Below are 144,179 nucleotides of genomic sequence, written 5' to 3' on the forward strand. Positions count from 1 at the left end.
AAATTACAGCTATGTCCCCACCTACCAACAAGAAAGAGACCCAAGCTTTCCTAGGTGCCATAGGCTTTTGGAGAATGCACATCCCTGAGTACAGACAGATTGTGAGCCCTCTCTACCAGGTCACTCGCAAGAAGAACGATTTCCACTGGGGCCCTGAACAACAGCAAGCTTTTGCCCAGATCAAGCAGGAGATCGCTCATGCAGTGGCCCTTGGCCCAGTCAGGACAGGACCAGAGGTAAAGAATGTGCTCTACTCTGCAGCTGGGAACCATGGTCTGTCCTGGAGCCTGTGGCAGAAGGTGCCTGGTGAGACCCGAGGCCGACCCCTGGGATTTTGGAGCAGAAGTTACAGAGGGTCTGAAGGCAATTACACCCCAACGGAGAAGGAAATTTTGGCCGCCTATGAGGGAGTCCAAGCCGCCTCTGAAGTCATTGGTACGGAAGCACAGCTTCTCCTGGCACCCCGACTACCGGTGCTGGGGTGGATGTTCAGTGGAAAGGTTCCCTCAACCCACCATGCCACCAGTGCCACGTGGAGCAAGTGGATAGCCCTCATCACTCAGCGTGCCAGAATCGGGAAACTAAATCGTCCTGGGATTCTGGAAATAATTACAAACTGGCCCGAAGGTGAAAGTTTCGGTGTCGCGGATGAAGAAGAAGAACCAGTGACACGGGCTGAAGAAGCTCCACCATACAACGAGCTACCGGCAGAGGAAACACGCTATGCTCTATTCACTGATGGCTCCTGTCGCGTCGTGGGGATGAACCGGAGATGGAAAGCGGCTGTATGGAGCCCCACATGACGGGTTGCAGAGGCCACTGAAGGAGAGGGTGGATCCAGTCAAATCGCCGAACTCAAAGCTGTCCAACTGGCCCTTAACATCACAGAGAGAGAGAAATGGCCGAAACTCTATTTATACACCGATTCCTGGGTGGTAGCCAATGCTCTGTGGGGATGGTTGAAGAAATGGAAAGAGACGAACTGGCAGCGCAGAGGAAAACCAACTTGGGCTGCTGAAGAGTGGAAAGACATCGCTACTCGATTAGAGAAACTACCTGTGAAAGTTCGCCATGTAGATGCCCATGTCCCCAGAAAGAGAGCCAATGAGAAGCAGCAATATAATCAGCAAGTAGATCAAGCTGCAAGGATAGGGGTGTCGAAGATAGACTTAGATTGGGAACACAAGGGAGAATTGTTCCTAGCTCGATGGGCCCATGATGCCTCGGGTCATCAGGGCAGAGATGCCACCTATAAGTGGGCACGAGACCGAGGGGTGGATCTAACCATGGACAGCATCTCTCAGGTTATCCACGACTGTGAGACGTGCGCTGCCATCAAGCAGGCGAAGCGGGTGAAGCCCCTCTGGTATGGGGGGCGGTGGTCCAAGTATAAGTATGGAGAGGCCTGGCAGATTGACTACATCACACTGCCTCAGACCCGCCAGGGCAAGCGCTACGTGCTGACCATGGTGGAAGCCACAACTGGATGGTTAGAGACGTACCCAGTGTCTCATGCTACAGCCTGCAACACCATCCTGGGCCTGGAAAAGCAGGTCCTGCGGAGGCATGGCACCCCTGAGAGAATCGAGTCAGACAATGGGACTCATTTTAATAACAATCTCATTAACACCTGGGCTAGAGAACATGGTATTGAGTGGGTGTACCACATCCCTTACCATGCACCAGCTGCAGGTAAAGTGGAAAGGTACAATGGATTACTGAAAACCACCTTGAAGGCATTGGGTGGGGGGTCATTTAAAAACTGGGAACAACATCTAGCAAAGGCTACTTGGTTAGTTAACACCAGAGGTTCCATCAACCGAGCAGGTCCTGCCCAGTCTGACTCCCTTAATACAGTGGATGGAGATAAAGTCCCAATGGCCCATGTCAGAGGTTTGTTAGGAAAGGCAGTATGGGTTAATCCTGCCTCGAGTACAGGCAAACCCATTCGTGGGATTGTCTTTGCTCAAGGACCAGGATGCACGTGGTGGATAATGCAGGAAGATGGAACAATACGGTGTGTACCACAGGGAGAACTGATTGTAGGATGAGCCCTTCCCAGCAGCGACCGTCTCTCACTTCGGTGAAAACATTTCTTTTGTCATCTGGGATTGTACTTTCCTGTTGCTGGGAAGTGTTTTTTCTTGTGTTTGTTAATAAACAAGTTTTTTCCACTTTTCCCCCCGAGTAAAATTCTCTCCGAGCCCAGTGGGGGGGAGGAATTGTGAGGGGGGTTTATTCTGGGGGGCTCCTTTGGAGGCTTTCCCCCAGTTTTGTCCTAAACTTGGACACCCCTCTTCCTCCTCCTAGCCACATCTTTTGTTCTGTATTGGTAGTTATTGTCTCTTAGCAACAAATGGAATGAAATTCCATGAGAGAAAGTAAAAAAGGAAAAAATCCTAACCTCCAACAGAGAGACAGGTGAGACATAGTCTAGACAGCCTTGTCCAAAGAGTTACAGTCAGTGGTTCAATTCCAACTTGAACTACTAGCAGTAATGAATGGTGTCCCTCAAGACTCAGGAACCATGCTATTTAATATCTTCATTAATGACATAGACAAAGGGATCGAGCGCACCCTCACCAAGTTCTCAGACAACACCAAGCTGAGTGGTGCAGTTGACAGTCCTGAAGGATGGGATGCCATTGAGAGGTACTTGGATAAGCTTGAGAAGTGGCCCATGGGAATCTCCTGATGTTTAACAAGGCCAGGTGCTGGCGCTGCACCTGGGTCAGGGCAATCCTTGATGCCAGCCCAGGCTGGGGATGAACAGATCAAGAGCAGCTCTGCCTAGAAGGACTTGGGGCTGCTGAAGGTGAGAGCTGGACATGAGCCAGCCATGGGCACTCCAAGCCCAGACAGCCAAGTATGTCCTGGGCTGCATCCAGAGCCCTGTGAGCAGCAGGGAAGGGAGGGGATTCTGCCCCTCTGCCCTACTCTGGTGAGACCCCACCTGCAGAGCTGCCTCCAGCCCTGGGGCCCAGCACAGGAAGGACATGGACTTATTACAAAGTGGGTTCAGACTGGAACCACAAAAATGGTCAGAGGGCAAAAACACCTCTCCTGTGAAGAGAGACTGAGAGCTGGTATTGTGCAGCCTGGAGGAGACTTGGGGCAAATTTATTGCACCTTCCAATAATTGAGAAATTGACTTATAAGAAAGAGCCACACTTTTTACCAAGGCCTGTAGTGAGAGTACAATGATTTTAAGTTAAAAGAGGATACATTTAGATTTGATTTAAGGAACAATTTTTTACAAGGAGGATGGTGAGACATTGGAACAGTTTTCCACCAGAAGTTGCTGATGTCACAACAGTGGAGGTGTTCAAGTTTAGAAATGGATAAAAAACCTGATATAGAGAAATATGTCCTTGTCCAGGACAGGTCAGTGAACAAGATGAACGTTCAAGTATCCTCCAGCTCAAAGTGTTCTGTGATTCTATTACTGTATCCTTCATATGCACAGATAAAGCCTGTATCCAGGACCAGGTGCAATCTCTCCTAATAGCAAAGAATTTCAAACCTGGAAGGTATCTGAAGCGGACTTAAATATAGGCTTATTCTGCTAACTAAATACAGAAAAAGTCTATGAAACACATTTTTTTCCCTTTTTCAGTTTTAACCTAAGTTCCTTACCATAAGTCACTAACTCAACAATGCTCATACTTATCCAAAGACCATGTATTTCCATGTTTTGATGTCCCCAAAACCTTTCCAGACAGATGACCAAGTTCAGTGACGCAACCTTTCCAGGAAGCATATTTCCTTGAGGACTGTCCACCTCTTGATGTGCATCAGCTTGATCTTCAGGTTTTGGAGTCTAATAGGACACAAAAGAAAAGCTATAATAAAATGAAAATAACTCAAATAATCCTATCTATGGTGGCTAACAGATGGCCTGGAGGCCTCACAGTCATAGATAATCCTGATTATAACTTGACCGGTCTATGCTTTTAGGGAAAAGGAGTAAACATCCCTAGAACAAAGGCATTGAACACCTGGGAGATTTAAAATCAATTTAAATTCAACAACGCCAGCCAACTCCTGATGAGCAGGGATGGCAGGCAGCCATTGGCCAGTGAACTGGGTGGTAACCAAACTCAGCCAATCAGGATCAACTGTGTGGGTTTCTGAAAACCATATGAAAAGGAACTGCACTCAATAAAATTTGCTGTTGCTGCATGAACTGCAGAGTGTCGTGTTGTGTCCATCTCAACTGAGAAACCTATGGTATTTTTTTGTTAGCTGAATAACTGCTGAGAATTTATATGGCATTTTAATAACTTAGGTGTTATGATCTGAATGTATTTCTACTAATACAGAACAGACATAACTTATTAGGTACCTGTCCACGATTGTTTTCAACAATGAGGTCAAATTGAACACTTTTTTCTTATACTAGTCTCATATATTACCAATTCTTTGCATTATTCATTTATAGGCTGGTGTCATAATTTTAATTCTTTGTACCTGTTCAAGCTACATTTTAAATGTCAGATTTTAACTTTGATTTTGTCTCTTAAATTATTGAGTAATAATAACATACTTCTATAAACTGTGTGACTATTACATTTACAACAGCAGCTGGAAGACAGTGCATTTTAAATTATATTGTTTTTGACAGTTTTAAAAGGTCTTGGGTAACCGGTTTTTTAGACCTTCTGAATAATGCTTAATTATACTAGCTAAATATCTAATTTATAAAACTTCATTTAACGGAGTGTCACAAATCACGTTTTCCAATTAAATGCAAGAATGAATCTCAAAAAGCCCAGGAGGAGGAATTTTTACATGTAGTTTCATGCCATGGGTGGTTTCACAGAAGCATGTCATATACTCTAACATAAACAAGTCTGGTATGTTTTAGCACTGAAGTGTCCTAGTCATGCGGTCAAACAAGTAAATGGTTCTTTATTGTACTGGACTCCTTGAAAAGAGGTTTTAATTTCTTTAGCCTTTAAACATCTGCTAACTTTTGCTGGATATTTGGAGGATGCTTTATTCTATCTTCCAATCACCACCAGAAAACAATAACTTTCTGCACACTAAAAGTACAGCATCCATCTAAATCATCAATGGCTCTTTTAGTTAGACAACAACATGCTGTTAAGTAGTTCCTCAGTCGTCAGCTAAAAAGATCTTCAATAGCTTTACTGAGGAGGTGAACTGAGGAAAAATCTGAAGTAGGAATGAAAGATTTCATTTTATCTCTTTTTCTAAACGTCCATTTCCAAGAATGTGAATCTCAGATTAGCTATTTCAGTTTCTCAGACAATTTTTGCTCCATTTGCGTGGATATTAAAATCAAGACAATTAATTTTTTAAAGTAAATTTTATCCCTGATTTGTTTTTCTAAAGTAAGGTTTCAAAATTTTTAGGCTGTAAATTTTGTGTCCTGGTTTGAAGGACAGGTGTCTGCCAACAAAGGCAGAAGCTTTTCTTTGAAATAGAGAATTCAATTCTGCTCCCTCCAAGTATTATAATTTTTGAATCAAGGACTCTAAGGCAGAGATAAGGGGGTCGGTGTAACAGCTCTTTCACTAATATATATCTAACTGTACAAGCAGAAACAAGAGCAGTTATTAAAATTACCAACAAAACAGGACAGATAACTCAGTTCCAGTCCTTTCTTTAGCTGCAGACACACTCTGTCTGCACTCAGTCCTGGTAATGTAATACATGGCAGGGCCGGCACAGCTGCGAGAGCAGGCGGGAGCGAGGGCGGGGGATAGAGCGCTGGTCTCAGGTGGGAGCAGGCTGGAGAGCAGCTCCGCACTCACTGTTTGGTTTGCGGTGGTCAGCTGTATCCTCAGAGGTAGGAGGCTGGAGCAGGGCAGATGCAGAACAGGTGATTGCAGAGGGTCTGCCTCTCCTGTGTTCTGGCCGCGTGCTGCAGATGGGGGGTCCCTCCTCCGAACTCGCTGGAAACACGAGTAGCCCCTCCCAGAAGCCCGCTCCCACCTACCCCCGTGTCTAGAGTCGTTATAAGATCCTGGGTGTAACCCAGCAGGCTCCGTTAGCATGATAATGGGAAAAATTCTTTACACGGGGACAAAAACCCAACCCCCAACATTTTGAAATAATACATTCAGATTGTTAGGATAGCTTCTGTGTGGTTTTAATGGTCACTGCCAGGAACAAGCAGAAATGTGTGTACTCATGTACAGAAATAAGTTTAAATTTCACTCATCATAGAGGGCAAAATAGATACAAATAAGTTATTTATTTAAAAGTATGAATTAATAAAAATATTTCAGGGGACAATAAGATAAGGTTTAATTGAATATAAATAACAGATTTGCAGAAGATCAGCACAGGATGTATACAATACCTAAGCTCATGCTGAGGTTTTAAATGGGTTTATGCAGATTTAGCAAGGTAATTGAGAAACTTTGGTTTTTCCATTTGCATTGTATCTTATTGTTTGTGCTGCTGAAAATGCAATGTCTGTTTTGGTATACATGCTATTCTATACAATCACAAAGGCCACAATTAGTGGAGAGGCAACAAAATTTAAGTTGTTTTGAATCTTACAACATATTTTGTACCACAATTATTATAGTTCTAAAGTCTATCCATGCACCTCATTGTTCCATTTTGTTTTATTTTATTTTATTTTATTTTATTTTATTTTATTTTATTTTATTTTATTTTAGGACTTGGTTTTTGTTGGGTTTCATTTTGCCCAATGTACAATTTAACTAGGGAAATGGCTAAAAGACCTAGCAAAAGTAGTTTTTAATAATTAATCAAAAATTTTAAAGTCAACTTTATTTAGAAAATAAAAGAACTATATACAGTGCTCTATGAAAGATTAGTAATGCTGGTGTTATGTGAAGATGATTACATGAGATGCTTGTCTGATAAGCACATGCACACAGATTTAATATTGGGATTTGCCAAGACAGAAGTTGAAGACAGATTGGTTGAAAGACAACTTGGTGAAAACGTTCCTGCAAAGGCTTTGCTGCTAAGTATGTAAGTGATCACACTGAGATGATTGCCTGGCAGATGTTCTTTAGTTTTATCTACAATCCATTTCCTTGGTACTGCTCATGTGTTTAAAAGCAGCGAAAAACAGTCACTGAAATGTTTCACTGTAATTCTCCCAATCTCCCAGGAGCTGGATAGCTGAGCTCTTCTTGTGGAACAATTAAAGTAATGTTCTGCATAACCAAGATCATTTCAATATTTAAAATACTTTCTGTGTGTTTGTAAAATCAGTCACCCTTGAACAGCATGCACCTTATCTGTCAACATGTGGATTGAAGTCAAAAGCACTTGAGCAGGTGCATTTTGCATTTTAAAGACCTTTTTGTGTAAATTGGTACAGGCCCAGTATTTTGCACAGTGACAAGCTATTAATTTGGTCATTATATTTCAAAGTATGAAAATATCTTTTTTTCTGAAAAGTTTGTTTTTCCTGGGAATAGCTGAAAGATGAATTATGTGCAGTCAGTATTGGTTTGAAGTAGGAATGAATGAGTACTATAGTTTCACTCCAGTTTTTATAGACACAGACTCAGACATTCAAGAAGTATTTTGCTTTTCCATTCTTTTCCACAGTAAATGGGGACATTTTGATTTCAGTGCATTGTACAGTGTCCTATAAATTTCCTTTTTTCTTTTCACCTGACTGCATTATACATTGCAGTGTTATGAAATAGCATTGCTTCTGTATCATACTTACCTTGACACTGACTTTGTTAATAGCTCAATGATTCACTGGTTAGTGACTGATTTACAAAACAACAGAAAAGAAGGGCATCAAAGAAGTAGGCAGCCAAATACACCAAACATATATAAATCAAGGGTATAAATTTACTCTGTAAATATTTGATGAGATTAATTACCCTGACTTTAAAATACTATAGTAAGGTATTTATGAATACTCTCCAGACAACCACTGCTTATTCTAGAACTTCAACACATAGAGAAGCTAAGTGCATTTTCTACTTGCCACACAGAAACACAGACTTTTCTTTGCACATGCTGAGTAAAGGGCTAACATATGTTATAAACAATAGACTTGTAGACTGAGAATATATAGTTATATGTTATTGTCACGGCAGGGAGGTGTTGATGTGCCGCGACCTTCCACAGAAGCGTCTTGAAAGACATCCTGGTGGCACAGGCAACGTCCTCGCTTCCGGGTGAAAGTGATTTATCTCTTTTAGAGATCGGCGACCACTGAAGGAAGGGACGTGAGCCACGTGTGGGGTTCCGAAGAGCAGGTTTATTGGTCTCCTCCTCAAAGGGGGCCAGGGATGAGAAACTCTGACAAAGGTTGGGGGATAGGGGTTTATATAGGGAAGCTCAGGGGAGGGGTAGAGCATCAGCCCAGTTTACAGAGGGTACAGGGGAGGAACAAAGGGGGAAGAACCAATAGGATAAAATTATTTTGCATAGAGCAGGCAGGCATTATGGGAGGAGTTCGTTTTCATAATATCAAAAAAGTGGATGCCTAAGAGCCCTCTCTCCAAGGGAGAGTGGCTAATTCTGTTCATACTGGCCCATCGGGCTCCACATGTTATGTCAAAAAGAGAATAATCAGAAAGCAAGTGCACCTAGCTTGGAATTTTGGTTTGGGGGTGTGTTGGGTTGATATGGCCAGAATTGTGTATTCTATCACCATCTGTTTAAGCCGGGTGGGGTAGAGACCCTTGTCTCCATGGCACATATTATCTGCTAATGGGCCATCTTTAAAACTAGGTGGGGCAATCATTTTTTATCTTTTCCACAACCCATCCTCCCTCCAGGAGGACAACATCCGCTAATTAGCCATTAAGTCCCACTGTATGACTGATAAAATTACATCATCCCACTGGGAGATGCTCCAATTAGGGGGAGGAGACAAGCCTTTCCTACACAGATAAAAAACTGAGATTTTGGACAGCAAAATTCCATCTTTCTACTGGATTCCAGAGGAAAGCTGGGCCTTTCCACATCATCCCTGGACTTTCAGAGGAAAACTCCACTCATTTACAGGACCGCTGCTTCAATTAAACCACACCTGCCACTGCAGGAGGACTGTAGCCACCATTGAATCGGACTGCTACCAACACTGACTGACAGGGTGTCAGGCTGTATTTTGATTCTGTCAGTGGTTTTGGGATTGTTCTTTGTAATATTGTATTTCTGTAATAATTTTCCTAGTAAGGAACGGTTATTTTTTATTCCCATATTTTTGCCTGAGAGTCCCTTAATTTCAAAATTATAATAATCTGGAGGGAGGGGGTTACATTCTTCATTTAAAAGAGAAGCTTCTGCCTTTCTTGGCAGACACCTATCCTCTAAACCAGGAAAGATTTTGGCACCCAAAGTGCGGCTTGAGGGCATCGAGAGATAAAAGGGATAACAGTTCTTTAATAACCTAATTTTTGTGAGCTGGATATAGAAACCTCATTAGGTGGCATCATGTGCGTCCAGCTTACCCTGGTTCGAGTGCCACGTGGTCGTGCTTATATTTTTCCCATTTGCAGTCCCTTATCTAAACATGGGCCCTATAACTATGGCTACTATGCCTGTTATCCAGTTTGCTTTATGGGTTAATAAGGTGAGGAATTAATGAATTTTTAACTTCCTTTGGAAGCCAGATACATGGATTCAGGGCTATAAGACACTAACTGTATGTTTTTAGGGTTACTTTAATAATGGCACCTACTGTGAAGAAATGACACCAGGGAAAATTTCCTCCCAACCCTTCACCCAGTTTTTTGGGTCTATCCCACCAGTTTTTGAAGGGTTCAAATCTCCTCTGAATGCTAATGATATACACTGGCTGGTATTGCTGATATGCCTGTTCTGTTTAGCATTCATAGATAAGAGGATGTTGGCTTGGATAACAAACCTGATATCTACCCAAGGAAATGGCAATGCTTCCCCAGAGTCTGACCCTGCCCCACAGCCCACCTCATAAATAAACTACCCAGATTGGATGGGGGTAATGGAGGAGAAGATGCGCTAGATGCTAAAGCAGTACGTTTCCCCAGCTAGTGAGGAACCCTCCCTCTGCCCTAAAGAGGGAGAGTCTGATGGTGCTGCAGTGAAACCCAGAGATGTTACATCTGTCCAAGTTCCAGCTTAACCGCAGAGGCAGTCACAGCCAGCAGCAGTCGGCTCTGTAGAAACTAGAAAATCTAAGATGAAAACAAAGCACCTAGATAATAAGGATTAGAAAGGAGGGCCCTTGCAACCAGCAAGGGAGACAGAGGTTGAGATCGTTACCGAGTCCCTCTCATACGAAAGTCTCTGTAATCTGTGAAAAAACATTGTATGACAGGGTCGTGAGGCTTTTACAACTTGGTTATTTTGGGTCTGGGACATTATGGGAACAGATGTACAACTGGATGGTACTGAGGCAAGGAATTTGGGACCCTTGACCAAGGACTCAGGTGTGGATCAGGTATTTGTAAGGGAGCCAGGCCCCCTTTCCCTCTGGGAAGAGCTTTTAATGAGTGTGAGAGGGAGGTTTGTCCACAGAGAGAGAATGCAGGAGCACCACCGTACAATGTGCTGGAAGACCCTTGAGGAAGGGATCCAGCAACAGAGAGAAGTGGCAGTATTGGAGGTACTCTTTGGGAGGATGGATAGCATGACAATGACCCTGACAAGGTCAGGTGCACAACAGGGCAGATGTTGTATAATCTAGCAAACCTGGGGCCATCTCAATATACCACTTTTATTGCAATGATTAATGCTGATAACCACTGAGAGGCAGTGGGTTCTGTTGCAAACAAGCTCAGAAATTTTGGAAGTGTGGTCAATGGCCCAATGCAGACTCATGTCTCTGCTGTGGTTAAGGAACTCAAGGAGGAGTTTAAAGATGAGATGAGAGGACTGAGGGAGCAGATGAGGAAGATCAATGCAGCACCAGTATGAGTCATAGGCCCCAAATTTAGAGTGTAACACCCCACAGCCAGGGAGAGAGGTACACCTCACGAGCTGACCTGTGGTTCATTCTGCATGACCATGGGAAGACATGGAAAAATGGGATGAGAAATCCACTTCTGTCCTGGCAGCACGGGTGCATCAACTCAGGGAGGGAAGCACTAATCAAGGGAATTCTACTAAAGTGAAGGTAGCCTCGACCTCCCATTACCAAGGTGTAGGATATTACAGAAGGGAACATAATCTGTCAGACTCACTTTAAGGTAGCTCTAGTATGTATGCCCAGGAAAGAAATAATAACCAGGGCTAGAGGGGCCCTGCCTCTAGCCAGGGAGAGGCATGGGATGACAGGATCTATTGGATGGTGTAGATCCCATGGCCTGGCACATCAGAGCCACAGAAGCATAGAGTGTTAGTGGTTAGTGGTTCACAGTGTACCATAATACCATCAGAACGATGGGGAAAGAACCTGTTTCTATTGTTGGGGTGACAGGGGGTTCACAGGAATTGACTTGCTGGAAGCTGAGGTCAGCCTGATAGGGAAGGGCTGGTACAAACATCCAATTGTAACAGCCCAAAAGCTCCACGTATTCTAGGCATCAACTTCCTCAGGAATGGCTACTACAAAGACCCAAAGGGGTTCAGGTGGGCTTTTGGAATAGCTTCTGTAGTGGCAGAGACTATTAAGCAGTTGAACACCTTGCCTGGACTGTCAGAAAACCCATCTGCAGTGGGACTCCTGAAGGTGACAGAGCAACAGCTACCAATTGCCACCTTGACAGTGCACCGCTGGCAGTATCGGACAAATCGAGATGCTGTGATCCCCATCCACAAGATGATCCGAGAACTGGAGAGCCAAGGGGTGGTCAGCAAAGCCCACTCACCCTTCAACAGCCCCATCTGTCCTGTGCGCAGGTCTGATGGAGAATGGAGATTGACTGTGGACTATCGTGCCTTGAATGAAGTGACTCCACCGCTGAGCGCTGCCACGCCGGACATGCTGGAGCTGCAGTACGAGGTGGAGTCCAAGGCAGCAAGGTGGTATGCCACCATTGACATTGTCAATGCGTTTTTCTCCATTCCTCTGGCAGCAGAATGCAGGCCTCAGTTTGCTTTCACCTGGAGAGGCATGCAGTACACCTGGAACTGACTGCCCCAAGGGTGGAAACATAGCCCTATTCCCTCCCCAACACAGCCCCACCATCTGCCATGGCCTGATCCAGGTTGCATTGGAAAAGGATGAGGCTCCAGAACATTTGCAGTACAACAATGACATCATTGTATAGGGGAACACGGCAATGGAGGTATTTGAGAAAGGAGAGAAGATCATCCAGATAGTGCTGGGAGCTGGTTTTGCCTTAAAAGGAGCAAAGTCAAACGACCTGCCCGCGAGATCCAGTTCCTGGGAGTGAAGTGGCAAGATGGACGGCGCCAGATCCCCACTGAGGTCATCAATAAGATCACTGCAATGTCTCTACCAATGAAGAAGAAGGAAACACAAGCTTTCCTAGGTACCATAGGCTTTTGGAGAATGCACATCCCTGAGTACAGCCAGATTTTTAGCCCTCTTTACCTGGTTACCCACAAGAAGAACGATTTCCACTGAGGCCCTGAACAGCAGGAAGCCTTCGCCCTGAAGATCAAGCAGATCAAGCAGATCGCTCATGCAGTGGCCCTTGGCTCAGTCAGGATGGGACCACAGGTAAAGAATGTGCTTTACTCTGCAGCTGGGAACCTGGTCTGTCCTGGAGCCTTTAGCAGAAGGTGCCTGGTGAGACTCGAGGCTGACCTCTGGGATTCTGGAGCCGAAGTTACAGAGGGTCCGAAGTCAATTACACTCCCACAGAGAAGGAAATCTTAGCTACCTGTGAAGGAGTTCAAGCTGCTTCAGAGGTGATTGGCACGGAAGCACCACTTCTCCTGGCACCCTGACTGCCAGTGCTGGGGTGGATGTTCAAAGGAAAGGTTCCCTCTACCTACCATGCCACCGATGCCACATGGAGCAAGTGGACTGCCCTCATCACGCAGTGCGCCCGTATTGGCAACCCGAATCGCCCTGGGATTTTGGAGATAATTACAAACTGGCCAAAAGGTGAAGATTTTGATCTTGCTGATGAAGAGGAACAAGTGACCTGGGCCGAAGAGGCCCCACCATACAACCAACTGCCAGCAGTTTGCTGATAAGCTGCAGTCACAAAGAGACGATAGTTATTTATAGGGTCTCTATACCCTGTTCTCTGATCCATGACACGTTAATATCCACTAAGCCTTCTTCTCATTGCCTGGTATTAAGCAGGTACTAGGGCTTCAGTGAGAGAGCTAAGTGTGATATCTTACACTGTCTAAAAGGTACAAGTCTGGGACCCTGCAAGAACTGCGCAGTCTGTGCTGACTTCTGACAGTGCAGGGATCTCCCACAGAGTGATGCATTGTCTCACATAGAATTGCCTCTTCCTGTGTTTATTTCAGGGACCCCTAATCCCTAGCTTGCAGCGATGTGGCAGATCATCCACACCCCAGGAGCCTTGGCTCTCTTTCTGTGCTTTTAGCTCTGTCTGAGGTGTGGAAAGTAGTTTTCTCACCTCATCTCTTTCCAACCAAACATTCAAGACTGAGAAGAACCTGAGAACTTGTTTTACTTACATGAAGCTAAGCCCGGAATAAATACTCACAGCGAAATCCGTGTGTTTGTGTCAGAACTGAAGGATGCTCAAATATATGTAAATTTTCGTAGTTTTTCTTGAATAGGTGTCTCTATAATAAGGTTTTGCAATATTTCATTGTTTCACAGCAGCAATATTTCATTCTTTCACCACCTCCAAGATGCAAGAACTGTGATAGCAAAATTCACTTTTGCATATTTTTATATATCTTCATAATATCTTCATATATATAATAATTTTTAATATCGTCATCTTTTCTTGCTTAGTATCTTCCTAAGTGACCTGAAAGTTGGGATCAAGTGTAACATTATAAAGTTTGCCAATAATACCAAACTGAGTGGTGAAGTGGACACTTTGGCAGGGAGCCACCCTGCAAGAAGACCTGGATAGGCTGAATGAGCAGCGTAACCAGACAAGTGTGAGGTATTGCACCTGGAAAAATATAACCCAGGAGTGCAGAACAGGCTGGGATCTACCTGGCTGTGGAAAGGATCTGGTGGGCAACAAGCTCATATGAGCGAACTCTATGATCATGCAGGAAAGGAAACCAATGGGATGCTGGGCATCAACAAGAGCATGACCACCAGAGATAAAAAAGGCATCTTTCTGGTCAAGCCACAGATGGAATACTGTGCTCAGTTCTAGTCCCCACTATACCAAAAGATGTGGACAGGCTGGAAAAGGTCCAAAGAAGGGCCACAGACATGATCAAAGGGCTAGGCCGAGAAGAGAGCTGGGTTGAGCTGAGGTAGCTCAAGAGGCTTGAGAGAACCTCCAGTTTGCTTACCTTTGAGTAAAAAAGGCTTAGAGAAGACTGTATTTCAGTATTTAAAAGATGACTGCAAAGAAAGAGGAAACTCTTTTTTATGTGGAGTCACATGGAAAACACAAGGCATAATAAGTGCAAGTCACTCTTAGGGAAATTTCAATTAGACATAAGAGGAATATTTTTCACAATTAGAACAGTCAGACATTGTATATCCCCCGAGAAGTGGTTGATTACTGCAACACTGTAAAATTTTAAGATAGAATATTAAGAGGAGTGCTGGACTAGACCATCCTTGAGGTTCCCTTCCAACCTAGCATTCTATGCTTCTATGATTGATATCACCAGGAATATTTCAGCTTCCTTCCCTTAACATTCAGATGTGGAAAAGCAAATCTAGGTGCTTATCTTCTAGAAATTCAGTGTCCTCTGTACACACACTTGCAAAACTATGAAGACAAACAATTCCATGATAATTAGACATATAGAAATAGTTTTTTCTGCTTTGAACTTACAGGAGCTTTTAATTTTGTTTTTCTTATAAAGGAATAGCAAGATTTCAGAGAATGAAAGGATTCATAGTATTATGTAGAAGTCTTTATTACTGAATTTAACAAGCTTCAGAATTTCATAAGAGTTGTTTCCAGGCATTTATCCTAGCAGTTGGTACTACAAAAACTACATCTGTAAGTTCTCAGTTGTGAAGATAACTCTTTACTGTGTAGGCTTTCTTCTTCCTTCTCTGGAATACAGACATGAATCTCAGATACCAGTTTTGAATAAAAATCTTTCCTGTGTGTTTTTTTAGCAGCAGTATCTTGGCAGATAACTCTCAGTCTTGGTGACTGTGCCAGACTTTTCCCTCAGTGTGACTAGAATTAGTGGTCTGAGTTGTCCTCTTAAGCAATATTGCTCAATAATGAATAATTTTCTTTCAGTTACCCTGTTTCCCTTGGAGCATCAACTTTCACAGACTGATCTGCAGTATGGAAAAGGCCAGAAACTGCTAGAATTTTATGACCAGCTGTCCTCATATAAAACTGTTGAATTCCTATCACTTTATTAGCCTTATGTTTCTGAATTTCCTTTTCTGTCCCATTCTTTCCAAATATCGCATGAAAAAAAATCGGTTTTGTCCCTCAAATTATTTCAATGCTTTATCTCAAATTTTATTCAAATAAATCAGTTCACAAAAAAACAAGAAAAGCATTTGGTATGGATCTTGCCTGAAAAAATGCTGTGAAATATTTCCATATATTGTAAAAACTGCAGTCTGATTTTTTGCCCATCCTATCTCAGCAGTTATTTTCATTTTGCATTGGATTTCATGTTATTTAAATCACTTTACACCTACTTGTTAATACATGAGATACCACTTACTGCTCCATGTTAATCAAGGAAGAGTTTTTGGGCCTTCTTTTACTCTGAGTATTAATACATAATTAACCTTGGAAAGCAAGGAAACTTTGACCTTACTAACCTTTGAAAGTGAGAACAGTTAGAAATCCCTCACAGGCCTGGGATCAAAGTGGGTTTTTAGCAATCATTCCATCATGGGATCAGGAAAGTTGAAATAACCTGTTAGTATCCCTTGCCACTGCTTTGCAACTAGAAGGGAAAAAAGGCAAAATTGCAATTTACTAGAAAGCTCTGCAAACAAAAACACAAAATTAATTTCTAAAAACTTGGGTTTGGTGGCAAGTATTTATTTGTAGAGAGATTAAGGAATGAACAGTGATTCAAATACAGATTGACTCCTGTGGAATAGAGGAAATGTTTATAAAATAAGAAGTTGCCAGATTTGTCTATCAAGTACTGTGTCATATTCACTTGGGAAAGCTGTTAGCAATAATTGGTGGAAGAGGCAGGAAGAGAAAAACATATGTGTGCATGTGTGTGTGCATATGTGTGGGTGAAAGATTAAGAAAATGGCAAGCCAGTTATGTCTAATTAATAACAGGAATGTGAAACTGACAACTGTTTGCATGGTTGCATTCTCAGAATCCCCAAATCCCACATTTTCCACAGGAAAAAGAAAATCACCATCTTCAGTGGAACTTGGGGTCCAGTAGTTTTTTAGATTAATGTATCCAGAGAATGTAATACTCATCATGTATTCACCAGTAAGCACTAAGCTACTTTGCAAAAAGTAGGGGTTTCCTCTTACATCTTTACTGTTTTTGTAAAAGAGAAGTGAGCCATCGGTGTAAATGATAAAGACATGGCTTAGATGTTTCACTCTGGAGGGAAATTTGATGCCCAAACCATCTCACAGTATTTTAATTCAGGAGGAGAGAAATGGGAAGATCCTTTGCATGTATTTAAGTGTTGTAGAACAAATGTCAAATAAATAACAAATGGTTCATCCTGTAATTTTGTAATCAACAATTAGAATGAATGCAGGTTGTTTAAAATACCTTAAATAAACTGTGGATTTCTACATGCACCTCCCAATGCTCCACATACCTCTTGAGAAAATATTCTTTCTGAAAACACATCTCTTTCTCCTGTTCTTCTGCAAGCTAAAGAAATTTTCATGTCTGTTTCCAAAAAAAAAAAAAAAAAAAAAAAAAAAAAGAAAGAAAGAAAGAAAGAAAGAAAGAAAGAAAAGAAAGAAAAAAATTAGATAACTTTTTCTTTAACTGCAGCAATATTATCTGAAAAATAACTCTTTAGTCCACAAAGAATCCAACCATCTAACATATTATTTGCCATCCATTTTTTCTATGGCTTTGCATCTCTGAAGCATTGTAGAGAAAGTAAATTACTTTGCCTGTGATGATGTGATGATTTTTTTTTATGATATTGGAGCTTGCTTGGGAAATGACATACCACTACACTGGACAATGCTTCAGGAATGACATATCTCAAGTTACTACTTAAAGCATATCCCATATAGAAAACATATACTTGGTGGTTGAAAAGCACTTTGGTTAACACACTTGAGGAAGCTGTTGGCTAATGATTACTATGCTGAGGACTAAATAGACAAAATACCACATATAAATCACATGAAATTGCATAAAGCAAATGACACTGCTTTCTTTCTGTAGCACCACAGCATCAGAACTTGAATGTTTATAACTTCTTCAAGCCAGACTCTCAGAGATGGTGAATGGAAACATGTTCTCTTAAGCCTAGGTGAATCACGCATTCAAGAATATCCCATTTAGATTTTCCCGCAAATATAAGGCCTTTATCTGTTCTGGGGTACTCAAGAAGAGCTCTTTTCATGATTGAAGTCTGAGTGTTCAGAGCTGAAGGCCCTATATCATCTATTATAATTACAACTCTTTTGAAATACCAGTTCAAATCCTGCTTTCTCAGCAATTTTTACTCCCTAAGTACAAGCCCTCTGAAATCTCATACTGAAAACCATGCTCTTTAGATCTTCCTAAAGCATTTTATACATAGGCAAATCTTCTTCAGTAACATCAAAAATTGAATAAAACCACATAATGGTGATGCAGATGTCGAAAGAATCAACCCAATATCTGTAAATTCTCACATGAAAATTGAAGCTGGACATTCACAAATACCAAAGTTTTCATTTATAACAACTACTCTAGAAAATTCTGATCCTGAAATATCATGACAACAGAAACAACATGCAGTAAACCTCTTCAGTACATAGAAACAAGAAATAATTCCTTAAAAATAAATAACACGTTGGGAGATTTCGTTTTAGTTATTACTATAGTCCAGCAGGAAAATGCATTTTTTACTTTTAATTGGATGTTGGCATGGAGGAGAAGTGAGATTTGGAACATCAACTCTCAACTAAAGGAGCATGAAGGATGAAAGTTCCTTCTGGAAGTACTGAAACTTACAATGTGACAATGAACAGAACACAACTGAAGTCAAAATATCTCTTTATTGGAAAAAGAGTGCTAAACTAGACAGTTCTAATATTTGTAGCAATGTATCTCAACAGTCTAGGCCATAATCTGTATCAAGTGCACCAGCCAAACTATATTTAGCTGTTTTTCTACATATTTAGCTGTTTTTCTACACACTTAGCTGTTTTTTTACATATTTCTTAGTTTAAACCAATGTTTATAACAGGTGCACTTGATGAGCCATTTTTTAGGTGGTTTTCTGCAGTCTAGCAAACTTCCTGGAACTCTTCAACTCTACTGAAACATAAATTGTGCTAAACTGGAAGAGAAGAAGCTGAAAAACAGAATACCAAGATTAGAAGACCCAAGATAAAGGTGGGTGGGGTAACCAATCATCTTACCTGCAAGGCTCACGCAGGGCACATGAACAAGATACACCAATCAAAAAATGTGTGATTGCATGAATAGTAGTTTTAGAATGTATTAGTAGGGTTAAAAGTAAACAATAAATTTGCTTTTGCATAATCATATTGATTTGCTGTCCAGAAATCCTTTGTTCCCGCAAATATTGAAGGCAAACCCAGAAGATTTTCTGATCAACAGCTAAGAAGAATGAGTCAGGGAGGAAAATAACAATCATAGCAGTAAAATCCCTGGAAAAATGAACAAGAAAGATAAGTTATTAATAGAAATGATGTGTGACAAAAAATCTGGGGAATAGGGAATACAAACCTCCATGGCATTCTGCAAAATATAATGAAAAGGAAGATGTTTTGCAAGATAGCCCAGTAATGTGTCTACTCTATCCAGAGCAGTTAGAGCAGTTCTATTACAGCAGACAGAGGTCCTCTGCCTAAAGATTACCAGGGTAGCTCTTGGCTAAACAGAGGGAGCAGGAGAATTATCAAGAGGTTTGGCAGTGTCATAATAACACATTGCAATCCAGGGTTCAGGTTTCTTCCTATTCCTGTAGTTTCTTTTCCCTGCAATCCCCTATGGTGGCCTTCACAGTAAGACACCAGCAGGAGTTGGTGGCCAGTCTGTTTTGGAGTGCCTGTCATGTCAGCAAGCATTTCTTAGTTGTCTTTTTCTATATCTCAGTGGCATCAGAACCAATCCCTTGTCATTCAAGAATATGGGGAGAGAAAGCATGTCTTTACTACTGGCTTGGTACTTAGAATAATTGATTGATGTGGTTGCCAAATCAGTCTTCCCAAAGAGCAAGCACATATCAAAATCCCTTTAAGAATATGTCTGAAGATGCCAAAATGCCAAAGTGTTGCGCTTTACAGCTTTTCTTTCTTTTTTCTGGCTTTTGATCCAGAGAGAAAAGCAGCATACCTGGGACTGCTGCTCCTTTGGGAATTTATCCATATATAAGGGCTTAGAAGATCAGCAGGAAACGGGTAAGTAATATGGTTAAGAATTACTTAGTGAAAAGTTGGTTGGTTATTTGAAACTCTTATAAATTAACTATCAAATATAGTATAATTTGAAAAAAAGGTAAGGGAGATAAACTGCTAAAACTTAGCAAGAGAATGGCAGATGGAAAAATACTAAATATAAAAATCTATCCCCAAACTCATTTATGTAAATAAGATTTAGGCACAGAGAATAAAAGAAAGGACAGTCACATCCAGCTGAGAATATGACCTCCTATCTCTGCTTGACTTTTTGGATTGAAATGCTTCTTACTGACTGCTGATGTTAGAACTTTTGAAGTCTGGCAAGTTTATAGGCTCATGGACAGGTTCCACCCTGCCTCAGGAACTATGATTAAATTGTTACCGAAATGCTTGATAGAGAGAACAGAGATAGGTAAAGACTCCAGTGTGCTTGCCAGTGGCTTCAACCCTTATTGCCCCATGGGGAAAGTGAGACAAGGCATCCTTGTGATCCAGTTCAGACTGGAATAGCCTTTTTTTATACTAGTGTCATGACTCTGAGTAGAATTACAGGAAACAGAACCTAGAAATATATTTATTACTGTAGAGGGAGAAAAGATACAATAATACAGGCTGTGGGAATACCTGCAGAATGCCATGGCAGACTCAGGCAGCTTGCCTGAGGAGTGGGCAGTGTGTGATCTCCCCCATAAAAGGACACTAAGATGTGTTGCTAATGTTGGAATTTGTGATAGGTTGTTCAGTGAAAAATACCAAGTAAAAAAGTACTGTGTCTTGAAGAGGTTGTTTCTGGCAATAAAGGTTTCAGTATCCCCACTGGTCTGAGTCCCTGTATCAGTTGTTCACAAATTACATTTAGGAACAGAATGTGGATTGAAACAACAACAAAGTCCTTGTGTGACTGCCTATTACCCTGACTAAAAATAGACAGACTCCTTGGAATGTGACTATGCTTGTGAGAATTTTACTAAATAGTCTCAGGCTGACACTTAGAGAGTGAGCAAAAGAACAAGGATCAGCACATGCCAAAATTAATGGCATTTCAATTCCCTTAATGGAAAGTGCACCTTTCTCTGAGAGTGTCTCCTGATGCTGTCAGGAAAAAACAAACACACTTTTACTTTAGTGGAGTTCAGTAAGTGAAGGAATTACACTTTTTCTTTTCTACAAAGGACATGTGTAACTTAATTGTGGTAGAATGATGTGTTTCAACACAAAAATAAAAAGTTAGGAAATACAACTAGCTGATGTCAAAATGAGATGGAATGTACAAAAATTGACAGTATCAGGGTACATTTTGTGGAGGCTCCATAGGGAAATATCTAGAGAGGAAAAACCTGCAGAGAAATATACAGCATCTTAAAAAAAGAAGTTTTCTCAATGTCACTACCTATATCCCACCTATTGGTTTTACTTGCTTTTGAAAATTTTATTTGCCTTTTATGCCAAACTCTTTCTAAAATGAGGAAGTGGAAGTATGCAAAACTTACTTCATGTTAACCCGCAAATCATAAAAAACCTACCCTTTGCTTTTAATAAAATACATTAGTATCTAAGAATAGTAAAACAAGAAACTGTTAATTTTAGCATTCATAATTTGGAAGCCTTCATATATTTCTCATCAAGCAACCAATATAGAGGCTGGCTACAGACCTAGACCACAATTTTAAGAGAAGCTTGCTGGTTAACAGTAGTTCAGAGCATTTAGGGATAAATTGTGATTCTATGATTACAAGTAGAAATGCTTAGACTCGGGCTGAACCTCTAGGAAATCACCAACAAATGAGGAAATTCTGGATTGCTTCCTCAGATGGTATAAATCAGGGTGCAGCAAGCACTGCTCATTTGGCCCATGAATATAAAGAATATATTTATTTTAGCTTGCAAGTCTTCCTTTATTTTTGGAAAGATAAAAACCACGGAACACACAAAAAGGAAAATACATCAGTAGAAACATAACCACCTTAATATCATGTTGCAACAAATATCATATTGTAGTTACACTTCTCACTAAAACGTAATCAGCTTGGCATTTATCCACCATTGTTTTAACTGTTCTGTTTTTTAGAGTGGACTTGTTTAAGCCTTGTGCAGAAATTGACATCCTTTTGTTAACACTAATTATTATTTCGTTTTTTTTCCCCCCAGGATTTGCTATTTACAAGGCTTTTCCTCGGGATCATATAGAATAGCAGGGTTGAAAGGGTGCTACAGATCGCCTAATTGCAGACTTTCCATCATAGTCTGGGATGCCTTCCAATACCCTAGGCTAGGTCTCACCAGAGTGAAGTAGAGGGGCGAAATTCCCTACATGGCCACACTGCTCATCTCTCCCAAAAGGTGCGTAACTTTGATCTGCATTTGGCAGTAGCTGTTTTCTGACGTATATAAGAATCTAAGTGCAGAAATACAGAGAAAGGTTTTATGGGCTTGTGCTGACGAGACATTAATGGCAGAATAAAGGCTCACATATTCAGAACAACATTTGAAAAGCTGCTGACTGCCTAAACTGAAATTATGTTTCTGAGTTCAGTCTTCAGAACCTAAGTATTACTTCTGGTTCTGAAAAAAATTCAAGCTTGGGAGAAGATGACCTATCTGTTTCTTTATTTCATATTATTTGAAACCAATGACTTATGAAAAGATTGTAAGGCATCTTACAATGCTGCTTTCCATTTCATACATTTTATTGGAAAAGCAAAATGACATTTGATTTCTGTTCCTCTAAAACAAATAAGTTCACATGTATCCTGAACCTTACAGATAGTAAGGATATTACATAAAAACTTTTGATAAATTGCTCTTTCTTCTCATTTGTTCTCAAGTGAGCATTCCTTATGAGTCCTTTACTGTGTTTAAATTTAGAAAGAGGCTAGAAACTTCCATCTGAATTATGCTATATTTAGTGCTGAAAGTACTGTCATCGTCTAAAGACTAACAAGGTTCCCTGAGTACAGAATTCGTTAAACACATTTTTTTACATTCCCTTAATCTCAAACACTGCCTTTTCTCCTTGCATATGGTTCTTTCTATTTTATAACAGCAGTCACAAAAAATCTCTGGAAATTACTTATACAACAATTCTACATATCCACACTAAGCCCTTTCTATTTAATAAATAACAAACTTCTTCTTGAATACTCTAAACTCCTTCTTCTCCCTATCTAGCTATAAAGGTTTAGCTGAAATCTTTATCTGCCTTAGCAACTTTCTTTATTTCAGAACCCATCTGCACCAGATGCCATATTTGCTACTATGTGCATATTTCCCTTTAATTATATTAAATTTAAATTAATTCTAAAATAAGTATTTTAAATTCCTGATTCAATTCACAACTAGCCTGAGATGGCTTATTAATTTAATATTGAGCGGAGCTGGAATTCAACACACCTTGTATGTGTTCTCAGCAGGCACTTTTTCTTTTTTTTGCTCTCTTAAGAATCCAGGAAAGGGAATTAGGATTTTAGAATTGAATCTATTTTTGGAGAAGACAATATGATCTGAAGAAGTCAGTATGATCTGATGGAGTGATTAAGCAGCTAAGGTACAAAAAAATAGTTCAAACAGCTGAGGAAATTCTTCCCAGGAATGCACATGGCTGATATAATTTTTTATGCAGAATTTGATCTCATGAAGCTGGTCTAACTAGTAAGGCTGAGACAAAGATTGAAATGTGTAATAACATAGTATATAAATATTTAAAAGATTAAATAAAGACAAAGGGGAAAATATATAACTAACCAAATTGATGATCTCTGTATCTTAGTTAATGGAGTTATGAGGTGATTTAGAAAAATATACTATGGTTTAATGGATTTGAAATGAAACAGTAATGTGTAAGATATATGTTCTCCAAAACAGAGTTTTTCCATATTAAACTGGAGTCTTTGGACTGCAAATGTCTAAATAAGTGAAAAACCAAAAATTAAAAATAGATGATTAGAAAGTAAGAAGAGAAAGTTAACAAATACCTCTTTAAAGTTTATTCAAAATTTTATGTTTGCATTCTTTGTTCTTGCAAAGAACAGTGAGAAGAGCACCAGTTAGCCTCCACAAAGCAATGATAATAGAATTTCTTGATTACAGAAATATAGATAAGCTGTTACAGCTGACTACACTGAATAAGTCTGATTTATAATTCAGGTAAGTACTGCTACTCCTTGATTGCAGTATGACGATATAAACAAAGCAGAATCCATAGAAACTGAGAGGAAGCTTTGGGATTATAAAATTGAGTGCTTGTTTTATGCTGCTAGGCTTGAACTTGATGTGCATGAAATCAGACTGTTTATTTTATAGTACAGAAAGATTATAATTCTTGATTTACACAAGAAAGGAAGAGACAAGACGATTGCAAATAAAGGAGGATTGATATTCTGAATGTGAATATAGCTGTTCACAAGTTCTTTCAAGAGCAAAGAACCCATAAGGTCTATTCTCATGGTTACTTCTGTTTAAATGACAGTTCAATGGATAATAGCCATGAAGAACACAACAGTCTCTTACCTTCTCTCAGCTGATTTAATATTAGATATTTTTAATACTGTGGTTCTTCTTTCTCAAATATTTCTCCCTTTTTGGAGTTGTGGCACAGATACGTGGTACATACTCGATATTTATTTCAGTAGGCTCTTGGACTCCTACAGAGTATATGCATACATGCATACACATGCATACACATGCACAGAGAGAGAAGAGACACTCCGTCTCTTTTACGAGAGAATTTAAACACATCCATCTCTTCAGAGTTTCCTGATAGAAATATTAAGGATTTTGGTGGTCACTGTGCTGGTTTCTGTGAACACATTTATGAATGTCTGTATCTCCCAAATTTCTATGGGGAATTTAGTTACTTGAACTCAGCTCTGAGCAAGAAATCTATCTTGAAGGCATGACAGTAGAAAGTTTCACAACATTTAATCCTTTCCCTGCATTTGATTCAAAAAGTCTTAAAGTGGGAATTATCGAACTGTTTTAGGAGTCTCTCAGCCCAGCCTCTTTTATGCTCACAGGGCATAATCACTAGGTAGTGGTACCATTTTCGGGTATAGGTATATCCATTTCCAACTATATTTAAGTTTTCTATCTAAGAATCATGCTATTTGAATTAAATATCTTTGACCTACAATTAACTTTGGAGTAAATATTCTATAAATATTCTGTATTGCTCTTTCTCCTGAGGAATCTCTTAATAGGGAGTTAATGGAAAGAGCATCTTTTTCTGTGGTAGCTGTGGCAGCTCTCCTATGGGGAAAACAGCTGGAAATGTGATCACAGAGATGTCTCTGAGCAATTTATTTTGAGCTTTGTCCTGGCATGGAACTAGGTACCACAACTGCATTTCCAACCTTTATACCTTATCGTATCTTAAATCTCTCCTGGATACAGGTAATATAATGGTCATTAATAATCCCTTCTTTTCTATGCTCACAGGCAAATTACTGAAAGTCGCCCTAATTTCCTTACAAAAATAGAACAGAATAATTGTATACAAATAATTTTAAAATAAGAAGTCCATTCTGTGGAGGCTGATAAATGAAATTGTTGTACCTCTTGGGCTGGTATAAAATTTTCAAGCATTATGAACAATTGCCTGTGGGAATGCTTGTGTTAAAGGAAAAATAAGAAAATAAGGGAACAGACAGTCAAGCAAGTGAAAGCTAGTGAAACTGCCTGCCATTCACAATTTCCCTTGCATTACTATCATTTTACTAAAACTCCCAATTTCAAATGGATAAACAGGCTGAAAGGATCAAATAGCTGAACAACATTTGGAAAAGCATGTAGCAGCTTGTATCCTTCAATGGTCCTGCAGAAGGCCATGAAGAAAAAGGGATCCCTTTATTTACAATTAATTTAATTTAATTTAATTTAATTTAATTTAATTTAGATGTACCAACTGGACTAAAAAGTGTCTCTAGACATAATAATTGCAGTCAGGATAGAACAATCTAAAAGATTAACAAAGCTGGGTTCTTGCATGATGGGAAAGCCGCTCTAAAGCCCTAAGAATACCTTGGAAAACACACTCCTCCAAAATTCATATTCCAGATTGGCAAGTGTAATATATTTCAGTCTCACAGATCACTCACTGAGTCATCTCTACATCATCTCTGAGCTATTTATTATACTGATTCTAAAACACATATGATATGCTACAGAGTCAGTGTTTGTTCATATCAGTTAATGCTTTATGCATTGCCTTCTAATGAGGCAGAACACTAAATCTAATGACTCAGGTATTATACATTCACACAGTCATTTTTCAGTAGACATACTAGTGCTTTTATGGTCCAAGTACAAATACCGTACAAGGTTACTGACAGACTATTGAGATACAAGTTATAGCAATAATTTTCATGAAATGGAAGAAAAAGTTAAACATACATTATCATGATCTGGTCCTAAAAGATACTGATGAAATGCATTAGACATGCATCAGCTACTTTAATTACCAGTTTTAAAACTTCACTAGTTCTTCTATACTTTGTGCCTAATGAGCTTTTATAACAATTTTGCATTATCTACAAATTAAATTTTTCATTCTCTTTTTTTTTTTTTTTTTTTTTTTTTTTTTTTTTTTTTTTTTTTTTTTTTTTTTAAGGTAAGAACTTACAAAGTAACTAAAGTATTTTGTTTCCAATATGCAACTATTTAAAAAAAATTTCTTACCACAGTATTGTTCATCAGAATAGCCGGTAAATAGGAAGAGCTTCTACCACAAGACTAGTATTTCTCACTCAGTTATCTTTTGCTCTTGAATGCAAATAAAAATAGTATGATAATCTGAATTCCTGATGAATTCAGAGAGCTTAGGAAGTTGAAAAGAGTTTGAGATACTGCAATATTCAAATATTCCTAATATTCATCTGAGATGACATGAATGCTTCTGTGCTTGGTAAAATTCTTCAGTGTTTTTAATTCATGAAGTTTTTCCAATACCTACTCAGCAACAAAGGTGGAATTTTGCAGCAGAGATATTCTGCCCTTTAAATGAGTAGACATGATCCAAAGAATCTTGTCATGGAATACAAATGGAACATATGTATTTTAAGGCAGACCTATGTCTCAGAGTTAGTTAATGAGAAAATGCTAGTTTCTGATGGTACTGCTATTGTATTTCGTGATAAGTCACAGATAATTTGCAAACTCACAGTAAAATAAAAGAATATGCTCAATTGGAAGGGACCTACAAGGATCATTGAGTCTAGTTCCTGGCCCTGCACAGCACCATCCCCAAGAGTCACACCATGGGCCTGGGAGCATTGTTCAAACATTTCTTGAATTGTGTTAGACTTGGTGCTGTGAGTACTTCCCTGGGGAGCCTGTTCCAGTTCCCAACCACCCTCTGGGTGAAAAACTTTTTCCTCATGTCCAACCTAAACCTCCCCTGACTTAACTTCATGCCATTTATTCGAGTCCTGTCACTGGGCACCACAGAGATCAATGTCTGCCCCTTCTCTTCCCCTCACAAGGAAGTTGTAGGCTGCTATAAGGTCTCCCTTCCATCTCCTTTTTCCCTGGAGGAAATTCTTGGAGGCTGGATAGACCAAGTGACCTCAGCCACTCCTCATGTGGCTTCCCCTCCAGATCCTTCATCATCCTCATAACACTCCTTTGGGCACTCTCTGATAGTTGAATGATTTTGTTATATTGTGGTGCCCAAAACTGGTCCCACCACTCAAAGTGTGGCTGCAGAGCAGAGTAGGGACAATCCCCTACCTTGCCTGGCTGGCAATGCTATCTATGCCTGATGCCCCCAGTGTGGAAGCTAAGATTTAATTAGCATATGCAGTTTGATAACCAGAATGCCTTGGCAAGCGCAAACAGAGCTTTGAAGATTGTACGAAGATTGGATCAAGACTGGCAACTGGAAAGAAGATTGAACTAAGCAGAAATGTAAAGTTTGTCTGTGTGATGTTTGACCCAATGAATGTAGTAAAAAATTACAAGCCTTTCTGAAAATGGTGAATAGGCATATGTAGCTCAGAGAAAAATTTGGATTCTGATCACAAATCAGTAGTCCAAGTCTCTCTCTCAGTCGTTGATACCCCATGACATGGTTGTTCCTCCTGGCTGCCAGGGCACTGCTGACTCATATTCAATTTGACATCAACCAGGATCCCTACATCCCTTTCTATAGCTCTGGTCTCCAACATCTCATTCCCCTGTCTGTCCAGGGTGATCCACTTTAAGTGCAGAGTCTGGCACTTGTTTCCATTAAACTTAATACAGTTTGTGGTTGTCCAACTCCCAAATTTGTTGACGCAGCTCTTCAGGGCCTCTTTGCCCTCAAGGTATCATTGAAAAACTTACCTAGTGTGCCTTCAAGTCTTATATCCTCGCCATTTTAAGAAGGTATTGAAGAGCACAGTCTTTGGAATGGAGTCCTGTGGAATCCCACTAGTTACAGGTCACCAGTCTGATACCACCCCATTCACTGTCACCCTTTGTGCCTGACCCATGAGCCAGTAGCTCATCCATGAGACGATGTGTTTATCATAAATTGGACAATTTGTCCAGGACACTGAGAAGGGACAATATCACAGGTTTTACTGAAATTCATAAATATGATTACATCAACCGCTTTCCCTTGATCAAGAAGACTGGGAACCTTGTCATGAAAGAAAATCAAATTTGTACAGCAGGACTTTCCCCTTGTGAACCTGTGCAGTCTTGGACTGATGACTATGAAATATCACCTCTTTCAAAGCTATTAAGATTTATTCAGTGTCAATGAGATCAAGAGTAAGATTTTAGTGAATTCCCAAAGAACTCCCTTGCCAAAATAATTTTCTGGTAATTCTCATCTTATTATTTTATATTTTCTTGAAGCCGCTGGCAAAATCGAAACCAATGTCACTTCTTATATATCATAAGCACAGTCACAATGTAGACCATAGGTAGACCTAAATATTAAAAATCATTAAAATAAAATAATGTAAGAGTCTACCAGATTCTTAGGCTTACTAGAAGGCATACAGTGTCTTTACCACTTAGTATTACTGCTTAGCCATTCAAATTTTGATGCTAGAAGTGACTTAGCTAACAACTCTACTTCGTTCATTCCTAAAGGTAGCAAGCATCTAAGATCTTTCCACCATCTAAAATTTTTGAAGTATCACAGGCCACATGTTCTTTCCATTCTGATATGCAATAAAATTTCCACTCTATTGGATATACTGTCTGATAATTAATATATTTTGGTTTCACTGCATAGCAATGGAGCATTGGCATTTCAATACAAAACATATATAAATGAGAAGGACTTGCCTAGCCTCTGCCTGCTAATGCAGAGGAGACTTGCCCAAGAAATAACAGACTTTAATAGCTGGCCTGATACGAGTCAGATTCCTCTACTTCCTAGTGAACCATATGGAAGTTACAATCCAAAAATCACATTTGGAGTTGGTTATAGACTACCATGAACACACTTTTTTTTATAGAACTACCTATGAACACACTTTGAAGAGCAAAAATTATGAATCCTATGGTAAAGGCAGACAGCTAACTTATGTCCCTCCTTCCACAACTCTTTTTTTCTACATTAGGAAGCTTTTGCATAAAAACCAGAAATAATCAGAATTAAACTAGGAGGCTTTCTTTAGGATAGCTTCACAACACTGGTAGAAATGCAAGTGTCTGCATCAATTTTCAGTAGCTTTTGGTTTTTTCCCCCATCTTGTCTCCTGAATTTTTGACAGGAAGTTTTCAGTAACACTCACATTACAGTAAAGGCAAAATAACCATAAAAATTAAAAACTATTCTGTGCTCTTTTAGTTGCAAATACTACATTTCATCCCTGTAGAATAAGTAGTTTTATGAATAACATTTCAAGCAAGACCGTCATTCTGGATAACAAAGTATTTTGAGGGCTTAAAGCAGAATGAAACAGGAATAAAGCTGGATGTATCTGTGTGTGTAAAGAGCATCGATCTGGGTCCCCACAAAGTCTCATTAACTACATTATTTTCTTTTCTATTTCTACAGTGTGTCTGATTTTCATTTTTCTAATTCAAAGAATATCCTAACAAAACCCCTGCTCCTGAGCTTGACATTCAGAACTTTCCTGGTCTGCTTTGAAAATGATAACACTTGACAAAAGTGATAACACTTGACAAAAGTGAAATCACTTGACAAAAGTGAAATCATATTTGACAAAAATATCAAATACAAAATTCAATCAAATGCACAGGCATCCAAGACAATCAATTTTGTGTCTACAAAGTTTAGGTTCTTGGCTACTGTGATAGCAGTGAAAACCAACATTTTAAAAGTTTGTTCTCCAGTATGGTCACAATAAGTTATAAAACAATTTATCCAAGGAGTACTTGTAACCTTCATGGTTTTTCCTGGATGCAAATAGTATGTAAGTGACCTAAGGTTGGTTTATTCTTTGATTATCAGTGACCTGGAGTCCAAAACATACAGCTTTAAAACCAGAGGACCAACAGCAAAGTGAAGTTTATTTGAAAAGGCCCTTAGAAAGAACTGTGATCACTTGGGCTCATTAAATTTATTTTTTAACTGTCTTCCTCTTAGATGAAAGCTTTTAAGACCCATTTATATGGAAAACTATTTTTTAAGTAATTGAAATAACCACCAGAACTACCAGGTATGAATCCATTATGTTATTGTCCTCGTTTTGATTTCTTTAGCTCAAATGGAACAGATTGTCAAAGTCAATCGACACATGTGCTAACTTTTTCATTTAAATAGATTATTCTTATGATGAATAGAGCTGTCTGCAAGGCCTACTTTTTGAGCATTGAGAAATGCAAACAGCAACAATAATAATGGCTCTTCAGTAAAAACTGTAACTCAAACAGCAGGATGAATAATTTTGCTAGTATTTAAACTGTCATTGTTCCCAAAACTTCTTTTTCTGTTTTGAATCTTCTGCTCACTTTCACTTCTTTGTAATTATAATGTAAAAAAAAAAACATAGAATGAAGAAATCAGAATGAATTAACAAACAATCTGGATCTGCTTCTGAGAAATGTCTCTTAGTTTCTTCCAGAGTTTCATTGTGTAAGGACCATTTTCTGTTTTGATACTAGAAGTGCCAGCTATTTTCAGTCATTCACATTTCCTGGTTTTTCTCTGAGCTGAAAAATTCATTTCCCATATATACACATATTACTATAGATAGATAGGTATAGATACATATCAACGTATGTGGACTTAACTCCTTTCTATCCTGGTGTTTGATACTCTACCTGCTGTGTCATCCACAAAAGGAAGGAAGGAGGGAGGGAGAGAGGCAGGCTTAGTAAGAAGCGTAGAGATTGCAGACTTCATTCTAGGAGAATGTGGCTTCCAGCCTGGAGTTCTGTTGTAATTCAGTATTTGAGGTATAGGAAATTATATCAGGATATCCTGTAACCTCCTTCCTGGAAACCCCAATTCATGTCTTCCTTTCCGGTCCTGTGACCTTCCCCTGTGTCCTTGTACCCACCGGGGGTCGGATATTCCGGTCCTAGTCCCCTCTGTGTCCTCATCCCGTTGGCAGCCAGCCAAAAGCCACTCCCATTCCCTTCTCCTGAATACCTGGTGCGGGGAGAAACTCGGCCTCTTTCTGGCCACGCCATCGCCCTGCAATAAACTGAGACTGAAAGAGCCTCTTTTGTATCCTTCTCCATCCATGATACGATACTTTGTCTGACCAAAAGTAATTACGAAAAAGACACAGTGTAACCGCGTCAGAGTTCTGTTATCTTTCTTTGATGTACAGTGCCCTGAAATCTTCCCAATTCTATGATTTTGTTGTCAAGACACAGTTGGTCAGCAATGCCTACTCTGGAATAGTGAGGTGGGAAAGGAGCCAGAGGGAGCCTACAGTATATACAGCAGTACTCTTCTCTAGCAGAGTACAGTTACCTTTAAATCTGCAGCATCTTTGATGCTCATCTCCTTTCCTGGGGAATGGGACTCAGCACACTGCAGCCACATAGAACCTACCAGCCCCCTTGGAAGATACCTGGCAGCCACACTGTCTTCTTTGTGAGCAGATCTGTCCCAGCAGGTGAAACACATGTCTTCAAATGTCTTTCAAGGAGAGGACAGTTTTGTTCCCTTCAGCTGCACCTTTAATAGTCAGAATGTTAAGTTATGTGACAAAATCCTGTGTAAACAGAGGAGCATGGAGAAACAAAGCCAGTGTGGAAGTCCAAGAACATGCTGCCTTGCTATTTTTAGGCCCATTACAGGACTCATTAACACATCATCTTCCTGAGTCCAGAAGAGTCCAGGGTCATAAATACAAATGGGAGCTCAAGGCAAGGACATAGAAGTTTTGGTTCTTCTCAGATCTGTCTCAGGAGACACCTAGCTGCTTTGTCCAGGCATTCAATTCTTTATTGTCCAGGCACGAAACTCTTCACCATGAACCAATATTAGAGCACCTTTCAGATTGCATGGTCACTGCCAAAGGGAAACAGGACATACTAGAGCATGCAGAATAGCATTTTGGGAGAAGTCTACCTGTTTGATATATAGTGCATGAACCACAGGAAAGGAAAGGGGATGGATTTTAATGATTAAGGAGAAGCAAGAGTGGGAAATTAGAAGAATAAGTTTATGGAAAAGGGTCAGTTAAATGTAAACACTTTGCTGGGAAAAGTGCACTAGGATAGCTACTGTATCCCAAACATTTACATGCTGTTAAGTCAAAGATTCAAAAAGAGGTTAAAAATAAAATAATGTACAATATATGGCAAGTATAATAAATTGTGGAGGATAAACTAAATGTACATTTTCCTCTAAAATGGGGGAGAGAGGACTGTATTGGTCTTGTGAGTTACTGTATGTTTTAGACAGCAAATGCTGTTTCTGTAATCCACATTTTCCATTCACCAACTTGTTAAGTAAGATGACTCGTTGCCCCTCTCTGCCACTTATCTTCTGATAAACATCATTTTATGGATTGAACTCCATATTTAGCAAGGATAATGCAAAACCAAAGCAACAACTTCTAGTGCCTTCACTAAATTCCCTCTGTGTTTCCAGAACAGGCAGAAGTCCTGTACAGCCTACACGCAAGAGATCAGAAGAGCGTAAGAAAGCAAGAAATATATCCTAAAGACTAAGCATAGCAAGGGCAAATTACAATATTTGAGCTCATCTAATAGATTGCTATTTTCAAAAGGGTGCTACTGATTTAATTCATGTAGTGTAATTTTATCCCCGATGTAATACATATGCAGCAGAAATAAAACTCACTAAATGCCTGCAGTCAAATTGAGGTATGCAAATTTAAAATAGAAACGAAAGTAAGGATGGATGGCATTTCTCATAATCCATAGCTTGGCTTTGTTGAACTTCGTTCTAATACTTAAGAGACTGGCCCTGTGAGATTCCACACAGTTTTTAGGCATAAGAAAGACTGATAATTTTTTAAATTTTAAGATGCTACTCCCTTTCCATGAAGAAAAATGTCTTACTGTCTCTTTATGGGTTGCAGACCAAGCTCTGAAATATATTTCAAAAGTTTTTGTCGTTTTGCTCACTTTGTTAATTATTAAACTCACAAAGATACAAAAGCAAGAACAAAATGCTCATAGCCCTTTTTATTACACGCTACTGCTATTGCATTTTAGACAGCATAAAGCTATTCATATTAGGAATATTTATTGAGGATTTTGAATGCTCTGTAAGCCGCCCTACCAAAAAAAGACATTTAAAGACTGAATTCTGTGGTATTATAAATTCTACCTAAATATCATATTCTTGGGAATATTCTATATCAGGAATATTCTATATCAGATCTATATCTTCCCTCATTATTCCTATTATATTGACCTCAATATGATGTCACAAAGACATTACTGTTACACTTCCAAGCACACATCTGGTAAACTTCTAAGTATATGCACTTACTAAGTCGTACTGATTTAGAGAGTACCACAAATATCAGTAATACTAACTGACCAATTACTTTCCACATCCAACTGTCCTTCTGTAATTTCTTACAGTCATGACAAGACTGGCCTAGTTGTAGATGATGTAAATTCTCTAGTTAAAGAATTTCAAATTGGTAGAAGGTCCTCTGAAGGAGCCAGACTGCAAAATAACTATACTGAGGGTTTCAGAAAAAATTTAAGCTATATATAATTTTTTAAACACAGACTTAAGCTCTGACATCCTTCAAGTTTCAACTCAGAAACCTTCATTGAGATAATGAAGACATTAAAAGTAAGCAACACCTTTTTATTTATCTATATTTATCATCCTGGATCTTAAACTTGTTTATGGACAACAGTGTAAACCCACATTTACTGGAAATTCATGTTTTTCTCTGAAGATTCACTTTATGCCTTTTAGACTGTAAATTTCAGTGTCTTAACTGGCAATGAATGAGTATGTTTAAGATACAAACAGAAAAGTTTAGTTTTTGAACTAAAGACTGATTCCACTGTTGTCTGAACTGTCAAGAGGACATATAGAACATGATAGATAATTTTCAAGCTTTCAACTTTTCATGAGCTTTTAGCTGACAAATGCAACTGCAAGCTATTTAAAATATATGAAAACACAAAACACACTTTTAAAATAACTTGTGCAATCAAGGTGCAAATTAAAAAGACAAAAGGAGCTATAATATTGGAGTATTGCAGTAAATTGAAAATGACAACAATGTACATCTGGAATCCAGGTCTTAGAAATTACCAAATCACCTAATAGTAGTAAATCTTTGTTATAGCCTTTGTTATATATAGTAATAAATATAGATATGTGTTTCTGTTGTTTTTTCTACTGAAAATTGAGTATATATTTCTGTGCATAGGGCTTGAAATTCTAGCAAATTAACCAATATAACTAAAATGAAAAAAAATGCTGCATTTTAATCTTGAAATCAAATCAATATATCAATATATGAATAACAAATCTGAATGAGTCAACTCATTCAAATCCTGGGAATTTACAGGTTATGATGTTATCTGAGTTAGTATGACCCCTCTGAAACAGAAGGACAGAGCTTGACATCAACATGAGGCTGCAAATACATAATTTTAGGCTACTGTTTTCCAAGCAACATGTACAACTATCTCTTATCCTGCCTAAATATTCCTTTTTGACATGGAATGTCTTGCAATCACTGTAAATTGATGTAGTAAACTAATTTTACTCTGAGAAAGCACGAATTATGGCTGCATTATTCTTTGTCAGCACTACTATGATGGTCAAAGCAGAAGAAAAAACATACTATGATTCTGAAATACTCTACTCCAAAGCAACAAGAAGGGATCAAGAACTCCCTGCCTCTGCAATTAGGAGGGCTCACAAGCTGTTCTTTTGCATCACTTTTAGTTAGAATCTTCACCTGTGGCTTTCCTTTGGCTTTGGGCTTGGTACAATGAGAATTTCTCACCTTTTTCTCCTTTTTAGACTGTCAGGACAACACAGGCTTCCACTATGACGTCAATGCTGAAGGAAGACATGTATTTTTGGTATTTATGAATACCCAATTTAACAAGTTGCTATTTTCTCCTTGGATACTTCCAGAGAATTCTTCATAACAAAATATACGTTCAGTTGTTTGCTCTGGATCTTAAATCATATATGCATAGCCCAATGATCAGTTATTTCTACTGTTTATTCTGATTATCTCTTGTTTCTATCAGTAAAAAATATTTCAATTTTACTATGAGCAACATCTTGAAAGGAGATGTTGTCACAGGCACAGCATTAAAGTCATTATCCCATTCCTCTTAGTGATGCTGAACCTGCCTAATTTTGTCTCTTTATTTTTATTTTTCAGTGAAGAAACAACTAATATTTTCTCCACACACACAAAATTAACTTTCTTCACAGTTTCTTTACATTTTCATTATCCAAACAAATTTAGAAGTAATAATAACCTTTCTTGTTTATTTTGAAGAGGCAGAAGTAATTTTCTCTATTTGATCAAATAAAACTAATTCTTGGGAATATATCTCTCACTTGTGAATTTATACTCTTACGTATCAGTTAAGTAATAAATTATGAAACAGTTTTCTGATTTAATTTTACCCAGAGAAAGCCCTCCTCCTACATGTCAGCATTATTACTGTAACACAACTTGCAAAGTAATATTCAAATATCCATTCATTTAGAATAGTTATGATTTATTTTGCAAAACTGCATATGTGAAAATAAAAACAGGGAATATTTAAAATTAACTAGTTGCTATAGTTCTTCTACACAATTTTTGTACAAATAACAGTTTCGTTTCAATCAATATTTCTGAGTGTAAAGCCTGCATTGTACATCTGCCAAGAATTTAAGACTAGAGCATAAACTTCATTCAGTAGCCAGCATAAAATACATATTTTTCTTTATGAAGAAAGAGTTTCTGTGCTGAACCTTCCACTATTGATCTGATGAACATTTTACCTTCTTTACAAAATAAGGCCATCCATGCTTCATTTTTCTCTTTTATATTTAGGAAGTAAAATCAAGCAACATAAAATACTATGCAATTATTTCTTTTCAAATATGCTGAAGAATTCTCAATTAGCCCATTAAATCAGTTTTAAATTTAGATTTAAAGATAAATCCTATGGAGCAACCAAATTTTCAGGCATCTTTGCAAGTGTGGATATGAACCCTACATAAATTATGCTTCTGCTGCTACAGCTAAACACATTTTGAAAGTTTTCTGAAGTTAAATAGGAACAAATTTCATAAACTCAAGCCAAAAATAAATAATCTCACTTTCAGATAAGATGTGCTTTCAACATGAGATGGAATTTCCAAATGCCAACTCTTGCATCATATGAAACCTCTCTTCCCTCACACTGGTGTTTCCACATCATTCAGATAAGCACTGGTGCAGGAAGTGAAAGAAGGAGCAAGACTTTCATTTCTCCCATAGATCATGTGAAAATTCTTTTGCAGTCTGATCTGAAACTGTTGACTTCCCCCTTTCATTCTTTTTTTTTCTCTTGGAGGAGAATCAAACAGCATAGAAGGAAAATGAGTTGAGGTCTGTTTGTGGGAAAGCACACATGGAGATTTTAACTCAGCTGGGGTAGATCAGCTCTTTTTCCAGCAAATCTCATAGAGCTTTGGGAATATACCCAGGCTGAAGGACTGCTCAGTTTTGAATAAAAATGTAGAGAGAAGTAGGCCCATAGCTAACAAGGGGCACACCTGCTAAAGTTAAAATAACAGCCTTAGTAATAATTAACGGTGCTGTAGACCATCCACCCCTAATGAAGTATCTACTAATAGACAATATCAAAAAAGACTTCCTTTCTCATCTCAGTCTACACATTAGGGGATTCTATACCCTTGATGACAAAAGCAAGATAAAGCTTAAAAGGAAAAAATAATGCTGTTTCATTATCTGAGAACATGTCAACATATAAGACAAAATAAAAAATTGATTTATAAGCAAAAAAAAAATCCTGTGAGGAATAAATATGCATTTTACTAGGTTTTATGTGTATATATTTTATATATATACCTTTATCTTCAAAAGATTAATGTGATATTATATAAGTGTTTCTATTTAACTGTGTATATTCTAGACCTATGACAGACAGTATGTGCAAGTGCATATTCGCATTCAGTAAAGCAGGAAACTATTTTCATGTCAGTTGGGAATCAGCAGAATGCAGAACCTCTGGGGTAAAAGTAGAAAAATATTGAAAAAATCTTCTGTGTTGTAGAAAATTTTATCTGAAACAGACTAGCATCAGTAGGAAGTCAACAGTTTTCTAGTATGTCATCTTGAGGTTAAAGAACATTAAATATCTTCTTTGCTATCTTGTATATGCTGTCAGGGAATCCTGTGAGTCCCTTGTAGATGGGCAGGAATAAAAGCAGACCTCAGAAACTTAGTCAAGAGTCACAGATAAAACAAATAAAGAAACTGTGGGCCATCAAAGCACACAGACCCCACTTAGTCCCATCATTTGCCATTGCAACCATAGAGAAATAAAAGTTCTGCAATTACAGAGAATGGTCACCTTACAGTTCTTCAGAACTTCACCTTTTTCCTTGGCATATCAATGCTCCAGAGACCTGTCAAGTTAGATTTTATCCTAGTCCATCTTAACTCTTTTGGAAGCTATCCATTCCATCCATAACCAAAGCTAAGCTCTGAGGCAACCATGCCAGGGGATTGTAGAACATCATCATTCTAGTCTAGAAAACCATTAGTCCTTGTAACACTCCATCTTTTAAATTGCTTTATTTCTAGGTTTTGAGGGCCTTTGAATTTGGAGAAAGGACAGTCTTTAAAAGTTAACATCTTTGGTTACAGGACCCTGTACAAGTATTTGTTACAGTCCTAAATTCAGGTATGTACAACCAAAAGCTAAGCTGACAAAGTATGACGATAATATCTGGCCACTGGAGACAAAAGGATTTTTGGAATGAAAAGTAAATGCTACTGTGTTTAAGTTTTGATTTGTACTGCCTGTTTTTTGAATATATTTGCTGCCTATCCATAAATAAAATGTGTGTGAATAAAATGCAAGAGTTTGTGAAGAAGTAAGGGTTATATATAATTTGGTAAAATTTTATGCAAAATTTTTTAATTTTTCTTTTGACACAAGGTGAGGCCAAGGTCATAATGATCTCTTTCTGTTTTGCTGCAGATGTGATAAGAGGCTTTGGAGACTTCAGACACAGTATTTAGAAAGCCCTGTGAGAGTGAATGCATTTCCTTCTTCACATACACAGTTTGCAATGCTATTATTCATCTGAAGAAAAGTCCTTTCCACTTCCATCTGTTTTGGCTTATGCACACACAAAATCCACACTAAATCTGAAGAGAAAAGCTTCATTCTGTTGTTGTGTTGACATGACCCCCTGCTATGTTTTCTACCATCCTTGGCCTCTAAGAAACTCCATTTCTTCTGACATTATAATCAAACATGTTCAGTCTTAGACAGCCGCACACATTTGTTACTGATGCCAAATAGCCACTTTTCCTTTGAATTGCCTAGCAGTGAGATGTAGGATCTCTTTTCTTCCCAAATAGCTTGTTCTCTTTAATCATACTTCACCTTGTTTCTCGGATACCATTTTTCATCAGAATTCCTCAGCAGAAGTTAAATTATCTCAAGACAATTTTTGAAAGAAAAAGAACCTACTGAGAATAATATTCATGAGGTAATAAGGAGGCAAAAGTCCTAGGAACACTATCTGAACAGCACAGCTAATTAATCAAAAAGGTTTTTTGAGAAGGTATTTTTTGAGAAAACATGCTTGCACTTGACTATCTGCTGCCATCGATGGAAGTAGCTCATTTCATCACTTCTGTATTAGCAAAACACTGTGAACATGAATCCACTTTATCAGGATTTCAGAAATCGACTGATTTCTTACTAATTTGAGGCAAGAAGACCTACTACAAAAATCCTACATATCTTTGAAGTATTTTTGGAGATACATATAACATAAAAATTGTGATTAGTTGGCAGGGTTTATTTAGTGCACAGAACATATTTTCTGGCAGCCTTGGTTGACTGTCCATGCCCATTCTGACACTAGAACTAACAACTTTTCCTGCTTTACACAGGTCTGAGTCTTAATTCCATGATAGCATCGTTGTGAGACAACAGGGGATTTTCTGGCAGGGGCATTCCAATGCCTTTCATTGTCCCTTAGATGGAGACTGTGCTTAAAAGCAGGAGCTGAACTTTTACTCAAATATAGTCAGGATTGCTCACTGTATGTCATTCACACATTAACATAATTGTCACAGTATGTTGTTAATGAGTGGCTTAGGTTGCTTAAAGAATCACCATCAAACATATTAGCAAAAGCAGATTTGATGTAAATAGGCAGAAGAAAACAGAGCTGGATGGCAAGGCTTACTCTTTTGCTTACAACATGGATGAAATATACAGAGGAAAATCAAGTCTGAAGCACCAAAAGAAGAACCACTGCCTGAGGTATCTGTGTTGGCTTCTGATCTAGCAGCTGTTTGCTCTAAAAATATCAAAGAGCACTGAGACTCAAGCAATGTCTCCTTAGTAGAGTGTATCCTTCTTGTTCCTTTTTGTCATTTTATGTTTCTCATTGCACTCCCCTTGGAATACATTTTAGTTTCCAGGAACGAAGTATTCATTTTCTTTGGGACCACAGCCTCTCAAAGCGGCAGCAGAACAAACTGAGGTTTGTTTTCCTCAGTATGAGGAAAAGCTTTAACTTTGAGGTTGACAGAGCATTGGAATGGGCTCCACAGAGAGGATCCATCTCTGGTGATATTCCAAAGTGACCTGGTCACTAAGTAAACCTGTCCTGGCAATGAGGTTGGTCTAAAGGATCTCCAGAGATCTCTTCTAACCAGCTGTCTAGTGCTACTCTTCTAACCAGCTACATGTGCAGTTGGCTAGCTCTGTGACCACCTGAGTGCCATAAAAGGACAACTTAAACCAGAAGAGAAAACTACCTGCTTTTGGCAGTACTCCATTTGCAAGTACTCTTTTGAAAAGCAGTCTTTGATCTTGTCAGTCAGGTTTCTTAAGGCAGCACTTGAATCTTATAAAAATCTTTAAAGTTTTGCAGCAAGAAAAGGGTGAAAACATCTCACTGATTTTTGCATTTATTTGGGGATATAAGAAAGAAGCAGGAAATAAGGCATAAACTGAATACAGAAAGGAGAGGCTCATGAGGCCACTTTCAAAAGTGGTGGGAGAAAGTATGGCTGAACACTGCCAGTGTGAGCAGGTCTTTATTATAGTGCAGTGATTTTTCATGAACACAATTACTTATTATCAATTATATGCTTATATTTTTGCTGTAGTAAGCAATCAAAAGACAGCACTTTTCAATAAAAATGGATAGCAATTTAAAATAATCTAATTAATATTTCAGAGCCATAAGCAGAACTCAGCAAAATTTGGCCTCTTTTATGCCTGTGTAATGAAAAAGAACACAGACATAGAATTTTAAAAGATGCATAAGCTCCAACAGTGTGTGAAGACTGAAACTGCAATTACAGCATAAAAAATATCCAACTCATTACAGAAAAAGTTGGGGATATTTCCTGGTATCTACAGCCAGAAAGGAGGTGAGTATTTCCTTTTTGCAACATGTCTGTAAAGGTTTAGAAATCTATTATTGTTTGAATCTATTATTGATAATGATGGCTTTAGTAGCCTTTAAATGTACTGTATGGTACTTGCAGTATTATCTATGATTTCTACATTCCTTCATACAATCACTGAGCACAATTGTTTCCATTTTGTTTAAAAATCTAAAGTGCATACAGAGTTTAAATCTAGATCTCACTGAGTCAGTTTTGCTCTCCTGTGAATTGCTTCAAACATTTTATAATGGATTCTATTAATGGGGCATTTGGGCCAGGATCTTTCCTGCCTGGCTGATATCCAGTGTCTAGGGGCCCAGGGTCTCTGTCCAGATTGAGGGCAGTGTTTTTTCATTTTCAAGCACACACAGAAGTGAAGCTGAGCACACATCCTTGTGACACACAGAGGACACCAACATGGTTGGTCACTCACACTGGCACTGCACAGTGTCCCAGGGCTCCCTGCTCCTCCTCCTGGGTTGGCAGGCAGAAGGTCCCTAGTGCAATACTCTGGGAACACTCTCCAGGTTCATGAGCATGTTCATGGAGCCCGCTCTGCCTGTCTGGTGTGCCTGCCCTAACTCTAGACCCCCTTGTCAGACTCATGTGTCTTCAACTTGCTGGCTGGTCCAGATGGAAGTTTGCTGATGATGACCATGTGCACCCCATCTACACCAGATTTGGGGAGAACAGACACTTCGTCCCAGCAGTTGGCACCAGACAAATAGACTGTAACCTGTGAACACAGTAGATTGTGGTTCTACTGCAGCAACCAGTGCTGATGCCCTCACTTGCCTCACTCATGCAGAGCCTGGTTTTGAGAACTCTCAGCATTCCCTTTCCCCCACAGGAGGTAGGGAACTCTACTTGCTACAGTGCCAACACTGAATCATAGGATTATTGAGGTTGGAAAAGACCTCTAAAATCATTGAGTACAACAGTCAACCCAGCACTGTCAAATCCACCACTACACCATGACCCTCAGGTCCAACTCCCCCACTTCCCTAGGCAGGCTGCTCGAATGCTTAACTACCTTTTCAGTGAAGAAATCTCCCCTAATACTCATTGCAACCCCCTCCTCGCATAAAGCCCTTCATTTCAGTAGTTGTAGAGAGTGACTGAGACCCCCACTACTCGCTCCAGCAGCTAACACCACAGGCCAGGGGCATCTGCATCCCTCGTCAACACTCCAGCAGCTGGCACCCAATCTTCTCACAACAGTCCCCCACTATGGCACTGAGTCCTTCTAGCATGCACACACATAGGAAAGACATAGAGATTACACAGAGAAGAAGGTAAGAGAATATTTAATGGACTTGAGATAGACTGGGACAATCAGCCTTAGGAATCTGCCAGACAAGCATACTGACCTGCCATAGTTTACATGCAACCGGCCCCTTTTCTGTCTATTCCTCTTCTCTTCCTCCCCTGAATATTGCCCCACTTGCAAAGAACCCATCAACTCCCCTCCAACATTGCGGACCCCCAGGACTGCATCCTTTTCAGTCATAAAGTACCATTTGCCCACAGTTCCTTGATAGCTGTTCAGTGTGACTGATGAAGCTGACTTCTTCTCATCTCTATTATTATTTGCCTGTCAGGTTTGGGTCTCCCACATACTTTGCTTCCACTCCCTCTCCTTAGTATCCCATTTGACAAAGTTCTTGATCAGAAAATCACACTGGAATAAAAAATCCTATACTCTACCATTTTGTGTGACTCATGAATTTTGGTTCTCATCTCTGCCTCCCTTGTTACAAGTTCGTGTCTTTCTGTTCCTTTTTTTGGCTTCCTCCTTTTCTTAACATCCCCTTTTGTGTTGAGAAGACAATTAGACACGTTAAAGGAGCAGACACACCTCTTCCACAGATTCTTACAATTAGCAGAAGATTGATAAAATTACCATAACTGTGTTACAAAGGACTATGGAACAGAATATAGCAGAAAACATGAAAGGAAATTTTTATTTTTCAGTTATACAAATAAAAAACAATCCCCATAGCTGTACTTGAAATCATACTAACCTTTTCAAACATGTCAATTCTGAGAGAATATGCATCAATACTTTAAACCACAGAAATTGTATGACATACACTCAGTAGCAATAGTACTCCCCTTTATCGACATTTATAACAATTGTGCTTTCCCTACACAAAGTAACAGTGCTCTTAAAAATAAATAATGTGCAATTTCAGACTTCCATCCTGAAATATGCTAACCTAGATCATGTCTAAATCCTGAACGTGTCTCTCCCAGGAAAGTCAGCGCAAAGAGTGCTTAGCACTTTGCTAGATCAACCACTAAAAACAGGTACTAAATCGGCACTTGTTTTTCTTCAAATTGCAGTCAATTTCAGAAAAAGTACTGACCTCAAGCAATGTGCTCGTATTGTTTAACAAAAGAATGATACAGTTGTTATTACATGTCAGACTCAGATTTGAAAGGTTCAGTAGATCGTATATCTGGAGAGTGGCTCAGAGCTGGAAGAGAACTGTCCCCAAGCTGAAAAGTTAACAATCAAACATTTATCTATTATTTATATGAAAGACTGTCACAGAAACATTAATATGTGCCTTAATAAGAAATTTACAATTGATTTATCTGAATGAAATCAAGTTGTTTAATGCAAAGCTGCCATAAGCTCTGGAAAAATATACATGTTCTGCTGTCTTGATTTAGTTTCCAGTTCTTATTTTTAATGTACATTTAGGAAGTACAGCAGGCAATTGATACAGCTGATGAGAGGATAAATTTGAGGAGCACTCTGAACACAACTGACTGGCATTTCAGTTGTTCCTCACCAGGGCAGATAACATTACAACATTCAGGATCTTTCTTTTTATCCTACTACTTTCTACTAGTTGTTGATAGTATTGCATTATAAAAGTGGTAATTATAAATTGATTATCTGCTCTGTATTGTGGGCAGCAGAGGTGTGAATGTAGATAAACAACAGAAATCACCCAAGGCAGATACATAGGCTTAATCTGTTGACTGCTAACCAGAGAAGGCCTACAAAGTTAAATCTGTTCTACCTTAAAGTCCTTATACAGCAGTTAAGATTTTGCTGCAGTGCCCTGGGTCACCACTAGGGAAAAAGTCACACAGTGGAAGTAATCTGTTTTTTTGTTTAAGTCCCGGAGTGCCTTAACAGAAATGCTCCAAGAGGCCCAGGAGGTATAAGGGAAATGTAAGAAGGGTGTCTGCAATGAGTCCATTGCTACTTCTTCCCAGCTGTAGAGTGCAAACAATAGGGACAGTCCTGGGCATGTCTCACCTCAGGTCACCTTAGACCAAACAGTAACTGATGGTCACAAACCATATCAAAACAATTTGCAGCAAAACAAACCACACACCTGGGAGCCTCCCAGAATCTTTGGCCTTCACATGGACACAGGTCTTTTTTTTCACTCCTAGTGCTTGTGAAAACTGACACAGTCAAAGACTACAAACTGCTACTTGCCTCAGAGAATAGTTTGAGACCCACCTCTCACTACATCACACCTCAGCTCAGGATAAAGTGAGGCAGGTGAGAGAAGAGGTGTGGAGTCCCATGGTTTTGGTAGGGAGGCACACCTAGGTGCTGGTGTGAGGGGAGAATGCCGTGAGAAGGATGAGTGTGGATGACAGCAGAGTGCCCTGAGCCTATGGCTCATGGTGTCCAAGGATACAGTACTGAAGGTAGAAAGCCTGCAGAAGATGAGGTTAAGGCCCAGTTTTGAGGAGGTATGGGAAAACTCTCTTGTCTTTGAAGAAGGTGCTGCTGTCAATGTCTTGAGCCAAACCAAGCCAAGAGAAGTTTAGTGATAGGATAAAAAAATCTAGACTCCACGGCTTATGTCCTGAAGTTAACCTAAGATGAAGAAAATCAAATTCATGCTTGGTTTTGAAGTAAGTAAAAACAAGACCTTGGCCAAAGTTTGTCTTCTGACTTTTAAAGGCAAATTCTCTCACCTGTCTTTCTATTTACATGATATTCTTTTCATTTATTCATTTGCAAAAGTATTTTTTTTACTGCCAAGGAATAAGAAAATCCCTATTGACTTTGCTGTAAGAAACATAATCAATAGGCATATTCAAACCTTCCACAGGTGAACAAAATCATGTGTCAGGTAGCATTTTAGATTACTTCAGCATGCTGTTTGTTGATGGCCTGACACTAGGGAGAAGAAAAGACATTCCCAGAAGACAGAGTTGAGCAGATGTTTTTCTGAGCTTCTGAGAGACTGGCAGTCTGTGAATTACTTATTTCAATAGCAGTTTTGTCAATGTGTATGAAATATGCTTTAAAAGATCAACAGTAGCAAAACCCTAACAGCAAGAACAGGAGGATGCTCATCCTTCATTGAAGAAATAACCTTGCATTAAAATGAAGGTGTACATAGTGAACAAATAGCACCCTCTGGTTTATCAACAAACAAATTAAACACATTCCAGTCTGCACGGCTGTTTAGTTCCTCGTGATGCCTTGATTTCAGTCAGATTCATCTTTGGACCGCTTATGGCACATTAGCATGTGGCCAAAGTAAACTGTCCTAGGTAGGAGAGTCTGGTGAATAAGGAAAGATGTTACTATGCCTCACATGTAACAAAACTGACTCTACTTCCTGTAATATTTGGCTTCAAGACAGTGATTTAGCTAGCAAATCTGCATCATGTATGATGATCAATCATACAATCATGTATGATGAAATACATGAACTTAAAAGGAGAAAATGGGTAATAAAGAGCTAGTAAATGTTTGTGAGAATGGTGCTACATATGAAATTGCTCAAACTAATTCAACATTTAGTAGATAGACTGAATATAATATTCTGAGACCAGGACTGAATGTAGCTCTGAAATCATAACAAGAAAATACCCATATATTATATTTACATGCATACTCCTTAGCTGAGCATAGCAGGAAAGATATGAAACCATGATGTAACCGATTTATGTGCCCCTTTAGCACTAAAATATATCATGGGATGACAAGTTTTCCTTTAATGTATGCTGTACTGACACTCCACTCTCTCCTATGCTCATTCTCTTTTTTTTTTCGGAAAGAAGGAAGCTAAAGAACTCTTGGGTTTTTTTGGATAAACAAGTCTGATGATAAAAAAAAATCAACTGTGAGATAATGCAGTGCTGCATTATTTCAGTCCATTACACATCAGAACACCTAGATGATACAAAAGAGGTATATTAAATAAAGAGATCATTTAACAGCATTAGAAGTTTAAAAGAACTGTATGGTCTGCATTTTTTTCTATTAATTGGCTAGGTTTTTTTTTACCCCTTAGTTGCACAGTCACCTGAGTTTCTTTAGACTCTTCCTTTCTACCAAGAATACAACTGTATATATATATGTATATATATATATATATATATATATATATATATATATATATACATATATACATATATACATATATATTTGAATGCATGAAGTAATTTGTTTATTCCTACAGATTTTTCCTGAAGAATTCTATATGCAAAGTCAGTAAAGAGGCTTTGATCTGAGATGCTTAAAAAATATAAATAACAAAGAATATGTTCCCTTAAGCACCAAAGAAACATAAATCCACACCAAGTTTCTCCAAGATAAGGAAAATTTGTGTATTAAAGTAATCATTGGCACCAAAAACAAGGGCACTCTCTTGTATGTATTCAAATCTGTACAGGAGAGAAAAACTTCTCTTTAAGTCAGATCAAAATTGTATCTGCATGGTTTCATGTAATGAGTACTGATGACAGTAGTTGAAAAACAATTGGTATGTTAAGGATTGTGTGACAGCAGGATACAACACAATAACATTTGATAAAATATTGATGTTTCCCTCCACCCTCCCACACTTACAAACCTTTTTTCCTGAAGACAATTCCATAAGATAAAAACTCATAACATCCTTGAAATCTTGTAAGGCTCCAAAAACTTAAAAGCAACAAAACGCAACTAATGTCAATATGAAAAACAGCAACCAAAGCTGAGGTTATTATACAATATCAGAAACAGTTCTCTGACTGAAGGCATTTACTAATTTGCTTGACCCTACAGACTTCACTTTCTCTACTCAAATCCATCATGATATTTTCCGCCAAAGCCTAATTTATTTATTCAAGTAAATATTCCATCCACTAGGTATTCCTATGTGGGCTGTCTGATCACAGTTGCAAATTGGCAGGCTCTTTTTCTTCTTTAATTCATGATGAATGTGTCACTGCATTCTGTAAACACTAGTGAGTATACATTCAAGCTTTGTTCTTAGTGAAAGTGGCACTTACTTGAATCTTTGCAGTCAAGATAGCTTAATTATATAGCACTTTACAGATATAATAGCTGGTTATGTACTTCTGATATAATAGCTTTTTCCAATGACTTAATGGGTATTGAAACAAATCCCCACAGTGGTCCCATTGCCACTCCACAACATCTTTATGATGAGGTGTGTATTCTGTATTTATTGTACTATACATGTGCTTTATTGCTGTATGCATTTCCCTGTTGTTAATTTAAGTGCTCCTCTATTATGTAACACATACAATGTTTTAAACTCTAATGGCATCCTATGAGGACTGGCATTAGAAAAGTACCGATACTTCAGACCATCATAATAGTGATACTTGACTGGTTTTCCATGTAAATCCTTTGGGAATGGCCAAAATCCGTACAGGTGAATTTCATCACAAAATCTGGTGGCAAGTGTATACATGAGGAGACCAGTGCTGGGTCGTTTAATGTGGACCTTGTTTGTCAGCCAATAGCTGCAAAGAAAGAAAAAGTGCATTAAGAAATTCATGTAACTTCATGTGAATAAATCCTGTGAACTTATCTACTGTGCATTCATTTTATACTACGATAAGGTGAGAGTCTCCTTGTCTCTAAACTGAGATCATAATGACACTGTTCTGGTGCATCTTTACTCCTCCTATAAGAGGTTAAGGGAGATGTTATTTAGCACAGTGCTGGAAAAACCCTGGCCAACTAAGGAATTTAGTTCAGGCTTTAATTCTGACACAACATTATGTCTGCAGAAGCTAGAAGACTGTAGTTAACCTCCTCAGCCAGATCAGGAAAGAGTCTCTTTCTAAAAAATCTGACCTGTTGTGGTATCCACTTTTAGCACTCCGTATCACAGATACAGTAGAACAGATTAAAAGCCAATTGCTTAATTTTTTTAAAAACTGGTAGCTGTCTCTTGAGAAGTTGGTACTGTAATCTCATGCAGTCATCCATCTACATGAGCTTTTCTAGCCAAATAGCAGTCAAAACAGATGCATCTGGTTCTACAGGGTACCACTGCTATCATTCCAGCTGAATTTCACCTTTCCAGGAATAGGATGCTTATGGCAGAAAATTAAATTAGTAAACAGGTAAATATTTGAAAAAGACACTACATCTTACTTAAGCATTTCCATCCAGAAATAAGTAAGTAATGAAGGAATAAAATGCAATGAAGACTCTTACAATTTAAGAGTACAAAAGCATATCTTCTCCTGTTATATTCAGGTATTACACAAAACAGAAGTTTAAGTATTTGGTATTTCTTAAAACTGAAAAATATCCAAACTCTCTCTATGTATATTGAAAATATAGTACTTGATGTAATTACCATAAAAAATTGTAACTTGAGATCAATTATACTTCAAATAAATTTTAAAAAAAGGCATTCAACACATGAAACAGTTGGAGGCACTCAGTGCTCTAGGCTGATAATTCCAAAAGATCATTTATCTCTGCACACTTCTGGCTCCCAACATCTGCTTGAATGAATAGAATTGTCAAGTGGTGACATAAATCTCAAGTGGTCTTTGTGATTTTTGTTCTGAAAGATACGTGTCAACTTTTCAGTCACTCAGGTAGCTATTTTAATCTCAAGCTCAGTTAAGGCTGATTAGGGCCAACTGATGTTGTAGATGCTTTAACCAATAAGCATCTTTGTACCTGATTTTAGTTTCTGGAGCTTTATTATAGCTTTAGTTTAAAGCATAAAATACTCTCCCGATCTGCTTTTCTGAGATGCACTAATTTTCTGTTTAACTAAGTTTATATCATGAAGGAAGCAATATACGTTACTTACTATAGAACTGAATGAGAATCTGTCTTGTTTCTCATAACTAATTTCTAGATCTTCACCCACGACCAATTCCTGATTTTCAAGCTTGATAAGGAATCAGCTTAACTGACAGGACTGAATGAATCTCACCATGTTAGAAAATAGTCATCACTATGAAGTCTATAACTGGCCATGAGTGCACCACTACAAGCATTCATTTTCTTGATGCTTCATGCTAAAACAACTCCTTTGTGAGCCCTGAAGGCTGAATTTAATGAAGATCAGTGAATGTGCCAATGCATAAACACTCTTTAATTCTATAATTTCTGTGACTTGAGGTTGAGTACCTTGAATTCAAAGAGATCTCACTTTAAATTACTTTAAAATATATGGCTGATGGTAACATAGTAAAGACACTAGCAAGATACAATGAATTTCAAATTAGGCTCAAAAGTTTTAAGTAATTTCTAGCGGTAAGTGAAAACCAGCACAAATAGAGAGTATGTTAGACAGTCTGCAATGAAAGGAAAGTCAAGTCAGTACTTATGTCCATGCACTGCTTTTTATAAAATTGCCATTAATAAATATCATGTTTGCAACAGGTAACTAAAACACCCCACAATACACTATAAGAGTAAGGGTCACCCTGCTGATAGCAGGGGACTGCTAAAAATGCCTCTTCCATGAAAAGAAGAGGTATTTGAGCAGGTACTGGTTCCTGTAACAATGGCCTTACTCCTACTATAATTCTGTCTATTTTTACCTCAGCTCCTCATCCCAAATCTGAGTATCTTTGCCTTCAAAACTTCTTATGCACTTCAGACATATTAGGTAGTGATCCACGGCCTCACATCTGAGACCTCTTTTACACAGTCCAATACAGATCTCTCTTCTAGAATACTTTCTTTTTATAGAGCATACATGTTTCAAAGAGATTTCACATGATTTTAAAATCTGAACAATGATCTCAAGCATGTTCCACTGTATTTTACATTAAAAAATGAAAATAAAGAGATTTTTGATATTTCTGCTAGTACAGGAATGAAATATTGTCAATAATGGTTTGGTTGTGCCAACATTATTCTAGTACTTTCTGATGCTTTAAACATATATGCTTTTTCCTTCCTTTTTATTGTTAATACCATAATGAAACCTAGTTCTAATATGCAGTTCCACACCATAAATAAAATGCATTTTAAAATTCTGTATGCAAAAAAGTATTTTTCGTCAAAGATCCTTCTTTGTCTCTACTAAAATAATGCAAAAAACTATAAAAATATGTAAGAATTTATTTTTAATTGAGGAATTGGTACAAAACCTAAACATCTCAGTAATAATGACTAATACAAGAATTATTCCTATTGGTAGGAATGTCACCAGACCTCTGGCCAATCTCTGAGAGATGTCAGTCCAGTCTCCTTCTCTAGGCAGGGTTCCTCAGCCATTGCTGGCTGGCTTGTGCTCCAGCCCAACTACATTTGCAGCTCACTGTTTAGCTTGCTTCAGTTGGCAACTATCTTTTCTGCTTTAGGGGCCCAAAGTGCTTGAGTGGGAAACTATGTCTACATTTTAAAAAAGCAATGAAACAAGTGGAAGTCTGCCCTGGTGAATATGAGATAAATAAATTATTTACTACCATAAGCACTGTTAAAAGTTTACTTTGACACTTACATTTGTCTTTGAGTTTGGATCCTCAATATTTTGGCCTTTAAAAATACTGAACAGGTACCAGATCAAAATATCACCTATAGTTAAATATACAGTCAAATCTACCAGACTTTCACCTATATCTAGCAAGATATCCTCATATTTCTGAAAATGAAATGTTCTACTATCAGCATGACTGCCAGAGGAATGTCAATTGAATAGCACATTGCTTCCTGATAATGACTTCTTGCAGCCATTGACAAAAATTAAATTAAAATAAACATATAAAACCATAGACATCTGTCTTAAAAATAGTTAACAGGAAAATGATCTGAGAAGATTCTATTACAACAACTAATATATGCAACAATTGATGCCAATCATCATTACATTATACAAATACTGGGAAATTCAAATGACAATTGTTTATCCTGCTACTGTGGAATAGATGACTTCTGACTAAATTAAAATACAAGATGTGCTTTCCCATGGCTGTACTCAGAGTGAAGTGTTGTCTCAGACAAAGAAAATCGGATATGATGGGTTACATTCAAATACTAGATAATTTAGTGTACTTAGCATTTTTATTTGTCTTATCTACAAATTCCATAAGATGTCATAGCATAAATAGATCCAAAATCTGAATATATACTTCAACAGATTTTGAATTCCTTGCTCTGGATAGGCTGAATCTGAAGAAACATGTATGTTTTAAACTCTGAATAGCTCAAAAGATTACATATCAAGTTCTTTTGCTTGACATGTCCAAGCTGATCTCCAAGCAAACCTACTCAACACACCTGGCTGTCACTGAAAATCTGTTCCTTTTACTGACAGAATATTTTTAAAAAGAGCTTTTTGAAAAATCATATATGGTATTTGAGATAACATTAATAGGAAGGTAGGGGAAAAATTTTTTGAAAGATGACAGAACTCTCAGTATTACTCAAGAGTGTCTGTGTGAGAAGCTAGAGATTGTATATTGTCTTGAATATACTTCCTCAAAAAATACTTCAGAACAGGACAAGACACAGAGTAAAGCAACATGTGCTATTAGAAGAATAAAGTAACTTCTGTATGAGGAGAGAATAGAGTAGCTTGGAAAAGAGACAACTAGGTGCAGAGACAGCAAAACACTCCAAAATGATGAAGTAGTTAAGGCAGCAGATAGGAATTTAACTTCTACTTTAACATAAGCACTGTAACATTAAAAGCTATGGACTCAGTAAAGTAATTTATTAGTAGGTCTGAAATAAACAGATGGAAGTATTTTTTTACACAATACAACACTGAACTGGGAATTCATGGCAATAGGATGTTTTCGATGCCATTTGCCAACTGACTAAAACACCCACAACTTGTCAATGTTCACAAACCAAGTGGTGCTTATGAAGTTCCTTCTGAAAGGTTTGCTTAAGCTGCTGGCAATGGGAGCATATATCACAGGGTAGTATTTCCTCTGTTTCTAGCTTTTCTTCTATGCTTCTATGTTGGCACCTGGCACTCGTAAGACTGAAGGCTAGAAAGAGATCTCTTAAATAGCCATTTCTATGTCCTTGGACCCAACATCTGTTTTCTAAAGAAAGTGTTAAGGCAAATATCTTCCTTAAATGCAAAGAACAAATCATTTTCTTGTGCCTCCTTGTCTTCAGTGGGATTAATCACACCAATGATAGGATGATAGGAACAAGCCTTCAACTTACCCTCTCAATTTATGTGGATGTTTTAATTAAAAATGCACTATTTGTCTTTTTCTTACTGAGCTATGCTTTGCACAGAATGCTGCACAAGCAATCTAAAGTGTGAAAGAATTAAAGTGTGAATAACAACACAGAAAATGTGACAGCCAGCACAAAAGCACTGCTGAGTGTTTGCACAACGTCTACATGAAAGTTTACAGAGTATAGTATTTTCAAAGAGCATACATAAAAAACCCTCTTTCATTAAAAGGAATAATGCTCTTTATGAAGAGCTGAAACTCCATCAGGATTCTGTCCTGATCTGATCTGCCTCTTTATTAGTTAGAAATGTGACCTGTGATACATCACCCTACAACACAATATGTTTCTAGTGAAACTGGCAAAGAATATTCATCAATATATTTAAAAATTTATCTATGAATTCAGGAATCCATTTACATGAAAAAGAGACCTGAATCTTTGCCAGTAAATATTGTTAGTCTTCTACTGCATAGAGAGTGAAGCATCTACCCTTGCTTCAGGAGTCACAGAAGTCATCAACTGACACTAGCACAGTACAAGCCTCTGCTAAAAAGCGTTGCTCATGCAGAAAACCATTTTCAAAAGTGAAACACAGCTAATTTTAGAATAAGTCATCTACAAAAAATTTGAGATAACAGCTGCACTAGATATGCACACAGAGACATAGCAAAGGTGCATTGAGACAGACCTAGAGAACATTTTACAGACTTAAAATGTCAAGAGAGAAACTTCTGGAGTAAGTTTTTCCTTTCTGACATCTCAGCTCCTTACTGAAATATGATGGAAAGAGATAGATCTTCCAGTGAGGTGTTCCATGCCTGTCTTATTTCTGTGACATATCTGGACAATAACATATGCCTATTGTACAGATAATGGAGAAAATACAGAATTCTGTAAAATAAAGAATCACAGAACTGATTCAGATGGGAGCAACCTTTAAAGATCAGTTCGTTTTCTCCCTCTGTTCTGAGAATGGATATATTACACTAGACCAGGTTGCTCAAAGCTCCATCCAACCTGGTCTTCAGCAATTCCAGGGATGGGACATCTGCAACCTCCCTGAAAAACTTGTTCCAGTGTCTCAGCACTCTCATGATAAAATATTTCTGCCTTCCGTCTAACCCAAACCTATCTTCTTCGAGCTCAAAACCACTGCCCTTTGTCCTGTCTTGGAGAGAACAGGTAAAAAGTCTCTCCCTCTCCAGCTTTCTTGTAGGCTTCCTTGAGGTACTGGAGGATCACAACAAGGTCTCCCTGGAGCATTCTCTTCTCCAGGTTTAGCAAGCCTAGTTCTCTCTGCCCTTCTTCAGAGGAGATGCTCAGGTCCTCTGATCACTTCTGTGTCTCTGCTCTGTACCCGCTGTCTTCTTTCTACTGAAGACTCCAGAGCCAGATGCAAGACTCCAGGTGAGGTCTCAGCAGAGTAAAACTCAGCAGAATGAACTCCCTCAACTTCCTGGCCATGCTCATTGAGATACAGGATACAACTGGCTTTCTGGGCTGTGAGCATATAATTCCAGTTCATATACATATGAAGACATTTTTATGTTTCTTTCAGGTCAAGAAATCCTACTCACTCAAAAAGCATTTTCTAAAATTTTTTAAAATCAATGTGTAGCCATAAATTAGAATCCACCAGGATTAAAACAACAAGATTACAACAATTTTTCTTTCACTCCCCACACAGATGTTATAAATAATGAACTACCTTCACAATTATAAAATAGAAGTCAATATGCCAGTGCATAATTTCAAATCAATCTGGTTTTGATTAATACAGACTGAACCTGCATCAAATTTTTTGTTGTACATTTGTTGAAAACGGTTAGCATTTCTGGGCTATTTTTTTCCTTTACAATTCCAACAGTTAAGATGACTATTATTTTTTATATTTTTATCTTGTTTCATGGAACCATTTAAAAATATGTAGATATTAAGGACTAAGATAAAACCTTAAAAATGTTGGAGAACATTTGAACAATGTGACTAGTAGATGTAAAAATGATGATCAAGAAGCATGCATTTGACTGTATGAGGATTTGAAATGTCAGATAGGAGATGTTTTTAGATGGTACATAAACAGTCCAATCTAAGTGAAATACAATGTAGCAACATACAGCAGCAAGTAAAACACAAAAGAGAAAGTATCTGATAAATTAGGAAGAAATAGAACCATCAAGTTGAATACTGAATCTGAGCAACTATTTGCCATAATTTTATAGTCCTCCTTTCTCCTCTGTTTCATTCTTTCTGCAGATCTCAGAAGATAAACTATTTACCCATGTCTATAACTATAAAGTGCAGCTACAAAAGAAATAACCTTGGTCAGAAAAGTTGTGTGGGATTGTCATTCTGGAAAGCCCAATTCTACGAAAACGCTAATAGAAGTAGATTAAAAGAATGAAAGAATTCAATTATATTTTAAATAAATAGGGCTGCAAATGGTTTCAGAAGGAGTCAATGGCTTTTTTTTCCTCTCATATAGGTTGTGAGTATTACTCATTTTCTTTTCTAGAAAGGGTACTGGTATTAGATTGGATTAAACAGAAGCAATGAAGCAGAGGGATGATTCATAATCAGACTGAACATGGCACAACAATACTTTATTGGTTTTAAAAACTAAATTTTCTATTCAGTAAAATAAGATTACCTACCACTATTCCACGCACAGAAACTTATGTAAACGTGGAAGAAATAAGCTTGGAAGTAGGAAAAAGTGTCAGGTAAAAAAATCCCCAAATATTTACTGTAGAGAAAAGCTCCAGCATTTCCTAACAGCAACATTACAACAGCTTGTAATTTGAACAGAACATTACTAGAGAGGCGTAATTAAAATTAATAACTTGCCCTAATTCTAGCTTTCACCATTAGATCTAGTCTTTCCTACTGAGTGAATATCTGCTCTTATGCTAATAGCCAATTAATATATTTCTATAGCAGAAAAAAATCCTATCTACCTAATTTTCTCTCCTTTCAAAACAATGTAAATACAGCCAAGTTTGGAAGAAAAATCTAATCTATGAAGAATAAGAATAAAATCAGTGTCCACTATACATAGTAGGGAATTAGGAAGACAATAATGGAAGGGCCCATTCAAATTGCTAAATTCTGCCTTTGTTACTTTGGAATAATTTATCTGTTGCCTAGAATATCCATTCCACAGAACTACATTCTTGAAAGACATTTCCTAAAACTTACTTCACCTATTAAATCTACCCTAAAAAAGAAAAAGCTTGGTAGGAAAAGTTGTGTTGAATTTCCATTCTGGGTCCAATCCTAAAAAGCAGTTATAAATGTAGGCAAAAGAAAACAACTCTATTGTAAGTAGGGCTACAAATGCAAGTATGCTTTAGAGTCAATTGCTTGTAGAAGGAGTCAACTTGGGTTTTCTTTGTCCCTGCTATGGAATATTATTTACGTGTCCCTGAAACAGGGCAAAATTTAGAAAGACAATCCCAGGATGAGTTTGAAAGGCTTTAATTAATGGCACTGATACTGAAACTAATCTTGAAAAGCATTGCCTGTAAACTTGAGAATATGTTCAGGATGCTCTTTGCTCACTGGACTATAAACAGTTCTAAATTTCTTTCAACTTGTCCCTAACTGCCCTTTACAGCTGAAGTCAGTAATGCCTAACATCAGGTCTGGATACAGTAAAACAACATGCTCAGTGCTATGCTACTTGTTAGACATTTTGAAGTTCCTGAAGATACTTATATATATATGTATATGTGAAGTGTATTGGAGTTTTATATAACTACATAGAAGAAAATCTCATCTCTTTTGATTTAATCAAAACAAACTGAGGTCTCCTATTTAGAGATTTTTACAGAAAATAAGCATTACAGGACCTTAAATTTGATCAGTGCAACAAACAAGAGCAGATTAATCAGATATGAAAGCTATTGATTTTACTATCTGTCTTGGAGTGATTTAGGATGATAGTCTATTCCATGATCCTCTGCTTTTTGCCCAAAAATGGTTGCTGTATCTTTACAGGATGGGTGTGTGGAGGGCTGGGGAGGGGGGAAGTTTTGGGGTTTCTGGTGGACATTTTCAAAGGCTCCTTGCCCAGGTGCTCTACGGCTCTGTGACACGAGGTTCTGCTTGGCTAACTTGGTTTTGTTGGCCAAGGCTAAAAGCTTTTCCCTTCCTTGGCTTGGAGAAGCTGTAGTAGAAATCTTTCATCTGCCTTGAGACGAACTCAACAGCTGCAGGGCTGAGAACAGAGTGGGACTGCTAGGAGCAGGGCTGCCCTGTTCCAGCAGCAATCCTCAGGGAGACAAGGGAGAGAAAGCACACCAAGAGGCTCCAGAACAGGCTTTTTGCCTTCCATGACTGCTGTGGAGAGGAGGTCGACGCCAGAGAGCCACCAGGTTCTTGCCTCCTGCTGGAACTCTGCCATGGAAGCTCCACTTCCCTTAGAGAGAAAGCTGGTGCTATCTTAACTGTGTGTTGGGAAGGGGTTATTTCTACAACATTTTCCCAGTTTTTCACACATTTTTGGGTTTTCATTCCTCTATGAGTGTGGGGTGGACTGACATTTTGGCATTTTTCTTCCATGTCCTTGCAGGCATTTTGTTGTTAGTAAATTGTTGGGTTTTTTTTCACTTTCCGCTATTAGTATTCATTTTTTACTAGTGCAGGGTGTTGTTGAAACTCTTTAGAGGAGACTACCCATTACAGTGTGTCCTCTCTTAAATTGGTCTCGAAAGTGAGACATCATCATAAATCCCATGGTTCTCATTGAATTAACCAACCAACAGAGACAGGCTTCACAGAAATAAAAGTATACTACTTCAGTAAATGAAGGAGGCAGAAGTTATTCCTTAGGATCAAGATTACACAAAACCTTTGACCAGTTAAAAGCATTTGCTGAAACATGCGCAAGCATGTGTTCAAGAATGTGTTTGAACAGAAAAAATTTGCTGCACCACAACTTAGTGTGGAACTAACTCACAGTGGCAGACTGCCTTACAAAATTCATTAAATATGAAAAGCACACTTGAACAATGCAGAGGAGTCCACACACCAAAGGACCAGTTTCTTTGAAGAATGAATGCTCACTGTTCACATCCTATTAAATTTTAGTTCATTGCAAACAATGCCAACCAAAATGCCCATTAAAGAGCAATGGAATGTGAGTGGAGTTCTGCCAAACCCATCAACTGGTTTCACAAGGACATGCAATACACTAAGGACAAAAGCTGTTTTGAGTCACTTCTACAATCCATTAGAAACAAATACAGGACACCTATGTGTAAGGCTGCAGATCCCACTACTGATTTTACAAGCAATAACTTCCCAAGAGAAATTTCTGTCATTTTCAAGTAAGAACATTAATGGATATTTTTACTCTACAAATATTTTCTGTAATTAGTTTGCTTTCCAATGTGACAGCTTTCTGTATCATCTTCTCTTTTGACTATGTATGAGAGGAGCATAGAGAAAATGACAAAAGACTTTGCCATTATAGGCTGGTATTTAAAAAAGTGTCCTCTGCATTGTACAACTTGCTTTATTCTTCTTTATGTAGGTTTCATGCAGTTTAAATCTGCACTGCATTAATAGAGGCATATAGTTGGTAGCTATCTACTATTTTTCACTTTATTACTCACTGTTATATATCAAATAAAGAAAAAAAAGGAAACCTGAACCAAATCATATACCTACTTCATACACTGAAAGATTAAAACAAAGTAAAATTTTAAAAAAGGAAAAAAAGTTGTGTAAACACATTTAAAATTATTTTAAAAGGAAATAATTCTCACTTTATGGATTAAAGCCTTTAAACAAAATCTGAGCTGTCTTACTGCTGCTTATAATGCTATGTTCATATATTGTCAGTGGCTTTACTAAGTTATCATCAAACATGTAACTAACAGTCATTTGAAGTGCAATCTTCACACTGAATTCAAGCTATTCAACTTCAAGCTATCAATGCTATAGAAATGTTTACACATTGGCATATTCCCCAGATAACCTATGCCCAGAACTTGCTTTGCAAATTATGAACAAGTTTATAGAATTTGAAAACAAAACCGAAAGACAGATTTCCTCTTGTCTTTCACCATTGCTTCAGAGAATGATCATCATACCAAAAGAGCAACGACGGCTTAGTAATCTCATGAATTAACACATGGAGACAAGAGGCATAATTTTGTGCTCTTCACCAGTTTTTACGTATTATCCTTGCTGGTGAGATGCCTCCTGCTCTTTTAACAGATTCATTTGGAAAATATGTTTGCTACTAACAACACTAGAGAGTTGACATTGACAAATGCATAAACTAAATCTTCCTCTACCCATATCCTCTCAAACCTGTTCTCTCTCTCCTGAATTCATCCAGTTCATTTTATAAAAGACTACAGAGCCAGCAAGCATCACCCCTCTGGATTTGCTCCCACCGTGAAAGATCCCTGAGGGAAACCCACAAACTACAACTCAATTCCTCTTTGGAAACCCTCAACAAAACCCTTGCAGGCAGCAGAAATCCCAATTGCCACCGGTGATCCGGGGTCAAGCTTACATTTTGTTTCCAGCACCAGCATTCAGCAAGACTCCTGCAGCAGGCTGAGCTGCCCTATCTGCTTGGCGCTTATTTTTCCACAGCACAGCTCACATCTGTGCTCCCAGGGCAACCAGGGCGAAACATCCAACACAGCTTCCAGTGGATCCCTTTTAGAGAGGAGAACACATTGCAGCATGGAGGGAAGGCTTCTCTCTCCTTGACATTGTTTTTATCAGACATCATGATTTCTCTTCAATGATTTTTAAAATGACTGCTAGCTCTGCAAAGGAAGATAAAACTTAACACTGCAATTATTTTCTAAACCTTGTCATTGAGAGCTATGTTCTGTAAACTGCCTTTTTCCTATTGCATTTCAACACTCTGTCCACTATAGACTAAGGTGAAAAAGGCCTCACCTGTAAAGTTCATGCCACAGAAGAATCTTTCTACTGCTCTGCTAGGCCATCTGTATGATACATTTCATCTAAGGCTAAATAATTTGATACAAGCATAAGCTGTGCCACCTGCTGGTTTCAATATGACTGCAAAACACCCACTTACTTCCCCTCTGCCAGTTCTGCTAGTAAGTGTGCCCACACTTACACTGAAATGAAAAAAAAAAAAAAAAAAAAAGAAACAAAAACCCCCACCTGGTGAGCCTCCACAATGTTCTGAAACCAGGGGCGCACAATTTGCAATAAGGTCCTATCTCAGATTCTTTTACAAGTCTTCTTTTCTTGCAAAAGAAAATGATTAATCATTTTCTTTGGAAAGTCCCCTGTATCCCAGAGGTACACAATAAAGTACAAATAAATGTGAAACGAAAAAGCAAGTTCTAGCAATAACTTTTGCAAAGTCCATTTTCTTTCACTAAAGATACGATACAAAAATGCAAGTCCACTAAATACAGACTAGAAAACATCCACAAGCTGTTTCCGCTTTCCATGAGGTACAGGAACTATAATACTTCTATACAGAAATATTGCTTTTAAAAAGTTTGAAACGAAAGTAATTTTTTTTACATGTTATAGAAGTAGCTATTATTTTCCTAATTTTTCCTATGGCCTATTAATTCATGTACTAAAGACAGAAGGACAGAGCTCAGAAAAGGTCTTCAATACAGTTAGAGTAAATCCAAACAGCACTAGCCTTCCACACATTTATAGATACGTCCTCATGCCTACAACTGAGGACAAGGATAAGGGTAAGCATGACGCCTAAAACCAGGATTCACAGGAGCAACTTCTGCTGAAAGAGACCCACAAGACAGAATGGAGTGGGACAGAGACTTCAGTCTAGAATGGGAAGGAAATGAGCACCAGTGAGAGATTTCAAATCTCATTCCATCCAAAACACATGCACTACTAGCATGTACCTCAACTACAGCGTGCCTTCCAACAGCAAAGGAGAAGAATTCAGATTTAGCACCTGATGAATCAGTTATATTCAAAGAAAACAAGTTCTGCTCTTAAAACATCAACACAAGGCATGTCAGCACTGACCTAACCTTCCCAAGGCTCTGAAAGAGTGCAGTGCTCTCCCTTTTTCTCACGAATTCTTTGATGTAAACTGAAACAAGGTAACAGGCTTCCCTTAGCTTCTGAAAAGCCTACACATGGCTCATGTACCAAATAAACAAATTCCTTCCCTCACAGGGGGGCTTGACTCTGCCCAGATGCTGTCACGCCCCTCCCCATGCCTCAGTGGGGTGGGGAAGAGAACAGAAGAATAAAGTAAAGTAAACAAGTACAAACCAAATAAAGTCAGGGATCAAGATAAAGACAGCTTACCAGGAGAAAGAGTCACCTCCCACCTTCTTCTTCTGCTACCAGAGTTGTATCGCTCGCTGAGCATGATGGTGGATGGCATGGCATTTCCTTTGGTAAAAGGAAGTTTTGAGGCTGTGCAAGTCCCATTCAGGCACAGCCAAAACAGTGGTGTGTTACTTACAACTTTTTACCCACAAATACAACACACAGCATCTACATTTTGGCACACATGTTCAGAAGAAGGTAGTAGCCATTAGTGTTAGCACTTGGTAAATCCAGACAAAATATCCCCAGATGCTTCTCAGTGCTTCTGATCTGAAACACTTAAATCTCTCCTTGTATGCCAACAAAAACTCAGAGACTTCAAACAAATCCATTAAAACATTCTCAAAGGAACTCACATGGATTAAAAAGCAGAGCTACAGAAGGCACTAAGCCAAACTGGTCCTTCCTTCTGACGCCACTGTTTACATTTGTGCCAGGGTATTACTTCTCTGAAGCAGTATTCATGTTAACAGCCTAATGATCTGAATTGACCAAAGCAAAAGGCCAAATCATATAGTGCATATAGCTATAGCTTTGTTTGCTTATTTCCACATTACCTCAGTATTTAATTAAGCCTTTGAAGAAATCTGTTGCTGGCTGGATGCTTAAGATAACTTCTCCTCATCACAGAAGCTCAGTAAGATCAAAACTAAATACACACATCTTTAAAAACTTTTGGAAGGCATTACAATCAAAACAAAAAGTAGCAGAATTTTTATTATTGTCTTATCTTGGAAACTTCACTTTAAAAATAAAAGGAAGGAAACCTAACAATATTCTCATGGATACATGTTGCAGCCAGAATCAACAGATAATTCATCTCATGTGTAAAAAAAAAAATCCCAAGAGAAGTTACTCTCAATTCTATTAATACTATAAGGCCTACACCACTCTCTGTGGATTCCAGTCCTATTACTGGTTCATCAACAACAGACTACAAAAAATGTTTCTAGTTTGCTTCTCAATTGCACAGCTACAGTTTTGGTTTTTTTTTTACAGGTGTATGAAATGATCAAATGGGAGTTACAACATATTTTTATGATTTTCAGAAACACAGGTTTTATGTAAGAGAAAAGAAACTGAAAAAAAAAAACCCCAAAACAACCAAAAACCTAAAATTGAAAAATATTAAGTACCAAAATTTTTTTCAAATAAATATAAATTTGCAGATACACTGTATGAATAAACTATGTGTTATGTATTCCCTGCTTAGCTTCTAAAAGTTATTAGTATTAGTTAGAGTGCTGCTGCTCATGGTAGATAACCTAAATTTGAAAATGGAAAATTTCATTCCTCTTTTTTCTTATGACTAATTCTGCTGCTCTCCACTACTTGAAACCTGAAATTCAACCCAGGAAGAGTAAGTTTTACAAGTGTTAGGTATATAAAAATTGCTGATAAGGAACAAAATGGCAGAATGTACCAGGGAGTGAAAAATACACAAAAGTAGTTCTGTCAGCAGCACTGTCAGTTCTGATTTTAAGTTCTCTACTTCATTTGTGCTTGCCTCCAATGAAAGCTCTCTCTCAAAAAGTGAGATATCCCTTCATAGACCTTGCTAAATCTTTCAGAAATGTGATAAAATAGGGGAAAGGAAATTTCCTTGTGCAAAGGAAATAAAAGCTCATCCTGTGAAACTTTAAACTAGATCAGGGCATGTCCTTAGGAGATGCAGAAGTGCTGCAGCTCTGGCAAGTAGCTGCTAGACCGAAAAGTCAATCCTGGAGTGTCTCCACTGCAAGAACAGGAACATCACTTCCTGCTCAGGACAGGATATTGGGATTAAATGAACAACTTCACAGAATAGATTAGGTACCTAAAATTCAAACTAACTGGCTTACCATTTGTTTGCATAAGTCAAAAAAAGCCAGCTCCAAGGATGCTAGGGCACAAGGGTCCTATAAGGTAAAACTCTTATTTTTAACATTCACATGTGTAAAAACCAGGCTTGTACTCCACTGAAAAGTAGCTAGTGTAAATTTTTTTTCCCAGTATTTTGAATATTTATATACATAATGTAAAAGACAACATGGTCATCTTATATTTAGAATTCTATTTTTAGCACAACAGTAATTTTTTTCCTGAGTGGATTTACGCATCCATGTATTCCAAATCATATATTTTTAATAAATATATTTTAGCAGTAAACTGAAAAGGGAGTCTGTTAGCAGAAAGAAAATAAACAGAAGTTTTAGCAATATAGATTACTCACAGTTACTGCTTCTCAGCACAGAGCTGCTGGAGAATTAATTTCTGCATGTTTCAGTTTCTGAAAGTATTTTCCCTGTAATTCCCAGAGTAAAGAACTCTGAAGATGTGGTTAAGTTGTGCAAAAGGTCACTATATCCAAAGAAGAGCTGTTTGCTTTCACTAATAAAGAGAAAAGGACCCTGTACTGAGAAGCAACCATAAATAGGCACAGCATACTCCTCACATAGGCAAAACTCAGAGATTTCAGTGGGAGTTCTGCTGTGTTTAATGCAGGATAATACTCCTCTTTCACAGACAGGCTCAAGGAGGAAATAAGCAGAGCAGAGGCAAATCCCACAGGATGTTCACACAGTTGTTCTGTACCCAAAAGTTGGGAAGGAATCTAATGTGAAGCAGTTTCAGTGATACTGGTGCTGAGTGACTAATAGATCAAAATATCCAGTTTCCTACTGGATGACTCCATTTGGAAAAGCAGCCAAGAAAACATTCTTACACATCAAGATGAGCGTGACAGCTTTGTTTTGTAGATTTAGGAAAGGAAATACAAGAAAAACATACTCAGAAAACGAGCATATTTTAAATCTGTATTGCTTGTCAGGGCAAGGGGGTGGTGGTGCTCAGCCTCTTCAACAGATGTACTCAAATATTCACCAGCAGAAGCATTAAAAAAAAGAGCTGTGCAAGGCTCTGCAAGTTAACTGATTGCCAATGAATGTACCAGCTACACATTTTGTCTCAGGAAACCTCTCTAATCCCTCCACAGGTCCGCGAGGTGGGATTCATAGCAAAACATCCTGCTAATCCTACTTCTGAGTTTGGTTGTCTGTTGCCACTGGAAGTGAACAATATGATCTAGACTCTAATCCCAGCAGACTTAGTTCCTCTTTGCCAGTTACAGCTCTGCTACTGAGACAAGCCTCTATACAGACACTTTACACCTCAGAGAGTATAATTTCACTTGGAAAATATTATTACAAATAATCCTAACGAAATAGCTCAGCATTCAATCTCAGCCTTCTTAAGAAAAAAGAAGTATCCGAAATTAGTCATTGAAGTAAATAATTTGTTCATTATACTTTATAATTAATAATTTTGACAATGACACTAGAGAGCAAGTAAATGTTTTTAATCAGTTAAGATGTTAATTTAAAGAACTTAGTTCCCTCTTGAACTGTCATGTATTGATTGCATCATTTATTATGACAGTATGTACACATTGATACTAAAAGGTCCATATAGCAGCTTCTAGAGACATGTGGGGTAAAAATGGAACCCCTCTCAAATCACTTAAAAATCTAATTTTCAAAACTTGGATCAAGAAGTGGATAAACAAAATAGAGAAACATTATCACAGGTAACCACTTGAACTAAATCTACTAAAGAAAAATAATCTGAATACAATGGCCATTTATGATATTACTGATTTAAAAAATAGTTATCATGCTGGGTTTTGTATGTATATAATCTGGTTTTAGAATTTGGAACACTTCTGAGATTCTAGAGAAGCATCCATCATTCACAGCAGTTTTATACAGTATGAAATCAGCAAAACATTTTTTCTTTTTCCAATACACATTACCTTTTTCTAACCCAAAAAGTGTGTAACAGGAAGGAAAAAAAGCTTTAAAAATTATCTCAGAATGCAGTCATCTGATCAAAAGAAATTATTTGATCAACAGCAGCTCCAGAACACTATGTACTGTTTATAAAGTTTCTTTCATTAAAAGAGAAGGAAGAACAGGAATGAGAATTTCAATCAGTGCTGTGATTGTAGCCAAACTGACCTGCTACTAAATAGAATTCTAATATTAATTTATATTGCATTAGAAATAAAGAATTTGGCGTCATTAGATCAGGTCTAAGAAACCTTATGTTCTGCCCTTCGAAAGTGCCTAACACCATATGTTTTAAAGACTAATGACGGAAAAATTTGACAGTTTGAAACATACAAAAAGGAATACAGACAACACTTTCCAAACCTTGAGCCTGAACCCTTCAGCATAAGATGTTCTCTATTTGTATTTAACATGTCAGGTTGGAATAATGAACCTTATTGATTATTATATATTAAACGATTTGGCTCAAAATTCACATACTTCCATATTTTAATAAAATTTTAAGTTCATTAAATCAAAGAACTCTTGATATCAATTTAAATTTACTGTGGATTTTAAACCACAGATTCAACAACTGGATGCAGTCATATCAGATGACACTGCTAGGTATAATCTAAAATACAGCTCAATCCAAATTTTCAGCAATTCAGATGGCAAAACTTTTGTTGCCTCATTCAGAGAGCAAATGTAGGTACAAATAATTTTTTTAAGACAAAGCCCCCTAAAAGACCTTCTAACTGCCTGGTTAAAGACTGCACATTCTGAATTACCACTCACATTTGATAATTTTGCCCAGATTTAGAAGATGGAAATTAACACTGTTGTTTGTAAACTGTAAGCAACCTCAGACAGGTTTATATACACATATATACATAAACCACTATAGCTATGTACTATACACATTCTGAATACTTGAAATTCAACACAATCATGGCCCATAAACAGCTGAAGTTTAAATGTCTAATGCAACTTTGTAACTCAGTAAAAAAGTAAATGTTTTCTGAAGGATTTTCTAATTTCAAAGGCAATAGATTATATTTTTCCAGTGTCAGAAGTGCACCACAGTGGGAATGCAGCATTTAATTTATAATACATAGGAAAATATCCAAAATAACAACTTATGTCTAAGCTTTATTCTCATACTTAATTGGGATAATTCTAAGAATTTATTACCAAACAAAATCATCATAAATGCAATCCATTACATCAATAAGGGAAATACCATGCTCCTTTTGACACTCATCTTTTTTTCTGCCTGCTAGTTATAAGTTTCATTGTGCTGAGGATAGACACTAGTCTTTTTCATACACTTACCCTCTGACGGCATGAATAAGTCTCAGTGATGGATAGGCGGTTCGCACTTTCAATTTATTCTTAAGGATTAAAGCGTTAACCCACTCCACATGCTTCTCTCCACCTTTGACCATGAAAGCTGGGATCCAGAGGACACTGTCATTCAGCATGGATAGTCTACGGACAAATTTTTCTCTGTCACTCTCATTCCGAAAGCCTCCAAATGCTCTTTGTACAACTGACGGGTTCATGGTAATAAAATCAGATTTAGTTCCCACATCAGCAGCAAACTCCACCACAGGAGCTAGATTGCACCTGAAGAGGAAGAAATTAATAAAAAAATGAAAATAAATATGAAACATTAACTCAGAAAAATGTGTGCATGAAGGGAAAGCTAAAAATGAACATGCAAGCCCAATTCAATTTAATGTGAGAAAAAAATACCAATGATAACAGGTGTGATAAAACAGCATTTTACTCAAGTTGACAACAAGGATCAGACAAATTTTTAAAAACATTAAGTGTACAGAATGTTGCAAAAAATTTCCAATTTGGAACCATTTGGAAACCATATCATCATGCTCTAGAATGCATCAACATCTAAAGCAGCACTTGTGAATAATGTGCTTTCTTAAACCTATTACCTTCCATTATTCATTTAACATCATGTTACCAACAGCTCTCCCACAAAGAAAGCCATGCTAGCAAAATAAGGCATAACCATACAGTTTAGTCCACTCATTTTTATTTTACTTTTCTTAAAACACAGTATTTAAATATTATTTGCAAACTAACTTTATCCCATCTTTAAATTAGTTTTTGGAACTTTTGTTTTTGGTATTATCACTGCAGTTGATAAGATGTTTAGAAATCTAGTATTTTTATTTGACTAAGGACTGCAACTTTTGGAAAAAAAGTATTAAACTTTCAATTTTTGGTTCACATCTCATTTTCAAATTTTCTTTAATTTTGCAGTAGCTTTGTGCCTTTTTCCTAGGGTTGAGAAGTTCTCATTATGCCATTGGTCAGCAGATTTTTACCCCAATTATATAAATACATATATATGTAATCTTATACATGCATTGAATGCAGGTGACAAAATGTGATTCACAAATTAGTTGTGATTTCAGTGACCAGTATCATCTGACTGAAACAAATCATCTCCACAGCATCCTCAATGAATTAGCCTGTAGTTGGTATGGCCCAAAAATGTATCCTGGCACAACAATATTTTCATAACTTAAGAGACTGCTCTGTTGAGGATGGTAAGAAGCAATGTTGGAACAGGTTCTTCCAAAACCATGTTATCACACTCCTAATATAAACAGTATTCCATTAATTCTGCAGTTTTTTATCCACTATTTTTTTCCAATGCCAGATCTCCAATGACACAAAAACAAGTCAGCATTACTTAACACCAATGGATGATCTAGTTCATGTCTGATAATACTAATTACCCGGAAAATAATTTTCATTACATAATTATCAAGTTGAGAATTTTTTCTATTTTCTTCAGAAAGACATTCTAAGGATTATAAAACATATATATTCCTAGGAGATAAAGAAGTCTAAGTTTTGATAACATGTGGGCAGATGTCGGCTAAGGAAATACATTTACATTCTTCATTATCTTTATACATCTACTCCACAAACCATCTGCATGCATTTCAGGCTGTTAAGAGTAGTATCTTCTAGAAAATGGTAGCTACTGCATGAGAAAAACTCCCACTGAATTTAATACTGGCTTTGTAAATAGTTTCTGAAAACCTTAATGCAAGAACTTACAACCTGTCATTAAAAGTTTTTCAAAAACTAAAAATAAACATGATAAAATAATCAAACCAAGTACTTGAAACCAACCAATCAAATTCACTGAATTACTGCTATATTGAAAATACCTCTATTAAGGGCAGATTGCACAAGATAATGAGGGATTTGTATAGTGGGTTTGTTTCAGTAGTCACATATACGCACATGACAGAATCTATTACTTAAAAATGTAAAACACATTCTTGACAATGCAAATCCTGCTCTCTCAAAGAGCTCTGGGATAAAAGGGAAAAAGTGGAGAATCTCTGAAATATGATGTAGATCTGAGCATGCGTAAAACAACTGAGATGTTATGACATACCAAAAATTCTCAGTGACTGAAAACCTGCTTCTTCCACAACCACCTGTTGCACGTATTAGTTACAGTGGGATACATCAAGAAAAAGTGTGGGGAAAAAACTGCTAATGGTTGGAGTTATATGCAGTGAGAAAAAAATGAAGAATGGAGTAGGTGCTCCTCTACCACACTTTCACCAAACTGGTGATCATCCCTGGGTTTGCTGTGCCGTCTTTATTGCCCAACATCCATAACATACATAGTAAATGTTTTATGAAGGATTTTCTAATTCCAAAGGCAATAGATTATTTTTTTCCAGTGTCAGAAGTGCACCATAGTGCCAATGCAGCATTTAATATATAAGACATAGGAAAATATCCTGAAGAACAACTTACGTCTAAGCTTTATTCTCATACTTAATTGGGATAATGGTTCAAACATCCTTTCTATACTTACCTCTGCTGCTGTAACAGTAAGAAAAGCTACATAATCAGTAACTGGTATACAAGCCAATAGCAATACTTCAAGACATCTTCCTAAACCCCACAAATAGCAAATTTCAAGGAACACTAGCTGTATATTACCATACTGTCATAATTTGATACACAAAAACATTGCATCACCATCATCTTTTAAATGATTTTCAGGCATAGCCCTATATACTTGTAGTATACAATAGTTATAAAGACACTGAAGCATTCATCTGACAGTTTTGTTTAATCATGGTGTTAAAAAGAAAAATAACTGATCAAAGCATGGATACATTTTTTTTTTCTAATAAGTAGTTTCCTTAACATTTTCTGTGATTCTGACCAAAGTTTTTGAATTGCCCAAGCATCTGGCCAAAGTCAAAAGGAGAAAGATTGCTCCATATCCTAGATACTTTATGAAGGAGCTCAGTACTTTCAGATCTACCAGGCTTCATTATTTACAGGGTTGATTCCTTACCCCTGATGCTATTTAGATTGCATTTTTTATCTTCACAGTTATTTTCCATAGAAGACATGTAGCACTTTCATTGTACGCTGAATTCAGACTATTTTTAAGATTAACTTATCATTAAATGATAATACATTTTTACACATAAAAGTGCAATTGGAAAAGTTATTGTGCTAATGCACTTCAGCTGCATTTAGCAGAGCTGGCTAAATGAGTGGCCAGAATTTATTACCAAACAAAATTATCATAAATGCAATCCATTACATCAATAAGGGAAATACCATGCTCCTTTTGACACGCATCTTTTTTTCCGCCTGCTAGGAATTCTAGTTACGAGTTTCATTGTGCTGAGGAAAGACCAATCTTTTCCATGCACTTACACTTTGAGAAAGAGATCATGTAGGTACCAACATCACCATGTTTAAAAAGCTGTATGCCATACATATACATTGTATGCCATGACTGGTACATCAGTAACTCAAATCTGTATCTTAGAAAGGTATACAATGCAAACAGTATAAATTTGTAACTTAATGGATATTCAGATTCTTCCAGTATAACTTCAGAAAATAATAAGCAATCTAAATACACTCTGTAACAATAGGACAGCAATGCTTTACCACCCTTATTGTAGAACTCCTTGCTTATAACTATCTGAATCTACCCTCCTTCACTTTAAAATTATTGCACCTTGTCCTGGTGCAACAGGCTGGACTAAAAATTTTATCCCTGTTTCTTATATGTTTTTATATAAAACTGGTTATTATGTATTTGTATATACACCTAAGTGCATGTATATAGCTTTTACCTGTTTTGTAGCCTTTATCTCCGCCTCAAATATCTCTTCATGCTATGCCACAGTTTCACACTGTTGGAATTTTTAAATTTATTTTGTTAGAAGATGTCAATGACCTCCCACCAATTTGCATGATTCTTTCAAGAGGCAAGCATACATACATTAATTTTCTGTTAAGTGAAATGAAGAAGCCTGTCAACTGAACAACTTTTAACTAATCAAAGCAACAGTCTTCCCTTGTCGTTTTTTTTTAATTCTAACTAATTTTCCATAAGGCACAGAATGCCAAATATAATCACAACAGAGATGAGGTAGTGAGGATGTTGCTGCACCAAAAGCTTTACCATTACTTGCCTACAGATTTATTAATCATAAACAAAACCATACTTTTATCGGAGTTTTTAAAGGAAGAATATATAGATGAGTGTAATTTACTGCATTTCCTTTTTCTCACATGCCACATTATTAGTACCTTGCAACGTATGAATTCCTATGTAAAAATGTCTTGCAACAGTCCATCACTTCCCATTCATCCTAAAAACAACTTTAGTGCTGTCTTCATGTTAGCATACAAGTAAGCAGGCTACAGGTGAATGCTGAGCAAGACAAACTTGCTATGCTACTGTTACTGAGAATATAGGAACAGTAATTAAGAGTCACACTGAGCACTGAATATTGACTTAATTAAGCAAATAGCTGAAAATATGAGTATTGACAATATATCATGTTATAAAAGGTTTGTAAATCTAAATTTCCTTCTCCTGAGCACTCTATCAACTGTTTCCAGACAAAAAGATGGAATGAGTTTTCTCCCAGCAAAAATAATTTTCAAAATTAACGCTTTCCATGGGTTCCTTTGCTGCTTTTCCCAGTAAAAATTCAGTTTCAGTATATTGTTTGAAACAAACAATCTTATGGGTATTTTTTGATATATAAAAGCATTTAATCAGAAGCTCTAACTACCACTTCTTTCCCTTGCACAAAACTAGCAAATAATTATTTGTTCCCTTAGTTCTCTTAAGCACTATTTATAGCAGAAGTGTTTAGAAAACAGTCTAATGAGACAAAGATTGATACATTTTAGATAAGGGGTTGAAAAAGACCTACGTGTATGGGAAACATTCATAACTAATGTGATTGGTAGAATCATAGGCAGTAATATCCATGGTACCTCAAATTAATGCTGCAGTGCCTCTTTTTTCCCATAACATCAGACCAGACCATAGACAAAACCTGTGCACAGTCATTTTAACAAGGTGGTTACTTCAAACTTAGTATGAGGCATCAATTATATTATTTAAGAAATCCCTTACAGAGGGACCTAACTTACACAAATGTTATGTACAACCACGATACTAAAAGGCAAATGTATCTATAAAACATTCCCAGTAAAAATACAGGAGTTCCCACACTATCACTAAACAGAGCTCTGGGATAAAAGGGAAAAAGTAGAGAATCTCTGAAATATGATGTAGTACCTGAGCATGCGTAAAACAACTGAGATGCTATGACACACAGACCAAAAATTCTCAGTGACTGAAAACCTGCTTCTTCCACAACCACCTGTTGCACGTATTAGTTACAGTGGGATACATCAAGAAAAAGTGTGGGGAAAAACTGCTAATGGTTGGAGATATATGCAATGAGAAAAAAAATGAAGAATGGAGTAGGTGCTCCTCTACCACACTTTCACCAAACTGGGTGATCATCCCTGGGTTTGCTGTGCCATCCTTATGGCCCAAACATCCATAACATACATAGTCTTTTTGAGAGCAAAGCTTAAAAAAGAAAATAATGCAATCAAAATCACAAAAATATGTTCAAATGAGAAGTCAGTTATTCCACAGAGATTCAGTTCAACTTGCTTCATTGCTAATATATGTATACAGATCATGTATATTAATACAAAGGTCCAGTATATAGTATTCACAGACCACATTTCAAGTTAATTTTAAATAAAAGCCATCAAAATTTCCTCGAGTAAAATGACTATCGTTTCCATTTTTGAGAACTGAAAGAATATTCTAACTATGGTAGAATAATTCAAGAAATGGCCATGAATTGGTACACTTCTTAATCCTCTAACAATTGGCGTACTTGAGGTTTACAAGTCAAAATAAATACTTTAAGACACAGGAAAAAAGTGCTTTACACCAATGCTTTGTTTCATTAATATCTTCTCTTTGTAGAGCAAAGCCAAAAATATCAGTTACACAGTAATAATCATATACATTCTGAGAAGACAAAAAATGAAAATCAGATTATTGCTGGCAGACATATTAAACATTTCTGAAACATAAGGCATTACACCCAGATTAGTGTCAGTAACATACACTCCTTCCTGAGTAGTCTGTAAGGTTTTCTACCCAGATTCATATTGAAATTTTTTTAAGAATCAAAGTAATACTGAATTCAGTAATTCATGCCATTTTTAAGAAATAATTGGACATGGAAGAAAAACTAAAGGCTCAAGCAAGCAAGAGAGGAAAAAAACGAGTTAAACACTGAAGAGAACCTCACAGCTGGACTACACTCAATCTACATGCAAGAAGAACACTGCCCTAATAATTGTGTGTACATAGCACATCTTCTCACCTGGGTCTTCAAACAAAGGTGTGCAGCAGTGCTGTAGTAACTTTCACACATGCCCAAAAAAGAGAGATTTACAAAAAAAAAAAAAAAAACCAAAAAAACCCACGCACAATTTTCCTACTTCCCCCAACAAATGTAATTAGTAAAGTGTTTGAATTCTCACATGTTCTGCATACTTCTCTGGCTACTGAAAAAACTAAAGTTGCTTCAAATTAACCACAGGAATCTGGAGTAATACTGAATCCCCTAACATATCCTGTTAATCTCAGTCCTTATCCTTGACACGATAGAGGACGTCTCATGAAAGCTGCAAGGTTAGAGGCTCAGGTACAGCGCTGCAGATTCTACTCATACACGAGGGTTTCTACTCAGTCATGAGGGGGTTTTAGTACGTGCCATGTAAAATACTGACTTGATACACTCTTTCACAACACAAGTTCACAAAAGTACTGAATATTTTCTTCAGTATGAAGAGAGTTTTTGTAACATCGCCTGCTAAAAAACTTCATTAATTCCTGTTGCCCAGATTAGAACTTACACTGGTAATCAACAAATTCTGTCTTCCACACATCTCCCTTAATACTAGTGACTGAAATCCAAGTTATCATCAATTGACACAGCATAGTGGAGTGTCAGAAAAAGCCTAAAAGCATTTTAGAAAGAGCTGCAAAACACATTATTTACATCTTTATTGTGTGTCCTGCTGAAAAATTACACATGGATTAGTTTTTCTGCTCTTCCCAGTACTATTCCTTTGACAAGAAAATAAAGCAATGAATTTCTATCACTGAAAGCCTTTTGCATATGAAAAAAAAAAATTTAAAAACCCCACAGAAGCTACAACAGTGAAATATTGAAGACTATATTTTTATGCATGAAAAACTAAGAAATGGAACTTGGAAGTATCCTGAACACCTGTACCTCAGCTTTTTTATGTGAAAACACCATTCTGAAAAACACATTATTATCTATAAAGAGCAAATTCTATAGGGCAATTATGAATATACACAGAATTGTTATAATTCTGATACAGAAAATTTTTAAAAAATCTGCAACATTATGAAGACAGAAAGGGTTAAAAAAATTATTACCCTTGCAATAAATGTGGAAAACATTATTGTTCTCATTGCTTTGGAGAAGCACATTGGAGCTGTTAGAATGTAATGTAGAAAGCACCAGTAGTTTGAACTTTCCAAAATGGAGAACAGCTAAAAAGGAAGTTACTCTAGATTAAGACTGTTCTGAAACTTTTCACTTCTTAAGAGTGAAAGGGAAAAAAAGCACAGTGTTCCTGAGTTTCCAACTGTTCAGAAAACTACTAAATTCAAGGCTCTACATTATCAACAATAGAAGTAAATGACTTTAAAATAACAGTATCCATTTTTCTCAGGACAGTCCTAAGAACATTCCTCTTTAGAGCCCATGATCATCTGTATCATGGGTATAGAGAAGTCAGTTGCTACTGATATTTCCTGTGCATTCCAGACTTTTCTCCTGTAAATATCCTCCTAAATCACCTACTTAAGGACAAACTCATTAAAAAAAAAAAAAAAACAACCAAAAAAACAAACCAAAAAAACCAAACCAAAACAAAAAAAAACAAAACAAAAAACAAAAAACAAAAAACAAAAAACAAAAAACAAAAAACAAAAAACAAAAAAAAAAAAAAACCCAAAAACAAACAAACAAACAAACAAACAAAAAAAAAAAAAAACCAAAAACAAAACAAAAAACCAACAACCTAAAATATGGCTAAACGAGTCAAGCCTTCTCCAAGGCTCTCCTGAGATGGAGACCACCCACACATGGCTGACTGGAACAGTTCCACCAGTGCTCACTCCCCTTTCTCAGACACTCAAATCCCTGAGCAAGAACTTCAGAAGATGATGGCTTTCTTCTGCTTTCTTTTAATGTTTCAATGTAGTGTGACAAGTTTAAGGAAGAAACAGAAGGCGAAAATAGAGCTGCCACATTTGAGATCTGAAAAGAGTCAAATGAGCGAGTCATGATAAATTCAGATGTTATTTTTAGAAGAAGACACATGCTTTAAAATATGTGTGTTAAATTGGCAACTTCACTTTCAACGGATTTGCTGGTTCCAAGGATTCAGCTCTACTTGGCACAACAGCCATGGTCCAAGAAAGGTGTACTAAAAAATATTTGGAGATAAAAGCTGATATGAATTACAGAAAACAAGCTCCAGAACACAGGTAAATTAATATTCTTAATATATTTATTCTGACAAATTTACCATGCTTTTTTCCTAGCACATGAAGGAACAACACACATTAATGAAGCTACTACTAATTTCTTATTATTAATTTAAAGTGCTTTCCTGAAATAAGATACCACACCTCCACGGTGTGGATATGATTAAGTCAGTCCTTTTCTTCTGCCTGACCATATCTGTTGTCTTCTGCTCATACCACATATGATGCTTGCTTCTGCATATCACAAGTGCCCCACAAAAATCAATACACTAGGGAGAAAGTCAAAACAGATTATCCTCACCTACATACAAGGCAAACCAAGACGTGTTAAAAGATATATTCTTTCATCTCAAAAGAAAAAAAAAAAAAAGAGACTACAAGCTTTTTCATGTCAACTTCACTAACTACAAGGATGGTACAGTTAAAAAATGAAAGTCAAAGTATGTTGGAAAAATAGAGCTGCATTTTCCCAGCAAAATTTTATAACCAGTGATTGCAAAAATGTTCATTTGGTTCCTAAATGCTGGCAGAGTCACCAGGAAAAAAAATCCAGTGGGAAAAGAAGAGTTTTAACATATAAACTAGGCACTTCAATCCAAAGAAGCAAATAGTATCTTCTCATGGCTGTTCCTTGTCAGAGCAGTCCTAACCTACTGAAAAAGCTTCACTCAACAGGCCTCTTCTCCATACTGCCAAACTGAAAACAAAGGAACTTTTCCAGAAGTGGTGTCACCACGAGAAAAAGCACAATATATTTACTAGGGTTTGTTTGATTGATTTGTTTTAACCAAATAACTCCAAAATTGAACTTGGCCTCTGCTTTTGAATAGGTCTCATAATGAATGTCGAACTAAATTATTTTAAAAAATAAAAAATAAAACTACTTATTATGATTTTTGATATTGTTCAATTTCTGAACCCAAAGCTGAACTGTTTGGTACATACTGGCTTCCAGAAGTAATTCCACATTATTATTTGGCAATACTTAGTTATTTTACACTTGTTATTTTACACTTGCCCAAAATACAGCTGCATTTCTCAGAAACTCCTATGTAACCTCTGCATTTCAAAATACACCACTTTTTTAAACAAGTTCATCTGCTCTGTAAGATGCAACAGTTAACTCAGCCCTGGCTTAGTAATTTCATCATGAGAAAGTGCAGACAATATGGGAATAAGATGTATTTATTCATCTAATCAGATATTTTGGAATGCTTCAGTCTTTCTCTGGGTATAGTATCAAAATGCAGTACACATAAGCTCAGCATTGGAAGAGAGTAGAAGGGGCACACAGAACAATAGTTCCTAATGGGGTATAAAAGCATGAGAGGTAAAAAGGAAAGGTATCCAGAAAAGTATGTACCTTGCCTTCTCTATGAAAATAATCTAGAAAATCTAGCATCTAATTTTTTCGTAGTCCTTTGTCCTGGAGTGATGTTATTGTATCCCCTATCATCTGCTCTGTGCCCAAAAATAAGTCCTATAACTTTAAGCTAAGCCCAGAGAGAGAGAAAGAAGAAAGAGAAGCAATGCAGTTTTTTCACCGCCTGTGTTTAAAAACTCTCAACTCACAGCTTTTTCTCTCTAAAGAAAGAGAGACTGAGTAGTTTCTTTGCTTTTTAAGATAGCTTTTCATTTGTTAACTGAAGCAGAAATTTTTCCTAGAACTGTAGCTTCGTCTTCTAGACCAACTCAAATTTTCTCCAATCCAAAACACCAAAACATCACCCAGGGACTCCCCCATGCTGTGGTCCAGGCATCAGCTCTGGACTCAGAAAAAGACTGAACCACAGCTACAGAAAAAACAGAATCTCTTCGAAGCAGCAAAAGGTTTTATTATTTAACATTATTCATTCTTTTAAAAACTGCAGACAACTTGCTTGTTACATAAACAATTTTTTCACTTTCTCCAAGAAAAATCCTTTTGAAACTTAAGAACTCGTAAAAAAAAGTTGCTAAAATCTACTCTTCATTAAACAAAACACCCTTTCAGAAAGTTTCCTCCTAAATTTGTTCAAAACCAAGATATCCTGTTATATGAATCACATTTAATCTCAGAGACAGTAGAAAAGCATGCCATAGGCTAAATGCAGTTTAAAACTGTGGTGATTACTTCTGAATGTCCTCTGCAGTAAGTAAGGATGCTAATTTGAAGAACTAGTGGTACAAGTAAGACTAATGAGGAAAATGAAAGAGAAGTATGCTATTGCTTCAGCTGCAACTTGTTAAAATAACTTTCAAATGAAATACAAAATTCACATATATTATTTTTTTACTTATGTACTGCAAAAGTGTTAATTTTCTTTTCTATGTCCTTTAACTATTTATTGTCACCATCATTCTTTAAGGTGAAAAAAGAAAAAGCAAATAACTCACAATTACTAATATTTCTATTTTGCTTTCTGAGACAATCCTCCTGTTTTCAGTCCTTTCACCCTTCTCAAAATCAATTGAAACTTGTGCTTCAAAAGCAAAAGTACCCATCTCTTGCTCAGCATTTTCTACACAATGCCAAGATGTCAAATGAGGTCAGCTTTGACATGATATATGAAATTCAAAGGTTCTCTATTGTGTACATTTGAAGATGGAATACAAAGTGAAACATCATTATTCCCCTAAACTGCAAGAACAGATTCTTAAACCAAGGTGAAGGAATATATTAGAGAGACTTCCAACTATCTCAGTGGCATCCTGGTTGAACATCAATACACCACACTGAAATTTTACTGCATGCTACACAAAAAATAATGTAGTAATCTACAAAAGGCCATCTGTGCTGACCAAAAGCTAAGAAAGAGTATTTTTAAAAGAGAAAACATTTTTCATTTATTCTACCAAGACCTCTATAAGAATAATTTTGTTTGGAATAAGGACAGCAAAAAGCAAATTTAAGAAATGCAAAACTCTCTCCCATGTTTTATTTTTACTGTAAAAATAATGTTTTTGTCAATAATATAGGTACGAATTAAAATTGGTATATATATAGGTATGAATTTAAATTCACATTGATGGATATTATTTCAGATTAATTTCAGATAATGCCTGTAATATGTACCTCAGATTAAAACATTTGTCCCAGCTTTTCTCCAAGAAACATAGTAGCCTGCTTCTTCAACAGCAGATAAAAACTTACCTTATTACAAAGTCATGGCTATCAATCTCTGTTCCACAACCACTCTTCAGAAGGATGCCAGAATTCCCAACAACTGCACAGGTTTTAAATCGGCGATTTTTCATTGGGGAAACTTCAGGGAGAAGGCTGTGCAAATCCTGAGAAACATTTAGAGTGCGACGTCTGTCCAGTACATAATGAATTACATCTCCTGGCTTGAAGTTGCTTTTGACCACTGAGACATCTCTTTCAGCATCCAAGAACTGAAGAATGTTCTTCCTACGTTGACAGAAAAACACAGAGATAATACTCAATACTCCCTGCTCGAATGCAGTTTATCTAACAGCAATATAGACTCCACAAGGCATACAACATAAAGCAGAGGGTAGACAGTGTCAGTCCTGATAGGCTAATTTCCCATGCTCTAGGATGGAGTCAGAACAGAGCTTTTAGAAGGAACTTCACACTGCGTTTTACAATGTAACACATAAATACTAGAGAACAAGAGCTTAATGACCTGTACACACAAAGGCACAGATAGTCAAGCACAGTATACCTTCAAATTTTCTGTTATCTTTCCTTTATCTATCTTCACAAAATCTTCACATTTTTAAAAAGGACTGTGGCAATTTGTTTTCATAAAAACAAACTTAAATACATGAAGTATTTGTGATCAGGAAATGTCATCTCTTATAAATCAGCTTGGCTCAGAAATGTTCATGTTTTCTTATCGATTCTTATTTCACCATAAAAGTAATATATTCAATTCAGCATAAACTTCCTCCTAATTAACTGAAGTTTAGCTAAAGCTATCCTAATTAACTTGACATGAGAATATACCCAGTCTTTTGTACCAATTTGAACAAAACCAACTTAAAACACATTGCAAATTAAACTACTGCAGCTCAGAGTCTAGCCAAGCTGTTAACTGAACTCAAAATCTCTTACAAACTCATCAAGACTTTGAAAGATTTATCATTTTTTCTGTAAATAATTGTTTAAAGTATCAGACATGTTTAGACACATGTGACCACATAAGGAGGTTTAATAAACTACCATGTATCAAGTGAACTGTGGAAATTCAACAGTTGTATATTCCCAGCCTCCAGCAAGTAACTGATGAAGAATGTCTGCTTTTATGTGAGCTGAAAAGTGAAGTCATGGTATCTGCTTAGGGTTCATAAGGATCTCTGCCTAAGTGGAGGTAAAGCAGCTCAAGCCTGTCTCTATTTATAAAAGTTATCAGTGGTGACGGAGAAGAGGAGGTCACCTGTTTTTGGTGTTGAAGAATGCTCAGACTGACCTGACTCATCAATCCCAAAGTTAAATACTGCTCTGTGAAGAACAGTCTTTTCTGATAAAAAATGGCACTGCTGATGATGCAGCAGACAGAGCTCCTGAAAATGGAACCAACAAGTCACAATATACTGATAAGTTCAGTAAAGCTGCTGAGCTGATACATCTGACTGTCAATCACTTTACAGTAGAAAAGCCGAGACCCCCTTTTCAATGGCAGAGAATTCTGATACACTCATTCTTGGATGGATTGTGTGTGTAGCTTCCTTCCTTGAGTGGGACTCTCCTTCCAGGTTACTCCTTAAGGCTGAGTAAAAGAGACTTGCCTATTGTCACTCGTATGGGTAAGTACCATCAATTTCTACTCAATTATTTTTCTCTTGCTTCAATATAGCTTCAGTGAACAGCACACTATACTACAAATTATAACTATACCACATATTAAATAGAAATTATCTTTTAGTCTAATTATTGTAGTTATGATCAATAAATAATTTACTTTAATAACTTAATAATATACTTTAATAAGTTATTTGGTTTGCCATCTTAGTCTTGTGGGGCAAAGCTGCATAAAGGTTCAATTACATCTGCATAATACTTAAAACATAAATGGTTGACCAAGTTTGTGATTAGATCCAATCACACCTTGATACGTCTCTGAGGAGGAGTTTAACATGCAAGGGGTTTGGAAAACAAGTTCTGTATCTCATAACTCAGTGGGAGGGATTCTCTAGTAAACTCTGTCCAAAGCTTCCATTTTGCCCATGACAATGGGGACTGGGGTCCAAAAACTGGCACACGCTCAATATGTAAGTTCAAAAGAGATAATGACTGACTGTAATCAGTAATGTATGCAATGACTAATAGCTGCACTGGTAGTGTAGAGCAGTTTTCAGTACACCCTTGACATAAAAAGCTGGAAAAATCCCTAGGCCAGAGCTACAGGAGCCACTGATAGCTCAGGATTGGAAGCGAGCAAAGCTATACAAGCTTGTGAAGCAGGTATGTTTGTGAAGAAAGATCACATCCAAACCAAGCACAACACTCTTATGAAACAGACATGGAGTGCTGACCTGGGGAAGGATGTTTAGTACGTAATAAATCTACTAGAAACTTTTTGCTTATGCAAATCTAACATGAAAAGAAGAAAAAAAAACAACTTTACTTTTTCACTGCTGTCAGTAGGTAAGGTGGAATGCATAGTAAGCTTCTAGAGAAGAACTTCCACAGAGCACAACCAAACAGGAAAAGATAACTAGAAATGTTAATCTAGCAGATGCAACACTCAGTCACAGCCATAAAGGCAAAATAATCCTCAGAAATTAAAAGGGATGAACTCTAATAAACACCCATGGTCACTAGCCAGCTCTTGTGTTGCTGACTCAAGAAAGAAGAGTATGTCTGAATCTTGCAACCAACAACAAAAAATACTCACCATGAAACTGATCTTAAAAGCCATAGAAGTGAAACATAATAGAAGTGCTTTTTAGTGTTTTTTAAGTAATAGCTCTTACATCCTACACCTGGACAGAAAAAAAAAAAAAAAAAAAAAAAAAAAGCAAAGAATATCTGGAATTTTCTGGAACATGTTGGACTATCTGTTACAGCTGTCACATGTGAAGGAAGCAGCATCAGAGCAAAGGCAACTTATGCCAAGGTGCATGAGGGACACAGAATAACAAAGCAGGATAGACAATCTTAAAATCCTGAGTGTAGTTTTTCGTAAAGTATTTCTGTAAAAGGAAGATGAAGAGTCAAATTTGGCCTTTAAATTGCATGGACTTTAAATCTCCTTGGGTTTGATAGCTTAACTTCATGGGCACCCTGCAACAGCTAGATCAACTAATACAAAACAAAGAAGAGCAAGAAAGAAAAAACTAACCAATCTAGAAGTATTAAAAATTACTGCAAATATTCATTATACAGGAAGACAGCTACTACAGCTGGGACTGTAAAGGATTATATGAATGCATCAAAAGCTACAAACATTATCAGCCAAGCAGTCCAGACTCATTTCACATGATTTCCAGCTTGATGATGACCACAAACGAGTGTCAAAACCTCAAAAAATTATTTCATATGTACAAAAACTAGATTTCCAACTACAAAAAGTCACATGATCACCAGATTTGCTTTAGTCCCTGATATCTAGAAAAAAAATTGGCCTAAAATTGTCCATGTTAGAAAAAAAGTAGCAACATTTGTGCATGAACACAGTATCTTCTCTATTACTTTAAAAAGAGGAAGGCAGTGTGAAAAAAGTAAAAGCACATTGGCTTCCATTATTCATTTGGCTGCTTAGATTCAAAATTCATTTATCGATATGCTCATAAAAGTCCACCAAAGAATTTCATGTGGATCCAAACTAGAATCAGATAATCTACCACTTACTTAACACAGCTGTAATTTCCAAAATGTCTAAGGAATTTATTTTTCAATAAAATGCTGAGATTGTCAGAAGTCACTAATCTTAGTATATTCTTTAAAAATGGTTTCTTATCTGAAACTGTCATTAGCATATTTAGTTAAATGTGCACACAGGTATTGCAGTACACAACAGAATCCTTTTGTAAGAGATATGTAATAATGCTAACATTAAGATTTTTTAATTGATTCATCTCGCTGTATCCAAGTATCTTCTAACACTGAAAGTAATATGATAAGTAATGCAGAGTCCATGCTATTGTTTTAAGTTCCTCTGTGCTACTGACTCACCCCATCCCATGGGGATAACAGTACTTTGATTTTCACATTTGTGCTAAGAGAAAAAAAAATTACTGAGGGATATAACAAATATATGAGTGTCTCAGTCAGTCTTGATGCTGTTTAATAATAACAAATATATGAGTGTCTCAGTCAGTCTTGATGCTGATTAATAATAACAACTTGTTTAAACCTCTGTTCTGTCCCACAAAGACCAGTAAAAATAGCACAATAAGGTTATTCTGATTAAACAGACATGACAAAATTAAGTGTTAATCCACTTCAAGCTGCGTATTAAATTCAAAAGTAAGCTTGATTCCATCAAGGGAAAGAAGAGCATGATTTTCAGCAAACCTTCAAGAAATGGTGTTCTGCAACCTTCAGCTAAAATATGTAAACAAAAAGTTTCATTTGAGGAGGTTTTCAAGTTTTTTTTTATGACAAAACTGTATCGGGATGTGACCTGAGCCGTTTTATGGGCAGGTGAGACTGATGTGACTCACCCTTAATTATAGCCAAGCAGCTGCTTGGAACATATTTACATGACTCGCAAAACCACAGTATCATAGTCTGTGGCTGACCTATGGTTTTCCTTTGATAAGCAGAAACAGATCTCCATAATATTTAAGTAACAACTGAAACTCCCAGTTGTCTGATGAGTTCATACAACAGTAATGTCTCTGAACAGCTTTCCAAATGTTAAGACTATGTACTGCTCTTGGGCAACATGGCGAGATTTTTCTCATGATGCATTTTTCTAGGTTTTTTTTATACTGTGGTCTTTGTACTACAGAATTAGTATATAATCTCAAACTGTTCTTCATCTGCCTCAGAACTCTGTGAATGAACGAAAGAAAACAGATCACCAGAAGAGCTGACTTTCAAGATTACAAAAACATGTATATTTTTAGACAGTCTCAAGAAAACCTCCAATATGACCTGACATATGACCTGCAATGCTTTTTGCTGGAAAAAATAACTTCCATAGAGGAAGGCAAAGCCATAAATCATTGCTGGTATACTTGAGTGGATCCCAGGAAGCCTCTGGAATGCATCAAAAGTGCCCAGGAGGGTTCACTAGCAATCACATTATGGAACAGAGATGGACTAAGTGTTTAATTGATCTCTGTGCCCATCAAAGATATGCCTTTATCTACATGTCCCCCAGCCCATGTTTATCTAGTATTTTCCTAATAATCCCTTGTGGTGGGGACTTGACAAACTCCCCATGTACCTCTGTCAGTGTTTCCCTGACCTTACTGGAAGCACAGTATTCCTCAGACCTTTACTACAGCAGCTAAGGGTGCTCATGTTCCTTATCCCTTGCTCAGGACTACACCTTATTTTTAGCAATATCCTTCATCTACTCGAGGATAAGAAACCACTCAACATTTTTTTTTTAACTTTTATGCCGTAGATTTCTAATTCCTCTTCTTGATCTCCTTCATAAACTCGACTTTCTAACCCTATCAAGTCCTGACTCTGCTTTGCATTCTGCAGCTAGAAGGCAGAAGGTGGCTCAGCCTTTAGAATTATCACGGACTACGGCCAAGATAAACACGATTTTTTGCCAGCTAAATTAGTTGAATTAAAAACAACAAGAAAGAACAAACTCTGTGGTCACAAAAGGTCACAGCTTGCTCTTGTACATGACTAGAGTTTCAGCTCCTGTTGGTTTCTTGAGGAGGAAGTGGGGACCACACGTATTTGCACCTCTGCTGGGCCTTACTTTAGTCTGAAAGGAAGTTTTAAGAAAAGCTCTTCCTGGAGCTTTTCAGATTCAAATTCTTCCAGGATAATCATAGGATAGCTTGTGTTGGAAGGGGATTTGAAAGTTCAACCACTAATTTGGATTTGTTAAAAACATACCTAACCGTAAATAATCCTGGAAGGGTTCCTAGGAGCTCCCAGCTAATGGAGGCCACACAACCAGAAATGCTGTCATACAAGAGAGTGGGCATGCAAAAGGAAGAGGGCCTTAAAACAGACTATGACTCAAGTACCACTTATCACAGGAAGGTCATCCATATACCAGCTTTTCATGAAGATAAGCAAGGTAGAGTAAGATAGATTGGCAAGCAAAAATCCCCTGAAGTTTATTATGACTAAACCAGAGCACAGAACCCCAGATTCTGTCTTTGATACAAAAACAATCAGAAGGAAACAGTGCAAGTGGCTTCAGAACATCGTTCCAAAAGCTCCAGACCAATTGTAGTGCTCCTCTGCTGGCTCCGTATTTACTGCTTGCACTTCAGGGACTTAACACAGCTGTTTCACACTAACTTGTAAGACAAACACTGATAATAATCTGAACCTTTTGAAGAAGGAAGATGCCTTTTTTTTTTTAGATGCTGCTGACATCTTACAAATTCTCATACTTTTCTGACAAGAAGTATTTTCTATTAAATTGCAGCTATAAACCTTTCCTTCATAACTTTCTTCTGCTCCTTGCAGCAGAAATTCCCATATTTATTTAAAAGTAAGTAGAAGAAAGTCACAGACATCAAACTGCGGTTCATTTCATTTCAGATGTGATGTTGTCAGCTCTGTGTGGAAGGCTTCCCCATATAGATTTGTACCATCTCAGCCACATTCCTACTTTCTGAAACTATAGCCTTCATTACAAATGTAGTCTCCTTATTTCCATAAGCATAAGGAATATCATCACATTGCTAGACAGTAAAAAGGAGTTAAGACATAAAACCTTAGCAGATAAACCTTAGACTCTTCTTCATGACCAAAATAATTCAGATAGAAAGGGGAGCCAAGAAAGCAGTCTTCTTCACTTTCTTCCCTTTGTCACAGGAATTATCATTTCTTCTTCAAAGAAGTTGCCAGCAATGAGAAGGTAACATCAGTTGCAAAAATCACTCTCCCACTCAAGGCAGCACATTTTACACAGTCTCATGTCTAGCTCCTTCTTCTTAAGCCTGCTTAGTATCTTCAAAGGCTGCTGCCCTCCCAAGAGGGCTGCTGCTCTCCACAGGCTGCCTTATCTGGCTGCAAAGTCGTAGAGCACCAGAAACCCAGTGGAAGTCCTCATTTCGTGGGGTCTTGAGGAAGAAGATTTAGCACTCATTGACTCCTACCTGAGCCTGGCCTTGCCAAGAATTCCTAAGGCCTTTGAGGCTGATAGGCATACCACTAACTTGAGCAAACATAAAATGGCCAGAGATCAAGCCCAAAGGCAGCAAAGCAATACCAAAGTATAATATTCTAGATGCCAATCAACAAGATTTGACCCAACACTGATCAACAGTCCTTCCACAAAGCAAAAGTCACTATAAAACACTCTCTACATTTGAAAATTGCTAATGTGGGTGGTAAGCTGATGTAAGACAGAAAAACATCTGTCATTTATGGGTGATTATAAGTTTTATGAAATATCTTTATGATGCATACTAATGGCTTCATAAATTATTTCTCCTCTGCTTAGAACTGACAGCATTTTATATATTATTCAACAGACACTAGCTTGTTTTTTGTTTCTCTCTTGCTGTTACTTCCTGTGGTCAACCTCACACCAACCATTGTTGACGTTAACAGCTGCAATTATAGACTATGAATTATCTTCATGGTCTACATGGTGCATGGAACATATTATGGAAGGCTGAGCAGTTAGTTAAACCACAAGAATAATTTACGACTGTGCTAGACACTTTTAAAATTAGTCCTGACAGGTGTGTAAGTGTAAAATTACAGCTAAAATGCTTCTTACTGCTATAACACAGAAGAAAGGTGTATAACAAACCACCTGTGAAAGTGGGAATACGTAACTTGGTCAGCATCGGATTGAAAAACATCATAAGGGGTTGCATGCAGCTTCCTCAGTGAAAAGCATGCCTGATACGCTCCCCCTCACCACTGAGCACCATAATAGAATGTGCTATGCAAGTCAGCTATTTTGAGAATCATGAATTTAGTAGATGGAGATTATACACATATTTACAAGATGAAAAAAATACTAAAGCATTCTCTGCTGTTTTACCTCTTTGTCTGATTAATATATTCTTAATTTGGAACAGATGGAAAATTGGTATAACCCAAGCTTAACTCTTTCTCTTAATTTTAACGAAAAGGTTATTGTAATATTTTTCTTGTTTGTTGTTTGGCTTGAGCAGCAAGGTGTATTGGTTTAAAATGGTTCTGAAATGTGATAGTCAATTTTTCAGCAAAATGACTGAGATTGGTTGTTTCCACTTATAGCCACTTATAGCTCATTTCCAAATCAACTTACTTCACAAGTAGCAAAAGCTGTTTTCTCCCAACTTTCAGACCTTTAACTTATGACACATACATTTCTGAGCTACCTTTATCTTCTGCATGCTTTAGAATTAGACATAAAATAGCAGACATTAAAAAAGTCCCTAAAATTCTCCTTCAGAGAAGCCATGCTTTTATACACGGAAACAATGCCATTTAAGGGGTTTTCAAACTGTCTTTTAATTAAAAAAAAACAAACAAAAAAGCAAATTTTTAAGTAGAAAGGGAAATCACATAGAAACCACATTTTATTTAGAACACATTACTATTCAAAATCTTAATATTCAGAAAATCAAGTCTCATCTGCTATTTGATTGTTGTTAAAAATAGTTACTTTCCTTCATTTTTCATAGAATGCAACACTCCTAGGTCTCCACACTGCCAATCCATGCTCCATATGCTTCTCTCATGGGCCACCTTCCTGATGAAGATGGGGAAGATACAACACAACACACTCAGAGACATCTCGCTATTCTCTGTGGCCTCAAGGTGCAGAGACCAACTGTAAAGACATATCAGAACTATCAATCAGTTTAACTCTGTTACTGGGTTGCCCCCTCAGCATAAGCCTAAGGCTCTCTTTGGACTTTCTGACATCAAGAGAGAAAATTGTGTAAGACATAGCTATTGTCAGTGTCTGACCCTGCAACGTGGACCAACCATGGCCACAAGAGGATTCACAACACTTGATGGCCCATCTACTGACTCCTGCATCTCAAGTTCCCTCTGTAGTCAAGGGAAGAAAATTTGTATGCTCAGAATACTTCCACCTGCTCTATTACTAACCTTTAGGATGAGAGAAAATCACATCCTAAAAGTGCCAGTTTCTCACAACTGACTGTGGAAGAGTTCTGGACAGCCAGCTTAAATACGGACATGAATAATATAGACTGATTGCACAGGTCTGACAGTCACAGCCAGATGAAAACATTTTATTTATTCTTATGAAGGATGACTTGACTTTGAAGCCTAATGTTATGCACTTGCATTTAACACTGAAACCTAAACAGATACAGTTTAAAAACATCCATCTGTAAATGTAAATCAAATTACTTTTTATAGATCAAAAGAATTATAAAGCAATATGAATGAAAATAATTATAGGCAAGGTGAAATGAACTTCTTTTTTATTTAAGAAACTCACCTTATTTCCATTACCAAAGAAGAATTGATTTTCCAGCCTTCTGCAGCATGTTGGAAGATTGATGAGCCACCCTTTTGAACTATCTTATCAGAGCTATTGTTCATTGATCTACTCAAACTCAGTTCACCACCTCTGCAATGCAATACAGAAAACAGACAATTACATCAAGGCTAACTCCAGTTTAAAAAATTTACATTCCAAGCATCAGCAATATATCCCTTTATTCACAACAAAAATAAGCTACTTTCTCTTAGCTTTCTAAAAAAAATAAGCTGCAACAGAAAAAAAATGTATGAGACATCTATCTGTAATACTTGAATATGTAAATTAAGAGCTTTAATATGTTTATATTTGTAACAGACATATTTGGAAAAGACATAACAAGAACTACAATAAACTCCAAATTGTGAATCTGGAGAAAACTTCATTTTGTTTGTGAGGCAGATTCTGCACTTCTATGTTCCAAATTTCTAGTACTAAACTAAGAATTAAATGCTACATTTCAAGCCTTTTCCCAGTTCATAATCTGCAATACTGGCTTAACAGATATCTTTGGCCTCCTGCTGATGCTAAGATTTTTAAGCATGGAATTCTGGAGTTTGATGCTATATGAAATACAGTATTTCCCCAACACTTCATGAAACTTTTCCATGCACACATCCAGAACACCCCAATGGTCTTATCCTTTCCATCAGTCTTATGATTACAACTTTTTGGGAAGGTAACCTTAAAAAATAAATACAGTAAGCTTTAGGTGATGACCACTGAACACCTGGTGAGCTAGCACAAGTTGCAGTGGTATCAGCAAACAGGATATAAATGGGACAGAGAAGTCCAAACACTACAAGTACACCTTAAGGTATTAGGACTAAAATTCATTTTTATCTCCACATCTTTCTATTATCATCCATAGTGCTCCCTTTTAGACACCAGAGCAATGTTCCGTTGAGTTCAAACACAGCTGTTAATCATAAACAAGTCGTTGGATGTAAAAATCTACCTCAAAAAAATGTAACTCAGGAGTCTTGTACCTCAAGTGTTCACAGGATAATAATATACATACCCAGGACAAGAAATCTGTTTATCTGTTAAATAAGCATGCTCTGAAATACTGCCAATAACAGTAACTTAACTTGGAAAGTGAATATCTGATCACAGCCCTTCAATAAAAAAAATGGTAAAGATGCAAGACTTCAAGCTTTCCAGGAATTGCTGAGTTGTGTTTTTCTGTGGCTATAAGTTCTGATAACAATGGGATCACTGCCCTTACTAAAAAACACAGCTACATTACTGCTGTATATAAACCAATAATAGTAAATTAGACAACAGACTGAACACAAGCTAACCTGCAATGGGACATTAATTAAATCAATGGTAATATACAGTAATTTCTAAAATATGTTGTCATTGCAAAAGCCTTTATAACTAACAAACCAGTATCATATACTTCACCAAAACCATCCTGCATTAATCACAGCTCCCTTTTTCCCTCATCCCAAGCCAACATCCTGCAGCCCAGACATCACACTGATGAGAGGTAAGGCTGCCACCTACTGAAAACCTACAACTTTACGTTCAAGACCTGTACGCAAATTACCCAAATCCTGCTAACTTGAAGGCACGGGAGGATGCTGCAGAAGTCCATAAATCCAATAGCCAGAATCCAACTGACACTTTTTACAATACTAAAATTTTTTATTTCCTAAAACTTTTACAAAATGGTTGTAATAATATTAATTACATATATATCCCTGTATGTATGTTTTAGATGCATGGAGTGTATGCATCTAAAGGAAAATTACCAAACTACATCCAGGTAAAGTTCTTAGTCTAAGGATACTTCAGAGATGTCTCTAGTTCATTCTAGGTTAAATATTATTTAGTACACACTTGAACAGTGAAACAAGTGACAAAACTTAGCAACAACATGCATTGTACTTAAACCATAGCATTTGAAATGAGGTTGATATCCATAGTCACAATTTACAACTGCAGTAAGTTACACAGAAGGTATCCTGAAAAAATGTTAAATTATGTTCTTATGAAAAAAGGTTCTAGGCACTTTGTGCTAAATTTATTACTATGAACACAAACATGCTCATTTAGATCCTCCTCTCCCTTTTATTGGATTAATTTTCACTTAGAGCAATATTAAATAAATTAATACACAAAAATCAAAACTTTATCCAGGTAAGTCTTCATTGTGTAAAAAACTGAAAAAAATGTGGATTACTTTGTATCTTCTAGAATCATTGCAAATCATCTCTGATGTAAATGAAAGAGCTGCCATACTCCAACAGCAGCTTAAAGCTGACAGTGTCAGCCTTCGCTTTAGATTTTCTTGCCTTGGTGACCAGTCAGACCCAAATAATAAGACTCTCTTCTCATGAAGATAGCTCATTAAATAAAGCCTTCAAGTGTATTCCATATCAGTAGAAGATGACACTGCTTTAGAAACACTACTCTGCATGCATAACATGCATGTTTCATCACTTGCTTAACCATTAAAGAGACATTACTGCCTATGTGAAGCAGTGTGTGCTTCACAGTAATTGTCCCAGCACACTTTTCTATGAAAGCACACAGCTGGTTTAAAGTTTCTTAAGTAATTTTGAACTGTATATAGTCGGTCCATTTTGGATTGCCTAGGATTTACCTCTGGTGCCACTAATAACCATAAAATGGGCCACCTCGCACATCCATAACTTCTGAAAGTAAAACAACCCATGGAAAACTAGCGTGGTTTGCCCACAAAGCCAGTCAAAAATAACCCAACGTCCCAAAACCCTAATTCAGGAGAAAGGCAAGTGTAACATCAATATGGACAGCAGTTATGAGCAACTATTTTTAGGGTGTTTTTTCTGCTTCATGCAATAATGAATAGAATGACAGGCTGTGAAAAGAAAAAATATTTCAATAGTGAAAGTGAGTAGTATCATACAATACAAGAAGTCTCCCTGATAAAGAAATAGAGATATCAGAAAATGATTAGTCAGAAGTGTATTACATGTATTTTAAAAGGTCTGTTAGGAACATACATGTTTATAACTAAACACACTTGTTTCCTTTAATTTAATATTAAAACAATAGTTTTAGTAAATTTTAAGTGGTGGAAAACAATGTACAGTAAGCTGAAGGTGGTCTTTTTCTTGTAAACATAAATTTCTGAATAATTTCATCAGTTCTAGCAGGAGAGGAAGGAGCACATACTAAGAAATATGGGTATCAATGACAATTCTACCTCACATGTTCATTTTCACCTCTTTTTTCACACAGCCGTAACCCCAAAATTTTAAACTTCCGTATATTTCCTAAGAATACAGATAGCTTTGTAGTATCTGTAACTAATTTACACCCAGGCTGAACAAGAGGAATAGATAACAGCAAGTTGTGAAAATCTTGAATAAAAAGGAAGCAAAAATGCACAGGTGAGGACAGCCCCTGCTCTCAGTATGTGCTGAGGCCACAGCTGCCCAGTCAGCCCCAGTTGCCTGTGTCCCACTCTCTCACTAGACTGCCCGGGAAAGAGGGATGTGCTTTCTACCTTTAACTCCGGGTCCAAGTATGCTGTAATTGCCTCAGCTTCCCCCAGGCCTGTACAAGTATATACAACCCCATTATGTCTCCTCTTTAAATCAAGGTAAGACAATAGAACATAACTCTGCTGTGAAAGAATTCTACCCACAGTCGACATGCTCAAGAGAACAGAAACTGTTCTAAGTGAGTCCTACCTTAGCTTTTACTGATCACACTAAACGGCCATTAAATTTCTGCATTGCTCCAGTCAAAACAAAATCTTACACACCTCCAAGGAAAAACAGCTTGACTGAAAATCCAACATTCCAGAGAACAGCGGCAAGTTGGGAGAAAAATGAGGAATGCAGGCATTCACGTATATAAAGAGAAAGCTGAGATGCAAACAGAAAAATGGCAAGGCACTGTGCTTTTCGTTTTGAGCCAACCACAGACAGCCAAGGGAGAATATCTAAGAGACGGTCTCAGCGAAGAACCAGACTTCCCAGTGAACGAAGCTCGAGAGCTAAGGGAGGCTGACCTACACTTCTTTCAGAGCAAGGATCCTTACGAAAAAGCCAAGTTAAGCAAAGCTCCCAGGCAAACTCCAAAGACGGAAGCAGGCATCCCAAGATGCTTGCCTGCGAAAGGCAAGGAACCGAGGCACAATGCGCCGCCGCCGCCTCGGGCCGTCCGAGCCGCAGGGGCAACCGCGGGCAGATGAAACTTCCCAGAAGCATCCCGTAACGGCGGCTGACAATCAACCTCAGAAGCTGGGCAGCTCCCGATCTTTCCCGTGCCCTTGTACCCACCCTACGGCCGCCGAACCCCAGCAGAAAGCCCCGCTCGCCACCCGTCCGGAAGCGGCATCCGTGCCCTCCGCAGCGCCTGTCAGCGAGAGCGCCGACATGCGCCGGCAACCCGCAGGCTGCGGGGTCACAGCCCGACCTCGGGGCACCTGACCTCAGGCAGGGACACGGCCCCGCCGCCCCCTCGGACCGCCCTCCCGGCGCGGCGCCCCGCAGTTACCCGGCAAGAGGTGCCTCCTGTCGCTCCTCGGTCCGCGTTATTTCTTTTGTCTTGTAGAAGATGAGGAGGAGACTTATGGTGCACACAGTCCACCGCTTCCTGACAGAACGCATGTCTTCTGCGAAATGCGGGCCCACTCCCCCTTTTCCTTTGTTTACCAAGGGTGTGCTGGAAACAACTGCACATGCGGCACGAATTGCTGAAAACACGGCTATGTAATTTTTTTGTTATTTTTTCCCCCGAAATAATTACAGAAGCTAAAACAAAATAAAACCAGGCAGGAGCAGAGGCTGGGGGTTCTTGGCGTTTAGTTTGTCTCTCTTTCGCCCTGCCAAGCAGCTGGGCTTGCAAGCGGTGACTCTCTCGCCTCGGTCGGGGAGACGAGTCCGTGGCGGCGCTGGGCGTTATCGAGCAAGCAACGCCGAGCCGGGGAGCACTCAGCAGCTCCGCTACGCGCCCCGACCCGCTGCGTCGCCACCCGGCCCGAGGCGCGGCCAGCACCGCCCTGCCGGGGCGGGCGGGGCGGGCGAAGCGCGGCCAATGCGGGCAGGGCGGGCGGCTTCTGCCGCAGGGCGGACGGCGATGGGCGCGGGCAGCTCCGGCGGGGCGAGAGGACGTGGGAGAGTCCCGCCGGCAGCTTCGCCGGGTTTGGGGAGGGCGTGTCTTCCTCCCCTGGCTCACGTCATTTGTGTCTGTGTCGCCAGTTGGGCGTCTGAAAGTGAGAGCGAAAGACTGGTGACGCTGTGTCGCTGGAAAGGACTACGCTTCCTTTTCAGAGAAGGATGAGGGGTTTTTGTTCATTGGTTATTTTTTCTTTTCCACTCGCTTCCGCTATGGATGATTGTGGCACTGGAGATTTTTCCTGGTCTTCTTTGTCCAGAAGCCGCAGGAGAAGGCGGGAATGCAGAAGGGAAGCGGCGTGGCCTCCTCACACACCCGCCTGGAGTCCTGGAGTCCGGCCAAATCCACCTCCCATGGCTCGCTCCGCAGTGTCTTGTTTCATCCACATGGTCTCAACACGGCCGTTATTTTTCTAATTGCTGGAACGGTTTCTCTGAAGTGCACAAAAAAAAAGAGGACAAACCACGAAACCCCGAAACGAAAAAAACCACAAACCTTCGAGATGGATAATGTGACATGAAAATTAAATTATTGGCTACATCTGCTTTTCTCGGTATTGTTTTGCCTTTTTCAAAGTGAGTGAACTGTCCTGGAAATATCTTGATTCTATGTGACAGGGATCTGCCCACAGCCCTGAAGTTTGCTCTTACGGAACGAGTAAGACAATATCACACTCCTCAGACGGGGTCCCAGGAAGGGTTTGTGGTAAATCTAGTGTGACTTCTGTTTCCTAGCTTAGATTACAATCAAGAACTCACGGGTTGACAGAACCTTCCGTGGGTCTGTTTTGTCTGATATCTTGTGTCCAGAACTGATCCATGACAGACTTTTCAGAGGAGGATGCAAGGAAATCTGGAAGTAAGTACAGGTATTTCCTTCCCAGTAGAGTATTCCCTCGCAGGCATGAGGAGTGAAGAAAGGTTAGAGAAGTTGTTGAAAATCTTAAGGCTACTAATAGTTGTTATGTTGGGAAAATCGGTTGTATGTAGTAAGATAGTTTTAATTCAGTCTCAGTGGAATGGAATGGAATGGAATGGAATGGAATGGAATGGAATGGAATGGAATGGAAACTGCAATTTCCTTCCACACAAGCCCGATCAAGCTGATTTGTTTTTTGTGTTCTCTGCTGTGGCTCTGATGACTTAGTCTCAGAAAGTGGTATCTGTAAGGCATCAGCAGCAAAAGGAGAAAAACTCCTATCTCTGAGAGTGAAGTTCAAATTTCCCATCGTATAATACCTGACATTCTTTCCAAAAAAAAAAAAAAAAAAAAAAAAAAAAAAAAAAAAAAAAATTCAATGCAAAACCGTACTTAATACCTTTGTAAAAACTACACCACATGTTCAGCCTAACAGGATTTTGTCAGTGTTGTTAATCTTGTTGAATATCTGTGATTTTTATTTCTTATATAATTTTTGTATATTCTATTATTTTTGTAGCTAGATGGACTCATTGAAAATAAGTGTTGAAAATGTTTATAGAGGATCCCAAATTAATCTGTATTCAGAGGTGTTTTTATTTGATTCCATCCACAACTACCAAAGGCAACTTACCATACAGTTAGCCACAGCAGCTCCTTGGTATCATGGCAGGCCACATGTATGTTCAGAAAACAGTGTTGCCTCCACCTGCTTCTTCTGCTCTACCTTCTGCTGCACTTCTTCCTCCCTGAAAGTTAAAACCGAGCTCCCCGGCTGCTTCATAAAAACTAATCCTCACCCCACACAAGAAATCCCTGCCTTCGTGTAGGACACTTGAGAATTGATAGTGATGTTTGTGCTGTGCTCAGCAGTGCACTTTTCTTTCCCTGCTCAGTCTGGTTGCAACCAGTCCGACTGAAACTGACCAAGGAAGTTCAGGCTCCTAACCATCAAGACTGTAAAGGTTTTTTCCTGGTTACTAGAATGTAAAACTGCCAGTTTATACTTGAGTAAAATATGAAGAAAACCACTTCTCAACAAAAGCACAATATGTATAACAACCTGTGGCATTATCCTGAAAATTTCAGCTGTTCCCGTGCCTATCTTTCTACTACCATGAAAACACACTTCTATGTCAGAAAAGGACAGTGGCATCCTGAGACGTAGACCAGCTCATCCCCCACAGTGATTCGCTGTCTTCACTTTCTGCCCATGCCATTCAAAGCTCTGATATTATCTATGTAACAGGTACCTAGATTCTCAGAAGCTGCTTAAAAGTGGATCGAGAGCAAGTTTCCAATTTGTTTATTCCTCTTCCAAATCACTCTTGAGCTTTCATTCAGAAATAAGCTTACAGCTCTGACTGCAATGAGGAGGACCCCCTCTCTTAGATGTTCTGCCCTTCCTTAGGTTTCTCTCCTGGTATATTCTATAGCTGTATACTCAAGTAACATGCAGACACAAATAATATCTATATGTATAGTACATATATAATAAAATTCAGTCAGGTGTTATGTTTCATTTACAGTGATAGAATTTATTTCTACAAAAAATGAGTTTACTGTGCAGAGTTTAAATATTCATATCTAGTAATTCACCAATTCCTTCATCTTTCTTTAATGTGTCATCAACAGCAGTTCATATCTCTAACAAGCTATCTACATTATACCTTGAAATTATTTCTTTTTTCTCCTAAATCCTGATGATACTTAAGTAATGAATATAATTTATATCAAATACAGTATATTTTACATGAATTAGAGGAACGGTTTAGCTCTGTGAAACAAACATTTCAGTAAATCCTATTTCATAGCATCTGGTGATAACTAGAATTTCCTTCATGAAGGCTACTGGAGGAGCAAAAATGTGAATAATACAAATAATCATTTCAAATAAGCATTTCAAATTTCAGAGTGCTTATTAGTTTCTATGGCAAAGAGTTCTTGAAGGACTGCATTTCATGCTGAAGATAGTAGCTAGAAACATGAAACATTGTTAATGCATAGTACTATATAAAGTCCTTTTTCCATTAAAAGTATTTCACGTTTTATGTGAGTGGCCAGAAATCTGAATTAATTCAGCCTGTTTTATCACTGAGCATAGAGAAACACTAGAATATATTTTCTAGGGAAGCTGTAGCCTTTAGGACCAAGTTAGTCAAATCTGGATTTTTAACTCAAGGTGGAAGGATGAATAAGGTAAATGTGTCAGGTACCCTCTATATTTTTCAACATGTAATTTTAATGTCAGTCTATCAAGTTACAGTGAATACAGTTTTCTAATTTCTGTATAGTAACTTTTAACAAAATACTCAATGTTTTGGTAAGGTCATGTGTACATGCTGTTGTTTCAGGAGCAGGCAAGGCTGATGCGGCATTCTTGCATTTGCTTAACAACATTAACTCTGATTTAATCCTATGGAGCATATTTAATAGTATTAACTATTCATTTATTTTTGTAAGAAACCCAGCTAAAACAATGAATGATACTTTGTGAATTTATAAGTACTACTGCTCCTTCAATCTGTTGCTATTGCAGACTTCAATATTCTTCAATATTTTCATTGATGGTTCAAGCAAAGGCACCAGATATCCCCATAGTTGCTTATGACTAATGTGCACAGAAGACTTAAATTTACAGAATTGCTATTGCAGCTTAAATTTGAATATTTTCTATGTTTCCGATTATCATAATCTATACATACTTTCATGAAAATATACACCTCTTGAAATATTAGCTCTTCCTCTTTTAGTAGAAGTTCAGTATTACATTTTTAGCATTACTGGCATTGCAAATAGCAGCACATCAAATACTTCATATTTGTAACACAACAGCTTTTCCATAGGCAGCAGAATAAAAGATAATGCACTAAGCCACACTTTTGCACAGTTATTCTACCATGTGGGACTCAGGGTTTGATGGATATTAAATTTCTTTAGATGTTCAGAGGCAGAAAAGTCAGGTTAGAATGCATATTCCCACTCACTTTCCCATCACTTTTGTGACTAGCATGCAGAGATGACTTAGTGTTTGCAATCACCTTGCAAAACAACCACAGGATCAATAATGAGGAGACAGAATAAACTTACCTGAATTTCTCAGACATTTCTTTTGTGTGTGTGATAGGAAGAGCTTATACTTTTCTCTAGAAGAAATTCTGCAGTAATTCCTTTGGAAGTGTTAGAATGCCAAATAAAATCCCAATTAGGCTGTACTCTCTGTTTTACATTCTTTTGTGCAGTAGTGTATTTAGCCAGTGTAGAGGTCCTCAGATAAAATTGCAGTGCAACAGCAAGAAAGAATGTTTAATTTAGGGGCATACACTTTAGGGGTATGCATTGCATACTTCTCTGACCAATGTACACTTTTATATAGTAGTGAAATCCAAACCATGTCCATATTTCAAGCACAGTGATCTTGCAGATAGGGACCACTCTGAAAGAAGATACTGTCAGTTATCCTGATCTCCTCCTTACTTTTGTGTCATAGGATATTGCAAAAGTCCCACAATCATGGGTTATAAAAATGCTAAATCTATACTAATTCAAGATGGCTCTCAGGTAGTCTGCCCTAAAAGAAGGCTAAAACTTCACTATTTTTAATCAAAATGTCTATCACATGCATAGGGACTGTATATGTGAAAACTGATAATGATGAATTACAGTATTTCCCATATTGTATTTGAGTTAGGCTCGAGACAGCCTGTATTTTTTGTAATTGGGTTGAAGAGAAAAATTAGGGAGCAGAGATAAGACTTAGATAACACTAATAGAAACTAATAGAAGGGAAAGCTAGAAGTTGATATAGAAGAGGAGTGAGGAGGAGGGGATTAAGGGGTTGGCAACTGGGAGAGAGGGAAACAGCTATATCTGGTCCGATAAAAGAAATTAGAGGAAAAGTTCAGAGTGTAGAAAGGGTACAAGGACCTACTTAAATGATGTCTTAAGTTACAGTGTAAGATGTAACCAAAAGCATGTGTTCTATTAGTCGTCATAAGCTCTTAGAACAGGTGGGGAAATGTTCTTTATCTTCTCCATGAGACAGCCCTAATGACACCCTGGGGAGGTATTAGCTGCACTAATGAGCCATCTAGGTCTCACAGAATGACTCATAAAATTACACCATCTCACTCTGAGAGGCTCTGCCCGGGGAGGAGGAACCAGTCCTACTTGCATATAATCTGAGGCTTAGAACACCAGAGCAGCACCTACCACTGGATTCCCAGAGGAAAAGAGCTCCTAACCACCACTGGACCTCCAGAGAAGGACTAGACTTTGCTACAGGATCACCATTTCAACAGAACCACATCCATCACTTCAACACCAGTGCACTGCAGCCAGCATTTAGTCGGACTGCTACCACCACCCTGACCTGCAGGGTGGCAGGTTGTGTTCTGAGTCCATCAGGTTAAGCCAGGGTTTCCATACTATTGCCTTTATTTAAATTTTCCTATAATATTGTAGTTCTGACTTGGAATCTCCCATTGGTTTGCTTTCAAACAAGTGCAAATGGAGAAGTATGACTAATTCAGGCCTTCTGAGTAAACAAGGTAAGAAATGCATATAGCTGTGTCTGCTTTTTATCTCAATCTGTCCTTCTTGCAAGAACACACCCCTTGTCTCCCTTACTTAAATGTGCCTGTGTTGGGGGTTGGGTTTTTGTTCCAGTTTAAAGCATTATTATGCTAACAGAGCCTGCCAGGTTACACCCAGGATCTTTGAGGACTCTAGACAAGGGGGTAGGTGGGAGCTGGCTTCCGGGAGGGGCTACGCATGTTTCCAGCCAGGTCGGAGGAGGAGGACCACCTGTCTGCAGTGCACGCGGCTGGAACAGTGTGGAGTCAGATGATCTGTGATTAACAGCCCTGCATCTCCTCCGCTCCAGCCTCCTACCTCTGAAGACACAGCTTGTGAAGACACACCTGAATGCAAATGGTGAGTGAGGAGCCTACTCCCAGCCTGCTCCCACCTCAGACACAGTGCAGCCACTGCCGCCCCATGCACCGAACTACCCCGCTCCCCGCTCCTACCTGCTCTCTGCAGCTGTGCAGGCTTTGCCCCGTTTTCACTACCGGGACTGAGCACAGAGAGAGTGTGCCTGTGGCTAAAGAAATTTTCATAACTGCTGTTGTTTCTGCGTGTATGGTTAGATATATTACTAGAAGAGCTGTTAGTCCTACCCCCTTATCTCTGCCTTAAAGTCCTTGATTCAAACAATTATAATACTTGGGAAGAAATGGAATTAAATTCTTTATTTCAAAGAGGAGTTTCTGCCTTTATTGGCAGACACCTATCCTTCAAATCAGGACAGATTTAGGCGCCCAACATGGGGCCTGAGGACATTGAGAAGGAGTTAAGACAGGAGTAACAGCTCTCTTAAGTGGCAACGTTGTCCAGTTTAATCTTCCTTGGGCTCCATGTGAGCACAGATATCTCTCTCCTGTTTGCAAGCCCTTATTTGAATATGGGCCCCCTCACCAAACTTACTGTAGCTATTATCCCTTTCATTTGGTGGATTGATTATGTCAGGAATTCATGTTTTTTTTTATTTTTTCTGGAAAGTGGCTACATGGATCCAGAGCTATTGTACTCTAACTGTGTGTTTCTGGGGTTATTTCAATAATGGTACTTACTGTGAGGCAATAAATGCAAGGGAAATTTTCTCCCAACCCATCACCCAGTTTTATGAGGCTACCCCACCAGTTTTCAAGGATTTCAGATCTGCTTTAGTTGCTAATGATATCACACAGTGGCTGGTGTTGTTGATAGGCCTATTCTACTTAGCATTCAAAGACAAGGGAATATTGGCTTGGATAACAACCCGGATACCTACCCCAAGATACAGAGGTGCTGCCCCAGAGCCTGACCCTACCCCAGAGACTAGGGATGCTGCCCCAGAGCCTGACCCTGCCCCAGGGACTAGGGATGCTGCCCGAGAGCCTGACCCTGCCCCAGAGCCTGATGCTGCCCCACAGCCCACCACAGAAATGAACCACCCAGAGTGTGGGGGGCTCTAGTAGAGGACATAGGCCAGATGTTGAAGGAGCACTTTTCCCCAGCTGGTGAGAAACCCTCCCCTTGCCCTAAAGAGGGAGAGTCTGATGGTGCTGCAGTGGAACCCGTAGGTATTATATCTATCCAAGTTCCAGCTGGATCAACAGGGGTAGCTACAGCCAGCAGCAGTTGCTCCTGTAGAAACTAGAAAATCTAAGATTAAAACAAGGCACCTAGATAATGGGGATCAGCAAGGAGGGTCCTCACAACCAGCAAGGGAGCCAGAGTTTGAGATCATCATCAAGTCCCTCTCATATGATAGTCTCCATAATCTACGAAAAGACATTGCATGGCGGGGCCGTGAGGCTTTTGCAACTTGGTTACTCCAGGTCTGGGACCTTACGGGAGCAGATGTACAACTGGATGGTACTGAGGCAAGGAATTTGGAACCCTTGACCCAGGACTCAGGTGTGGACCAGATATTTGTAAGGGAGCAAGGCCTCCTTTCCCTCTGGGAAGAGCTTTTAATGAGTGTGAGAGAGAAGTTTGTCCACAAAGAGAGAATCCAGGAGCACCACCATAGAACGCACTGGAAGACCATTGAGGAAGGGATCCAGCAGCTGAAATAAGTGGTGATATTAGAGGTACTCTTTGGGAGGGGCGGACAGCATGACAATGACCCTGACAAGGTCAGGTGCACAGGGAAGACGTTGCGGAATCTGGCAACTCTGGAGCCATCTCAATATACCACCTTCATTTAAATAATTAATGCTGATAACCACTGAGAGACAGTGGGTTCTCTTGCCAACGAGCTCAGAAATTTTGAGAGTATGATGAATGGCCCAGTGCAGGCCAATGTCTCTGCTGTGGTCAAGGGCCTCCAAGAGGAGATGAGGGAGGTGACGGACGAGGTGAGGAAGATCAGTGCGGCACCAGTATGAGTCACAGGTCCCAAAGTTAGAATCCAACACCCCCCAACTAGGGAGAGAGGGTACATCCCACGAGCTGACCTGTGGTTCTTTCTGCAAGACCATTGGGAAGACGTGGGGAAATGGGATGGGAAACCCACTTCTGTCCTGGCAGCTCGGGTGCATCAACTCAGGGAGGGAAATGCTAGCCAAGGGAGCCACAGTAAAATAAAGGTGGCCTCAACCTCCCATAACCAAGGTGCAGGGTATCACGGAAGGGAGAATGATCTGTCACATCCCCTGAAAGAAACCTCCACTATGTATGCGCAGGAAAGAAATAATAACCAGGGCCCCTGCCTCTAGCCAGGGAGAGGCATGGGATGACAGAGAGTATTAGACGGTGTGGGTCCAATGGTGGCACATCAGAGCCACAAAAACATAGAGTGTTAGTTGATCCTGGTTCAAAATGCACCCTAATACCATCAGAACACGTGGGGAAAGAACCTATTTCCATTGTTGGGGTGACAGGGGAATCACAGGAATTCACTTTGCTGGAAGCTGAGATGAGCCTGACAGAGAAGGGATGGCAGAAACCCCTTATTGTAACTGGCCCAGGGGCACCGCTCATTCTAGGCATAGACTTCCTCAGGAAAGGCTACTACAAAGATACAAAGGGGTTCAGGTGGGCTTTTGGAATAGCTGCTGTAGCGACAAAGAGCATTTAGCAATTAAACACCTTGCCTGGACTGTCAGAAAACCCATTTGCAGTGGGACTCCTGAAAGTACCAGAGCAACAAGTACTAATTGCCACCTTGACAGTGCACTGCCGGCATTATCGGACAAATCGAGATGCTGTGATCCCCATCCACAAGATGATCCATGGCCTGGAGAGCCAAGGCGTGGTCAGCAAAACCCACTCACCCTTCAACAGTCCTATCTGGCCTGTGCGCAAATCTAATAGAGTGGAGATTGACTGTGAACTATCGTGCATTGAATGAAGTGACTCCACCGCTGAGCGCTGCCGTGCCAGACATGCTGGAACTCCAGTACAAGGTGGAGTCCAAGCCAGCAAGGTGGTATGCCATCATTAACATTGCCAATGCATTTTTCTCCATTTCTTTCGCAGCAAAGTGCAGGCCTCAGTTTGCTTTCACCTGGAGGGGAGTGCAGTACACCTGGAACTGATTGCCCCAAGGGTGGAAACACAGCCCCACCATCTGCCACGGACTGATCCAGGCTGCACTGGAAAAGGGTGAGGCTCCAGAACATTTGCAGTACATCGATGACATCATTGTGTGGGGGAACATGGCAGTGGAGATATTTGAGAAAGGAAACAAGATCATCCAGGTTTTGCTGGGAGCTGGTTTCGCCATTTAAAAGAGCAAAGTCAAACGACCTGCCCGCGAGATCCAGTTCCTGGGAGTGAAGTGGCAAGACAGACGGTGCAGGTCTCCACTGAGGTCATCAATAAGATCACTGCAATGTCTCCACCTACAAGCAAGAAGGAAACACAAACTTTTCTAGGTGCCATAGGCTTTTGGAGAATGCACATTCCTGAGTACAGCCTGTGATTGTGAGCCCTCTCTACCTGGTCACCCGCAAGAAGAACGATTTTTACTGGGGCCCTGAACAACAGCAAGCCTTCGCTCAGATCAAACAGGATATCACCCATGCGGTAGCCCTTGGCCCAGTCAGGATGGGACCAGAGGTAAAGAATGTGCTTTACTCTGCAGCCGGGAACCTGATCTGTCCTGAAGCCTTTGGCAGAAGGTGCCTGGTGAGACCCGAGGCCGACCCCTGGGATTCTGGAGCAGAAGTTACAGAGGGTCTGAAGCCAATTACACTCCCACAGAGAAGAAAATCTTGGCTACCTATGAAGGAGTTCAAGCTGCCTCAGAAGTGATTGGCACGGAAGCCAAACTCCTCCTGGCACCCCGACTGCCAGTGCTGGGATGGATGTTCAAAGAAAGGTTCCTTCTACTCACCATGCCACCGACACCACACGGAGCAAGTGGATTGCCCTCATCACACAGCGCGCCCGTATTGGCAACCCGAATTGCCCTGGGATTTTGGAGATAATTACAAACTGGCCAGATGAAGATTTTGGTCTCGCTGATGAAGAGGAGCAGAAACAAGTGACCCAGACTGAAGAAGCCCCACCGTACAACCAACTGCCAGCAAATGACAGTTCCTGTCGCATTATGGAATGAACCGGAAGTGGAAAGCAGCTGTATAGTGCCCCACACGACAGGTTGCACAAGCTACCAAAGAAGAAAAATGGATCAAGTCAACTCAAAGCTGTTCAGCTGGCCTTGAACATTGCTAAGAGAGAGAAATGGCCAAAGCTCTACCTTTACACTGACTCTTGGATTGTAGCCAATGCTCTGTGAGGTTGGCTGGAAAGGTGGAAAAAGGCTAACTGGCAACATAGAGTAAAAACAATCTGGCTGCTGATGAGTGGAAAGACATTTGGTAGAGAAGCTACCTGTGAAAGTTCATCATGTGGATGCCCCTGTTCCCAAGATTCGGGCTAATGAAGAACATCGGCACAACAAGCAAGTAAATCAGGCTGCACAGATAGAGGTGTCAAAGATAGACTTAGACTGGGAACACAAGGGAGAATTGTTCCTGGCTCAATATGCCTACAATGCCTCAGGTCATCAGAGCAGAGATGCCACCTATAAGTGGGCACGAGACCAAGGGGTGGATCTAACCATGGACAGTATTTCTCAGGTTATCCATGACTGTGAGAAGTGTGCTGCCATCAAGCAAGCCAAGCAGGTGAAGCCCCTCTGGTATGGGGGGCGATGATCCAAATATAAGTATGAAGAGGCCTGGCCAAACCCGCCAAGACAAGCACTATGTGCTGACCACGGTGAAAGCCACCACTAGATGGCTGGAGACCTACCCTGTGGTCATGCCACTGCTCGTAAAACCATCCTGAGTCTTGAGAAACAAGTCATTTGGAGGCATGGTACTCCTAAAAGAATTGAGTCAAACAATGGGACTAATTTCAAGAATAGCCTTATAAGCACCTGGGCTAAAGAACACGGCATTGAGTGGGTGTACCATATTCCCTACAATCACCAGCGGCTGGGAAAGTTGATGAAGCTTGTTGGCATGGGAAAAATTCGGGGTAGATAATGTTGGGGGTTGGGTTTTTTTGTCCCAGTTTAAAGAATTTTTCCCATTATCATGCTAATGGAGCCTGCCAGCTTACACCCAGGATCTTATGGCAACTCTAGACAAAGGGGTAGGTGGGAGCTGGCTTCCGGGAGGGGCTATGCGTGTTTCCAGCGAGCTCGGAGGAGGAGGACCGCCTGTCTGCAGCGCATGCAGCCAGAAGAGTGGAGAGCCAGACGCTCTGTGATCAACTCCCTGCATCTCCTCCGCTCCAGCCTCCTACCTCTGAGGACACCGCTTATTACCTGGATGCAAACGGTGAGCGAGGAGCCTACTCCCAGCCTGCTCCCTGGCTGAGACACAGTGCAGCCACTGCCGCCCCCATGCCCCACCCTTCCCCTTCCCCTGCTCCCGCCTGCTCTCTGCAGCTGTGCAGGCCTTGCCCCATCTTTACCACTGGGACTGAGCATAGAGAGAGCATGCCTGTGGCTAAAGAAAGGGTGGAACTGAGTTATTTGTTCTGTTTTGTTGGTAATTTTCATAACTGCTATTGTTTCTGCTTGTATGGTTAGATATATTACTAAAAGAGCTGTTACTCCTACCCCCTTATCTCTGCCTTAAAGTCCTTGATTCAAACAATTATAATACTTGGAAAGAAATGGAATTAAATTCTTTATTTCAAAGAGGAGCTTCTGCCTTTATTGGCAGATACCTGTACTTCAAACCAGGGCAGCCTGAGCCCGTGGTCAAGCTCTAAATTCACTTCATTGATCAGATGGAATTCTGTTTTGGAGTGTCAATGAAGAATTTCTCTTTCTAGAACATAAAACATGACTTAGCCGGGAGACTGTTTTTTACTTAGATGTCTCTTTTAGGTCAAATGAAAGAAAGTGAAGTAAATTTCTGGCCATATTTCCATGCTTGCAGTTTAACTTGTAAATTGCAAACACATGTAAAACATAACTGGGTAAACATTTACAACTCCAGAATGCATTCGGCTCTCTGATTACATCAAACTTCCAACTCTTCTCTTCATTAGGGCAACAGGGCAGCCTTTTCTTTAGACTTTCAAACTAACAAAAATGATTTAAAGTATTTCCAGGTAAGACTAAGAAATTAATCAAGAAAGCCTGCAATACTGTCTAGCCCCACTGAGACATTCCTTATGAGTTACAGGGTATTCCTGAGAGTTTCAAAGGACTGTACACCTCTTTATTAGTTGAACTGGACGTATTGCTGACGGAGAGAAGAAAGATCACAGCTATGTGTTATCAATGGGTTAATCCTAATTTGTTTGTGTTTGGCCATGTCTGCAGTGAAATCTTGTCCAAAGTGTTTCCTTTTAGGTGTTAATGTTAGGGTTTAGTTTTGGGGGCGAGAGGTTGGGGTTGGGTTTGGGGTTAGAGTTAAGGCACCTAGAATTAGGATTATGGTCATTGCAGTTTAGGGTTATGGTTACAGTGGTTGGGTTAGGTGTTAGGGTTACAGGTTATGGTTGGGGTTCAAGGGTTATGTATTGGATGAGGTTTAACTCAGCTTCATTGAGTCTATTCTGGTTTTAGGCGGCCTCAAATCAGTGAGTCCATCAAGGTCCCTTACTCCATGGGACAGTCAGGAAGATCTGAAACTGTGTGCCATGTACTGGTTTTGACTGTTAAAATTTTCTTTATATTGCCCGATAAGCAGATATTTTACATTTGTTCTGAATACGGGGTTGATAATCTAATATAAGGTGTCTTTGTTATTGCATAATAAATGCTTTTTTTCTGTTTTTCATACTGACATGCTGTCCTAGTTTGGACAAACTTAGGGAAAAAAACCCCAGAAGACCTCCCCAGGAATAAACCCCCAATTCTTTATCCCACTGGACTTAAGAAAAAAATATTTCAATCAGGGGGAAAAGTGGAAAAAACCTATTTATTAACACATACAAGGGAAACACTTCCCAGCACAAATCCAGATGACAAAAAAAAATTTTTCACCGAGAGATAAAAAGAGACGTGGACGATTCGATCTTCACTAGAAGGACGAGATGCTTCTCTGGCCGGTGTCCAGAGGCAGGCCGCAGGGTTCCTCTGGAGCGAGCTGGTGCTGATCCTCGGGAAGTGAGGGGGTGGGGAAGGGAGAGGGGGAGAGAGAGAAAGGAAAGAAAAAAACCGCCAGGAAGCCTTAAACAACAGCGAGCTAAAACAAATAATTCAAGCAATATAAAGCCAAAAAATCAAGAAAAAAAACCAGCAAATTAACAAACCAGGCAACGAACTACTACCACAGCAGCGAAAAGCCACACGCAGCAGCAGCCAGAGCCAAGCGAGCCACCGCAAGAAGAGCAAAAAAAAAAACCAAGGCCAGTCCACAGAGCCGAGACCAGGCGGCCCCTCCCCCGGGAGCAGACAGCTTCATGGCCAAGGGGGGCAGGGTGAGGAGTCAAAACACCAACCCAGGACACATGCTAACAGGAGATTGGAGATATGTGGTAAGATTGGAGGAGACAGAGCCAAGACGGGTGACTGCAACTAACAAAGGAGACATGTGATATCATACTCAGTATACAGAGTGGATGAAGAAGGGGGAAGAGGTGATGCGAGGGGATGTTTGGAGTAATGGTGTTTGATGTTTGTCTTCCTAAGTCATCCTTATGAATTCTAAGGCCCTATATAATTATATTTTATATTTATTATTATTATCCAGGCCCCATTCTCCTGGTTATGGCTGAACACCATCTTGTCCACAGGAAGCAGTGAATGAATTGCTTGTTTTGTTTGCTTATGTGTGTGGTTTTTGCTTTCCTTATTAAACTGTCTTCATGTCTGTGTTGGGTTGATGTGGCCAGAAATGTGTATTCTATCACCATCTGTTTAAGCCGGGTGGGGTAGTGGTTCCTTATCTCTGTGGCACATACTATCTGCTAATGGGCCATCTTTAAAACCAGGTGGAGCAATCATCTTTATCATTTCCACAACCCATCCTCCCTCCAGGAAGATATCATCTCCTAATAAGCCATTAAGTTCCACTGTATGACTGATAAAATTACATCATCCCATTGGAGATGCTCCAGTCAGGGAGAGGAGCCAAGTCTTTCCTACCTAGATAAAGAGAAGATTTTTGACACCAAGATACCATCTTTCCACTGGATTCCATTGGAAAACTGGACCTTTGCACATCATCCCTGGACCTTCAATGGAAAACTGCACCCTTCTACAGGATCACTGCTTCAGCTAAACAGCATGTGCCACTGCAGGAGGACTGTAGCCACCATTTAATGGGACTGCTACCAACACCCTGACTGACGGGGTGTCAGGTTGTATTCTGACTCTGGCAGGATTGGGATTGTTCTTTGTAAGACTGTATTTCTATTTTAATTTTCCTAGTAAAGAATTGTTATTTCTAATTCCCATATCTTTGCCTGAGAGCCCCTTAACTTCAAAATTATAATAATAATTTAGAGGATGGGGGTTTACATTCTCCATTTCAAAGAGAAGCTTCTGCCTTTCTTGGCAGACACCTGTCCTTCAAACCAGGACAATGTCAGCCCCTGAGTTCCTTGGTTTTTACCCTTCTAGTTATCTCCCCTGTTCTAGTGGTGGGACAGTGAGTGTAGGATTGGGCTGTTGTCCAGGATTTAACCACAAAACCCTGTATTAGTCCTGTGGGTTTCCAATGGCCCTCCTGAGCTAAGTAGTGAGATCAGACTTAGGCAGATTATCTCTGTTTTTGCAAACTCTTTTAACGTGGAACAAAATGTCCAGGTTGATTTTTTTCTTCTGTGATTTAGAAATAGTAGGGCTGTAAGGCCTGGAATCACAGCAAGGTAAACTTGGATTTCTACACAATTCCAAACCCCAGCGCAACAGTGTGATTAGCTGTAGTTAAGACGTTGTCAATACACGTGCTACCAGTCTGCTCTTCAGTTGCAAAATGAGGTTTAGGGAATTATCTCACAAATAAAGTCATAAAATCATAAAATAATACTTGCTTTACATCTATTAATGTAGCGTTTGCATGTTGATTTTTTTTCCGGAGTGAGTAGCCATGGTTGTAAAAGCAAAGGTGACTTTTTTCTTTATTTTGAAGGCTATGCTTTAGTTTGATTTATTTATAACTCTATGTACCACATCAGTGTATGAAGAGAAAATATATTTCCTAAAAACATTTTAGTGAAATTATGAGAGATTACTTCATGAGTTTTCCATGACTGAGAATGGGAGATTTTCTGAGAAGCTAAATGGTGATTCGTGAGGTTCTATTATATTTTAATAACTGTGAATGGCCTCGCACTGAGAACCATCATTTTAATAAAAGTTTCCTGTCAGATACCCACCTAGGCTATATATATATGAAGATGGGGATAGAATGTTTTTTTCTGAGTTTAAACCACAGCAACAGTTATTCAGTCTTTGGGAACTAATTCCCATTTTATTCCTGCTATTTTAAATTTTGCTTAATTAAATGCTGGTTAAATTATATAATTAGGCAATACAAAATTGCCTGGCTTTCATTGCTCTGTGCTGGATGAAGTCATAAGAAAGAGTTTCCCATGGCTTCAACTGTATTTTCTTATGTATTTCTTTAAGGCATTTGCTGAATTTGACATTTTGTTGAGAAATTTTCCTTTCTTTTTCCTAAAAGGAAAAGCATAGTTCAACAACACAGTTATAGCATCCTTATAAGTTTCAACAAAAAGAAATCTCCATATCCAAAACTGAATTTCTGATCATTGAGACAGGTCAGATCTAACAGTAATTTAGCCTGCTCTACACTCACCTGGCATACAAAGGATTTGGACTCAAATTCCTGTCAAAAAAGGGATTTTTCTCTGTCTTCATCAGCAGTTTACAGACCTGATAGACCTTTATGTGCAGGTGAACATGCAAGCCCTCTTGGCTGACAGCTAAAGTACCTTGACATAATCTCATATTTGCTGCAGATAAAAGCATGTGTGCAAATTTTTACTGCATAACTAACAAATGCTGCAAGTTTACAGTACACCCTCTGCTGCAGTAAATTGTTAAGCTAATTCTCAGCCTGCATTGCTACGATCAAGTTCATCTTTAATGACTGCTTTCAGTGACAGTTTTACAGTATAAGTGAGACACAGTAGTTTACAGCATGGCCTGGTGCTTGAAACACAAATCCCCACTTCATCTACTCCATTCCAAGTAGTATTCTTTTTGGGTCAAGTCATTCTCTTAAATGCAAGGTTGTCCATTTCTTATCCCCTCTATGTTTATTTCTTTGCAAACTAGGATTTGGTGTTCTACTCACAGATGGCCAGGGTCCTAAATATTTAAATTCCAATGGGAAGGCCTGCATCAGAGATTTTCAGTCCACAGAAAAGACACTGGCAGCAACCTGGGCAAGAAAATTCCACAAGGAAATTACATTTCCCATATGTCACCCAGGTCGATCAGATGATGTGAAGGAGATTTAAGATTGTGTTGCTGATCTGCTACTGTTGGTGTTAAATTTTGATTGACTTCAGCAGTGTTAGGTTATCCCTTTATCTCTAGTCATATACTCTAAGTAGGCAGACACTGAATTTTTAAAAGATGTATCAAGAAAGATATTTCTTAATGTTCCCTAGAGTATTTCGTTAAATCTCTTGGACTAAAAAGTTTTTAGAAGTGCAAAAAATTCAACTTTATCACATAAAAATTGAAGTAATAATCTAATCCCATTATTTGTAGTCTCATCAAAGACAGTACTAACACCAATATTTTTTTCTCTATTTGATGAATCACAAAAAACATACAAATTCTTTACCAGTGATAGTTATAGAAGTCCTTTAGAAGCTTTTCAATGCTGACACTTCTTCTTCTGAGGAAGTATAAGCATTGTATCAATTTCAGAGACTTACTATTTTGACTTTGATAAATACCATTTGCGTTAAATAAAAGGCAGAACACTTTTTAGTTTTGCTTAGACAATTTTGTTTTTTAGTGTTCTTTAAAGAAAATTATGTCACAAAATCAAAAATAGCGATTTTTTATAGCAACAAAGAACCTCACTATTTTTAGAGTTCATAGAAATACTATGGGACGTAAATTTGATTTATCAAGTTTATCACAGACTGTGAACTTTAACAATAAAGCAAAAGAAATATCTGGTTTTATCATTGGTTTAGCCCTAAATGAAATGAACTAATATGTGAAAGGAAGAAAAAGTATATCTATAGACAAACACTTGTAAAGTCACAAGATGTGAATATTCTTTAATTACAGATTTACAGAGGAAGAGACAAATCTGAGTCTAAAGCGCTTGAACAGGAAATCACCACTTAGCTGGGCAGAATTTTGGGAACTTAGTTTCACATACCTGTTATGTTTTAGTCTTAGGCTAAAGAAAGATATGAATAATCTAGGTTTGTGTCTAGAAACAGGTATTACAAATTTTTTTTTTCTCAGCTGCTGCAAAATGCTGTAGTCTTGTTTGCTTTCAGTGGAGCATTTCCACAATGCAAAACACAGATGTGTCACTGTCATGGACTGCTAGTCGGCTGGCAGTGGAGTGAGAGGCAGCAGTGCCGCAACTTTCTGGGAGTGCCCCTAGTACGGAAGCCGCTCGGTGGCACAGGCACACACAAACCCAAACACTCAAGCACACACTCCAGATAGCTTCTGTGAAATTGCTGGCAACAAAGAAGTGGGAATGGTCTTTGTATAGAATTCCAAGGTTTATTCCAACCATGCACAAAGGGGACCAGGGACAAAGATGAAAGACACAATGGAGGGCCCAGGTTTAAATATGGGGAATAAGGAGGGGATGAAGCACAGCATCAAGGCCAATGGTCTGAGGGGTCAGGTGGTACGAAGGTGGCACAAAGGATGGCACTCAATAGGGTAAAGGGGGCAGGACACTGCAGGAAAATGGGGCCAAGAGGTAGACAGGGAAGGGAGAATATTCTAGGGAACATACATGTAAAGGGAAAAAAGGTGGAGAGGCCAACGGGCCAATCAGGGAGGCAGAAATGGGGTGAATTTCAATACATAACAAGGCATCTTGAGAGACACTCTGTTCAGTTGCCCTGAACTGGGAGATTTTCCCAACATAAAGTCTGTCCCTCCAAGGGACCACAATGGACTCCTGTTGTGTAGGCCACTGACTTCCACATGTCTCATCTTGATCTGCTCTTATGTCCATGTCTTTCCCTCAAAATAAAAAAATGCTAAGCAGAGGGAAGAACAGACAGAGGGGAGGTGTGGTGTACAATGACCAGTCCTCTCTGGCAGTGACTGGAAATTGCTTTGTGAGGTAAGTCCTACCAGCCCAAGTTCTGGCACAGAGCTCAAAAACATTCTGTGCTCTCAGAATAAGAGCTTAGGAAGTATTTCTTTCATAGCATTATAATTTTTATGAGGAGTTCCAGATGACATTTGATTCCCCCAAATCAATGGCTTCCAGATTTTACAGTATGTTATAAGGGTATCTCTTAGTACACGTGCGTTGACTTTCAGCTTTCAAAACACCTGTGATACCTTAGCCTGTTTGAACCACACCACAGCAAATGGGATTTAGCAGCACCTTTTCCTGAATCTTGGGCTGGACAAATTAATCCTGGACATGTCTCACATCCAGGACTTTCTGTCAGCATCTCAGATTATCAAGATTTGAGCTGCGCATCCTGCAAAGCACCATTGTTAGGGCAATGATTTTAGAAGTCAGGCTGATGTTTTTGCAAAAAAAAGTTGTTTATTTGGAGAGAACTTAGTACATTTTCAGTCTGGGGAAGTAAGCAACTTGCTGCTCAATGAGCTCAGGCTTGCTACGGAAAAAATCCTTGTTCTTTGCTAGGTTAACTTTCATCACATGCCAATCTGTGCTCTTCCCCTGTGAAATTCTTTCTACAGGGCAACACAGAAAGCAACTTCATGACATGGACTCTCTCTAGATGAAATGTTACATATTCACAGACCTTTTTCTACACTGACAGATACTACACCATACAAATGCTCCCTGTTTTTTATCTTCATTAGATACATCTTTTCTGGCAGGCTACCAATTCTTTGAGTCTGTGAACATAATATTTTTTTCCTTTGCCTTGACTCCCCATATCTAGTTGATTAACAACTGCATTGCATATTGATTTTGCTCTGTCTCCTGTACAGAATAATAAGTTTTGTGTCTGAATTGTGTCTCATTTGCTCAGTTTCATCTTTAGATTTGCCTTAGTGATTGCTTCCTAAAGGCTGGAAAATATACTCAAACTCTGGAAAAAATAATTTGATCCTTTATCAATCAAGTGAAAGTAGCATTTTTGTAAGGTGAAACTTTATAACCATGCTGAATAATGTTTCTTAACAGTAGAATCCTGAATTTAAGCATAGGTCATTCTTATATTCCATCAGAGAGATGTAAGTAGAATTGAAAACACTACGTTTCAGCAGGCTCTTTTCTCTACCCACCCTGTGCTCAGTACTACTGACCAATCCACGCAAAATCTGACACATGGTTTGCACCTCTGTTTCCATGCGTCATATAATACCCTGGCTTCCTGGCTGTAACAGCCTGTATCTCTTCATCTCCTTGATACTGATATTTACATTTCAAGATCTGAATTTTATTTTTTGAGCCAATTTGAACACACAGTTGTTTTATTTAAGTTCTTATCTCCATGTTTCTTCTTGGCTTAGGTGTTTTAACAAGTTTAGCTACTTCTTTGTTTTAGCTGGTAGCTCTGTATTCCAACTTCTATCATAATTCTCAAGAGGGATTTATTTTAATCAATTAAGGCTGCAAGACTTACTCTTTTTATTTTAGTAATTTTTACTTTTCAGTTGAAAACGGATATGTTCTCTTTCCATATTAAGTAAAGCAGACATTCAGTTTCTGTTTCAGGTCTCAAGTGAATATTAACTAAAGCTACCCCTTCAGTCAGCCCCTCGTAACTACCACATTTTAATTCAGCTGGAACATTTGCCTATCCTCTTCTTCCACCTTCCAGTGTGCTTCACAAATGCTCTTGCTAGGAAGTAAAGAGGAAAGAAATTCTAGATAATTAAACATAGGTATTATAAGAAGAGTCAATATCAAGGAGTGTTCTTTACTGGTGTTTATAGCTGGCCTATGAAAAACGGCTGCTGTGTTCTCTTAGAACTCAAAGTGGTGTGACAGGTACTTCGGAAAAAATTCTGCCACACTTTATTGGCAGAAAATCAGACAGGCTTAAACTTGGTTCTTAAGTCCTTTAGCTATGCTTACAAAATAGCAAACACATGAAGGAAGATAGATGCAAGCGTTGCACTGCAACCTGCATATATTATGACTGTGGAAAATTACATTCATAATAATGTTTAATATTTTTATTTTGGATAGAAGGTTTGGGATTTTTTTGTTATTGTTAAAATGTTTAAAAGTGTTTTAGTCCAAAGCAACCTGTTTAGGATACTATTTAGTCCTTACAGATAATATTTTCTTCATATTCATTCTCAGAGTTTTTTGGGTTTTGGCTTTTAGTAATTTTTTTTTAATGAATTCATTTAAGAACAGATGGATCAGAACTTTTAAAATGGCATAGTTCTAGTCACAATCTAAAATTACTAACAGGGTACATATGTGGCCCAATATTTATAGAAATAAATACAGATTAAGGAGATACACCAAATGCAGGAGGTGTTTTGTGCATTAAAATCCATAATCAATTTCTATGTTTCAAGAAAACCTCATCTAATGCATACATTGGAACAAGCAGGAGACTAGAGAGATTATATTATTTTAAACAGCTGTGCTTTGGAAGGACTCTCATCATGCAGATATTAATAAGCATTTAACATTAATTATATGGAAAAAATTAACAAGCTGTTGAATTATTCAATCAAGAGCTTGAACCTCCGAAGCAGAGCAGCCAACATTAGAGAAGCTCAGTCTACACCTATTCTTACCACATGAGCTGAAAATGGCAGAATCAAGTCACATCTCACTTGGACTTTACCTTCGTACATCTTAAGTACCTACTCATTAGTCCTGGTCAGTTGACTGTGGACATATTTTTCACTCTGAGGCCTGGATTAAAGACTGAAGAATGGATGAAGTCTAAAGCTAAAGTACTTACTTCTTAATAATTTCCTGCTATTGCAGAAATATTTGTGTTAATCTCACCATCTCAGTATAGATTATAAATGCAACAATATGGAAGTAGATTGGGGTATTGGTAGTAATGCAGTAGGATTCTTTTCAAATGTGATATTCCATTTTTCTTGAACAGTTTCCAAAAAAGCATACTCTTGAGAATATCTCTTATGTCAGATCCTAAAAACCAAGATGGGAATGAACTACAACCCTGTCAATTAAATATACATAAGATCTGAGTACTTATTTAAAAAATTTACAGATTGAGTCCTAACATACTGTTTTAACATTAGTGTTTGAACTCTTCTGCCCAACCCCAACCTCCCCAGCTAAGTTGCCTGATACGTCTGCCACATACAATTTTTTGAACTGCTGCTAAAGCATTTTAGTTTCTTGTTAAATGTTATATTGTCTTTTATTCGTAATGTGTAAGAATTAAATACTTGAACAACTGTTTTGCTTTTTTGCCATGTATATCTGAGTCAGACAACCATTCACATAACAACAGTTTTCTGAACAGTCAAGACCAAAAAAAAAACCCATGTAAAAATGTAAATGTAAAAAAATATTATTTATTGAATTGCTGAATCTCCTTCTGTTTTTGTCTTAAACTTCCATATGTGTATTATTAATTATTAGACTCATAGTGAGTAATTGCCATGTGAGTAAATTGCAACCTTATATTAATGCACTAAAAGATTATGTATATCCGCAGAGGATTTTGCTCTTTGAGGCAGCATAACATGGAATAGAGAAAGATCTCCCCATTTGTCAGCTTCAACTGTTCTAATAACTGCAACAAAGAAATTCCATCCTGTTTTTCAATCACAGACTCAGTGGACTGATTAGACTTCTGATGGGTCATATCATCCAGACAGTACTTAATTTCTGATGTTCAAATAGAAAACTAATGAAAAAGAAAAAAAACAAACAAAAAAAACCCAATAAATATATATCTTAAAGTTCACTAATAAATTTCTATGTAAATTGCAAATTATGGGCAATTTCTAATATTTTTCCTAAGTTACCTATAATGCCATATGACCCGTACAGCTCTCCTTTTCCCTGCTATAAGTGCTGTAAATTGCTTTTTCTCTTCAGTTAAATTTGAAACCATATTGGTAGGTACAATGCTAACAAATTAAATGGGGGGAGTTTTTAAGCCCTAACTGAGAATCAGAAATTAAGTTAGCACTTCAAGAAGTCTAGTTTCTATGAAAGAAAAACAGTAAGTATTTTCTTTTAGCAAAGTTAAAAGACTACCATTTTGTCAGGAATATGAGTAAAACAAGCAGATGATTTTCAAATTTGTCAGGGCTTCAATTAGTCCTGACTGTTACAATAATAAATACTTAAGGGGCTGACCTGCTAAAGATGAAATAAGATTTCTGGGCCGTATTTTGTCATTCATTTACAATGAAAGAAATTTCAACTTTTCTGTATTTATTTATAGAAACTTGACAATTTTAAAGATGCACTCTCAGGATCAGAAGAAAACCTACACTGTAAATTGGACAATCTTATGGTTAGATAGACTCAGCCTCTAGAGCTTTTTCTTCCTTGTACATTACTATTTTTACTACTATAAACTTTTTTCTCTCTCTACACTGAATAGAAAGTGAAACCAGACCTTTAAATACCAAGCCTATCAGAATAAATCTAATTTATGCAAAATAACTTCTAGTATTTCCTTTTTACAATTGCAGCAGGGATCTCACTCCTTTGCCTTCAGTGCTACTTAGACTAACCAAAAGCACTCATAAAATGGAAACCCAGTGCCTTAGGTTGCAATACAGGATGTGACCAAAATAAATGTGTATTCTATCAACATCTGTTGAAACCAAGTTGGGCAGTGATCCTATCTCCATGTGAGATATTATCTGCTAATGGGTCATCTGTTAAAACCAAGTGGGGCAGTGTTCTTTATCTTTTCCACAACCATCCTTCCTCCAGGAAGATACCGTCTGTTAATGGACCATTGAGTTCTACTGCATGACTGATAAAATTACATCATCCCATTGGGAGATGCTCCAGCTAGGGGGAGGAGCCAAGCCTTTCCTACACGGATTAAAAACTGAGATTTGGAACACCAAAGCAGCTCTTTTTCTACTGGATTCCATTGGAAAACCAGACCTTTCCACATCACCACTGGACTTTTGGAGGAAAACTGCACCCTTCTACAGAACCACTGCTTCAGCTGAACATCTGTCAATCCAGGACAGCAGCCACCATTTAATTGGACTGCTACCAACACCCTGATTACAGGGTGTCAGGTTGTATTCTGACTCTGTCAGTGTTTTGGGTCTTTGTAAGACTGTATTTCTATTTTAATTTTCCTAGTAAAGAACTGTTATTCCGATTTCCCATATCATTGCCTGAGAGCCCCCTTAACTTCAAAATTATAAAATTTGGAGGAAGGGGCTTTACATTCTCCATTTCAAAGAGAAGCTCCTGCCTTTCTTAGCAGACTCTTGTTGTATTTCACTCATTTGGTTTATGTTTTGCGCTGAGAAAAATGGTTTGTTCTGTACTCCCATGAGCTTCTGTGAAATTGGTTCAGCCCTCCCTTAGCCTCTCCCCGCAGGTGCAACCCCATTGGCCGCACCTCAGTTTCCGCTCCCCTGACCCACAGTTTGAAATTCCCTGCATTCTCCATGCTTGTCCTCTTTTTCCCCTGGACCCCTTCATGAATAAAGCTTGGATTATCGAAGGAAAACGAGACTCTTTGATCTTTTATCTGGTTCCTGTGGGACTCCAAAGCCTCCTCCTGGTACTGAGCTAGCCAAGGAACCAGAAGGAGGCACAGGGAATCACTTCAGACACCTGTCTTTCAAACTAGAAAACCCAGTTATCACACAAAAACTTTTAGTACTGCAGTGTATGAAAAATGAAAAACAAGTCCGACCCTCCCTCTGGTAATTTATTGCATGTAACTGGCTACTTTTGAAATAAAGCAGATAGTTACCAGACTCTGAGGTTTTTTCCGATCTACGAGGAAATGTATGTTTGGGTGATAATGATGTGATCCATGAACACACTGGAAAAATTCATCATTGTTACTGACCAAGATGACTGTCTATAAAGTGGTATTTCAAGCTTCATCATAATCCTTTATATTTGTTATTCAATTCCCATTTTAAATGCTGCATTTACTTCTACATCAAGGAATTTTATGGGAAATAAGTGCAGTAGAGCATCTGTCTGAGAGCTGCAAACAGATGAGAGAATTGATTCATTTGAGAGAGTACATTCATGACACAATTTATGTGCTTTATTTTCAAATAAAAAACCATGTTATAAAGTTACTGTATTCCAGTTCTCCTTACATTTTTATTTAAAGTTACTATAGGAGCATATCATGAGTACTGAATATTAAAGATATTAATGTCTGGATTTGAGAGCAGATGAGTGCTAAGATGGAGTGTAACATTGGCTGGTGCTGGGTCCAATACAAAGACATGGCACTCTATGATCCATGTGACATTATTCTTGTGAACTCACCTTAAACAGAGTTTGTAGTTCCCAGGCAAATACATATGATTGGTTGGGAGTTTGAATTGCTCAGCTCTCTGACCAATTGGCATCCGCACCTTAGGATGGAACTCCTTGGGTGAAATCCCTGTTTGGGTTTCTGTGACATCAACTGTGCCTGATCCAAGACACTGACACAACCACTCTGACTGAATAGTAGTTTATGAAAGTGTAGTAGGCCAGGATAAAGGCCATGTGTGTGCAGAAGTAGTATCAGATCCTATGTCAACCAAACCCATGATTCCTCTCTGTGAAGGGTTGGCTTTAGGCATAGTAACAGTAGCTTTTCTTTTATAATACGTCTCTCTTTACCTATGATTTGAGTCCAAAATACCTCTGGCTGTCCCACTGATCTGAAGCCTTGGTCTCCTCGCTCCTTTAAATCTGCACTGGGGACACAAGACTTAAACAGGATAAGTTGTGCAATTCTATTTTTTTTCAGGGATAGTTACAGGTGAAGAAGGAGTGGATACCTAGTGGATAGTATATATTTGTCCTGTAAAGTCCACATCTATTACACCACAATGTACAAAAATACCTTATAATGTGGCACTAGATCTTTCTAAAAGAAGGACACTTAGTCCTTCCCCTATGGGCCCTTGGGCCTCAAGGGAGACCCTATGCACCTTTGATGAGTCCATGGTTACCGTGGCTGCTGAAGTGTAAACATCCAGGCCGGCTGATCCCCGTGTCCTTGCTGTGAGCTGCTCAAAAGGGCTTGTGCTGGGGTTTGAGGAAGCACTTCTCTCTTCACGTGTTCCTCCATCCTGCTCAGCTTCTGGTTTCCCTGATCCTTAAGAAGTTGACCATATGATAAGTTTTGCATAAAGGTTTGCATACCTTTATCTCATGTCCAGGTTTTCCACATCGATCAAAGGCTGAATTGACATTACTCTGTCCTTGAGCCTTCTTCTGTGAGCCAGATTTCTTGGGACAATTTGCCTTCATGTGGCCTTGCTGTCCACAATTGAAGCACTGCACTCTCAGCCTTACTGCAGCTGCAAAAGAATTGGCTAACATATTCATGTTATGAGATGCAGTCCCAACCCTAGCACGTGCATTAATAATTTCCTCCAAGAATGGATCTTCTTTGGGTAGTGCATTTATAATTTTTCTGCAGTCCTCACTGGCATTATCTCGTGCTAGTTGTAGCAATGCATGATTCCTTGCATCCTCATTGGCTAACTTTTTCTCCATGGCATCCTGCAATCGCTCTATGAACTGCATATATAGTTCACTGGGGCTTTGTCTTACGTTTGAATATCTCTGGGTTGGCACAGACATGTTTGTGACCTTATTTTGGGCTTTTGTAATAGCTGCTGTGGCTATAAAGAGCATTAAGCAGTTAAACACCTTGCCTGGATTGTCAGAAAATCCATCTGCAGTGGGACTCCTGGAAGTGACAGAGCAACAAGTGTCAGTTGCCCTGATCAAAAATCCAGATGCTGTGATCTCCATCCACAAGATGATCCGTGAGCTAGAGAGCCAAGGGGTGGTCAGCAAAACTCACTCACCCTTCAACAGTCCTATCTGGCCTGTGTACAAGTCTAATGGAGAATGCAGATGGACTATCATGCATTGAATGAAGTGACTCCACCGCTGAGCGCTGCCGTGCTGGACATGCTAAAACTCCACTACGAGCTGGAGTCCAAGCCAGCAAAGTGGTATGCCATCATTAACATTGCCAATGCATTTTTCTCCATTTCTTTCGCAGCAAAGTGCAGACCTCAGTTTGCTTTGGAGGGGAGTGCAGTACACCTGGAACCGACTGCCCCAAGGGTGGAAACACAGCCCCACCATCTACCATGGCCTGATCCAGGCTGCACTAGAAAAGGGTGAGGTTTCAGAACATTTGCAGTACATCGATGACATCACGTGACCTGGGCCGAAGAATTTCCACCATACAACCAACTGCCAGCAGATGAAATATACTGCGTTCTTTTCATTGACAGTTCCTGTCGCATTGTGGGAATGAACTGGAAGTGGAAAGCAGCCATATGGAGCCCCACACAACAGGTTGCACAAGCTGCCAAAGAAGAAAGTGGATCAAGTCAACTTGCTGAACTCAGAGCTGTTCAGCTGGCCTTAGACTTTGCTGAGAGAGAGAAATGGCCAAAGCTCTACCTTTACACTGATTCATGGATGGTAGCCAATGCTCTGTGAGGCTGGCTGGAAAGGTGGAAAAAGGCTGACTGGCAACATAGAGGAAAACCAATCTAGGCTGCTGAGGAATGGAAAGACATTGCCACTCAGGTAGAGAAGCTACCTGTGAAAGTCCGTCACGTGGATGCCTGTACAGATGCCCATGTTCCCAAGAGTCTGGCTAATGAAGAACACCGACATAACAAGCAAGTAGATCAGGCCACACAAATAGAAGTGTCAAAGATAGATTAGGAACACAAAGGAGAATTGTTCCTGGCTTGATGGGCCCACGGTGCCTCAAGTCATCAAGGCAGAGATGTCACCTATAAGTAAGCACGAAACCAAGAAGTAGATCTAACTGTAGACAGTATTTCTCAGGTAATACATGACTGTAATATGTGTGCTGCCATCAAGCAAGCCAGGTGAGTGAAGCCCCTTAGTATGGAGGGTGGTAGTCCAAATATAAGTACAGAGAGGCCTGGAAAATTGACTGCATCACACTGCCTCAAACCCACCAAGGCAAACGATATGAGCTGACCATGGTGAAAGCCACTACTGGATAGTTAGAGACCTACCCTGTACTCATGCTGCTGAGAACACCATCCTTGGTCTTGAGAAACAAGTCCTTTAGAAGCATGGTACCCCTGAGAAAATTGAGTCAGACAACAGGACTAATTTCAAAAATAGCCTTATAAAAACCTGAGCTGGAGAAAACGGCATTGAGTGGGTGTACCATATTCACTATGATGCACCAGCAGCTGAAAAAGTCAAACAGCGCAATAGCCTGCTTAAAACCACCTTAAAGGCACTTAGTGAGGAGAGTTTCAAGATCTGGAAAATTAATCTACCAAAAGCCACATAGTGAATGCCCGAAGTTCCAATAACCAAGCAAGCCCTGCCCAATCTAAGTCTTTAAAAACACCAGATAGAAATAAAGTTCCAGTAGTACACCTGAGAAATATGTTAGGAAAAACTGTTTAGGTGAACTCTGCCTCCAGCAAAGACAATCCTGTCCATAGAGTAGTTTTCACTCAAAGACCAGGTTGCACTTAGGGAATGATGCAAAAAGATAGAGAGACCCAATGCATACCCCAAGGAGACCTTGTTATTAGGTAAACTGTGATACTGTGGATGTAACTGCATGTATGTGCATAATTTAAAAGTTTTAATTTGATGTAGCATGTTAGCATGTGAAAAATTCAGAGTGGATAATGCGGGGAGTTAGGTTTTTGTTCTCTTACTGTCTCAGTTTAAAGAATTTTTCCCATTATCATGCTAAAAGAGCCTGCCAGTTACACCTAGATCCTTTTCAGGACTCTAGACAAAAGAGTAAGTAGAGACTGGCTTCTGAAGAAGGGCTACTCACTCATCCAGCAAGCTTGGAGAAAGAAGACGCCCCGTCTCCAGAAATACGGTCGGAATGTGAGGGAGCCAGACACTATGTGGTCAGACTGCCCTGCATCTGCTCCGCTCCAGCCTTCTACCTCTGAAGACACAGCTGACCACCAGGACTCAAATGGTGAGTGAGGAGCTGCCCCTCCACCCTGCTCCCACCTGAAACACAGCACGGCCACTGCTGCCTTCCCCCCCCACCTCCCGTCTGCCACCTCCGAAGCTGTGTGGGCTCTGCTCTGTCTTCACCACCGGGACCAAGTGCAAGGAGAGTGTGCCTGCGGCTGAAAGAATGGACTGAAACTGAGTTATTTGTTCTGTTTTGGGGTTTTTTTTGTTAATTTTTCATAGCTGCTGTTGTTTCTATTTGTACAGTTAGATATATTAGTAAAGAGCTGCTATTCCTACCCCTTTATCTCTACCTTAGAGTTTTTGATTCAAACAATTATAATACTAGAGAAAAAAAGAACTTAAATTCTCTATTTCAAAGAGGAGTTTCTGCCTTTATTGGCAGACACCTGTCCTTCAAACCAAAACAGATCCATGCAGATTTCCACAAGGATACATGTCAGGAGTCTTAATACAGGGTTATGGAAAAGATTACTCATACCAGACAGAAGTGTAGTCAGCATTCAGACGTTATCTGGAGGTAGCTCCCACTTATGGTAAAGCTTCTCACAGCAAACTGATGTTTCTTGTCTTTCTTTGTAAAACAGCAAAACATTAATTTTAAGCTAAAAGGAACCATACAGTATCTTCAGGCGTAGTTCTCTTGTGTTTTCATAAAAAGCCCTTTATGTTGCCTATTCAGGACAAAATTCTGTCTTTAAGTCATAGTGCCAGAGAATGCAAAAGCTTTAGGATCATCGGGTCCTACTGTTAAGCCACCACTGCCAAATCTACCACTCAACCAAGTTCCTCAATGGTATTTCTACAGATTTTTTAAATATATCCAGGGAGGGTGATTTCACCACTTCCCTGAGAAGCCTGTTCCAATACTCAGAAACTCTTCTGGCTAAGAAATTTTTCTCACATTCTGTTGAACTCTTCCCTGCCACAATTTGAGGCATTTCCTCTCATCCTGTTGGTTGTTATCTGGAAGAAGAGACCAACCCGCACCTGGCTACAGTATCCTCTCAGGCAGCTAGAGAGAGTGACAAGGTCTCCTCTGAGCCTCCTTTTCTCCAGGCTGAACACCACCAACTCCCTCAGCTGCTTCTGATCAGACTAATGCTAGAGATCTGCCCAGATCTGCTGCCCTTCTCTGGATTCACTTTGGCACCTCAATGTCTTTCTGGTCATAAGTGGGCCAAAACTGGATACAGGATTTGATGTGTGATGTCACCAATGCTGGATACAGGTGTACAACCTATATCCTGATTCTGCAGGCCACACAAAACTGTTGTTTTCCAGCTGCACAGTGGCTTCTAACTCCTCCACTTTGTTGCCCATGCTGTGTTCATTGGTCTAGATGCACCCAATTTTGCTATTAATCCATTCACCTATGGTGGCTGGGGTCTGGGGAGGGCATTTCAGGATCTTTCTTTGTAACAGTGATAATAAGGCTTACTTATTTAAAAATACTTACTACAAGGTGCTATTCTGAACAGATAGATCAGAATCTATCTGGCCATCATGGCCAGTAAAGAACCCTTCCATTAAGAGACAATTTTAAGAAATACCTGAAAATATACATGAAAATGTGTGAAATATTAGTTTAAGATGTACTGGTCACTGTCATAAAGTGTAGAAACATGGAGGAAAAAAGCAAGTAGAGCAAGGAATAACTAGCTGGGCTTAACAATACTGCCAGTGACAACTAGCAGTACTGTTTTGGACATTAAGAGGTGAGTGAGAGAGAACAGAATTAGTCCAAAAGATTGAGATATAATTACTCCTAGAGGACCTTTTATGACCACCTTGTCTGACTTTTAGTAATGCCTTTTTCAACCTAGAAATGGAACAACACACACTTTTGAGATAATGTTGGTATAAAAGGTAATGTAAAAGCTGGTCTTGCTTGGAGGCCTCCAGCAGCAGTTATGGAAAAATGTCCACAAATACACACCCACACGGGGGTGCATACAGTTTTATAAGTTTGGTAAATTAGCTTAATTGACAAAAAAGCACCAGTTAGAAGTAAGAGTGATGCAATTCTCCCCACAGATAAATCCTCTTCTAAGTCCTCCCCCCTCAGATGGAAACTAAACTTATTAAGGAAAATGTGCCTTAAAGAGCTGGTTTTTGGCATGGATTCCTAAGGAGAAGCAAGACAGGATAGGGGCTTTGCAATATGTTTGGTCTTTCTGCCTATCAGGGCAGGAAAAGGTACTGGGAAAACTAGCTATGGATGCAATAATAGGCTACAGAGCTCCAAATATATGTGTAAAGAATACAGAGAATATATATAAAATAAAAAATAAAAAAATTATTAGGCATCACTAGCTCAGCAAAAGGTCTAGGTTTTCTTTAATTATTTGTTGCTGACTATATTGCAATATGCCAAGAGAAATTGGGATTTAAATTTTAGAGACAGAGCTGATGCAAAATCTTCAGTATCCATGCTAATTAAATTTTTAAAAGGAGGTAATATTTTTTCTTCTCATTCCCAGATGCCAATTTAATCTTTGAAACTTTATTTCTCTTGTTGATTTACAGAAATTTTATCTTCTAATTTATTTTAATGACTACAAAATCTCCTTTTCATTTCAAGAGAAATAGATTTCTTTTATGTTTTAGGAATTCTTTTTACTTCATTCTGTCTGTGGATACTTGTCTCCAATAGATAACTTGAAATGCAGTCTCATTACTTCTGTAAGCAAGAAACTGCTGCCCAAGAGGCTAAATCTGGGACTGTGGCCCTAACTGGAATGCAAGTAAGGAAATATTATCATTTTTTTATGTACGTATCTGATTAATTGTCAGCTACAGCTAGGAAAAGTGCAGAGAAACATAAAATTTTTCTGCAGTTATTACTGATTTAGTGGCAGATTTGCATATAAGTTTTATATCACTGAATTCCTTAACATATTTTCATTTGAGTAGTTTTAGTTTGAGTACTCACATACTGACAAAATCCATGTATTTTCAAATCTATGTAGAGGTATTAAGCCTCCCTGTCTAAGCTGCCAAGAAATAATTTATTTTTTAAAATATTTTTTTTAATTTTGTTGTTGGCTTTCGTCTTCTTCTCAGAAGTTGCTGTAGTGTTGTGATGGGCAAAGTGAAGTACTTTCAGGGGAAAGGCCATATAGAGTGGATGAACTTCTCTTACCTGCAGCACTTGGGATGGTGTTTATTTGCTGTCAGATAAACACCAAATTAATTTTTCTTCAGGATCTCTGACTATGTTATTCTACACAGTTTAAGAAAGTAAAAAATACATATTTTTACTTATAGGTGTGTGTATATATATATATATTTATGTATACATATATATATGCATATTATTGTTATTATTGAAATAAGGTTTTAGAAGAAAAAGATATGCATTTACTTCTTATACATGTCATTTTGCTTAGTAAGTACTTATTGCTTTCTCTGAACACCCCCAATTTTAAGTGATTGGCTAATCTTTGTTCCCTATCACATGCATTCTGTCAGACAATTAATGAAAACAAAAATATATTGACTCTGTTAAAAGACTTTGATAGATCTTGATGAGTACTTTTCAGAATCTTTGTGCTATGTAAGATGTATTCTCTTTTCAGACTTTTTTCTCTGGGATATTGTAATTTCCCATTTTTAATGGAAAAAAAATCTAATGCTCCTAAATCTATGACGATCTTAGATCTATCTACAGCACTTGTTAAGATAGTGATGCATTCAGGAAGCAAAACAGCTCTGAAAACATGGAGAACCCAACAGCTAAAAATCAACTTCTATACTGTTCCTGAAAATCTACAAGAATTATATTCACTGTTTCCATGTACTAGTGCTGAACAACTACATTTATGCTAACAAGCAGGCTGCTGCCTCTCAAAGTGTCTGCTCTACCTTACATCTCGAAAATAATGTTTCGAAATCCGCAGGACAGCAAAATTATAGTAACTAGCAATGGGGAATGAAGACACATGGACCTCCTTGCTTGGTCTGAAGATCATTTATTGTAACAAAATGAACTCTCTTATTTTCTAAGCTTAATCCAAACAAGCATTCATTTGGCTGCATGCCACTGCAGCATCACTGTTCACACATCCCTTTACCCAATCAACTCCCTGATCAAGTGGCGTTCTTCCTTGTACCACCTCAAGCAGTCACTGCCTCATGCACGAGGCAAGCACACGCTAGCCACACAGCCCAGTCTCTGGTTACAGATCTGGTTTGTACCTCACTCTTAGCTGAACCTTTCCCAGAGTGCTTTCTGTTGAGCTAGAGCAAACAGATTTTCTTGTCTCCCACAAGCAACTTATGCACAGGACATGGATAGCAAAAAACATTCTGGTTAATAAGACTATTTGACTGTCTGAAATCAAGAGGATTGCCGTCCAAGAATCTAAGAGATATGCAGCAAGTATATATCATCAGAGAGCAAAAATAGTAATTACTGCATATTGAGCTCCTTTATTTGTTTTAGTCTTGTCTCCTTAAGCTTAAGAACTCTCCTTGATTGTCTAGTGGCTGTTTCATCCTGGAAGATACCCAAGAGAATCACAAAATCGTAGAGTGGATTAGGTGGAAAGGGACCATAAAGATTATCTCCTTTCAAATCCCCTGCCATGGGGAGGGACACCTTCCACTTGACCAAGTTGCTCCAAGCAACATTCAACGTGTTTTTGAGCACTCCCATGTTTGGGGCAGTCACAACTTCTTTGGAAAACTGATTCCAGCGTCTCACCACCCTCACATATTACATTTCCTAGTATCTAATCTAAACCTACTCTCTGTCAGTTTGAAACCACTCCCCCTTCTCCCATCACTACATAACATTGTAGTAATTAGTCATCTTTTTCAGGCTGAAAAATCCCAATTATCTCAGCCTTTTCTCTTAGGAGAGGTGCCCCATCCCTCTGATTTGGTGCCTCCTCTGGACTCTCTCCAGCACTCCATGTCCTTCCTGTGCTGGGACCCCAGCCCTGGAGACAGCTCTACCAGTGGGGTCTCTGCTCCCTCCCCTTCTGCCCACGGGGCTCTGAATGCAGCCCAGGACACACTTAGCTGTCTGGGCTGGGAGTGCCCATGGCTGGTTCATGTCCAGCTCCCACCTCCAGCATCCCCAAGTCCTTCTGGTCAGGGCTGCTCTTCATCTGTTCATTCCCAGCCTGGGCTGGCACCAGGGATTGCTCACACCCAGATGCAGCACCAGCACTTGGCCTTGTTAAACCTCATGAGATTCCCATGGGCCACTTCTTGTGCTTGTCCAAGTCCCTCTCGATGGCATCCTGTCACTCAGAAGTCTCAACTGCACCACTCAGCTTGGTGTTGTCTGAGAACTTGCTGTGGGTGCACACAATCTATGTCATTGATGAAGATATTAAACAACATTGGGCCCAGTACAGACCCCTGAGGTACACTGATTGTCACTGATGGCATTTGGGACTCTGAGGCATTGACCACAACCCTCTGGATGGGATATATAATCTCAGAAACTTCAAGACTGTGCTTCAAGCCTCGTACAGCCAAAATATATCTTTGACTTTAAAAAGAGAAGGATTATGGACATTTTTTCTTTAGTAGCTGCTCTCAAGGCTAAACATTTTTTGAGGGAAAGAAACGTCCTTAAATAAGCCAAACTCTGACCTGAAGATATTTAAACATTTTTCTCACACAGAGCAGAAAATCCTAAATGAATAGAATATACCTGAAAAGCCAAGGAAAAGATTATTTCTTCTCCCTTGAATGACATGTCCTTTTAGAAGGGGAGAGTATCAATGTTATCATACTGAGACTCTTTCCTTATCCCACTGGGCCTACAACTATCACATCTATTACATGTCATGTTCATCTAGTGTATGTAAGACATACACCACTTACACGAGCAGTTCGTCTTACCTTTCTGACACAAGGATCATTATTCTTTTTGGGTTTGTGTTTGTTTTCTTTGCTGGTTTTTGAAATACCTTAAATTTCCAGTATCTTCTGTTTATTTTGCCTACAGCAATTTACAATATTTGTTTTTATTCTTTGCCCCACCATTACATATTACATATTACATATTACATATTACATATTACATATTACATATTACATATTACATATTACATATTACATATTACATATTACATATTACATATATTTTTGTCTACTTAACTGATCACCTTTTCACTTGGAAAGTGACACTGCTTTTACCACTGTATGTATTTTCTAACAGTAATTTCAAGTGAAACAAAAAAAGCAGGTACCAGCTAGTATGAATGAACATTGTAAGATTTATTTTTCTCATTCATTAATTGTTATGAATGCTTGTACCTGCAGCATGGAGAAGGCACCTAAACAATATGGCTATATATTATTTGTATATCTATAAGGACAGAAACAAATAGTAGCATAAGTTGGGTGAACAAATTGCCTGAAACACCAAACACATCTACTAACATTTTTCCTCCCTTGTGGCATGAAAGACATTAATTAATCACCACAAGAGACTGTAAGAAAATGCATTATGTTAATTGTTTTCTTGAATGAGAATCCATGACTCATTAGTCTTAACCCTAGCAGACTGCTAACAATATTCTGATGATAAAACAAGTAATATCACAGGAATACTACATGCTACAGAGAAGGTTTTCATCCCTGTTTTCCAGTCAATGCACACTGCTTTTTTTGCATTGTTGCGCCTAGGGAGTAAACTAATATAGTAAATAACAAGGAAATTCACACCATACAGGGCATTTTTTGCTTCTACTCCTTTCTGTAAATGACCTTTACCCATGTGGCCCTAATTATAATCATAATTTTGTCTAAGCATCTTATGATTGGAATTATATTGTGCTGAAAATACTGAGCAAGGGATTTAACAGACTTCTAAAAGGCAAAATTTGTGGTAGAAAAATTCGGAAAAAATTATTCATTTCTTTGTTTTCATTGACGTTTGTTTGTAAAGGGCTCTTCAGGCTTAACTACACAGTGATTTCACTCTCAATTCTGCAAAATACTAAAGATTATTTTATACAAATTGTTTAAAATGGTGTCTAATGGTTCATCTAATCTAGATACTGTTTGGAGGCATTGTTGGGGGTTGAGTGTTTTCCTATTACTGTGTCAATTTGGGGAATTTTTCCCATTGTCATGCTAATGGAGCTGGCCAGTTGCACCGCGGATCTTTGCTGGCTCTGGACAAAAGGGGTGGGTGGGATCGGTTTGGAGAGGGGCTCTCGTGCTTCTGGAGGGGACTCGTGTTTCTGGCGAGCTGGGAGGGGGTTCCTCTCGGTCTTGGAGCCACGCGGCCAAACGCAGGAGAGCCAGACCCTCTGCCATCATCTGCCCTGCATCTGCCCTGCTACAGCCTCCAGTCTCTGCAGACACAGCTGATCACCAGAACCCAAACGGTGAGCGAGGAGCTGCCCGCTCCAGCCGCTCCCCCTGAGACCGGCGCGGCCGCAGCCGCCCCTTCCCGCCTCCGCTCCCGCCAAGAGAGAGCATGCTCACAGCTAAAGAAAGGACTGGAACCGAGTTATCTGTTCTGTTTTGTTAGTAATTTTAACAATTGCTGTTGTTTCTGCTGGTACAGTTAGATATATTAGTAAAAGAGCTGTTATTCCTACCCCCTTATCTCTGTCTCAGAGTCCTTGATTCAAACGTTTATAATATTTGGGGGGGAGTGCAATTCGGGTCTCTGTTTCAAAGGAAAATTTCTGCCTTTCTTGGCAGACACCTGTCCTTCAAACCAGGACAGGCATTTATTGCTGAAATTTTAGACTATTGGTCTAGATAAATTGGTCCATGTTGTCTTATAAACTAAGATCAAACAACTGGAAAATTCAAAAAAGGTGGTCCAAACTGCTCAGTCTACACAAAATTATCCTGCTAATTCTACAAGAATTAGGGGAATGAGAATTAAGCAGGTTACTAGGATTAACCCTTCCTTCTCAGACTGCAGTAAGCCACTGGGAAATGCCCAGTGCTAATTGATAGGGGGATGCAGTCTACTGTGCTCACTGAATCACGGAATCACAGAATCAATGAATCACAGAATGATTCAGGTTGTAAGGGAACACAAAGGCTCATCTGGTTCAACCTCCTGGCTCAAGCAGGGCTATCCCAGCACACGTGGCACAGGATTCCTCCCAGATGGTTTTTGCATATTTCCAGTGAGGAAAACTTGCAACCTCTCTAGACAACTGTGAGGGTCCAATTTAGTTTTGATTTATCTCAACACTGATTGTCAGAGGTGTGTGGGGGAGGATGTGCGCATGTGCTGCTTGCAGGAGGCAGCTAGAAGGTGGGCAAAAGCCTTGTCTCTGGGGGAGACTTTGCCTGGTGACACCTCACATGGGATAGGCAGCCAGGAGGAAAACATGGTACCCTCCAAAGGGGTTCTCCAGTCAGATGGCAAAAGGTCTCCACCCAAGGATTGCAATGGGACATTGGATTGGCCCAATGGTCTCCTGTCAGCAAGCAGACCTTAGGAGGAGCCAGGGGGCATAAAAATATCTGCAGGACAAGCTCCAGGCTTTTTGTGTCTTGTGCTTTTTGTTTTGGGTCCAGGCTGCCGAGTCTTGCTGGCTCACTCGCTCCTTTGATCTAGCCCTGGCCTTTCTTTATCCATTTTCTCCTGGCCCCAGCCTGCTTTTTGGCCTTTCTTCCCTCACTGGCCCCTCTTTGTGTGCCCTTGAGCCTGTCCTTGCCCCAGTGTCCCTGACTGCCACCCTGCCACTTTGCCTTCGCATCCCTGCCTGAGCTATCTCTGCTCAGCCCTGCCACTCCAGCCCAGAGCTGCTGCTCTCCTCACCATTACGCTGTCCAGGCGTCCACTGCAGAGCGTATGTGAGCACCTGTCACCTTAGAGCTGCGCCTTGGAGCTGCGTCTGCCTGAGAGGTGCCTCTGCTCGTAAGCAAGCCCATCCACTCTCTGCGGACACTGACGGCTCTCCCTGATCCTCCGGTGGTAGTGCCTGCTTTTTCTATGTCTCTCCTCTCTTTCTCTTCCCCACTTCTCAGATTCTCAGATACAAGGTTTGTTTGGCCTAATTTTGTTCCTGACTATCTAATTCTTAAAAGAACTCCCCCAGTTTCTCTCAGTGGAATGAGACAACAACATGTTCCTGTGTGGATGTAAAGCTCTTCTTCATATTCAGGTGTACTTTCCCATTCATCAGTTTCTGCCCACTTCCTCCTGAGCAGAGTTTGGTCCATTCTCTGACACCTCCCTTCATATTGACAGACGCTGCTGAGGTTCCCTCTCTTCTCAAGACCAAACAAACTCAGCTCCCTCAGCCTTTCTTCATAAGAGAGATGCTCCTGTTCCCTATCTTTGTAGCCCTCCACTGGGCCCACTCCACTCCTAATCTCTCTTATATTGAGGAACCCAGAACTGGACACAGAACTCCAAATATGCCTCATGAGGTCTTAGTAGAGGGGCAAGATCACCTTGCTTAACATGCCGCAAATGTTCTTCCTTGAACTTCCCCCTAATTCTTATATTTATCAAGGTATTTTGGTATAAAATACCAGTACGGTTTTTAAGAAATTTGCAGAAATTATGTCAGAGGAGTTCTTCATGCCTTTGACCGTTATTAGAAGCCATTTCTGTCTTTAAAACCAAAACTAGTCCATACTGTATTTGATTTAAAAACAATTTGATAAGAAAATATTTTTATTTCTTATATCAACATTTCTTTTGAATGTTTAGCCATTTAGAAGGAACATTCTTATAGCTAAATAAGCATTTTTCTTCCAATTATATAATATTTTGAAAGTATTATTTTAACCTTTTATTTAATAAACAGGTAGAGACATAATAAAAACATATTATTTAAATTAAGAGCTTTTTAACCATGAAAAGGACTTTATTTGACTTATTAATAAAATTTATTCAAAAATCACATAAAAACTGCTGAGTTTGTGCATTGTGCAATTAGGATGAAGGCAGATCTTTCCTTTAATCAGATCTTCTAAAGGTCAAAAACAATTTGCCTATTATATATATATTTCTAGAAACACACCCAGAAATAATAGTATCTGGTTTCTTCAGCCCTGCAATTTGCACATATTTCTAGCAAATAATCCCTTGCAGTGCGTGAACAAGCTTAAGAAGTTAAACACCTTGAGTTGCATTCAAGAGAGTCATCTTAGGTTTTAGCATCAGAGACAGCTTTCTTCAAGCACCTTATAGCAACAGGGAGAGATGCATAGATATATCAATGGATTCTAATTCATCATCTAGTTTTTTATCTATTACTATTAATCACAAGTACAACCTCTGTTGCTGTCTGTGTTCCCTCACTCTAATGGTAATGGTCCAAATAGCATGTTTTACAAATTACACATATGCTTATGTGAACCCACATATTAATGTGTGTTTGTGAAATATTTACTTGCAGTGCTGGCTGCTTGCTCATTCTGCACCTGGCCCACAGAAAGAAAGAGAAATAACAGGAAGAGGAAAGTGGGGCAATTTTTGGATCAATGAAAAATAGGAGGAGGAAAGGAGAAAACAACAAGCAACACAAAGGAAATCCCTCATCTTCTGCCACAAGCAGATCAGTGCCTCGTCAGTTTCTTGGCAATGGCCACCTTGGAAGACAAAAATTCCTATTCTTCTTCTTGTCCCAGGTGAGCATGATATTATGTGGCACAGAACTCACTGTGGGAGAGCTGTTTCAGCCATGTCCCTTCTGATCTTCTTGTTCACTCCAGTGCAGCTGCTGGAGACATGAGAACAGTCTAGAAAAGAGTCTTTAGGTAGAGAAAACCTTGATGCTGAGCAAGTATAGCTTAGGAATAGTCAAAATAGCACTATAAATATTTGTTTAGTTACAAACCCAAAACATAGAACGTTGTGGTCTGTTATGAAGAAAGTTAACACCATCCCAGCCAATATCAGTACTAAGTTACATCAATAGTCTCTTCTGGCCCACTAGTCCTAAAGCAGAATGAGGATTTTACATGGTGTAGAGGATATTTAGAAAGTGGGCTAATTAGAAACAAAGATAAAATTGCCTGGTAAGTACTCAGGCAGTCTGGATTCTTTGTAAAACCATAATAGAAAATACTGTCCTTATTGACTGGGTGTAAAGGGATAAAAATTAAATGTATATAGAGAACATAAAACTATTTTTCTCTAGCCAGAGGCATTTAATTTCTATCCAATCCCAAATGCTAAAGATTTACTAAAGCTACATTTTACCAAGTTTTTGTAATGGAATAGTTTCTTCTTTCCATGTTTTTTTTTTATTTATTTTTTATTTTTTTCCGCACAGACAAATACAAACCCTACAGCATTTCAATTGTCACCCTTTCAGCTCCAGTTGTAGGATATGCCTCATAATGGGAAACTGTATTTCCACCCAGGTAACTTCAGCACTAAAATGGAAACCTTTCAAATGCATACATTCCTAATCAACTTCTTTCTTCAGTGATTAGCCCCAAGATTCAGATCAGGCAGTGTGAAGGGAGTAAAGCCCTCTGCAAGACCTCCCTGGTGAGCTATTGCCTAGGTAAATATTGCTTAGTCATGATGACTGGGCTAAGAGACCCTTTTCCCACCTCGGGACCCCATTCTTATCTTCTTGTAGCACTATTAGTCATATTTCCTTGGCTTTAAGTGATTGACCGTTCTATCAAGCCATACATTCCCTATGAAAACCCCCAGTTCTGCTCAGTTCAGTGGAATGAAGTTGTCACTGGATCCCCTTCACAGAAGTTACCAATAAAGGATCCTGTGGAACTGCCACACAGCTCTTCCTGTCTCTTGTCCCTGAGTTGGCTAGGGCACCTTGTGAGCTGAGCTGAAATCACTAAGAGATGAAATCACTAAAAGAGCTAATCACCTGAATCCCAGCCTTGCTTGCTGAGACTGCCTGGGACCCCTGGACAGGCTGTTCCCTGTTGGATCTCGCTATCCAGGACATCTGTGGTAGCTGCAGTCAGATTGACCCCCGGCACTAGTCGCAATAAGGCAGCTTAATAAAGACAGAGTGTGCATCTATTGGAAAAAGTGGTTATAGCAGTGAAATTAACTTACTTTCATTTGCATTATACTCAGGATTTCATGGTGTAGCACCTATTCTGAGCTTCTCTCTAGTATGGAATCTAGAGTTCACCCTAAAATTCCTCTTCTGTCAAAGATAATGTTAGATTGATTATGGCTTTTAAAAGTGTTACTGCTCATGAGTGGAACTTAAAGACATGCCTGAGGTGGTATATGAACGCCTCTTCAAAAAGTTGTTGATTTAAGTAAAACTTCACACAGTTCATCCTATAGGTTACTTTTGTATTTTCTAGTAACCCTTCTGTAGCGGTTTTGATTCAACCGGGCAGAAATTCTAATTAAGTGTAGTGGGTTTGGCTTGACTTCCCAGCCAATTCACCAATTAAATTGAATTAAATTAGATGTAGTGGATTTAGTGCTGCCCAAATGCCAGTGCACCCACTAGAATTATTTATTCATCTTCTGCTGTGAGGAGAACAAAACAGGCTCAAAATTTCAAAGGATATAAGAAAACTTTATTAACAGAATTAAAAGAAAAAATAATAAGAAATCAGAAGAAACTTTCAGAACACTTCTTCTCCCCCCAACTTCTCTTTCATTTTCCCACTGAAAATATAAAAAAAACATAAAGAGACAAATTTGGTATTTTCAGTCAGTTTACCACTCTTTAAATAATCTTTCTTTAGTCCACTTAGGGAGCGGAGTCTCTCTTGCCATGCTGTGGAGATTTTTCCACAATAAACAGTTCTCTTGTGGCTTTAATGTCACAGCAAATCAGCAGCTCCCTGGAAATCTGCAATCTTGAAGTTCTTCCCATGTTTTGATAGTTTTTTCCCCACAACTACCACCAGCAATCATTTCAGCTCTTTGGGGTGCAATTTTAAGGATGAGCTGTTCTAGTACAGAAACAAAAGTTCTTTTATCTCTGGGAAGAGAGACTTTCTTCTTCCATTCCTGGGGCAGGGTTTCTCATCTGTCTCATCTCTCTGTGTTCAAGCTACTTCAACATCTGCTTGCTTCAACACTGGTGGTTCTGTTCATGGCTGTGGTTAGAACACTTCATCCCCCAATGCATTCCATGAGTTAGAGGAAAATGAAAATCTGATGTATCAATTATATCTTCCCCATAGCCTTACAAAATAATTTCAGCCCAAGACTAAGGCATTTCCTCATTCTCCTTCCTTGTGGGTTTTGACTTCTTCACTGACCTTGGTGTCTCCATGTTGCTTTCTTTACGTGTCTTCACCCTTTCCTTTTTTTCTCACTCAAGAGAGGATTGATGTCTGCAGATTTTATCTGTGCACTTAATAGAGTTAATATCTGTAATAAATAAGAGGCCTTTTGTTCGCCTGACAGACTTTAGACCTTGGAGGAATATCACCAAGATTTGTGAGGTCAGAATGGGAGTTGTTCTGCTTTGATCCTCTGACAGACAGACCTTGAAAAAGATATCGCTAGAACTTGTTAATTGCTTTGCTCTGCTTGATAGGCCTTACAGTAAAAAGCCAGAATGTGTTTTGCTTTGCTTGCATAATTACATATTGTTTTAAGTGCCAAGAAAGGAGTCAGTGGCTGAGGAAGACTACTTGCCCTCATCCCCCGACCACCAGAAGGCAGAAAAAGACCCCCTAGCAACTGGAGGAGCATGCGCAGAATTACTAAAGGAGGAGCACGTCACCCAAAAACCTAACAGCTTAAAAGGAACAGACTAAGGGGGGGTGGGTGCAGCAGGTGGTGGAGTGGAGACTCCCCTGCTGTCCAGCGCGCTGAATTTGCTTTTGCTTTCTGTAACCAATAAATCTTTTAAATTGTTATTTGATCTTTTATGGCCCATTGCGCTCATTTATAACAAATTTGGTGCCGTACTCGGATCGAGATTTTGGAGGGGCTCTCTGCCTGCGGGGAGGCGCGCCCCACCATTTTGGTGGCCCCGGGGACGGGAGTCCTATCCCAACCTCGACCGACGAACCTAAAATTAAGAAAGCAAAAGCAAAGGTAGGAGGGCCCAATTGACCCCTTAAATTTTGTGCACAAAGTCCGGACAAAGACGCAGGACGCGTAAGTATAAGGGGATCCGTTCGGGCGGGGTCGGGATCCCGGAGTACAACGTGTGGTGTGTGTGTGAGAGGGGGACTGGCAGCCAGATTCCCCAAGCGAGTGCGGACCCTTAGTAGTGCGGTTCCCATTGACCCGCGAGGGCGTGGGCCACGAAACAGGGGAAGCGAAAGTGATTTTTGGTGGGAGTGAAGGTACTCCGGAGGAAATGGGGCAGGGGAAGAGTAAACCTCCTGCAAGTGTTAAACTCCCACCCATACCTAGAGATAGTCCCTTAGGATTTTTACTAGAAAATTGGGACCATTTCCCTGGAATGGAAGGGAAGGATAAGGCAAAAATGACATATTACTGTGTAGAAGTTTGGGGTGGGAAGGAGATTTCAGGAAACGTGTTCTGGCCAATATTTGGGTCAACAGAGGATTGGATAAAACAGAGATTAAATATTTGGGTAAATACAAAAAAAAAAAACAAAAAAAAAAAAAACAAAAAAACCTGTTTGTTTGGAGGAAAGTCAGAAACGGCAAGTTAGAATGATGGTACGAGAAAGTAGGGAACAGGGTCAGAGGGAGACACAGAGGCGGCCAGTAAGAGAGCTTAAGGAGTCTAGGAATTCAAGGGAGAGACAGGACATTAAGGTGTGTTTTTATTGTGGGAAAAAAGGACATTTCAAGAAAGAGTGTAGGGTCAGGATTCGGGATGAAAAGGAGTTCAAGACAGATTAGAGGGGTCAGGGGCTCTATCTCTTGGGGACACGGAAACATCATAAGGAGCCCTTGATAAAACTGAAGGTGGGTCCCCATGGCCAGGAAATAGTTTTTCTGGTTGACACAGGAGCTGAAATATCAACTATTCAGTTCTTGCCAAAAGAATGTAATCTATCTAAAGAGACTGCCACGGTAGTAGAAGCAAAGGGAGAACCCTTTGAGGTGGGGGTTATTAAAAGGGTGACAGTTGAATCAGAATCAAGAATCGGGTTGGGAGACTTTTTGTTAGTATCAGAATCTGAATATAATTTATTGAGGAGAGACATGATTATAAAACTAGGAATTAAGATAGAAGTAGTAGAAAAGAAACTGCAAATTGAACTCTGTCCTCTCAGAGTGGAGGACGGAAAAAAGATAAACCCTGAAGTATGGTATAATCCAGGAAATGTGGGGCAGCTAAAAATAGCCCCATTTTCAGTGATTATTAGAAATCCGGAAGTCCCGGTAAAAATAAAGCAATATCCCATATCCCCTGAGGGTCGACGAGGATTAAAACCTGAGGTAGATAGATTGTTGAGCAAGGGGCTGCTAGAACCATGCATGTCACCCTTCAACACACCGATACTCCCTGTGCGCAAATCAGATGGCACTTATCGGTTAGTGCATGACTTAAGGGAAATTAATAAACGCACAGTGGCTTGGTTCCCCGTGGTGGCAAATCCATATACACTCTTAAGTAAATTGGGGCCTAATAACTTATGGTATAGTGTCATAGATTTAAAGAATGCCTTTGGGCTTGCCCTTTCGATGAGGCAAGCCGGGAGTACTTTGCATTTGAATGGGAGGACCCCGATACAGGGAGGAGGCAACAGCTGAGGTGGACAGTGTTACCCCAGGGGTTCACAGAATCTCCAAATTTGTTTAGACAGGCATTGGAACAAATTTTGCAAGATTACCAAACAGGACCGGGAGTAACCCTGATACAATATGTAGATGATCTGCTTCTGGCAGGGGAACATGAGGAAGATGTAAGGAAAGAAAGTATAAGGCTGTTGAATTTTCTGGGACTTAAGGGGTTAAAAGTTTCTAAGACTAAACTTCAGTTTGTAGAGGAGGAGGTAAAATATTTGGGGCACTATTTAAAAAAGGGAAAGAAAAGAATAGACCCTGAAAAGATCCAAGCAATTATGTCACTACCTATTCAAAAAAAAAAAAAAAAAAAAAAAAAAAAAAAAAAACAAGAGACAAATTCGTCAAATTTTAGGACTTACTGGGTATTGCAGGCAGTGAATTGAAAATTATAGCAGTAAAGCTAGATTTTTTTTACCATAAATTAACACAGGAAGGGTTAATAAAATGGAGTCAAGAAGACACAGAGAAACTTCAGGAATTAAAGGAAAATTTGGACTATGTCCCGGTCTTAAGCCTCCCGGATGTGAGGAGACCATTTTTTTTTTATTTATTTGTAAACATAGAAGAGGGTATTGCATTTGGGGTACTTACCCAGGATTGGGCAGGGAAAAAAAAAAAAAAAAAAAAAAAAAAAAAAAAAAAAAAAAAACCTGTTGCATATTTATCAAAAATTTTAGATTCTGTGAGTAGGGGCTGGCCAGCCTGTTTACAAATAGTGGCCGGATGTGCCCTATTGGTGGAAGAAGCTAGAAAAATTATTTTAATGGTAATTTCAAAGTAATGTCCCCTCACAACATCCAGAGCGTATTACAGCAAAAAGCAGAAAAATGGATTTCAGATGCTAGGCTTTTAAAGTATGAAGGAATTCTGGTAGAGGCACCCAATTTGATGTTAGAAACCACTGCACTACAGAACCCGCCCGCATTTTTATATGGGGGACCGGAGCATGAGTTTTTGACCCATGACTGTATAGCTATAATAGAGGAGCAGACGAAGATTAGACCAGATTTAGAAGAAGAGGAATTAGAAAGTAGTGAAAGACTTTTCGTGGATGGATCCTCCAGGGTAATAGAAGGGAAGAGAAAATCAGAGTATGCAATAGTGCAGGGTCCGAACCTACAGGTGGTAGAGTCGGGTGCATTAGATAGATCATGGTCTGCCCAGGCATGTGAATTATATGCAATATTAAGGGCCTTGAAACTTCTTGAGGGGAAGGAGGGGACAATATATACTGATTTTAGATATGGATTTGGAGTAGTCCATACATTTGGAAAGCTATGGGAAGAAAGGGGCCTTATTAACTCACAGGGGAAGGATTTGATACACCAGAAACTTATAGTTGAGATACTAAAAGCTCTGAGAGGGCCGACAAAGTTAGCAGTGGTTCATTTAAAGGGACACCAACAAGGAATAGATTTAAAAAGCAGGGGGAATAACACTGCAGATCAGGAGGCAAAACAGGCAGCCCTAAAGGAAATGGTCCTAAAAGAAAAAGGGGGGCAAAGGGGAAAAGATGGAGTCAAGGACGGTGAAAACACTGACAAAATTTTTACGAATGAGGAGAAAGAAAGACTTAGAAGAATGGGGGTTACAGAGGAAACAGGAAAGTGGATATTAGCAGACGGCTGGGAAGTGTTACCAAAGGCAATAGCTCAGAGGGTATTGTATAAGTTACATCAGAAAACTCACTGGGGAGCCCAGGGGCTGGTGGATCACTTTGCCACTAGGTACATGAGCATCGGGCTCCATGATATAGCTAAACATATCACAAAGGGATGTCCTACCTGTTTGCGGGTAAATCGAAGTAACCTCAGAAAATTACCCTATGGGGAAAGGCCTCTAGCAAAACAACCCTTTGCAAATATTCAAGTGGATTTTACTGAATTGCCAAAGGTGGGGAGGATTAAATATCTTTTAGTGGTAGTAGATCATCTTACTTATTATGTGGAAGCCTTCCCGACATCAAGGGAAACCGCACGAACAGTAGTAAAAGCCCTGCTGGAGGAGATAGTCCCCAGGTACGGTGTACCAGAAACAATTGACTCTGACAAGGGGCCGCACTTTACATCAAAGGTAACTCAGGAGCTGGCAGCAGCATTAGGAATAAAATGGAAACAACATACTCCTTGGCCCCCTCAAAGTTCAGGCCGGGTAGAAAAAATGAATGGAGAAATAAAAAAAAAAAAAAAACAAACAACTTACTAAATTGGTACTAGAAACAAAATTATCATGGGTTAAATGCATTCCCCTAGCCTTGCTAAATATTCGGACTCAACCCCGGGCGGATTTGGGAATTTCCCCATTCGAGATGTTATATGGCATGCCCTATAGTTTAAAAAAGGCACAGACAAACCCAAATGTTAGTAAACAATACATTAACGAGTATTTAATAGCTTTGATGAAATTTAAAAAAAAACAATTATGGGAAAAAGGAATGTTGGTTCAGAGACTACCATTAGATCTTGTATTACATCAAGTTCAGCCCGGGAACTGGGTACTGGTCCGAAGTTGGAAGAAAAAATCCGATAACACCCAAGTGGGAAGGACCTTACCAGGTGTTGCTTACAACAAACACAGCAGTACGCACTGTGGAAAAAGGGTGGACTCACGCAAGCCGAATCAAGGGACCAGTAAATCCGTCTAAATTCACCAACGACCCCGGGTGGGAAGTGAAGGGCACACCTGGGAGCCTGAAACTGACACTTAAGAAGCGAGTAAGCTCTAATTAAAAAGACAGGCTACATTATTCCCACCCCACCACAGGTATAAGACTTTTTCCACATGAGAGACAGACTGTGGGATCCAACATACTATTCCTTCCTGGCAGAGCTCCGAGCAACAGGAGCACCAGTGGGGGGGGAAGATCTGCTGAATGCAGCAGTGAAAATAAGATGTAATGCTGAAAATTGCTGGGAAAATTGTAACCCTTTTGTATGCTTTATTTGTTTAGTCTGTAAGGAGGAGTGGTGGACCCATTGCAGCAACAGTTACCCCCCAAGGGGAGTGTGTAAAAATTGTTATTCGGACCAAAGGCTACTCACCTCTCAGGTCCTGGCTACCAAAGTGGCTGCCAGAAAACTTTTAAGAGGGTCTGAAGAGTGGTGGAAAATTTTTACAAAGGGGATAAACCCCCAGTTCTATTGTTATCACTCTAACGAACCTGCCCCATTTGTGGCTAAGATAGTAGCCGCCCTGTGCAGACGGTGGGTACCTGAACTCAGTTGCTATACCCCTCAAATTAAGAACCACAAGTGGTATAAATACATAAAACGTATCAAAAAGCATGGGTCAAACACCCCTCCTGAAGAATACTCCTGCTGCCGAGAAGATAGAACTCCCCATAGCTCGATGCAACCGAGTTGATGGGCAAGGCAGAGGAGATGAGAGCAGTGGAGGGGGGAGCCCGAGAAAAAGGGGAAAACGAGGAACAGGTACCCAGAGCCGTCAAAAGTCCAAGGGAAAAGAAAAGTCTGAGGTAAATTAGAAGGAAAATAAAAAAAAAGCAGTTGTAGAAAATGGGGAAGCTACCACCTCCAATTAGGAATCTTATATATAATGCTTTTGAGATCTGTGCTTGCAAGCCATGAACCCTTTAAATGGTCACTAATACAATGGGAAGGTCAGAAGGAAATTCAAACACAAATTACTTCGAAAGGTTCTAGCTTTAACATAACCCTGGATGACCTACTTGATAAGACGGGTTCTAGCCCCTATAGTGTATTCTACATGTGCCCAGCATCTAACCCAGGGAGGTCATGGTGTAACTACCCCAGAGAATTTTACTGTGGATATTGGAGCTGTGAAACAATTTCCCTGGGATGGCCGGTTCAAATCCAAGATAAATACTTAAGTGTTGAAAGAGGTCCACATGGATGTAAAAAGCCCTGGACAGATCTGTCAGGGGTGGTGACTTATATCGGTACTTGCAAATGGGTCTATCTTAATGTCACGCAACCCCAAGACCCAGGATGGGTAGTAAGAAAATTCTGGGGAGTTAGAATATGGAAACCCGGGAAAGACCGGGGGGGGGGCATATTGTTATAAAGAAGGAAATTGTACCCCACGATCCTCAACCTGTTAGACCGAATCCTGCAATAACAGACTCAAAAGCCACAATAATAAATCAAGGTGATTTAGACAGCATGACCCCAGAAAATTTCACGGAGGCTAATAATAAATCACAGTTAATGGAGACCACGGCCGTGACACAACCAAGTAGAGGGACCCTATGGAAAATCCTACAAGCCACCTTTAGGGTGTTAAATGGCACATACCCCAATTTAACTAAAGAGTGCTGGTTGTGCTACAGTATTAATCCACCCTTTTATGAAGCCTTAGGTTCTGTAGCAAAGTCTAAAAGAATAAACGGGACCAGTCCTTCCTTGTGCCTTTAGAAAAGGGGAAAAGAAAGCACCCCAGGGGTATCGGTGGCTCAGGTAACTGGGAAGGGGAGGTGTATAGGCAACATACCTCGGAATAAAGACCACCTTTGCAGGGTAAAAATGACTGTAACCGACTCCTGCAAACCGGCCCAATGGTTGATCCCTGCTGCAAACACCAAGTGGGTTTGTAACACATTAGGGGTAACCCCGTGTATATCAATATCTAGTTTCAATAAAACATCCGAATACTGCATTCAGGTCATGGTAGTCCCCCGGATTGTGTACCACCCAAAAGACTATGTGTATGCTCATCAATTCACTCCAAAACACCACTTAGAAAAACGAGAACCGTTTACAGCCCTCACAGTTGCTATATTACTAAGTATAGGAAGTGCTGGGGTGGGGACAGGAGTAGCTTCCTTAGTGAACCAACAGCAAGGATTTAAGGATCTCAGAATTTCAGTAGATGAAGATTTAAGTAAAATAGAGAAGGCAATAGACGGTCTCGTAAAATCAGTAAGATCTCTTTCAGAAGTTGTATTGCAGAACAGACGGGGATTAGACCTGTTGTTTTTACAGCAAGGGGGACTGTGTGTGGCTTTGCGAGAGGAGTGTTGCACCTATGCAGACCACACTGGGATAGTAACTGACACCATGGCTGAGCTCCGAAAACAACTGAAGCAGCGTAAGAGAGAAAGGGAGGCCCAGCAAAATTAGTATGGGTCTTGGTTTAAATATTCACCCTGGCTAACGACCCTCTTGTCAAGCATAGCTGCACCAGTGATTTTAATAATTTTAGGGCTTGCTTTCGGCCCCTGTATTTTCAACAAAATAATTAGCATTGTAAAAAACAGGTTAGAAGCCGCTCACCTCATGTTAATACGAGCAAAATATGAAGCCTTAAATGGGGGAGAGGAAAAAGATTACCTGGAGTTAAGTAAGAGGGAATTACAAAGATTTAGCGAACAAAAGTAATAATATAGAAAAAGGGGGGACTTGTAATAAATAAGAGGCCTTTTGTTCGCCTGACAGACTTTAGACCTTGGAGGAATATCACCAAGATTTGTGAGGTCAGAATGGGAGTTGTTCTGCTTTGATCCTCTGACAGACAGACCTTGTAAAAGATATCGCTAGAACTTGTTAATTGCTTTGCTCTGCTTGATAGGCCTTACAGTAAAAAGCCAGAATGTGTTTTGCTTTGCTTGCATAATTACATATTGTTTTAAGTGCCAAGAAAGGAGTCGGTGGCTGAGGAAGACTACTTGCCCTCATCCCCCGACCACCAGAAGGCAGAAAAAGACCCCCTAGCAACTGGAGGAGCATGCGCAGAATTACTAAAGGAGGAGCACGTCACCCAAAAACCTAACAGCTTAAAAGGAACAGACTAAGGGGGGGTGGGTGCAGCAGGTGGTGGAGTGGAGACTCCCCTGCTGTCCAGCGCGCTGAATTTGCTTTTGCTTTCTGTAACCAATAAATCTTTTAAATTGTTATTTGATCTTTTATGGCCCATTGCGCTCATTTATAACAATATCTTGCCTGGGCCTGCAGATGGCCATGTGATCTCTGCTGGGTGGCAGGCGCTCTGCCTGCACAGCCGTTTTCTGGCCCCTGCCTGTTCAATTCCAGCTGCGGGGCTGCTTTCTGCTCAGGGCTGCCCCTGTTAATAGCCACATGATCTTCCACGGCCCTGGCAGGATGGCTCAGCGGCTCGCGGCTGGAGCAAAGCATAGCTTGGCTATGCCTGCCAGCTGTGGCTGGAACTCAGCAGCAACAGAATCTCAGCTGAGCTGTGCTGTGGGCTGGCCTAGCCATGTGGAGGAGGTGTAGCAGAGCAGGCCAGCACTGCAGCAGAGCAAGGCCCAGCTAGAAGCAAGAAAGAGATTCCTTGGGCTTGTTCATTTTTTAATGTGATTTCACAAAGGTGTATTTAGCTCTTTTAAGTGGTTTAACAGGTTGTCAATATTCAAACTAGCCAACTGATTGGTTTTGTCAGGTCCAGAGGAAGCTGCCAAGGTCCTTACAGGGAATCACTTCCATAGTTTGTGGACTCCCCAACTAAAACCCAAAATACGTTAAACCATGACACCTTCCAAAATTACACAGAAAAAATTAAGTAGTTTATAATTAATTTGCTAATTTTTTTCCCATTGTAATCACACAGCTTGCATTTTTTGGTAACAGGAATGGACGCATCAATATTGAAACACACATACTGAATTACTCTCCACCTAGGCTGAAAGGCCTGCAATCTAATCTTCAAAATTTTGCATATATTATTCTTGATATAATTCCAGATAATGAAGATATTTAAAATAAAAGATATTGAAAAGAAAAGCTTTTGAAGAAAATGGACTACATTTCCTGGATATAGTTTAGAATAGTTGCTGCATTTGTATTATTGATGACCCTGTGGATAAAGAATAGCATTATTTATCTATAGAAATATGTCAGGATACATGAGCTTTCACCCAAGATTATGTCAAAAAACATGTGTATGACCTTATCTTCTTAATATTCTCAGTAAAATGGGATAATAATTCTAGAATTTTTGCGAGGTTACAGGATTTATTTTATTAGCGTAAATAGGGAAATTCTAAGATTCTTGGATAAAATGTACAGAAGCTTTTTTATTGCTTTAGCTGAACTCCAGTCTCTAATATGCTATCTAGTAATTTTTGAAGTCACTTGTGAGAATAAAGGGAAAATAGGAACTGTCCCTTTGGCTAAATATTACCTCATCTCTAAAGAGAGCATTAGCAAAACAGGATTTCTACCTTTTAGAGACTCTAGATGAAAAAGGCCAATAGTATGCTTCTCTTTCAACCCACATTTTCTATCTTCTATGAATGGAATCACTGATTCATCCATGCTTTCAGGTCAGAGGAATGAACATGCCTACACCATTGACTCGTAACTAGTCAGCATAACTAATTTATAAATGAAGAATGATAAGGCACAGTGGTCAACATCTATGTTCCTGCAATGCAAAATTCTGATAGCAGAGTTTCATTACTTTCTTCTATTACTATGCAGAAAACTAAATCCAAGCGCCACTAAAGAAAGTAAAAGGTTCATTATTATTTTCAACATACAAGTCATCAGCCAAAATTTTCATGCCTTAATAAAAAGATGTTAATAAAAAATTTATACCATGTAACTTATGGATTCATTAGATACTGTTTTCTGCATATTATTTACTTTGGGTTTTGATATAGTTTTTACTAGAATGCTCACTTCAAGTAATTGATGAAATGAATTCTAGCAATTAGACTTTTAAAACTGCAGATAGAGATGTTTTGAAGTTTCATATCTTCAATAATATTGTATTAGGAATACCAGTTTGATGATCTGTCACAGGTCAGGAAGATGTAAAATAATAAAAAGTAATTGTGCATATTTTTTGTCACTTGTTATCAATAATTAATGGAGAATATAAATGTGAAATATGAATAATTTTAATGAAATCATGTTGCCTTAAAATGCATTTGTAGAATATTTAAGAATAATTTCATACAGCATCCACTTACTTTTGCATTGTGACCTACTGGTTTTGTATTGTAATCATACATGGAAAATAATGTCGTTCTGATTCATATGTTCAGAGGGGAAAAAACCCACCTTTTCTCTATTTGTGTGAAGAAGAACACCCTGAAGACCTGCTATCAATTTTAAACTATGTTAATATATGTAAGGCCAGGGCGAACAGCCACTTAAAAAGCAAAATTGATTACTTGTTCTAGAAGGTATTACATTGTGACATTTGTAAATGAAGGCTGGTATGTTGCATTTGGGCTCTGGGAGCAGCGAAAAGAATATAGCAACAAACTTCTTCATGCAATTGAGAAGCAAAACGTCTTTTATTCAAAGAGACACTACACTTATATACAGTAGATCTTAGTAGCAAGGATAGAAGTGATCCTATTGGTGCAAGAGAGATGACGCCCCTGGTCACATAGCTCATGCATCCAGCAGGTGCTTAATCATTGCACGGGGGGAGAACCGTCTTGGGTGAACCGGGTTAAGAGGTCATCACTTCCAGGTTGACGAGCTGTGACACTGAGGGGAAAACAGACAAAAGTCCTGCCCCTGCCGAGGCAGAAGAAAGGCGACCAAGACCCTGCCCTGATGGGCAGCGGGTTGAGCTCTGACATCATAGGTGAGGGACGACCTGGCGTCACCTCTTTATCTGGGG

At 39.0% G+C, this 144,179-nt stretch overlaps 1 protein-coding gene across 8 annotated transcripts; it reads right to left on the reverse strand.

Moving 5' to 3' along the window:
* Nucleotides 1-2,297: 2,297 nt before the first annotated feature.
* ST8SIA4 (ST8 alpha-N-acetyl-neuraminide alpha-2,8-sialyltransferase 4) lies at nucleotides 2,298-94,263 on the reverse strand. Of its 8 annotated transcripts, XR_008842644.1 has the most exons (8): nucleotides 91,150-94,263; nucleotides 86,608-86,739; nucleotides 77,223-77,480; nucleotides 65,467-65,760; nucleotides 18,560-18,811; nucleotides 16,786-16,859; nucleotides 15,800-15,927; nucleotides 2,298-15,061 (listed from the first exon to the last, which is right to left on the reverse strand). XR_008842644.1 is itself a non-coding variant. In XM_056514833.1 (7 exons), the coding sequence occupies exons 1-7, from the start codon at nucleotides 91,260-91,262 to the stop codon at nucleotides 15,863-15,865; spliced, it is 1,188 nt and encodes a 395-aa protein (XP_056370808.1). In that variant the 5' UTR covers nucleotides 91,263-94,262; the 3' UTR covers nucleotides 2,298-15,862. The 8 variants fall into 8 exon arrangements, 4 of the variants coding, with proteins under 4 accessions (XP_056370808.1, XP_056370809.1, XP_056370811.1 ...); XR_008842647.1 differs by lacking the exon at nucleotides 18,560-18,811 and having other exon boundaries at nucleotides 2,298-3,820; nucleotides 91,150-94,256; XR_008842646.1 differs by lacking the exon at nucleotides 18,560-18,811 and having other exon boundaries at nucleotides 2,298-8,277; nucleotides 91,150-94,256.
* Nucleotides 94,264-144,179: the final 49,916 nt, after the last annotated feature.

Source organism: Oenanthe melanoleuca, chromosome Z (genome assembly GCF_029582105.1).
Source record: "Oenanthe melanoleuca isolate GR-GAL-2019-014 chromosome Z, OMel1.0, whole genome shotgun sequence".
Lineage (NCBI taxonomy): Eukaryota > Metazoa > Chordata > Aves > Passeriformes > Muscicapidae > Oenanthe > Oenanthe melanoleuca.

Coding starts and splice junctions, on each gene's coding strand:
- ST8SIA4 (XM_056514833.1), bottom strand. CDS start 91,262: ATGCGTTCTGTCAGGAAGCGGTGGACTGTGTGCACCATAAGTCTCCTC. Junction 18,812..65,466: donor CTTATTCATGCCGTCAGAGG/GTAAGTGTATGA, acceptor TCATTTTTCCAG/GGATTTTACTGCTATGATTG. Junction 15,928..16,785: donor AAAGAATATTTTCTCAAGAG/GTATGTGGAGCA, acceptor TTTCCCTTCTAG/TTGCAAAGCAGTGGCAAGGG.